This window comes from Gordionus sp. m RMFG-2023, chromosome 4, assembly GCF_954871325.1.
Source record: "Gordionus sp. m RMFG-2023 chromosome 4, tfGorSpeb1-WG-v2, whole genome shotgun sequence".
Lineage (NCBI taxonomy): Eukaryota > Metazoa > Nematomorpha > Gordioida > Chordodea > Parachordodidae > Gordionus > Gordionus sp. m RMFG-2023.
In genome coordinates, this window is record NC_088778.1 from 20,288,487 (window position 1) to 20,432,665 (window position 144,179).

Sequence of the window (144,179 nt, forward strand, 5' to 3'; positions counted from 1 at the left end):
GCGCAAATTCTCCAGGCTTACATAATATTGGCTACTAATCAACATACCTTATAATATGGTAAATTGGTCCACCAAAGAAATCAGTATAAATGTTGGTTGTTAATTTTTTTTGATATTATTAAATTTTTTATTGATATTAGACATATAGTAAATAAAATTGAGATTTTTGTAAAAAAAATACAAAGAAATAATTAATAAGACTAACATTCAAAATGACTTCTATTTAATCATCCCTTTTTTATACTAATAAATTGCAGTGTATTAGATATGCGCTGAATTGTTGTTGCCCCGAATTATCGCCGCGTGAATTGACGCTGCCCCGAATTGACGTGGAATAAAACCAAATATTTGAAATCGCCATTATTAGTTATAAAAATTAAAAGTAAATATAAAATATTTCCCCAATATTTTAGCCATAAATATTACGCAAGTCTGGAGTTGCTCATATGGAAGAGTGGTTTAGACATCTATTAACAAAATCCCGAGACTTGCATAACATTTTTTGACTAAAATAGGGTTAACAGTTTTTACAAATTGAGCCGTTTAACAACACTAGTGCAAGTGGTGCCTCTGCAGATCTCTGATATATATCATTAGACTGCAGATTTTATGGGGATTCTAAATATATAAAGATATCCCTATTTATTTATTAATAAAACATGATTATTCTTTTACACATACTATTCGCTCAAAACATTAAGTTTTTATATAAACATAATCTTAATATTTTTTACATTTTATATATAATCAAAATGATTCTGCTAAAATTGTTAATTAATAATATAGAAGTATCGTTTTTTAAAATTGATTTCAATTTACTATAAATGCAAATGACACTCATGTATTTTTAAATACTTTCATGTGAAAGTTATGAATCTAGTAAAAGGTGCCAAGATATTGAGGATTCGAGCCTTTTTTAAGGTTAGGCCTGAATTGAATTTGATCGTATTAAGTAATTGAAATATAACACCTATTTGAAATTAGTTTCCTTTATTGTAATTCATGGCTTCTAATCTAGCCAAAATTAATATTAATTTTTAATACAAATCATAAAAATTTCAAATAATATTCATTTAAAGAAAGCTTGATCTAAAATAACATATAATATATATTTTATAATTTGACTCATGTATGCCCTATCATTAACTAACAAATTGCAATTCAGGTAACTAAGAGGTTGGACTATGTCACAACCTAACTATGTTCTAAGGTAACTCTTAGTTGTTCAATAGCTAAGAGGTTTTCTAAGTTTTTACTAGCAAGACATGCAATCAGTCGCATAGACCTATTTTATTGATATTTTGAAATAGTTAGATGTCTTTAAAAGATGATGCAGATAAAATGGAGTAGGATTTATAAATTAAGAGTGAAAAAAAAATTTTGTGGATAATAAATAGGTAAAACTGCATCAATCTAAACATTGTTTTGACACAGTAAGAGCCTGATCCAGTAAATTATAACTAAGAGATTAGACTAGATATTAGCAGGGTTGGCAAGTCGGTCAATTGACCGGTCAAATTCAGTCAATCGGAGGAGTATTTGACTAAAAATATCTGAAGAAAAAAAAATTAAAAATGTGTTTAAAACTATAAAAAACGATATAAATACATGTAATCACAATGTTGCTTATTTTTTGGGTCCCCAACAAGAGGAGCATCTCACTCTCACTAGTAGTGAATTCAATGAAGTATATGATATAATTCAAGAATTACCCATTTTACAAGGTTGTGATGACCAAAATATTTTAAGTGATATAATTCATTTCGTGGTGTGTGATGTATGCTTGAAAACCGAAGGTCCCAGGTTCAATCCTGGTAAGGAACTAAAAATTTTCGGGTTTTTCTTCGATGACGGATGGCTTTAGACATATGATATGAAAAATTTCTGAGCCGAGAAATGCCACCCCGGTCACCGACAGGCTTGGACAGCCGGGTGCTAGGATACTTGTCCAATAAACCAAAAAAAACGGCCAGCTAAATTCATGGGTCAGATGATAACGATTTCTTGGCCAGGCTAGAATGATGTTGACCTCGGGGGCCGCTCAAGCTCAATGTCTACCAATACAATGGACTTGATAATGATACTCCAGTGGGAGATTCATCGGAATTGATACTCCAGTGGAAGATCAGGATTGGGATATCTATCGATTTGATAATTCGGTGTAAGGACTCCGGTGGGATATCTGGTCGATATTGATTTGATAAATTGGTGGGAGATCAAGATACTTTGGCCTCGATAGCAATACACCGGTGATCGATACAAATGAAATCGATCAGAAATACAAATTAGATAAAAATAGATAGCATGAGTAATAATAAAGTGGAGATAGATAGTGAAGGAGCTTACCACCAGAAAAGGTGATAGCTAAAAGGAAAAAAAAAATCATTTCAGAAGCAAAATCAGCATGTTTAATAGCAATTATGTGGAAAACAGTTATTTCCAAAAGAAACAATCAATTCCGACCTCAAGTTAATAGATTAAACTTTGCCATCATGCCCATTTAGAGACTAACAATTCCTAGTTCTTCTAAAGAAATAGGTCGATTTGGGTTAAAATTCTTTTGAAAATAGAAATCTTAAAAAATATTAAAGAAAATGATAATATTGAATATGAGTTAGAACAAGACTCTGCTACAGAGAGCTAAGCGTTAGTTATTGAATGACAATGAATTTAAAAAATTAATATTATAGATTATTTAAAATAAAATTATTATTAACTTAAAAAACATATATTTGATTTGACCTATTAAATATCGGTCAATTGACCGAAACGTATTTGACCGGTCAAATGCACAACCCTGGATATTAGTGAATTGTTTAGGTAGAAAGAGAGGAAAGATAAAAGAAGACAATGTATGTAGGGATAATCTAGAATGCTACCATTTTACCTTAAAGTTTGGCTAACCTTCTATTGGAGGGAGATAAAAAATATTTCCCAATGAATTTTCATTAAATTTAAATGTTGTTAAACGCTACTTTTAAAAGGAGCGCGCCACCGCTACCACTATTTGCCAGAAGGCAGCGCATGACAGCCCTTTACTAATAAATCTTTTTTAATGTAATAAAAATATTAATTTTTTATATTGTATTACATTATAAAATTATTTCAATATTATCATCCTCAAGTTTAGATCGGAGATCGCTAAGTATAATTTTAGCGGTACTTAATAATCGCTCAACAATAGCGCTTGAGGGTAATGGGGTATATTATTTTTCAAATAAGAAAAATTATCAGAAATAGTCATTTGCAAATGAATTAAAAAATGAATGGTTTTCACGAACTTATTACCTTGATATCCATTTGCTTCGACAATTTTAATATTTTATACTAGTTGAGTTGGGTTTACAAATTTCGAAAATATAAATTTCAATATTAAATAATAAAATTTAGAACTATAATTCATAATGAATATATTTTATAACTCAATACCTTTTTATAAAAAATACCAAAAAATATAGCACAATACTTATAGTTGCGCTACTTTAACAACTCTGATCGGCACTAATTAATCCGCAATATATCTATTTCTACATTTTTTCTATTCTAACAAAAGAGGGTAATTTCTTTATAATTAAACGGGCCTGACAGTGAGCTAGACCCTCTAATGCACGTACATGTATTTGGGATTGCCTCCAGTGTTACTGTTTTATATTTTTCTAAATTTTACTAGCCAAATTTTCAGATTAAACATTTAGCAAGGCTGTCCTAGTAATTTTATTAATAAATTTTATCAAGAATAAAGATTGAATTTTAGCAAAATGAATTTTATATGATCTTATATTTAATAACGAATCAAGAGGTAGCTTTTTAAAGTAACATTTGTATATTAACACAATTCATATAACAATTTATAAGAAAATTTTATAAAAATAAAATATTCATGAATTCATTCTGTTTTTTTTACGATAAATCAAATAAATATTAATTAAATATTAATTAAATATTCGTTTTCTAAGGGTAAAAACACCTTTTTGTAATTGATGTAAGGTTATGTACAAGCGATTATTATCAATCAATTTTCTAAGACATATTTTTGTAGTGTCGATACTTTGTATGATAGCTGCAAATTTTTTTTCCTCATTACCCTCAAATGATTCAACAAATACGGATTGTCCTCTATAATAATATCTTTTATCGTAGTATAATTTCCCGTCAACGATATTTGAGGTAAATTTTACATCTGAATGTTAATATAATATTTATAAAATAATTAAACTATAAAATATTTAATTTTAAAGAATGAAAAAAAGTATTGGGCCTGTTTTTTCTAAGACCAGGCCAATTTTTCAAACGCTTAAATTAAATTTATACATTTTTTGCAATATTATACTTAAATTACATTTTCCTGGTGAGTTATTTAACCCAAAGACCTGCAAAGGTCCAATTAAGGTCCGAACCAGATTTTAAACATTTGCTCATTATCCAGCCTAATTCGTATAATTTTTAGCTCGTCTTAAACCTGATTTGGATTTTAATATTTTGATCATTATACAGTTCTGTTATTAATAATTTGCTCATTTTAAGTAGTTTTGCTGTATTTTGTAAATGGTTTTTAAAGAACTCATCGTTTGGTGAGTTTGAACCAAGATTTAACATAAAATTTAAAGGAACATTTGAAATTTTTTATTGATCAATAAAATTGGAAATTTTTCTAAAAAAATGTTATTTCATAATGATTTTTTTTTATATATATCGTATTAAAATATGGAATCTATATATGGGGATTCGGAATCTCTAGATTTTAAATATTTACCGGGACCGATTTTAACGTTTAAGTGGAAATGTATACCAGTTGTGTAGAGTACCTACCCTTGTGTATTTTTTAAAATTTATTTGAAAAATCTATATAATTTAAGGGCATTTCTAACTTTTAGGGCAAAATTGTTTTAAATTCACAATGTGGATATTTAATAGCATCATATTCAACCATAAATATTGTCCATATTTTAAATGAGATTGAAGAATTAACATAGAATTATTATTAATTCTTTTATATTATTAGAATATTCATATTTAAATAAGTCACAATTTTCTTTTTATTATAAATTACATTTTTTTTATCCCTTTTAACCAAAAACAATTTTCCTTATATCCTTTTTTAACAATAAATTCATCAAATAACCAATTATATAAAATAAAAATGTTCGTTTAAATTAAATTTAAATTGATATCAAAAATAAATAAATCAATTGCCAAAATAAATAAAACGTTAATATAAAATGATATCGATCACATATTCATCAGAGATAATTAATTTACATTTAATAATTTGTGATAGCTAATTGATCTTTTTTTAAAATATATATTAATTTTTTATATAAAATAAAAATAATATATCGGATCAGAATGGTGAAAAATTTGTGGATCAGCACAAGCCTAATAAATAGCAGACTAGAAAAGAGAGCATAATTTTGTTAATATATGTAAAATAGGCTTTACTCTTAAGGCATTTTAATAAAATTTGGTAGATAATATTAAATTTATTACAATAATAAATCTGATGTAAGAAAATAACTGATCAATTTTTTAAGAACTTTTAAAGAAATTAACAAAGGCTCATTTGGGCTATTCCAAGACAAATTGATTGAAATGATGTGATTTCCGGAAGACAACTTTTAAAATGGATTAAATAAAATTTGTCGTGAAAATTAAATAGATTGTATATTTTGAATAAATTTGAATATACATGCTCTAGCTCAAATATATTACGAGTTATGGATTTTTAAAAGAATCTCATTACTAAAATGCATATTTTATATAAATTAAAATATTAACCCTCTAGCTTAAATATATTCCGAGTTATGGACCTAATAAATCTCAAATTTGTCAAAATAATTTTGGTCTAAAGTAAAAAATTATATATCCTTTTTAGCCCTCAAAATTCCCCCTAAGGAAATGCAAAAATTATTATAATATATCTTCAGTGTCGTTGCATTATCGGTAAAACAAACAAATTAATTTTGAGAAGGACTTATGAAAAGACGAAACTCACCTTTTCAGGTTTATTACTTCTTCTTCTCCGTTTTATGGCGATTTCCAGGTATACCCGGGTAGGCCAGTTTTCCCTCTGATTTTTCTTTTCCATTTTTGACGGTCCTGAGCATCAATATTTGTAATATTCATGCTTTTCATATCCGCTGCTATCACTTTTGTCCACGTCATCTTGGGCCTTCCTCTAGGTCTTGATCCTCCTACATCCATCAAGGTGCATCTCTTTATCCAGTCATCTTTTGTCATACGTTCCACATGCCCAAACCATCTTAGTCTATTTCGTCGCATTACCACTCCAATCATTTCTATACCCAATCTTGCTCGCAATTCCTTGCTAGTTTTTCTCTCTCTCAGAAAAACCCCACACATCTATCTAATCATTCTCATCTCTGTTCTTTCTAATTTGGCTTCGTGAGTTGTTTTCATTGCCCATGTTTCTCCACCATAAACTAAACAACTCCTCACACAGCTTACGTAAACTTTCCCCTTTAACTTCAGAGAGACTTTTTTACTTGTTAGAATAGACGACATCTATCTGAACTTCTTCCATGCTTGTCTAACCCTTGCAACAACGGCAGAATATACACCACCATCTGCGCTTAGCATATGACCCAAATAACAAAACTTATCCACTTTTTCTAGGGTTAACCTATTGCCAATATCCAAACCACAATTTTCTACGTTATCATTATGTACCCCTTTCTTGCACGATCTACAAATAAAAGTCATTCTTGATAACATAAACTTCCTTTTTTCCCGCTACATCTATTATGTATAAATTTATGGCATCTGGTGCATTAGATTGAATTTCTAGCAACTTCTTTCCCACATACACCACAAGGCCACTTACCGGATTTCTCCATCTTTAGATTTTCCCCACCAATCATCTTTGTCTTTGATACATTCATAGGCCCTTTGCTTCCATAGTCATCTTCCATTTACTAATTTTATTCCTCAATTCTTCCACACTGTTTGCCATTAATACAAGGTCATCTGCATATAATAGCTCCCAGGGAAGTCCTTCACGCATTTCTCTAGTTACCACATCCATTACTAGGATAAATAATAATGGACTCAGCACAGATCCTTGATGAAGTCCTACCTTCACCTCAAAGCTTTCAATATTACCATAATCCGTCCGTACTGCTGTTTGTGCTCCCACATACATTGCCATCACTGAGATAACCAACCATTCCTCCACACCTGATTTTCTCAAGGCCCATCTAGGAACTTCACGCGGCACTCTGTCAAATGCTTTCTCCAAATCAACAAACGCATAATAGAGTTTCTTTTCTTTCGCAAGATATTTCTCCTGTATTTGTCTCACCGCAAAAATTGCATCTGTCGTGCCTTTTCCCGATGTAAAACCAAACTGCATTTCATCAATTTATTTGTTCCCTTATTCGCTTCTCTAACACCCTCTCAAATACTTTCATTGCATGTTCCAAGAGTTTAATAGCTCTGTAAGACCCGCAATCTAAAGGATAACCTTTCCCCTTGTATACTGGGATAATTATAATTCTTCGCCAGTCCTCGGGAATAGTTACTTCTGTGATAATTTGATTGGCTAAATTACCATTCAATCCCTAAATCATCAGAACCTTTAAACATCTCTGATACCACCATCATTAAACCCGATGCCTTCCTTTTTTTCATCTTTTTCTCGTCCTTGCCAAATTTACACCCTGGACCTTCTACCTTTGCACAACTATCATTATTATCCCATTTATTTTCTTCGTTCAAAAGTCCTTCCATGTAGATCTTCCAGGTGTTCTTAATACCACTACTATCAATCACCATTTTTCCTTGCATATTTTTCAAACATTTATCACCTACAACATCCTGCCTCTTTTTTGCCATTCGAAACACATTTCCCAATCCATCAGCGCATTCCATTTCTTTAGCAAACTCCTGCCTTTTTTCTTCTTGCGCCTTCGCTATTAATTTCTTAGCATTTCTTTTCGCCATCTTGTAAATATCGTTATCACTTATTCTTCACTGTTATACCATTCTTTGAAGCACCTCCGTTTCTCATCCACAGCTTTCGCTACCTCCGGGTTCCACCATCAAGTCTCCTTATGTCTAGGCTGCCCTTTTGTCCATCCACATACCTCTTCAGTTGTCAACATCCAGGCTTTCTTCATGGCTTCCCACTTGTCATTTCCCCCAGATGCTTGTGCAACCTCCGCCTTCTTAATCGTCAATGTCATATTGAACTCCCCTTCAAGATTTCTCATGCCGTAACTGAACCCTCCATGCACTCCTTCATAACCCTCAATACTCGCTCCCACATGTCCATTCAGATCACCAGCCAGAATAATCCACTCTTCATTTGCCAGTCAGGATGTCACCCCCAATAGACTGTCCCAAAATATATCTTTTTCTTCTTCACTTCTTCCAACCTGAGGAACATATGCCGAGATAATATTATATAGCTTTCTACCAAAAATCATATAGCCTTCTCACTTCAATTACTTTGTCTATCAATCTCTCCGCAACCAATACTCCAACTCCAGCCTTACCATCATTACTTCCTTGCCAAAAGAATTTATACTTTTCACTAATCTTGCCAATCATTCTTGTCCCATTTCCTTTCCATCTGGTATCCTGTATGCAGCACACATATCTATATGCCTTTTATGCAATACATCAACCACTTCTCCCGCTCTTTCCGTCATACTCCCAACATTCCATGTCGCAACCCATACTCGATTCCCCGTAAACTGGTTTCTCCACTTTTTATCAGGTCGTTTATGGCCGTCATAAGTTTCATTTTCATGAATCGTGGTTCCACCAGGTTTTCCATCCTTCTTTTTGTGGTAGGCAGACAAGGAAGCCCACGGGGTACGTTGGGCTGTACCCCGCCCATGTTTTGTTGTAACCATAGGGAAATTTTGTAGCAAGATTTTATACAATCGGATGCCCTTCCTGACATCAACCCCATTAAGTGGTTTTTACACTCCGTAGAGGAGACAGTGATCCTATTCTAGACCCACATCACAGAGAACCTTTTAGACCTCCATTAGCTGCCAAAAGACGTTGCCACCCCGTCATGATGAGGCTGAAGGTAGGATTTTGGGTACTAATATATTTAAATATGTAAAAAAATTGGAGAAAATAAGAATTTAAATTTAGGAATAAAAAAAGCAATTATAAAGGGTGATAAAAAGATGAAACTCATCAAATATGTTTATTATCAATATATTTAAATATTTAAGTAAAAATATTAATGGAGAAAATAAGAATTTTTTATTAAGCTTTAGGAATAAAAAAAATAAATTATAGAGTGCTCTCGTTAAAAATATTAATTTTTTTATTAAGGTATAAAAAAATGTATTTTTTAAAAATTTCTAATATACAAAAAAAATTTATCGAAATACTAATGGTCATTTATAATATAAAATGCATATATTTTAATTTAAAATTTTTTAGATTATAAAAAACTAAATAAAATTCAAATTCTTATTTTCTCCATTAAAATTTTTACTTAAATTTAGACCAAAAATATTTTGAGATTCGTCAAAAAAGGGCTCTCATCGAACTTTGAAGCCCCATAACTCGGGGATATATTTGAGAGAACATTAAAATCTTGATTTATATAAATATATAATCTATTTAACCATCACTCCATTTTCAAAATGATTGTCCGAATAAATGGGTGATTTGTCATGAGATTACCCATAAATTATAAATTTTACTTTGAACTTGTGTTTATATATTTGTGATAAAATTCATCACACCATAAAATTTATTTTTTACTATAAAGTTTTTGGGCTAGACCTGAGGACAGAAGACAGGTAAAAAAAAATCTAATATTTCTCGGGCTTGTGCTAAATGAATTCATTGTTATTATAATAATTTTAGTATTTTCCTGATTATTTTAATTATTATTTCTTAATTATGAGCTAGATTTTACAGATTTACTATTTTATCTTAGCATGCAACTTAATTAACAGCTAGTTAAAATTGATAAAATAATTTTTGTGGTAAATAAGTCGATTAAGACCCATACTTCAAAAACATATATTAAAAATTACTTATCTTTCAATTTGAATAAATAAATTTGACTAACCCTAGCCTTATTGATAGCCAGCATTTTTCTAGTAGGTTATTAATTCCCTAAATTTTATAAGAGAATATTATGCCAGTTTTTTTCAAGACCTTTGACCGGGTATTATTTTTAAGTCTTGGTTTTATACTTTTTTAAATCTTAAAAATTTTAATTAATTATTTATTAAAAAAAATTAACTTACACCTAAAATTATTGTTTAAGATAATGTATTCATTTTTTAGAGAAAGGGGGGACTGGAGAGAAAGGAATTTTTTAATACCTTATAATATATATGAAAATTTCTTGACAGATTTGTAGCCAACCCCCCCCCCCCTCAAATAGCTAAGCCTATGACATATGATATAGGCTAAAACTAGCTGTTACTTACATCAGGCCTGGTTAGGAAAAAATCAAGCAATTTAATATCTTAACGTGACGTTATCTGTAATATGTGTACATTAAAAGAAACATTATTTACCTTGATTTGATATTTTTGAAACCATATCATTCTAAGTAAAAAAAATTTAATTACGTTAAAAAAATAAAATAAACCTGATCTTTAAATGATCTAAATGCATTTAAATCTTCTTCTATTGATTGATCATCCAAGTGAAATTTCACATGTAGTGATAGTAGTTAAGGAAGATAAGATTCTTAAAATAATTCATAAATGGTGTTGTGACATGGTTTTCAAGTTTAACAGACTTGTAAGTCGAACTAATGACATTAGACCAAAGTCATTCATCCAAGCTGATAGGACCCCCTACCCTACAAGAGTACCCCTTTGTTATATTTTATAGAGGTAATCGTATTTAATATTATATCATATTTAATATAAATTATAGAGTGAAGGTCTGTAGTGCGAGGGTTTTAGACCGTCAGCCAAAGCCTACACGATGAGTGGGTTGAAAAAATTTAAGCACTAAGTTAAAATATTTCTAGAACAATGGCCAAACGTGCAGGAGGATGAATTTGAAATATTTTTTCGAAGAAATGGGGCTTATATTTATTAGATATTCCCCCCCCCCTCTGCCAAATTTTTATGCGGATAAAAGAAAATAATAGCAATACAAAAATATATAACAAAAGACAGACCTGACATCATTTTTAGGTGTAATAAAGTAACATCTAAAATTTATAAAAGATTAGAGCCGAATTACATAATAAAACTAGATATAATATAAAATGGTGTTGGACAATAAAAGATAAAAAATAATTTGAAAAAGCAAAAACATTAGTTATTGAACAAAATACAATACTATTTTATCAAATCTGAAATTAATATTAGAAAAAGAAAAATATTCAACATATGACTATGATAAAGTATTGGCAGTGTTAACAATACTATAGCAGCTACATTATTGCAAAATCCATTAAAAAGATAATAAACAAAGAATTAGACAGGGAATCTTACTTTTGTCATACTAACATTATCTAAGAAAAACTTATGAAACCACAAAAGACCCAATATTGAGAGGTTTTTCAGATACCTTATTTTAGGTATATCTGATATTTTTTTACAATATTTTAAAAGGATATCAGGTGTAGGCTGTTTCTTACGCTTGCTTGTATCATTCCCATTGTATGGTAAATCATTGGCAGTTCTTCGCCTTAAAATTCTTCTTGTGTAGACCGGTTTTATATCAGTTGATTCTAAATAAATTTTTTAAAATAAAATAAGTCAAATCTAGTGGGGAATGCCTAAATTTAAAAAGTCATTGAGTTGGATACGCCTAATAAATATTGGACCAAAACTTTTCCAAGCACATAGAAACCTAGTCCAATTAAATTTTGTTCTATTAAAGTTTACCCCCCCCCCCTACTCCTACAAATCCAAATTAGCTAAAAAGGAAATTAAAATAATGCCCTAATCTTTTATATTTTATTCATATGATGAGTGTCTTCATACCTACAACTCTTCAATTGTAATAAAGATCCTGCATTATTCTCCCCAATCCATGGTAGATGTTCCTGGAATATAGAAACAAGAGATGTTACAGACAATATAGAGAAATATCTTAGTCAAATGTAGACCTGTGTGCACCCAGCTGGCAATTTTATTCACGCCGGAAAAGCTGCCCATTGAAATAAAGAGCGTGGCCAGGCTCGCCGCCGATTTTTTTATGGAGGCGGCGTGGCGTGTATAATTTTTAGATTGCTATTTAATTATATTTATATATTAAATCATTATTATTTAAATTTAAATGTAAACATTAATAAAATTAAAATATGAATTGTATTCTATTAGCATATAATAAAATAGTGTATATCATTTACATTTATTCATCATATTTCAAACTTGCACAAACATATTAATTTTTTTAAGGACATCACCCTCAGCTCTAATGACGTTTTTTAGTATCTTTTTAATGTATAATTTAATAATAACTGATTAATTAAATTAATTATATAAAATTTAGTTTTATTTCAGCTCTAATTATTGTGATGTTTTTTAAATATCTTTTTAAACTATAAAATAAATAAAATAGGGTGAAATTAGGTTTTGATGAGATGCTTAGATTTAATGCCATTTTATTCTATTAGGAATAACTGATTTACTAAATGCTTGAAATTTAAATAAAATTAATATAAAAAATAAATTGTCTAAAAAAATAGAAATATGATATTTGATTCCTCGCCAGAATTGCCTGATAAAACATAAATATAGTCATCTTCAAATGCGCATGTTTTAAATCTGATTAATTCTGGATCAAAATTCTGTTCTGTCACTTTTGAATTATAGACTCATTTCAAGCGTCGAAATTATAACACGTTTAGTCTTCGTCATTTAAATGAAAAATGTGACGCAAAAAGCATACTGGTGAAACAATATTATCTGCGATCGATAGCATAGAAAAGGTTTTCCATTTAAAAAAACAAAATACAGATAGTAACTGGTGCTGAGGCTAATGTCAAAAGAAGAGTCAGATTGGGAGATTATAATCATCATTTATGTTTAGGTGGACTTCACAATATAGTTATAGTTTATGGCAAAAAAAAGTTGCCAGAATTAATATTTTGATTAAAAAATTAGAGAAATCATTTCAGCCCTCGAGTAGCTGATTTGGAATGTGAAATTGAGGAAGAACATTGTAAAAGCCTGCAATCAAACTATTAGACTGACCATATTATGGATATTGATGATTCTGATTCATACCTTCATGAACATTTTGATCTAATTAATAGGAAAAGCTTAAAAATTAAATTGCCCTAATAGCTGGCACAGCATATAAATTTTGCTAGCAAACTGTAATGTTCAATATTTCTATAAAAGGAACTCTACACATTATTAAATTCATTCAAGAAAGTCAGTGGAATTTTTCCCTCCCAAAAGGGATCAACAATAAATTTAGGTTTATTTCGCAGTGAAATAAAAACATATACAACTCAATAAATTTGAAAGAAAATATGCAAAAAAAGCTTGACCATAGGTTTCCAATTACCAAATTTCAAGTAATTTATTTTATACTATATTTTTATTAATAAAATTATATTTTAAACATTAGATATTAGCAACACTACATGATTCAAGATGTCAAAATCTTAAAATTGTTTCAGAATATATAAATTTGAATTCTATGATATCATTGCAAAATTAGACATTTAAAAATTTTGGAGCATGATAGAAATGCACAGGGTGAGATTCATAGCTAAAATAGATCATAAACAATTCCTTCCAAGCAATGATTATAACATTAGCAATATAGAGCAATCGAATGTCATATTTTGCTCGGCCAACATAGTATCAGAAGAGGATGAACTAAATATTAGGAAAAAAAATGAATGAAACTTCCTAGACTTGCTAATTTAGCTAGTAAGGTTCTTTGTATACCTGCAACCAGTACGCCCAGGAGAAGATATTTTTCCATCACTGGATTAATACTCAATGAAAAAAGTACCTTTTATGTCCCAAGAATCTTGACAAAATACTATTTTGTCATGATAATTATAATTTTACTAAATCTGATTTCAAATTTATTATATATTTTGCTTACATTTCAAATTTGTATTTTAATTTGTTTTAAAAAAATCAATAGAATATTACTAAATGTGTTGTAATGTGACTCTAATCTGAGTAAAAATGCAATTCCTTTCTCTATTTCTGAGAATGATAAAATATTTAAATTTAAATAGGAGTAAGACAGAAAATAATTCAAAAAATGAATTAAACCATATTAACAAACAAAAATGTAATACATTGAATTACATATTAAACTCATCTAAAATTAAAAAATAATACACCAAGGCCACCACTAATTTATTAGGCAGTGGCAAATTAGTGTGCCACTGAACATCGATAAAAATTAAAAAATCTGCCATCATCAATTGAGGCTTCAGTGAACAGGTCTAGACATATGACATAAAATGTCCAGGACTTGGCAAATTTCAAATTGTAATAAATACCATAGATTTGGACATTAGCTTTGAGAAACAGTCACATTTTTATTCTTATTATCAAAATAAATCATTCAAAAAAATAAATAGGCCTTTTCAAATAATAACTCTTCAATAAACAATATGCAATTTAATATTCTAAATTCCACATTCAAATGCATCATCCAAGAGATTATATAGTTTAATGAGTGATGAGTACCATGGAGAGAAAAATGTAATTTATGCATTTATCTTCATTGAAAACTTAATTTATGATAAATAAAATTATCCATTCAAAAAATTTTCAGTCTAACAAGCATTGATAAAAAAAAAATTCTTTTTTTACCTCTTTTAAAATAATCCATGAAATATAATTTATTAATTTCCTATAACTTTTTTTCTGACAACCTTTTTTCTGATGGGGGATGGTTATAAATTCAAAAAAAACTAATGTTTTTTTTCAGGAAATTATCTTCCAACATCAAAATAGCATAGGTCTATTCAGAAATCTCCAATGCAGGAGTGGGGGGGGGGGTGCACTATTAGGTGGGGGTTTTTCATAATTTTACTTGAGGTCTTTAGGTCCATTATTTATTATAGGCCTATGGCTATGTTATATTTTTATAAAAATAAATTTTGTTTCACATTTTTTATTATTTAAAAAAACTTCCATTTTTTGAAGGAAAGAGGGTGGTATAAGAGGAAATTAAAATTTTTCTTGGGGGGGGGGCTGATATGCAAATTCTGCAAGACTATACTTGGCAAAATATGGATATAAGGAGAGTTAAGCCTCTTTTCTATTCAGAAAAATTATGCCTTAAAGTAAAAAACAATAGAAACTGTGCTCACCTCATTTTATAAAATTTTATCAAATATATTTGAATAAGGAATGAATATCAATTAAAAAGATGGCATGTCATCTTTAAGTATGATTTTTTATAAGACATTAAATTATATATCTATTATAAAAATAACACTCTTGGATTACCAAACCATAATTAAAAAATGAACATTAATATATAGATAATAACTATACCTTTTCCAACTAAAATTAATAACAAGAATAAGCTAATCAATTTATCCATATAAAATATTTACCTTGATTTAATTCCATATTTTGACATTCTTGTAAAGCTAGTTTTTTGTTTTCCTCTAATTGCTTAATTAAATTACGCTTTAAATAAATCTTTTTTTCCTATTTAGACAAAATTTTAATATTTTACAGAATTATAAAAAATGTACTTCATATTCCTTATATGCATTTTCTCCCATCTGTTTATGTTCTTCAAAGATATCAACACATTTTTGATTATAAATTTCTTTGCTAAGTTTGATTCGTTCCTAGTATTTTTTTTTATAAGAAATTAAAATAATTAACACCTCATGTTCTTTCTCTAAGGTATCTATAAATTCATTCAATTTTAAATTATTTTCTTTCAATAAAAACATAATAAGGATAACTAAATTGACATTTGACATACTCATTGAGATTGACAGTGTTTATTTTTTATACTAAAGGCCAATGCTTTTGGCCTCTCACTAGACTAGTGTTGCTATTTAAAATTATTCAAAATGATTAAGATATTTATTGTAAACATGTTAAATTAAAATTCCAATATAGATGTAGCATAGAAAAGTAACAATTGTCATAAACGTTATTATTTAACTTTTTTGAAATACTTTAGATATAACATAGAAAATTGACAATTGTCATATGTAATATTTTTGTCTTGTCCAGATCCCGCCTTTTTGAAGTTTGGCAATTTGCCATCCCTAACACCCTCATGTTGATTATTCTGTAAAACACCTTGAAAAGGATACATCCTCTTCTATATCTATGTTTAAATAAGATATTATATTCATTCTTATGGTCAATAGGCCTGTTATTTTGAATTAATTATCATTGGAAGCAGTTTGGATTTTTAAGAATCAATCTTTTAAAATAGGCTTCAAAAAAATTTAAACTTCAATTATTATTTTTGATGAGATCACAAATACCAAGGTAAAATAAGAGAGGACGTGTGCCCTCCCCCTCCTGGATCCTTTCATCAGAGTCTATGATATGAATGCAGAATAAGTGAGAGTTTTAATGGCACAATATGTCTCTAGGAATTATGAGTAAAACAATTAATGAAATGTTTTCGAAATTTGTTATTAAAAGCATTTTTAAAGTCTACTTTGATTATATCCATGTTAGGAAGAGGATTCTGAATATAATATGAAGGCATACTATTTTGAATCTCCCTTAACACTGAATTCTAATTGCTATATATATACACCTAATAAGTTAACCCTGGATTCCCATGGCAATTATATTTGCTAATAATTTCTAAATAGTCAATTAACCCCATATTTGATTCAAATCTATGATAGGAGGTCTTTGTTTAAAAGAGTATTTATGAACGACTTAAAAGCATTTAAATGATTTTTTGAGATATGTGTAGATTTTATATGAAATTCTCTAAGGGTAAAAACTATTGTGTCTAGATGTGAAAAATTTGTTATAATAATGAAGAAATCCAATTATTTCTTTATTATATAAAATTCATATAACTCACAAATAATATTATTTTCCATATTTTTTATAATATATTTGATTTTTTCTATAAAAATTTATAGAAATCTTTGCAGAGTGAACAAGGATAACCTCTCATTTGGCTATTGTTTAAAGAAAAGATTCTTTTAACGTTGGCATTATGAGCTGATATATAAAAAAAATAAAGCTTTCTATAGTAGAGTTAACTACATTTTTAAGGATTGGAATATAAAGAGAAATCAGACCCATTTTTAGTGAAAAGCAGATTTTGTATATTCAACTATCTGATTTTATTTTTGACTACTTGAGAACATTTTTAATTTCTATCCATTGGAGACATTCAATTCTTCTAGAGGTGTTGACTAAGCAAAATATAAAATGCTATGTCTACATTAATAAATAAGAAAATAAGTTATACAAAACTCTAATCTAGCAAGAATATATATTTTAGATTATAAATTACAAATACAAATGAATAAAAATTTAGTTTAGAATATTTTTGAGTGCACATAAATTAAAATTACTAAATATATAAACTTAATGAATTCGGTACGAAACAGCGAAAACCAGAATAGCGAATAAAAAATATATAAATGTTCTTATGATGTATTACTCCACTAAAAAAGTCATAAATTAAAATATTATATATTAAAATATTAATAATAATAGTTAATATTTAATGTTAATTTAAATATATAATAAAAATAATCTCTATGAATTATTCTTAATGTAATATAACAATAAATATATTAAATTTTTCCCAATAAATTAAATTATCATGGTATTTATATATTTATATTAATATATATATGGTCATTAGATAAACTTACTTTCTTTAAATATTATCAATAGAATACTATTATTTTGATATGGTAAATATTTAGTATATTTTTAATTAAATATGTTTAATATTAATTTTCAAATAAATTATAAAAATGATTTACATAAAATTAGTTAATCTAGAGCAATAAATATTTTCAAAATTAAATGTTATTGCCTAATATAATATGAATCATTTTTAAATCCTAAACATGATATTTATATATATTCTGGTATTTATATATTTTCAATTTATAAATACTAATTTTTGTAAATTTAATTTAAAAGTATAGCAAACAATATATCTTTCTTATAAAATTCATTCATAGTAAATGAAGGGTTTTCTAATTATTTATATTTTAAATATTAACTCTTTTACATTTACTTTTTTGATAAGGGTGAAGTGTCCCTATCAAAATAATAGGATTTAGATTTTTTATTTTTAGTGTTAAAGCCTTCTTTATATATTAATAAATGATTTATTTTAAGTATTTATACATTGCATAGACAGATTGATCATTATATTTGCACTGAATAATATTTAATATTATAATAATACAATCAGTAAATACATGATTCAGTAGCCAGAATTTTCCTAAGGGAGGGGAATTAAAAAATTACTGGGGGCTTCGACTCCAGACCTTTTGGGTGGGCTTTCGGCCCGCCTTTTTCCGGGCTTCGGTTACCTTAGTCTATATATAGCAGAGTTGTACATTTACTCAAAATAAAAAGATCTTCAAAGATCTAGATCTTTGAAGATGGTAAAATTTGAAGATCTTTTATTTTTTAAAAATTTTGTGTAACGATCTTCAAAGATCTTCATGATATTTATTTTTTTACCCCTTTATCAAGATGTTTTTCAATTTTATTAATATAATATTTCTTTTATGTTTTATACCTCTCCTCCTGCCTTGATGAAAGAAAAAAATAAATTTTTTTAAAAAAAAAATATTGACACAGCATGTTTCTAAAATTTTTGATGGCTTTATTATTAAATTGCAAAATATTAAAAAAAGAGTGCCTACAAGAATATTTATTTTGATTGATATAAGAGTTTTTAATATTATTATTGAAAAGTGAAATAATTTTTAAAAAATATTTAAAAATTTATTGAAAAGCTTCCTTTTCTTCCGAAATTTTTTTAAAAAAATAAAATTATAACTGTTTCCAGTGAGAGTGTAGGTAGTGTTGCATATTATATAATAGTAAAGATGTGCTAAACCCATATTTTAAAAAAATTGGGTTTGGGCTTTGTCGGTTCTAAAAAAAATTTTTAAAAATTCCGGCCAGGTCGGGTAGTGCCTTGGAAATTTTTTAAAATAAATATAAATATATGAATAATTATAAAAAATTAATTTTTGCTGGCTGTGCTGGTAAAATTTTTTTAATCGGGTTCGAGCCGAAAAACATTTTTTAAAAATTTTGGGTTGGGCTTGAAAAATTAGGCCCTATGCAGATCACTATAATACATTATTGTAAAATATTTTCCTCTCGCTAATTAATAAGTAATTACTATGTTTAAGATAACACATTTGCATTTTATATATCCAGTAATAAATTTTTATTTCATTTTTTTTAAAATTTTTAAATCAAAATATAAATCTTTTTTTTTTGTGAGTTTTAAAAATAATTTCCGGTATTGAAAAAAAGGAATCAAAAAAGCAGACCGGTCTATGGGTCTTGGAAACTTTCTTAGAAAGTGTGTCAGCATACCCTGGCTTAATAAATTAGTATCGCTATGCCAATTCCCCTTACTACTAGTTCAGAATGAGGTGCTAACTTTCTTTTAATTTCATCGCTATTTTTTAATATTGATTTTTTAAATAATTTTAGAAATGTATCTATTGGACATATATATTTGATAACATTAGTTCCTAAATTTGATTGAGATAATTAGAATACTTTTGGATATTCCTATTATTTAAGGGGGGGGGATGTGCCTATTCTAAAGTCAAAATATAGTATAATTTATAATATCAATTTATACTTTTTATCTTTTATTAATTAATAAAGTTTAATAATTATTATTAAGGATAATTTATCTTAATGAGGGTCTGAACCCCGGGTCTGAACCCTGGGTCTGAACCCCGGGTCTGGACTCCGGGTCTGGACTCCGGGTCTCTGCTCAGAGCTGGTTTGGTCGATTTTTTAGACCCAAACCTCGGGTCTGGTTTTATACAACTAACCAATTAACAAAACTTTAATATTAAGTAAAAGTCATGCTTTTACTATTTACAACGATATAAAATAGCAAGTAAAACAAAATTAACACTTTCCCAAGATGTCTAGGAAGTGTCATAAAAACCACCAATAAAATCAGAATGATATGATATATTTGTCATATTATATATCCTTAAAATAAGCTAAATTTGAATAAAAAAATTAAGCCCAAGCCCAGCCCAAGTCATATTGCATAAAATTTCTAAAGAACCCAAACCCGGCCTAGGCCCGCTAGAAAATATATATTTAGGTCTATACCCTATCCATGTTTCTGATATAATTATGGGTTGTTAAATTCTAGACCCAACTAATTAAAATGGGTCAATTCAGTTTTTTTTATTCTGAAAATATTTTATATATTTTAATTTTACTCTACCAACTCGAGTCGCGAAATGCAGTTGTAATTATGATTCTTTATTTTATATTTAGGGAAATAGTTCAATATTAACATCAAATTAATTATCCTATATTCTCTTTAGTATCTCTCCTTTTAAAATTCAACTCATACTTCTTCATCCCAATATATTAAACTTTTACGCAAATTTCAAATACCTCTTTGTATCTCTGATTTTACAATTCATCTCAATATAATTATAATAAATTCTTGCGCATATACCTTTTTTGTACCTCATCTTTTATAATTCAACCCACGTATATATTTCAATTCTAATCATTCCTTGATTCTCCCAAATATATCCCCCTTTATTAAAAGCCCAAATGGTTTTCAATTTTTATAATTTCTTTTCTTTTATACCTCCCCTGCCCTGCCTGAAAGAAAAAAATATTATTTCGTTTCGTTTTTTTATTTTTGGATATATACTTTTTTAAAGATTAAAACTCGTAAACTTAATCATTAATTAAATTTTTTCTTTATTAAATAAAATAAATTTTTTAAATTATAATTATGAAAAAAAATTCTGTAAATTCTAATTTTTTTTTATTTGACAACGACAATATTTTTGCGACATGCAGCTCATGCCATAAAAAGCTCAAATCAATTCCATGTAAGATTTTAAATATATTTTATTTTTATTATTGTTTCTTCTTTTTAAAGTTACAACTACCAAATTTTTATATTTTCGTCATTTAAATTTTAGAACAATTAGGGTGTGTAACGTAATCTATATTTAAGCTAATAAAGACTTTGGCCAATTTAAAATTTTTGCAAATTTCTGGCTATACCTGTAGAAAAATATCTTCACAAGTAATTTTTTTTTCCTAGTCCGTTGTTTTCGCCCAACTCTCATTAGTTAATCAAACAAAATCTTATGAATTAAAGGACAATTAAAAAGAGGCTTATAATTTTTCTTCTATTTTTATAGTCATTCACCTAACCTAGTTAACAAATGATTTATAGCGAAATTAAAATTAATTCGATACCGAATATATATACTTTTATAACAACCTCCAATTGTTTTATTTTTACACAGCCTACCTAGTTTAAAAATGATTTAATAACCTTATAATTCAAATATATTTGCATTTTACAGCTAATCTTAAAAGACATATTTTAAGTCAACATCCTAATATTGCAGCTAATTTGAAATCAGATGAAGTTAACATTTGTGATACGTCAACAGCAAGTTCGCAGTCAAACGAGAAGACAACCCAAACAATTAAAATCGTCATGAGCAAATCGAAAGTATTTTATTACATACATTAAACAATAAATCATTATAATATAATCAACTTTTTGTTGTTAAATGGTAGAATTTAATTTTTTAAAATAATTTTTAACTCGGGTTTAATTTATTTTTAAGGAATCTAGCAAAATAATTCCCCGTGAAGAAAAATCCCCGGAAGATTACTCCCCTGAAAAAAATTCCCTATGAAAATAATTCCCCTGAAAAAAAAATCCCACAGAAAATAATTTCCATATTTTTTGATCCCTATATAATATTAAATTATTTTTAGAAAATTAACAAAATAGTAAAAAAAATCCCCGGAAAAAAAAACATTTTTAAAATAAGCCCTTGTAATCATTGATTTGGATATATACTTTTTTTAAAATTTATAATCAGATATAAATTTTAAAATCAATAGTATTGTATTAAATTAACATAAAAACATCCATTTTGTTATTTTTAACCGGGATTCAGACTGATATAAACGTACGGAACAGAATAGTATTCTGTTATTCTTATTTAATGTTATATAAATCATTTTTACCTTAGTGGCGTTTAGGTTAGAAATACCCCCCTTCTTCATGGTAAATATTAGAGACCTGCAGAGGTGCCATTTGTACGGCCAGGTCCAGCCCGGATTTTATTTTAAAAAAATTTTCGGCCCGGCCCGGATTTTTTTTCAGAAATTATTTTTGGCATGGCCCGGCCCGGATTTTATATTTTCAGACCCGGCCTGGACCGGCTTTGTTTAAAAAAAAATTTTCAGCCAAGCCCTTATTTTTTAAAAATATATTCTATTTATTTTTGATTTTTATGGCTAATAATGGCGATATCATATATTTGGGTTTTTTTAAAAAAAAAATTTCTGGCCCGGCCCGGGTATATTTAAAAAAATTAAAATACGGCCCAAGCTTAGGGCCGGGCCTGCAGGTCTCTGGTAAATATAATATGGTTAACTAATATTAATTATTGAAATCTAGATAAAAAGTAGATTATGGATATAATATCTCTCTTTCTAGAAAAAATTTGTTTTCACTTTTTTTTTCAATTTAAATTGAATTAAAACTATAATTTTCATCTATTCTATAAAAATCTATCTGATTGATTACCAAATAAAATATAAAAGGTATTTTTGAATCTGATTTGACCTGAAAGTTGAATTTTGCAGGGTTCTAAAATAATTATTAATTTTAAATATCTTATTATTTTTTTAAAAAATAAATTAGGTTTACGAATCGGTTGTGGGATTAATTGCCATTAACAACTTGCCAATTAATTTAGTAACATATGAATCATTCAGGCTATTATTAGATCCAATAGTCCAATCGTTGAATATGACTATCAAACATATCGTAATTGATAAAATAAAATATGCTGCGTCAGAAATAAGATGCCAGATTATGCAACAACTAAAAAATAAGCTCATTTCTTTGAAGATAGATCCAGCCACAAGATTTCAAAAATCAGTGTTGGGGGTTAATGCCCAATTTATTATGGATGATAAGATCGAAATTCGAACTTTGGGTATGTTAGAAATTGTAAAGGCGCACACGGCGTCTAATCTAATAGATAATTTATTAAAACAGTATAATATATGTTTGAGCCAAATATACAGTATAAAAGTTGACAATGGTGCTAATATGGTTAAAACCGTTGAAATGATAGCCGAAGAACAGCTAATTACTCATCTTGATCTTTATGAAAATGCGTTCTCAGAAAATTTGTCCCAAATGAATGATAATGAGTCTTCATCGCAAATAATTAACGATTCTCTAAATGATAAAGAGATCGCCCAGGCAAATGACAGCCCTATTTCAAATATAAATGATAGTGATTCGTCTGAGGAGTATATTATACATAATCAAAACCAAGATGATCTTCAACACGATGATGAAGATGAAATAAATGATTACTTGGAAAATTTAATAAATGATCTAAGAAAATCATTTGGGCTGATTTGTGTGCGTTGTTGTGCCCATATAATTCAATTAGGGGTTAATGATTTTATAAAAAAATTTATTAAGGAGGACCTAGATGAAATAAGATCGATTCTTAAATTATTTAAATCACAAAAATATAAAAATTTATATACACTAGAAAAAGTTAATAAACCAGTGTTGGACACTGTCACTAGGTGGAATAGCACCTATAGAATGCTAAAAAATCTGAATGATAATATAATTTTTTACATTAAAATGGGGCAAATATATTCTGAAACATTTATTAATTCGCGACTGTGGGATAGAATTTAAACATATCTCACAGTATTATCGCCGGCTAATACATGTACAAAGAAAAATCTTGTACCATAGGGGATTTTTTTAAACTCTGGCTGGAATGCAAATTAGATTTAGAGGAAATCAATAACGAATTCTCTAATGATTTGATAAAATGTTTGGATAACCGTCAGAAATATTTATTCGATAATAATGTATTTAGAAGTGGGATCTACATGGATCCCAGATTTAATTATCAAAATGGAATCTATCCATCTGAATACGATAAATTACAGGCTAGGGTAAATTTATAATATTTGACTTTAAATTAAATATAAAAAAATTTATTTTAGGACCATCTGATGTCTACGTGGAGACAAATTCAAATCTTTAATAAGCCAAAAGACAATCAATCTCTGATTGGCTCTCCTGTTATTCCTATCAGTTCTAAAAAAACCAGGCTGGATTTATATTTGGAGAAAGAAAGCGCGAATGCTCCAATATACCAAAATATTGAAAGTATCGATATGAAGACCAAAATAAATGGTTTAATATATGGCCAAAAATTGCCATCTGATCAAAATATTTTGCAGTATTGGCAATCCAAAAAATATCAAGATCCTGAATTATATACCCTCTCTCGAGTAGTTCTAGCTGCTCCTTGTTCTCAAGTGTCGGTTGAAAGATCCTTCAGTGCCCTAGGATTGATCGTAACGCCTTTACGAACCAGATTGGACAAATCTACTTTAAACGATATTTTATTAATCAAGCTTAATAAAAATTTATTAAACAACGTTATATTTTGATTTTTATTTATATAAAATATTTATTTGAATATTTGTAATTAAAAATATTATATCATGTCTTATTTGTTATTTGAATAAATAAAAAAAATCATTTTAATGAAATTTTATTTTTACAAGGTGAAGGGATACTAATTTTAAAATGACAATTAATTTAAACACAAAATAAAATATTTATATATATAGGATGTAAGGCTTAACCAAAACTTTTGAAATACTGAAAAAAATCAAAATTAATTTTACTTTAGACACATACTTGTTTTAAGTAGGCCTACAAAAAAACAAATTGAATCGAATAATTGCGTTATTAGTATTCGTACGAATAATAAAATCATTATTCGTTTCGATTCGTCGAATATTCGATTCGATTCGAAAATTTTGCTAAAGCTTATAAAAAAAATATATAATTTTTTGCAAAAAAAATTATAAACAGATATAATGTTTCAAGATGACACTTTTAAGGAAATTAATTTTCATTAGCATATAACAATTTACAGAAAATAAACGAAATAAAACCTAGTGATTTCATATAACGTTATCCAAACAAATTGGCCAAAAACGTCCGATTTTTAGAATTAGAAATGCTTATAAAAAATATTTAAATTATTTCTTCAATCTAATATTCAAATTTTATTAAAAATTTTTAAAAATGTACAATAATCTCATTTTATAAACATCAAAATATAATACAAATATAATTATAGTATATACGAATTTGATAAACACTTTGGCTCGGCATGCTATTATTAATATGACCTAACCTAAACCTCGCCAATTCGCTGATAGATGTCCAAACTTTTGTGCCATCTATATAATTGACTGGATTTGCCGTTTTTAAAATATTTTTAAAAGAAATAGAAAGATTTAAAAATGCGTTGAGTTAGAGTATATAAAGTAAAAAAAATTAATTATCAAATAAGAGGTAAATTATTCATAAATTTTGAAGTATATCTCTTAGAAGAAAAAATTCTTTGGTAAACTATTTTAAAAAATAACTAATGACAAATATATCATATCATTCTGATTTTATTGGTGGTTTTTATGACATTTCCTAGACATCTTGGGAAAGTGTTAATTTTGTTTTACTTTTATTTTTAAAATCACAACTTGCTTTTATATCGTTGTAAATAGTAAAAGCATGACTTTTACTTAAATAGTAAAAGCATGACTTTTACTTAATATTAAAGTGTTGTTAATTGGTTGGTTGTTTAAAACCAGACCCGGGGTTTGGGTCTAAAAAATCGACCAAACCAGCTCTGAGCACAGACCCGGGGTTCAGACCCTCATTAAGATAAATTATCCTTAATAATAATTATTAAACTTTATTAATTAATAAAAGATAAAAAGTATAAATTGATATTATAAATTATACTATATTTTGACTTTAGAATAGGCACATCCCCCCCCCCCTTAAATAATAGGAATATCCAAAAGTATTCTAATTATCTCAATCAAATTTAGGAACTAATGTTATCAAATATATATGTCCAATAGATACATTTCTAAAATTATTTAAAAAATCAATATTAAAAAATAGCGATGAAATTAAAAGAAAGTTAGCACCTCATTCTGAACTAGTAGTAAGGGGAATTGGCATAGCGATACTAATTTATTAAGCCAGGGTATGCTGACACACTTTCTAAGAAAGTTTCCAAGACCCATAGACCGGTCTGCTTTTTTGATTCCTTTTTTTCAATACCGGAAATTATTTTTAAAACTCACAAAAAAAAAAGATTTATATTTTGATTTAAAAATTTAAAAAAAAATGAAATAAAAATTTATTACTGGATATATAAAATGCAAATGTGTTATCTTAAACATAGTAATTACTTATTAATTAGCGAGAGGAAAATATTTTACAATAATGTATTATAGTGATCTGCATAGGGCCTAATTTTTCAAGCCCAACCCAAAATTTTTAAAAAATGTTTTTCGGCTCGAACCCGATTAAAAAAATTTTACCAGCACAGCCAGCAAAAATTAATTTTTTATAATTATTCATATATTTATATTTATTTTAAAAAATTTCCAAGGCACTACCCGACCTGGCCGGAATTTTTAAAAAATTTTTTTAGAACCGACAAAGCCCAAACCCAATTTTTTTAAAATATGGGTTTAGCACATCTTTACTATTATATAATATGCAACACTACCTACACTCTCACTGGAAACAGTTATAATTTTATTTTTTTAAAAAAATTTCGGAAGAAAAGGAAGCTTTTCAATAAATTTTTAAATATTTTTTAAAAATTATTTCACTTTTCAATGATAATATTAAAAACTCTTATATCAATCAAAATAAATATTCTTGTAGGCACTCTTTTTTTAATATTTTGCAATCTAATAATAAAGCCATCAAAAATTTTAGAAACATGCTGTGTCAATATTTTTTTTTTAAAAAAATTTATTTTTTTCTTTCATCAAGGCAGGAGGAGAGGTATAAAACATAAAAGAAATATTATATTAATAAAATTGAAAAACATCTGGATAAAGGGGTAAAAAAATAAATATCATGAAGATCTTTGAAGATCGTTGATCGATCTTTGAAGATCGTTAAGATCGTTACATAAAATTTTTAAAAAATAAAAGATCTTCAAATTTTACGATCTTCAAAGATCTAGATCTTTTAAGATCGTTGCTCAAATTTTTTTATAAATAAAAGATCTTCAAATTTTACGATCTTCAAAGATCTTGCTCAAATTTTTGAGCTCGATCTCGCTCAAAAATCTTCAAAGAAGATCTTTTGTACAACTCTGATATATAGTCATAAAATATTTTTACAAGATAGGAGGTTAATTTTAATAAAAAGCCTGGAACAAATATGAAATATATTTTTATTAGTTTATATAAAATATAATAAATTATTTGTATATACATTAATATAAAAGCATGGTAATAATTTCCAAACAAGTATAAGAAATTTATTTAGAAAAAGTAAGTAGGCATATAGTTGATATTCCTCTATTATATAGAATTAATTACAAAATACTAAATAAAATTCCACTTTTACAGACATATTTGACAATTAGAGAATATATTACAGTTAATAATTTAACAAAATTTTCTAATCAATGCTCTTGATAATAAATATAGCAACAATTTGCATTCAATTATTTAACGCCATCTATTTATTTTAAATAAAATATTATATTAAGAAATAATTTTCATATTATTTACACAATGTCTTTAAAAGATATTTTCTGATGTCCTTATCAATATTTAATAGCTTTTTGTAAAATATATAATTCGCTATATTGGTAAAAATTATTTAATTGTCATATGATAATTGATAAAATTAGATATACTGTAAATCAATGATAGATCTATTAATTATAATACATTTCACTTTTGTCTTAAGACTTATCTTTATTCCATTTCATAAAAAGCATTTTTGGTTCACTTTTTTATATATATAAATGTTTTTTTCGAAAAATATATAAATTATGAAGAATATTTTTATAAAAAAATATTAACTTATATTCTTTCTTTCAAATTATTGTTTAAGTTATATGCATACATTTTTGGGGGTCAGGGAGTGGGGGGGAGGACTAAGGGGGATATTTATTATTAGGAAATAAAATAAAAAAGGTATTTTTGAATCTGATTTGACCTAAAGTTGAATTTTGCAGGGCTCTAAAATAATTATTAATTTTAATCTAATTAATTTTTGAAAAAAATTAGGTTTACAAATAAGTTGTGAAAATAAGCCCATTTCTTTGAAGATAGATACGACGACAAGATTTAAAAAACCAGTGTTAGGGGTTAATGCCCAATTTATTATGGATGATAAGTTTGAAATTCGAACTTTAGGTAGGAATTGTAAAGGGGCACACGGCGTCTAATTTAAAGGAAGAAATTGAAAATTTATTAAAATGTATTATATATGTTTGAGCTAAATATACAGTATCACCGTTGGCAATGATGCCAATATGATTAAAACCGTTGAAATGATAGCTGAAGAACAGCTAATTACTTATATTAATCTTTCTGAAGATGCCTTCTCAGAATATTTGTCCCAAATGAATAATAATGAGTCTTCACAGGCATATAACGTGTCTTAGCAAACAATTAACGATTCTCAAATAAATGATATTGAGATCCCTTAGTAAAATGACAGTGTTTTTTCGAATATACATGATAATGATTAGTCTGAGAAATACATTTTATATGATAAAAATTCTGGCGAGACTACGACCTTGTGGGTATTTTTTTTATAGAGCCTCATTTATTTTTATGGGGGCTTTATTCCCATACACTCTTTATGCGGGTCTTTGCTCGAATTCCCTTAAATGGCTACTTCGAATTTCATGATTTTTATTACTTCTCATTTTTGAAAATAATTTCAAACAATTTACATTTTTAATAAAAAAAAGTGACACGATAATCATAATTTTATTTAAAAATTATCTAAAATCATATTCATTCACATATAAAAAAAATATTCATTGCACATATATATTTTATATTACATTTACAACGATATTGCACAAAATCAAATCATACATCACATGTTAAATATAAAATAATACATGCCACATGTTAAATATAAAATAATACATGCCACATGTTAAATATAAAATAATACATGCTCAATATATTATTGCAATTATACAATATTAAACAGAGAATATAATTGCAGCACCTATAAAATCAGGCACCGAACATATTGTAAATAAATTTAAATATGATTTAAATAAAAGAATTAAGATAATATATAATTTTTACATTAATAAATCTCTCATTAACTTTGAGCCTTTGCGCAAATAAACAAGAATATCTAGTTCAATTGACATCATTAAAAACGTTTTAATTTTTCTTGACCTATATTAGCTCTCAGCCTATTTTTTATAATTTTTAATTTACTAAATGTTCTCTCGAAATTAATCTGAGTAAATGACAGAGTTAAAATGTATTCATATGCCAAAAATAAATTAGTGTATCCACTTGTGTGCATATAGTTTAAGAATAATCATACATACACAATAAGCACTTGTTACATTTATTATCACAATCTGAGTTATTTATTATATTGTAATATTACATTTCTTCATTTGAATCCTTGTTCATACGATATCATCCCACGTTTCATTTAATTCTGCTATTAAATTTTTGAATACACTGGCAAATGAATGTAATTAGTTATGTAATTTAACACTCAATATATTTGACAATTGTGCAAGTTTTCCAAGGCCTTTTCTGAAATACCTTTACTATTTATTTTATCAAAATGCCTTGGATGCAAATATTGCACATTCAAAATAAGCTCTCTATTCACAGCAAACCGTTCCGATAAGCTGTTAATGATTTGATCAATTATAGAAATACTTCGACACTATAGCCAATCGATTCTTGAGGACGCATCTTGGCCTTCATCAGTTGGCTCGTCCTATTATATTTTTAGGCAGAGCATTCTGCACCCAGATACTCTCCGGGAGCTTTAAATATGAAAGTGTTTTATTTAAATTAGAAGCCATTTTTATTGTTTATTTTGTATGGATGTAATAGTTATCGATGTTAAAAAAAGACTTAGCATCTTCTATCCTTTTCCATGCTGACCAAATATCTAAATTTTTAGTTTGAAGATATAATGACAGTGATACATTATTTCAAAAATTTCCAAATTTATTAGCTGTACTTAGAGTCTTAAATTTACATAAATTATCGATCAAAAGTGTGCTTCTGATTAGGTTTTTGTCTCAAATGATTTATTATCTGTTATAAATTAAAGTGCACTTATCATTATTAGGAGCAAGCTCTCTTTTCCATACATCCATCAAGGGCTTATTCACGTGCCCACCACCTTGTCTCACCTATTTTTTGCAGCCTTCTCAACTTTATGGCCAGATGAATTATTCTGTTTCATTCAAGCTTCCATCCTTTTCTTTGATTCACCAAAGAAAGTTGCTAGTCTGTTCAATAATCCAAATAAATTTTGTCTTCAATATTATCGCATGAATCACATATACAGAGTTAATATGTGACTGTAACACCAAATATATAAACTACCTGGAGCCTCTTGTCTAATAAGAGCCCAACAAATTCACCTCGCATATTTGCAGCACCATCAAGTGATTCTCCAATTATATTTCTCATTTGAATTCCATGTTTTAAAAGGCATTCACTCAAGATATCAAAAAAATCCTTTTCCAGAAGAGTTTGTAACTTTAAGTGCGCTTTCTGTTATTTTGCCATTATATATGTATCGTAGACAAATGGTTGCTTGATTCTGAACGCTAATGTATTGAGTGCAATCCAATTGCAAACTAAACACTTTGGTACCAATCTTCTTTTTGTATTAAAATCCTGTGATCAAGAACAATATCAATAACTTGTTAACAGTTGTTTTTGACAATAAGGCTATGAGAGAACCTCTTCACTTCGATTTGATTTGTCAGAGAGTTTAAGCTTTTATTTTTTACTTTTGCTCTTTAAAATAGCTTTCTCTAAATGATTTCTGAATTATTCTTTGATATATAAATCATTTCCAGGAAATTCCCATGATTCAAATCTTTATTTTCAAAGGGGCTAAGTGTTTCAGTAGCACCCCTCTGTAGAGTAATTTTTGTTTGCCTAACTTTATTATCTATATTATTTGTTTTATTATGTGGACATTGATATAAATTTGTTAATTTTTCTCATTTAATATTTAACACTCATTGAATTATCAAATGAATGATTTGTTTTTTGATGATCGGTAGGCAGACTGCACTAATATGTACTCTTGCATTTTCATGTATTTTAATAACTGAATGCATATGTCGAAGATTTGCTGAGCCTGTTGTAAAAGTGTTTTCGCCAGGAATGAATCCCGCAAAATTTTTGCCCAGGTTCGGTTCGGTTTAAGGTACAATAAAAATAGGTGGGTTCGGTTAGTTCAGGGAAATATTTGTGAACCCGGGTTTCGTTCTGGGTTTAACTCGGGTTTAAGAATTTTTGAATTGATAAAAAAAAATTTATGTTTAAATCATAATTAAAAAACTAGACATAAATTTGGTACAAAAAATAAATATTTATTTTATTTATAGGCAAAATATAGTTAAAAATACAAAGCAAAGTCATGTATCAATTTTAAAAATTTAATGACATATTTCTTTAAATTAACAATATCCAATATAATAATTTTTACTATGACTTGTTCATTTTCATTTTCCTCTAATTAATAATCATCGAGAATAAGTTAAAAATTAAAAATAAATGGCGTAAATAAATTTCAAGGTTTATTTATTAATTATCCAATAAGAATCTTTGAGAATAAATTTAAAAAAATTTAAAAATGGCGAAAATGATTTAAGTTGTTTAAAATTTATTAACACTTCACTTAATTGAAATTTTGAAAATATTATAAAATCTCTATTAAATTATTAATATTTATATCTTAATATATTATTTTAAACAATATACTGAACCCGGTAGAACCCGGATTCAAATAAAATTCACGGGTTCGGGAAATTTTATAAACGGGATTCAGGTTCGGTTCGGGTTCAAATTTTTTACCCCAAAACCCAGGTTTTCTTCTCTGGGTTCGGGTTCGGTTTGAATCCCTGGTTTTCGCATACTGTAAAAGACAGTCAGATTGAGCAGTTCACAGCTTTCGCTTTATTGCATATTAGTTTTATTGTAATCCATTTTCTAGGTATTTTTTCAGTAATTACCATTCTATAATATAATTTATCATATTTACTATCATTGGTGGTAAAGGATGTTGCTTTAAAAATGTAAATTTTTGAGGTTTAGTAGCTGTTAATTGCAACTTAAAATTTTCATGTGTATGCATATATAATTCTGAATGAGATACTGTAGGATCCCCAGAATCTTTGTGGCATATCTGGGAAGAAGTTCTGTAAAAGAATAGATAATGAAATTGTTACCGATGAATGTGACGTTAATATTCCTATACATGGTGAAATTGTATACGATATCCATAATCACTTTGTGAAATATCTCAAAGCATTATTGAGTGTTAGGATAATAAAGATGGAATTGCTGTAATTGTAGATAATGAGGGTATGTAAATGATTTATCTGCTGTAATGGTGGATAATATCGTTTTAGGTGGGTGTGGCAATGATTGAACGATGCAATCATAAATGAAAATGTTGCAGACAATGTAGTAGTTTCAGGTAGATGTAAATGGGAGGCAGTTGTTGATATTCAAAAAAATAGTTTTTTTTATAAGAAGTAATAGTATTAGAAATACTTGGTATTGATTTATCAAAGAAGGATAATTTAAGTTTTTTGGATCAGTACCAGCTGGTTTGAGACCAGCAGCATTTTTTTCTCTTAATTTTTCAGCTCCACCTAATATTTTTTTGACATTTCTATGCATGATATTTAAAAATATATCAATTTAACTAAAAATAATACATTGTGTACACTACCCATGATAAATTGAAGTAAGCTATTTAAATTAATTATTTTTTAAAATATTTTATTATTATTCTATATTGTTATTAACGTTTCGTCTCTTTGCTTATTTGTTTTGTTCACCTTCCATCGCTGCCACCATGAAAGTTTGATGGAAGGCAACAAATAAGTTTTAAATATTTTATCACATAATACTTTATTACTAAATTTTATATTTTTCTAACATGTATTTATATCAATTCACAATCAATTAACCTAAAAATGTTAATGCTAAAAATGGTTAATTTAATAATAATAACAAATTAATGTAGGAATGTATATAAAAAACAAATTTAATGATTCTAAATATTGTCCATCTCTAACATTCCACCCTCCAAAGAAATCCAGCCTAGGTCTCTTTGAGTGCCGAAAAATCGTCCCGATGTTCTTAATTTTTTACTATTATTATCGTTTCATATGTCACTTTGCTTTTATCTTTTAGCGTTGTCTTGCTTTTGTCACGTTTTATCGTTGGCTTGTTTTCACCTCGTTGGTTTGTTATTAACGTTTCGTCTCTTTGCTTATTTGTTTTGTTCACCTTCCATAGTCATTATTATCATTTTTTTTTATTATTTTTCAAATCATTATCATTATTATTAGTTAATCAAGAATAATTAGGAATCATAAGAATAGATCCAATTGAATATAAGAATCGATCCAATTGAATATAATCATCATTTAGAAAATAATATTGAATTTGTAAGAATGTATAAAGAATCGCGTTTTAATGTTTTTTTTTTATTATTTGTGTCGCGTTTTATACAATTTTTTATATTATTTATTTTGCGTTTTATATCTTTATTTTTATTTATAATGTTTTATATCATTTTTTTTTTATTTATATATTTTTTGTTTATTTATATATTTTTTGTTTATTTTTATTTTTCATTGAGTTTTATATAGTTTTTTTTTTTATATTTATTTATTTGTTTATATTTATATGTCAAAAAAATAATTTTCCATTGATAAAGTCAAAATTAAAGATTTAAATGAGATATATTATTAATCATATCTTTTTTTATAACTTCTCCCTCCTTAAAACTTTAAGAGATTTTTAAATTTAAATCCTTTCATCTTACGTATAAATAAGATTTCACAGTTCCTACAATTACTTTTTTTACTATAAATCGTGGATTCTATTTTATTTAAAGTTTTCCATATAGAGATTTCATCTATTTCATTTGTGTTACTTGTTATATTTGTATCATCAGTTTTCTTTATTTAAAATTTCATAGTTATTTAAGTCATTATACTGAAAATTTTCATTAGTTGACATTTCATTGTCTTTATAATCATCACAATAATTATTTTCACATTTTGAATTTATTATAAGAGTTTCCTTAATATTAATGTTTTCTCTAATATTAGTATCATCGACTTTTATCATTGTCTTTATAATCATCACAATAATTATTTTCACATTTTGAATTTATTATAAGAGTTTCTTTAATTTTAATGTTTTCTCTAATATTAGTATCATCGACTTTTATAGACATTTCATTGTCTTTATAATCATCACAATAATTATTTTCACATTTTGAATTTATTATAAGAGTTTCTTTAATTTTAATGTTTTCTCTAATATTAGTATCATCAACTTTTATATTTGCTCTTACTTTATAGTTACATAATAATTTCAATATTGTAATATCTTCCTCAAAAGTTGAATCTCTGTCTCTTGGTTCAAATGCCTTCATCTTTACATATAGATGATCAGGCAGTTTATAAATTAATATTCTGCTGCTATTTCTAACTTCATTAATTAAAAAAAAATTTTCTACTTCGTCAATATAATTACTTATATTGTCTTCACTCCAAATAGGATAATTCATATTAATTAAATTTTAATTTATTTCAAAAAAAAATTTTAAGTTCATCAAACATGTACTTTATTTTATAATTATTTTTATTTGTGCTTATAATTATATCATCTTTTTTTATTTTTTTTTTTATTTTTTTTCAAATGGTTTCATTGATAATTTTATTTTAAATGGTTTCATTGCTAATTTGTAATTTCTTACATGATATCCAATAGAATTTATAATCTTTCAGAATTCTTTGATATTTAACTTGATATTTATTTCATTTAGAGTAATCCAATGTCCATTTCCACCATTCCAGTGTCCATTGATACTTTTTCCACTGCAGTTGATTGATCCATTTGATCTAATTTATATTTTATTTTTTGAAAATAAATTAATTTAATTTAAAATCGTAGATCCCACTGCTGCCACCATAAAAGTTTGATGGAAATCAACAAATAAGGTTTAAATATTTTATCACATAATACTTTATTACTAAATTTTATATTTTTCTAACATGTATTTATATCAATTCACAATCAATTAACCTAAAAATGTTAATGCTAAAAATGGTTAATTTAATAATAATAACAAATTAATGTATGAATGTATATAAAAAACAAATTTAATGATTCTAAATATTGTCCATCTCTAACATTCCACCCTCCAAAGAAATCCAGCCTAGGTCTCTTTGAGTGCCGAAAAATCGTCCCGATGTTCTTGATTTTTTACTATTATTATCGTTTCATATGTCACTTTGCTTTTATCTTTTAGCGTTGTCTTGCTTTTGTCACGTTTTATCGTTGGCTTGTTTTCACCTCGTTGGTTTGTTATTAACGTTTCATCTCTTTGCTTTAAAAAATTGTTTTTTTTACATCCTTAAGCCATTTATGGCGTAACTTAAAATATTTCAAATGTAATAAGAATTGTTTCTTTCTTTTTGTTAAAAACAACTTTTATATTTTAAATCAATTTGTTTATAAAACTTTAAATTTTATAAAAACAACTTTTATATTTTAAATCAATTTGTTTATAAACTAATATTAAATTTTATATTTTATAAATCAATTTACTTAATAAACTAATGTTCAATTTTTTTATTTTTAACTTTTAAAAAAAAGATCAATTTATTATAAATTACATTAAATTAAATTGTCAATATATATAGGAAACTATTTTGAATTATGTGATCATTATATTTTTTTAATTTAAATATCAATAAATTTACGTAATATACGTCTATAACATTTATTTTCTGCCTTTGATTTCTGCAACCTTTTCATGGTGGCAGTAAAATTTTCTAAAATATTAAATATAAATTAACTTCTTAAAATTTTTATAAAATCCAATACTATAAAATAGAAAAATTCAAGGATATTGTAAATTATAAATTATGAAACAGACCTCAAATAATAATGTTAATATTAATATTGAATTTCCAACATACACAGGTAATGGCGATGTTTTTCTAAGTCGTTTCGAAGACATATTCAACGATGCTCAGATCTCTGATATTGAAAAAGCATGATCCTTCACAAGAAGACTACCAGACGAAGAATACATCAAGCTCAAATCGATATGTTCACCTACCGATTTCATCAATCCATCGATATTGATTGAAAAATTTAGGTTATTACACCCGAGGAAATCTACAAGTTCGAAATTGTTATTATTCAATGCAGCTGTACAAGGTAAAAGTGAAAGTTACATCAATTGGGTAAGTAGATTATGTATTTTACAAAATGAATGTTCGTTAAGCGATAGTAGAGTCATTGAAAAGGTAAAAATTTCATCAAATAGCAGAAGTATCAGGCAGAAAATTACGTTGAAAGAGAATATTACGCTAGCAGAAGTCTTTAGTTTAAGAGATGATTTTGAGGAGACAGAATTAAAAGAAAATATAATAGCTAAAGTTGAAAACATTTCTTTAAATGAAAAGACTGAAGAAGAAACAAGCGAAAAACATTTGGAAAGACAAAGAGGCATAAAAGTTGAAGAAAACAAACAGGTGGTCAGATACGACGATAGACATAATCCACGATCGAATAACGATAACAGACAACGATGGACAGCAAGAGGCCATGACTTTCAAAGAAATACTTATCAAGGAAATAGTTATAACCCCAGTTACCAAGGAAATAATTACAACCCTAGATATCAGAATTATAACGCGAATTATTACAACGTCAGAGCAAACTATCCAGGATCGTACAATAATTCTTCGAGATTTGATAATAGAGCTAGTTATAATAAAAATGACTATAATAATAATAGATTTAATAATGATTATAATTACAGACATAACAGACATTATAACGATTCAAGATGTATTCAAAGATATAACGATAATCATAATATTGGAAATCGAGGAACTAATCAAGTATGCAATTGTAAATATCATAACAACGACAATAATCAATCACGATATACAAATAAAGTAAACACTGTAAATATAGAAGAGATAAAAGAAGATGATAATGACAAACTAGAAAGAAAAGAATATAATTTATACAATTTAGAGAATTTAGACATAAACAATATGGATACCGATAATAATTACACAGCTAACGATGCTTATAAGGTCACGGTATATTTGAACGACGTGCCTATTTTGATGCAGATCGACACCGGGTCAAAGTATAGTAGTCTACCGATTCATATCGCGAAAAAGATTGGAGTAAAAATCTTAAATAAATCAGATATTAAATTAACTGGTTATGATGGAAACACAATAAATGTTTTAGGAACTACCAAAGTCAAGGCAAAATTCGAAGACAAAAGTCAAATCTTAACTGCTTATGTAGTCCAGAGTGATAAGATTGCACTGTTAGGAAGGACCTGGATAGCAGTCTTTAGAAATATACTAGATAGATTTGTAAACTTAGCCGAAGAAGATTATGACAATACTATTCAAGAACTGATCAAACAATGCGAGTCAAAACTTAGCAAGAAACCAATACTACGCAATTATGTCAAACTACATCTAAAACAAGGTGCTACACCGAAAATCATACCTCCCAGGCGTGTACCTTATTCAAGAATTGACTTGGTTACAAAAGAACTACAGAAGTGGATAAGCGACAAAATAATCAAGACGTCGTGTTTTATATTGATGACTTATTGATTACTGGGGAGGATGATGAAGCTCACGTGAACAACATAAAAATGGTATTTGACAAAATATCAAAGTATGGGCTTAAACCAAACTTCACAAAGAGTATATTTTTTAAAAAAAAACTACGGTTTCTAGGTCACGATATAGACGACAATGGAATCCATCCGAACGCAGATAAAATAAAGGCTATTTCTAATATGCCGGAACCTAAGACAAAAGAAGAATTGGCAACTTTTTTGGGGATGGCGAGCTATTATCGAAAATTTCTGTGCAATTTTGCTGACATCGCCGATCCCTTATACAAAATAGTAAATAAAGACAAGTGGTCATGGGATAGTACACATCAAGAAAGCTTTGATTACCTAAAAAAACTCATAAGCACTCCGCCTACGTTAAATTTTTATAACCCGGATCTACCAGTGGGCATTGCAACTGATGCTTCAAAGAAAGGTTTAGGCGCAGTCTTATTTCATATTGAGGGTGATGGCAAAGAAAAACCCATCGCTTTCGCGTCAAGAGCACTATTGAAATCAGAGTTAAATTATACCAATATCGAAAGAGAAGCTTTGTCGGTAATTTACGCGGTTAAAAAATTCCAGGAGTATTTAATAGGCACAAGATTTGTAATAATTAACGACCACAAGCCACTCGTGTATATATTTACGAAGGGACTCAAGGACAATTCTTCCATATCAATGCGACTCCAAAAATGGAACTTGGCTATGGGAGCGCATGACTTTACGATAGTTCACAGACCCGGGAAACGAAATATTGTACCAGACTGTTTGTCCAGATTACCACTAATGAATACAGAAGAGATGGTACAAAAGTTAGATGACGAAATAATTGATGACAATTTTTGGGACACACCAATAAATTTTAAAAGAATAGTTAAAGAAACTAATATTGATCAAGAACTAATGGAAGTAATCAACGATATAAGGAATCATGAGCAGATAAAGAACAAAACATATAAAAATATGGTATTGGAATTGAGTTTAATCAAAGGTTGCCTTTTTAAAGAGAATAGGATCATAATACCGAAAGGTATGAGAAAAGTGATTTTGCAAGAGTTGCATAATGGGCATCTCGGTGCTGGAAAAACAAAATCATTAGCGAGAGAGTATCTGTGGTGGCCTGGTTTAAGCAGAAATAGATCAGGAGGTAAAGAATTGCGATGCTTGCAATAAATACGCAGACAATCCTCATAATATTCAAAACCCATGGGAAAACGAAAGTATTCGAGCGCGTACACATAGACTTTGCAGAGTTCAAAGATAATAATTTTATGGTATGTGTTGACGCCTTCAGCAAATTTCCTATTATTAGGAGAATGAGAAACACAACTACGGAATCAACGATTAAAGAATTGATGAAAATAATAAGTTTATTTGGTATACCTAATAGAATAGTCAGTGATAATGGAACTAACTTTACCAGTAAATTATTTAAGAAATTTTGCGAAGATCACGAAATCGAACACTTGCTCACCGCACCTCACCACCAACAGTCCAATGGCCAATGTGAGCGTATGATTAGATCAATGAAAATGAATATGAAATGGAATATGGAAAATAATAATAAAATAGACGTAGACATAGCTCTAGAAAAGTTTCTTTTTAATTATCGTAATACACCCAACGCAACGACCAACAAAATACCAAGCGAAGTAATGTTCTCCAGAATGATTAGGACAAAATGGGAGTTGATAAAACCGAGGGATGAAAGAGATCATATACTAAATCGCAAGATATCAATAGATAGGGATATAGAAATAGGAGACAGCATATGGTATAAAACTTTTAAAGATAATAATTGGGAAAAAGGTACAATAATGCGCAAAAACGGAAATTTGTTGTAAGATATAGATACTGGGAACAAAATTATAAAAAGACACTTGGACCAAATAAAAAAAAGTTCAACTAATGTAGAACTTTCTTCTAATGGTGCAACAGTTTTTAAAGCGAATGTTAATAATAATGCATCACCTTATACATTGAATTTTAGAAGGGGAGGTGATGAACCAAGAAACCAAAATGTACAAGTAAATGATCAGAATCGCAACGTTCAAAGACCAGTTAGAAATAGTGTGTTGCCTAGAAAATTTGAAAATTTTATAATGAATTAAATTTGATAATAAATTTTTTTTTCTCTTCCTTATATTAAAACAAAATTAGTTTTTTTGTGTGTGGAACTAAATTGATAAAACGTACAACAAAAAAAAAAAAAGATCAACGAAGAGGTTAACGAGCAAGAATGACAAACGACAAAAATTATAGAAAAAAAAAAAAAAAGTGTAAAATGTTAAACAGTATTAACTTTAAAAAATTGTTTTTTTTACATCCTTAAGCCATTTATGGCGTAACTTAAAATATTTCAAATGTAATAAGAATTGTTTCTTTCTTTTTGTTAAAAACAACTTTTATATTTTAAATCAATTTGTTTATAAACTAATATTAAACTTTAAATTTTATAAAAACAACTTTTATATTTTAAATCAATTTGTTTATAAACTAATATTAAATTTTATATTTTATAAATCAATTTACTTAATAAACTAATGTTCAATTTTTTTATTTTTAACTTTTAAAAAAAAGATCAATTTATTATAAATTACATTAAATTAAATTGTCAATATATATAGGAAACTATTTTGAATTATGTGATCATTATATTTTTTTAATTTAAATATCAATAAATTTACGTAATATACGTCTATAACATTTATTTTCTGCTTTTGATTTCTGCAACCTTTTCACTAAAAGAACTAAAAATATATCAATATATATATATAAAAGTTAATTGAAAAATATATAATATAACAAATGTTTACAATCACGTTTAGTGAATAATAAGTAAATTAAAAATAACCAAAGTCGACTATGGTAATTGAAATAGTTAAATTATATCAAACATATCAATTAATAATATAAGATTAACTATTTAAATTTAAGATTAATATTTAAATTTATTTAAATATATGATCAATCAACATAAATATAAACAAGATAAGAGAAAAATTAAATTTAATATAATTTTTTTAAAGGATGATTGTATTTTTATATATGACAATAAAGTCATCATGTTAGGTTATCTTCATATGATGGTGCATAAAACATTTACTATTATTAATTTATAACTTAAGGCTAAAAAAATATCTCGTGATGTGAATTGGAAATTCAAATAAAATTCATTTCATGTAAAATTACTTATTTTTATAAAAATCTGACGAACCAGCCAGTAATATAAAACATACTCTATTTGGGTATGAATTATAAATAAGTTGTTTACTTTTGACTTTTTACATACATATCAATTCAATCATCATATAAATAAGTGTAAAAATAGCATAATGATGATTATTAAATTTGGTTTGTATAATAAATTTTACTGAATTACAAATGATAACTAAATTGTTATAATCTACATATTAGGTAAGATTTTAACAATCTGTGTTTGCTGAGCTTAGTTAGTAATAAAATAACATACATTAACAATCAATTAATTAATATTAAAAAGAAACATTAGAAAATTAAATTGATAAAAATTTATTTTATTAAAATTATTATACCTGGATTTTATTTAATTTCAATGAATTAAGATTAAGATCAAGAAATACAATCACAATTGTTGGCTATATTCTTTCTACAATAAATCAACGTATATATAATAAATTAATCAAAATTTAGCATACACTCTACTCAAACGGAGGCGTTTTCACTTCATCTGAAAAAGAACAAAGAAATGCACATGGTAGTGATATAGCGTCAAGCTACGTTATTGATATTTTATGCAATAAAATATAGTAAATGACATGATAATTCTTAAGGAATATGATTTCAAATAATAGAGTTATTATTAAAAATAAATAAATGATAAGAGAAAATAATGTGAACAAAATAATATATTTTTTTCTAATAGGCCTCTTTGATATTTTCCTCTGATCGGCCTTAAAAATCGACAAAATGCTCACCTGGTCTTATGGCCAATCCGCCCCTGACCAAAATCAAGATATTTATGATAACTTAAATTTTCAGCACGATGATGAAGAACAAGTAAATGATCATATGGAAAATTTAATCTAAGAAAATCATTTAGGATCATTTGTGTGCGTTGTTGTGCCCACACAATTCAATTAGGAGATAATTATAAAAAAATTTAAGGAGGACCTAGATGAAATAAGATCAATTCTTAAATTGTTTACACAAAAATATAAAAAATTATATACACTTGAAAAACAAATTGGTGTTGGACAAGGTTACCAGGTGGAATAGCACATATAGAATGTTAAAGAATCTGAATGATAATAAAGAATTTGTCATAAAAATGGGGCAGATATATTCAAAAACGTTAATTAATTCACGACTGTGCGATAGAATTCAAACTTATCTCACATAATAATCTCTAGTAAACATATGTGCTGAAAAATCTTGCAATAGGAAATTTTTTTTAATTGTAGCTGGAATGTAAATTGGACAATGAATTCTCTAATAATTTGCTTAAATGTTTGGATTGCCGGCAGAAATATCTATTTGATAATAAAGTATTTAGGAGTGGAATCTACTTGGACGAGATTTAATTACCAAAATGGAATCTATATCCGAATATGATAAATTTCGGCTAAGGTAAATTTATAATATTTGACTTTAAATTAAATAAATCTATTTTATTTTAGACTATCTGATGTCTATATGGATACAAATTCAAATGTTTAATAAACCAAAAGATAACCATTTCTGATTGGCTCTCCTGCTATTCCTGTCAGTTGTAAAAAACCAGGCTGGATTGGAGCGAGAAAACGCGAAGACTCTAGTATGCCAAAATATTGAGAGAGGGATATCAAGACGAAAATTAATGGTTTAAATATATAACCAAAAATAGCCATCCGATAAAAATTTTTTGCAGTATTGGCAATCTAAAAAATTTCAAAATCCCATATTATAAACCCTCTCGCGTGTAGTTTTAGCTGCTCCTTGCTCGCAAGTGTCTGTAGAAAGATCCTTCAGTGCGTTAGGGTAATTGTAAAACTACGAACATTATTAGATAAATCTATTTTAGACTATATTATATTAATCAAACTTAATAAAAATTTATTAAACAACGTTATATTTTTATTTATATAAAATTTTAATTGAATATTTGTAAATATTATATCATGTCTTATAATAAATAAAATCATTTTATGAAATTGTTAAGGGATATTAATTTTAAATGACAATTAATTGAAGCACAAAATAAAATTATTAAATATATAGGATGTAAAACTTTGCCCAAAATCTTGAAGTACTGAAAAAGATCAAAATTATTACACACATATACTTTTTTAAAGTACTAAAGTTTTTAAAATGACTGGGGTCTTCCTTGTCCCACTTTGCAATGAAGAGTTAAAACATGTTTTTAATAATTTATATAAACATATAGTGTTGTTAAACCTCGATTTACTAAATTTAATAAAGAAAAATACTAAATATATTTGAAAGAAGAAATATAATTATGATTAAGATTAAGATTATAATAAATGGAGTATTTATAATTTTTTTAAGGAAACTGAATTGAAAAAAAGGCGAGAAACGTTAGAATTATTTAGATAAAAAGAATCATATATTTAAAAAATGTATAATTAAATATTTTGTCTGAGATAACGAATAAAGAGAGAAAATTTTATTTTATATAATTTAAGGCCATACTCATTAAAATTTTAATAAATCCACCATCAAACTCACACATGTACAGTGTTGTGATGATTTAATGAAACATATTGACGATTAAATTAAAATCCATCCATATGAAATTATTTTATTTGCAAAAATAATTAAAATAAAGCATTATTGATAATTCTTTTATTACTCCTTTTGTTATTTTAATTATTTTTGCAAAGAAAATAATTTTATATGGATGAGTTTTAATTTAATCGTTAATATGTTTCATTAAGTCATCACAACATTGTATATGTAATAATAAAGACAATGAAAGATTTTTATATAAAAATTTTTATTTTTAGTTATCTTTTTGCCTAATCATCTCCATTCTTCTCCATCATTTTTTCAATTCATCCTAAAAATAATTATTGATTTTAAATTTTAGAATTGTGTTAGAAAGAAGGCTAAGATGAATTAATTTGTGTAGGAACCAAAATTATAAATTAATGAGAGCGAGAATTTTAAATTAATGAGTGCAAAAACTATGTAGCGCTGAACGTGTAGAATATTAATAACTAATATTCCATTTAAGTTTGAAATAAAAACGTATGAAGTGGTTTATAAAAGAAAAAATTTTTGATGGGGAAAAAAAAATTAATTTGTAACGTTTCTTTGGTTAATTGAATTTTTTTTAAAAAAAATTTATGAATTTAGGGTTAAATGATAAGGGGGAATAGAAAAGTTTATGTTTCTTTTATTTACCATGTGGATAAAAAAATTTTAAAACAAGTTGACGAATATTTAAAATATTATTAATGAAAGAAAAATTAATTTAAAAGTTAATTTATGAGACCTAAATTATCTTAAAATTTTGGGGTATAAAAAAATAGATATGACATATATTGACTATTGTCTACAAAATTATAATGTAAGAAGGATAATTATTTATTTATTTTTTCGATTTAAATGATTTAAAAAATCTGTATTAAGGAATTTTAGCGAATAAATAGGGTAGAACTCTAGGGGAGAAATGGGGGGAGAGGGGGTTATTTTAAAGGAAAAATAAAAAATCAGGGGACACGTTGAGGAGATAGGGAAGGTCATTGGGGAGTAATTTGGGGGACTCATTGGGGAGATATCGGGGGATAGGGAAGGATTGAACTGAAATATGTATATATGGGTTGACTTTTAAAAGGAGAGATACAAAAGAGGTGTTTGAAATTTGCGTAAATGTTTAATATATTGGGATAAATTTTTAAAGAAGTATGAGTTGAATTTTAAAAGGGGAGATGCTAAAGAGAATATAAGATAAATATATATATTAATATTGAACATTTCCCTAAGTTTACGATAAAGATTCATAATTACAACTGCATTTTGCGATTCGAGTAAAATAAAATAATATACAATATTTTCAAAATAAAAAAACTAGATAGACCCATTTGAATGAGTTGGATTTGATTTATTTTTGACGACCAAATATCCTTCCAAAAATTATGATATTTAGACCCAACCAAAAATTTAACAACCCATAAGTATATTTTAAAAATTTGGGGTTGTTGCCCGGAAGAGCTTGCACTTGCAGTTTATGTCGTTGTAAATAGTAAGCACGACTTTTACTTTATATCAAATAAATTTCTAATTATAGAAGTTAGAATGCATCGTTTTTTTAATATATTGTAATCTAATAATAAAGCCATCAAAAATTAAAAAACATGATGTGCCAATATATTTTCTATAAAAAATTAGATTATGGACGCTAATTTTTTAAAATTAGATGGGTTAACACAGTTTTGACATGGTTAGCAATATATATAAATTTAATTTTGAAATAATCAATAAATGTCAAAGTTTCTATGTTTATCCTTGTTTAAATTTTATAAAAGTTTAAAAATATTACATAAGACAATTGTCAGTTTTCTATATATCTAAAGTATTTCTAAAAAGTTAAATAATAACGGTTATGACAATGTCACTTTTCTATGGTACATCTTTATTGGAATTTTAATTTAACATATTTACAATAAATATCTTAACCATTTTGCGTTAAAATAATTTTAAAAATTTATATAATGATTATAACAATTGACTAATTGAAATTTTTTGCGTCAAAAAAATTAAAAAAGTTAAATAATAACGATTATGACAATTGTTACTTTTTTATGCAGGCGCGTACGCAGCGGGGGGGGCAGGGGGACAAATCCCCCCTCAAAGCCAAAAAATGCAGATGCCGGATTATATTTTTCAAAAATATTATTGTTAATATTAATTTATATTTGTTAATATTTATTCTTATCTCATATATACATATATATATATTTAATTACATTTATTTATCACATTCATCTACTAAGTTATTTTATCAATCAATTTCGATTTCAAGTTTTCCTTGGCGTAATTTACCTATTATTTTCAAATTTTGGTGGCGTAATATTTATCTAAATTTCTAATAAAATAATAATTATCTCTGAAACTCCTTGTCCAACAGGGAGAAAAAAATTGCAAGCTTGTCCAACGAGATCGAGTCTCCGCCACAGTAACAGCTATTTTGGAGTTAGAAGAGCTGATTATTAATGCTATTACTGAAATATCACAATAGCTTGAAAGAAATATTTCCTCAGAAGCAAGAAAATTATTGGATTCAATACTTATTCCAAATTTTTTTTCTCATTAGAATGTATTATTTAATTATACAACTATTTTATGTAATACTTTTCAAAAACATAACATTGACTTGATTAAGAAGATGAGAATAGCGGAGAGCATTTTATTAGAACTCAAGGAAATAGAGCTAGTGTTGTTGAAGAATTTCATATTTTATATGTTATTGTTGAGTCAAAAGCAGAGCTATACGTGTTAAATATTTGTCCCCCTCGACTTGCAGCAAGCAAGCTCATCATCAAAACATTAATATAGGATCAGTAGAAGAGTATTATAAAACAAATGTCCCCTCTCCCAACCTTTTTCATATGGTGATAGAAAAAAAATATAAATATTTGTTATATTTTTATCATGAAGATGTTAAAATATCTTATGATGCCTTATTAGCTGAATAACTATGATTAAAAGATTAACTATGGTTGATACAGTCCCAAAAAATGCTATGGATGCTTTTTATTTCAAACACATTTTAGATTATACTCCCAATTATTAAAATGGTTATATATATATTAGCAGCTCTTTAGTAAACTAATGAGAGAACATTCACTTTTTTAAGAAGAATAACAGAGCCTTGCAGAGGTACCATTTGCAGGACCAGGCCCAGATTTTTTTTAAAAATTTTTTCCGGCCCGGGTTTTTTTTTAAACCCAGCCCGAATTTTTTAAAATAAATTATATTTATTTTTGATATTTATAGCTAATAATGGCGATTTCAAATATTTGGTTTTAAAATATACAACTCGTCTCGGATATTTTTTCTTAAAAAATTTTCAGGCCCAGCCCGGGTGTTTTTTTAAAAAAAAATTACGAGCCCGGCCCGGGTATATTTAAAAAAATTAAAATTCGGGGGCCGGGCCTGCAAATCTGTGAAAAACATACCTATGAAATACAACATCTGAAAGTAGATTGAATGATTTGGATCTTTTGAATATTCATGGACATTTAACGCCAAGCAAGGATTGATAATTGAAAAATTAGCTCAAAACATACAAAATACAATTATTCATAAGAAACTTTTTGTGTATTAATTTATATTTACAACATTTAAATTTTTTATACTTTATATATTTTAAAAGCTCAAAAAATTCAAATTTCAATTTTGGGTCATTTAAGTGATTCATATCGTGGGTTATATTCACTTTATATTTTATGATTCACATTTAAATGCCGGTTTATATATATAATTTTTTTAATTCACATTAGTTTAAAATTGTGTATTAGAAAAGTTATTAATCCTAATAAATTTATGCTTATTATTTTTAATTAAAAATATTATTTCTTAAAAAAATTTATTATCCCCCCCAGACCAAATTCCTGCGTACGCGCCTGTTTTTATGGTACATCTTTATTGAAATTTTAATTTAACATGTACACAATAAATATCTTATAATTTAAAATAATAACGATTATGACAATTGTCACTTTTCTATGGTAGATCTTTATTGAAATTTTATTTTACATCCTAATAATATAAATTTTAATTTATTTGTGTCACAAAAAATTAAAAAAGTTAAAAAATAGCGATTATAACAATTGTGACTTTTCTGTTATATTACATCATTTTTTTAACAATAGAAATTTTTATCCATTTGTGACAAAAAAAGTTAAAAAAAATAACAATTAGTACAATTGTAGCTTTTTTCTTTTATTTTATTCCTTCATTAAAATTTTAATTAAAAATTTTATTAATAATATAAATCTTTACCCATCTATGTCAAAAAAAGTTAAAAAATAACGATTATGCAGCATCTACATGAGAGGGAGGGGTAGGAACAGTTTCCATCATATTTTTTTGAGGGGGTAGGGGGTAAGCTGCTTTAATGGGGGTAGGATAAATTTTTTGGGGGGTTATCTATTAAATTTTGAGATAAAATAGGACAAAATTTATTGCTGTAAAAATTAATACTTATTATAGTATTATTATAATACAATTCATCGACCAAATCTATATATTGCAAACAATCATACACATTGTTTTCCAAATAAACTATCCTTTTAAATGTAATTTAAAAGGTTTAGATATTTCAGCAAGCTCATAATGCCATAATAATTAATTCATTGTAAATAATGGAGGTTTTAAATCTAAATAAATTCTTTATATTCACAAAATATCCATAGTTGGTAGTAGAGATAGATTAATTTAAGTTATCCTTTATAAATTCTTTGAAAAGAGTATCAATAAATAAATAGGTGAAAATAATGATAAAGAGACACCGCCGCCGAAGGCGGCGCAAATTTGTTAGGGGGGTAGGCAAAGGTTTTTGAAGGGGGTTTGCAATTTTTATTTTTATTAAACATGCTTCATTTACTTAAAAAAATATATATAAATAATTTACTATAACATTTTAAAAATATAAAGATCTTTGAAGATCAAATTTTTTTAAAAAATAAGAGATCTTATTTTACGAGAAGATAGTTGCTGAAAATTTTTTTAAAATAAAAGATCTTAAAATTTTACGATCTTCAAAGATCTTGCTCAAAAATCTTCAAAGAAGATCTTTTGTACAACTCTGGAAAAAACATTGCCGGGTATTTTATGATATCCAATATTGAAAATATTGGGATTAAAATTACTAATAATAATAATTTCCCGCTTCAGAATAATGCAGCCATATTTTAAATCTAAAAATTAGTTACTAAAATAATATTAATCATCAGAGATATGTGTGATATTTAAGGGACTATAGCTAGAAGATATTTATATCCAATATTTTGTATAAATCTAATGATAGTCGAATCGACTTCACATAAATTCTTCAAGTTTTGAGTTTCAAATTTCATTTCAACTTGAGCGGCTCAATGAGCTGCATGAGTTAACAGATAAGCTGACTTCAGAGTCGGCAGATGAGTCTGTTAAAATTCATTTTTAATCCATCTGCTATTATTATCTACTCCCAAGAATAATAAAATTTTATACTATTTTCTGGCTTATTTTTAGATTTTTTACTTTAAAACTGATATGAAGCGATTCCAAGATAGAAAAATTTTATAAAATACCTATAGAATTACAAAACCAAAATTTGCCAAGATTTGTTTTATTTTGTGGCTTTAACCCTTCAATACTATGGTGAAAAAAATGACGTTAGTACTCGGGTGGGGTATAATAGACCCCATCAAATGTATATATCTACAGTTATATTCATTATTTTTATTTAATATTTGGATATAAGACACAACTAACCTTAAACTTGATAAAATATTTATTTATTTTTATTTCTTAATTTTAGATTAAAGATGACGAGGATAAATATAATATGTGCGAAAATTTTCTAAAAAAAAGCTTACTTTTTTAAATTTTAAATATTAAATTAAAAAATTAACTTATTTATCATATAATCATGATAATTCATAATAATGATCTTTATTCTTCAATATAAAAAAAAAATTACACTAATACATTCAATATAGAAAATTGAAATATGTTAAATTTGACATGCAAAACATTATTACATAAAACAAATGTGTTCTAAACATAAATTTATTTTACATATTTGAAAAAAAATATTTTGTTTTTTTATTTTGATGGTTAGATTTAAAAATTCCAGCTAAATAAAGATTTCCCAGTAATGTCTTGAATTGTGTTACATCAACTTATTTGGTAGAACTTTTACATTTTTGTAAAAACGCATTTATATATAAAAAAAGTGAACCAAAAATGTTTTTTAAGAAATGTAATATAAGCCAAAGATAAGTCTTAAGACAAAAGTAAAATGTATTATAATTATTAATAATAGATCCATAAAATTACTAAATAATATAATATATCAAATATAATTAAAAAACTATTGATAAAATTAAATCATAAATTAAGTAAAAAAATTAAAGCACAATACAAACAGTGGAATATTATATGTCGTAGATTTACAGAATATCTAATTTTATCAATTATCATAACAATCAAGTAATTTTTACCAATATAGCGAATTATATATTTTACAGAAAACTATAAAATATTGATAAAGAAATCAAAAAATTCCCCCTCCCCCCTTAGGAAAATCCTGGCTACGCCTATGATGCCAATGATTAGGACTTGGAAAATAACAAATAGTTTTTTTAACTTTTAAAAAATAATACAAAAGCGAAAAAATTAAAAATTTTTAAAAACAAAAAGTTGGTTTTGGAATAATTCAAAAATCAACTAAATTTATAGTTTATTAAAAATTATTACCCACCTTAAATTTGAGGATTAAATACAATTTAAAATATCTCAATATTTCTCTATTATTTTAGACTTTAGGAGTTGAATATGATTTTCATTAAGTTTAAGTATATTGAAATTGCGAGAGTTTCGAAAATAGATTAAAGGGTTCTTGTTCTGAATTTTTAAAAGGTGATTCCAGTTTTATTACTTAAGAAATTTAAAAAACGTAAGATTTTAAGATTTTAATCCTTGGGTTTGATGAGCACTAAGATAATCTTATAAAACTCAATTGCCATTAGCCGAATACCGCCATCAGAATTTGAGATTGATAAATTTGTATCAATATGACTGTTCTGAAAATACATTATCTACAATTACATCAATTCCATCTTTATTATCCTCACATTTGTCAGAAGCAACTACATCAATAATACCTCAGATATTTCACATGGATTATTGATATCGGAAACAATTTCACAATAGAGTTCCTTCCCAGATATGCCACACATCGATTCAAGGGATCTTATAGTATCTCCTTCAGAATTGGATATGCTATGCATACACATGAAAATTTTAAGTTGCAATTAACAGCTACTTTACTCAAAACTTACATTTTTAATGTAACATCCTATACAACCAAAAAATAGTACATACAGTCAAAACCGTTTAATTGCATATCGCTTAAGTGCAAAATCTTTTAAATGCGAAAAAACCCCGCGATTTTGATAATAATTTCTATGGTATAATGTTAAATTACATTTATAATTGCGAATCGGTTAATTGCGAAATATCGGATAATTGCAAAATTTTTCAGGTCCCATTTATATAACAATAACGTTAATTTAATCGGATAAGTGAAAAAATAAAAAAAATTTATCGAAAAAAATTATTCATCATTTTTATATTTAACCTTTTTCCATTCATTCATTGATTCATTTCCACGCCAGAAATTAATATAAAAATGGTAAAAAAATCATTCCAAACATTAACCCTGAAGCATAAAAAAGAAATAATTGATAAATTAAACACTACATCAAAAACACAATTAGCATCAAATTACAATTGCCACGTCTCGACAATCTACCGTTTAATAGCGAATAAATAAAATCTATGCTCACAATTTCTAAGGAATAAAACTCCTACAACTAAAAGAGTTAGAATGAGTTGTTACCCAAAGACAGAAGCAGCTTTATTGGTTTGGTTTACCCAAAGGCGAAGTAAAAATTGCAGTCTAAATGGGCCAGTGATGTTAGAAAAGGCTATGTTTTTTAGCCAAACATTCAATGAAGGTAATTATAAGTTTTTATAATATATATATAAATTATAGGCATTCCTACTAGCAGCTTGTTGCAGAGATTTAGGAAAAGACAGAATATAAATTTTCATAATGTTTGCAATGAAAAGGGGAGTGCAGATATTATTAATGCAAATGAATGGAGCAGAAATACACTCCCATCACCGATTAAAGATTATCAAAGGAGTAATATTTACAATTGTGATGAGACAGGACTATACTACCGAGCATTACAAAAGGGCACAATGGAATTTAGTGGAACTCAACCACTGGGCTTCAAACCAGACAAGGAAAAGGTCACAGTTCTATTTATCATAAATGGGGATGGATCTGATAAAAAGTTATATGTTGTAGGGAAATTTAAAAACCCTAGGTGCTTTAAAAATAAAAAAACTCCAATAAAAGCAGCTGGATGACAACCTCAACTTTTGAAGATATTCTTAAAGAATGGGATTCCTTATTAAAGAAGAAAATTTTATTGTTTTGTGACAATACATCTTGTCACAAAACAAAATTAACATTTAACAATATAAAATTAATTTTTTTACCAGCAAATACAACATCATTAATTCAATGTTTGGACATGGGTGCAATTAGATCCTTTAAATGTCATTATAGAAAGGGTATCATGAGAAAAATGATAACATTGATGGAAGGAAATGACACCACCTCTTTTTATAAAAGATTTACACTTTATGATAGCCTCTATCTTATAAAATTTGCATGGGGTGGGGTGACAAGTACCACAATCATAAAGTGTTTTATTGAAGCTAAATTTTTTGATAAGTCTATGGCATTTGATTGGGAATCGGAGGATGATATAGCATTAACTGACAACGAAGAAGATGAATTTGATCCCATATTTGAAGAATATGGGTTACACAATGATGATGCTAGCTGCCATGGAATTTTAGATGATCAGGATATTTGTAATCAGATAAGATTAGAGTTGGAAGGTTTAATTACTTAAAATTTTAATTAATATTATTTTTTATAGATGGTTATGAAAGCTCCGAGAATGACGAAGGGAACCTAGAGATATCTGATCATTTAATTACAAAAAATCATGCTCTTAATGGTTATTATACTTTTCTTGAATATGCTCATAAACATCTAAGGGATCAAGATTCACTAAGAAAGCTAGAGAATATAGTGGAAAAAGAATTATTTACTCCAGAGTCTAGCCAAACTCTTATCACAAAATATTTTTATTAAATCTTACATTACTTTATAATAATTGTGATGCATGTATAATAAAATTAGTTCAAATAAAATCTTATGTTATAAAGCATTAATAAACTTTCATTCCAGCATGGTCTGTTAATACATTTACATTTATAATATTAGATTTGAATAGGCACAGGATTTTAAATCAAATATCATGTGAATGAAAACAAAACACTTAATAAACTTAAATTCTTTTATATTAATCTTATTGTTTCCAATTTTTTAGGCAAAATATTTTAAAATTTGGCTTTAATAATAAATTAGAATTCAAAAAGTGATAATATATTTGTGTAAAATTATATTTCAGTAAATTTAATGAAGGTAAAATGACAAAAGTAGTTAAAATTAATGGAAATAAATATTAGGGTATTGTAAAGGAAAAAATGTTATTATCTTTCACAAAAGCTTTTTTTTGCTTTAATTCTTACATATCTTAAATAAAAAATGAGATAAAATCAAGTAAACAAATTTAATTATAATTTTATTCAATAAAAAATAATTTATTAACAACTATAATGCTAATACATAAATAATTACAATCTTTTTATAATTAAAAGTCTTATTTTCTTTGTTCCTTTCTGTCTATAATCATGTCTAGATCTAGAGAAAATATAAATATATATATCAAAATATATCACATTACTTTCAAGTGGTTCAGATATTTTAATATTATTTGATTGATCGAAATTAATTGAATACTTTTTATAAAATAATAACTTGATGAATTGACGATAAAAATATAGGATTATTGGTGGGAAGAAAAAAAGCTATGATCATATGTTTCAACAAATAAGATAAATTTTTAAAATTTAGTTTTTTATTCGTTACATAACTTATTCAAATTAAAATATATAGTTGGTTACATTAATTAATGTATTTATTGCAAAGTTTGATGGCTTATATGATTAAAATATATATAGATGATAAATATCTTTATAAAAAACACAAACTAATTTTTAATAAATAAATTGTTGAATTTTAATCGTATAATTGCGAAACGGATAATTGCGAAATTTTTAAATATTTCGGTCCCAAGCTTTCGCAATTAAACGGTTTTGACTGTATAATTAATTATGTATCGAATAATTATGTATCGAATGGTCATGAATGAAGAAATACACACTTTCACAACAGGCTCAACAAATTACGACATTTGCATTCAGTAATTAAAATACATGAAAATATATAAGTATATATTAGTGCAGTCGAGGGCTACCTCAGAGCATTAAAATACTAGTCATTTGATAATTTAATTTAGTCGACTCATCGAGCCGACTCTGTAGTCGACTAATTGCCAACTCATGCGGCTCATTGAGCTGCTCAATTTGTGCGACTCCAATTTGAATTTAGAGTTGTAAAAACTCGACTATTTAACAATACGAGTGATTGAAAATATGAATGTGTGATCGACCATACCATTTTTTATTAATTATATTATAAGAAATAATGGAGAGTTGTTAACTTGCAGGACTCGAGATCTTAATTGAAATTAAAAATCTATTTTATAAATTTTCACGATTCTTAATTTGAGTTCATGACTGAAGTTATAAGTTATAACAAGGAGTTGACTAGTCGATTTAGGACCAATGATTCTGAGTTGGAGTCTGACGTAAAGCTTCTAGGAATATATATTGACACTATAATTCTAAATTATTTAAAGGAAACGAATATCTTAAAGACGTTTTTTTTCGAACATTAATAAAAAAATAATGACAATATACTATAAAAATAATGATTTACTAAAATCCAACAGTTAATGTGACGTGTTGACAATCATGAAGAAATACACTAGTATATTCCTATATTTCGCAAAAATTTAAAATATGGCAATGAAACTTGGTAATGCGAATAACTATATAATGCTTAACAAATTTTATTTAGACTTTTGTTCATGGGATTTTGGAAAAGAAATATATAAACTTACAGAAGATATTCTTATAAATAATAAATATAACCTAATTGAGATTATGATAGAGAAGTTAGATAAGATAGATGTTAAGAATTTAACATATTTTAAAGATCAAGTAAATGACCATTTTTTTTCTTAAATTATATGTATAATTAGCCTCAAAATCCGTTAATGAGAGAATTATTGTTAAAGTCTGAGCTTGATGGTATCATATTAGATTCTAATCCTTCATCAAAAATATATCCAAACAAATTACAAATTGAAGATAGCATTTATATAAGTGATCTGTTAAATATAAATGAAATTACATCATTAGATTTGATTTTATCAGGTTTAGCTCATATAATATAAATATATATCATTTTAACTTATAGCTGAATACCAGTTAGAAATATTTCCTCCAATTTATTCAAAATTATCAATAGCATGTCTCCTTTACTATGAATCAAAATATTTTATGATAAATGCAATTAAAATGATTATTACCTATCTAATAGAAACCTCAAGACTCCTTAGTTTTTATGATGATAATGATGACACTAAAACAAATTATAATTTATCACAATTTCATAATACATATGTTAAATTTAAAAATTATTTCTATCTTGCATTCTTTGATGGACAATATATTGATAAATTATTGGGTAATATCAACAACAAATTATAAATTATTTTTAAACATAGGATATTATAAGTCAAAGGATTATTATATAGATTTCAATTTTATTTTTGAAAATTTAAAAAAGAAAGATTATACTATAAATGTTCCTCAATTTAGAAAACAGGTAGGCTTATGCTCTTATTTAAATTCACATCTCTTTATATAGTTATGGGATTCAATAAACACTATTAATCAGAGTGTTTTGAGTGTTATATTCTTAATATGTTCAAAATATGGATGTACTATCAATGATATTATTTTACTGATAAAATATTTGAAGTATATTGTTTTAAGTGATTTATATATATATATAAAATCTTTAAGACATCATTCAAGATTTATCAATTATTCCAAGAATTTGCCAACAATTAAACATAAATTTGAGCAAGACTATTTTAATAAATTTGACATTAATAAAACTCTTAATAATATATCATTTACATGTGTTATGGGAGTGTTAAGCTGTTTTTCACCATTAATTTTAACCAAAAACCTCAATAATATTAAAAAATTGACATGTAAGAATACTGATAATCATTCTCAAGATAAAAATGACTTCAAATATTTACAAAAAATTGGTAAAGGAAAATATCTTGGTTTTTTATTTACATATCTTATAATAGGCTGTTGGTGGATTAATGACTCAAATATTATTAAAATGTGTGATTTTTTAAATATTAAAAATAATGATGAATGGCCACTTGGATATGAAATGAAAAATATTTTTCTAATGGCATATGCAATATTCCTTAGAACTTTAAAACAAAATTTTGATTTATCCCAATTAATAAGTATAATAATAAATTTCTTAAATATATTTATGAATGATAGATTTAGTATCTTCAATATATGACATTGACGAAGAAGATATTCTTGACAAATGTATAATGGATAAAACTTTTACTACCATCAAATGTTATATCATACAAAATAATAATTTTTTTGCTACAGATGAATCATTTCAATTAATTATTGACAATCTTGTTGAAAATTTATTAGTTAATTTTCCTTGGAAAGTCAATTTACAATAGAATTATGCAATTTTTTAAATATAATGTTGATAGATTAGGGAATTGAAAAATGATTCAGATGATACTGCCAGATTACTTTCAAATCCCGATACAGAGGATTTAATTCCATACAATGACCTACCACAATATTTTGAAGAATTAATGTTATTGATAACTGATTTATATGGTGTTGATAATTTCAAACTTGATTTGCCTTCCAAATATTGGGATTCACCCACAAACATAGACATATATAAAAGTGGGGCATTTAGAAAAGAAATTAGTGCACCTAAGTCTAATCAGATTAATTTATATAAAGTAACATATATATATATATATATATATATAGTGAATATAAAATATTATCTAACAAAAAGTTTGACTTAATATATTTTAGAAATAATTTTAGAATAATTATTACATTTAAGAGATAATTTTTTTTTAAATTTTACAAAGTTCATTTCTATTTTGTGTGACGGAAATATCAGTGTTTTTCCAACTCAATTTTTTCCTTACCTAAAAATGTTGATATCAATTACTAATAATTGTCAAAATTGTTCTTATGAAGTTCAAAAAATGCTTAAGTCATCAGGTAAAACTAAATGATTATTATTACAATATTTATTATTTAGCACAACATTCTTCAATAATATCCTGGAATCATTTTTTTGCAACTTTTGAAAAATATTTGATTGCTTTGAAATCAGAAACAATTGATATGTCAAAATCTTCATTCTCACTGTCTAGTAAATCAGGGTTGAATACTAATATTGAGAAAAATATGTTATTTATGAATGAATTCGAAATTTTAGGAATGACATTAAGCTTGAGACTATTATCCAATGCTATAAGCAATGTAATAATTAACATATATTCAAATAATAGTCATACTTATTATATGGTAATCCTAAACATGATTTTTATTAAAGCCACATTTATTTCTTAATCAATTTATTTGTTTTTAATTCATGTTTTCTTAAATAATTGTATTCTAGGATTTAGAGTCCAAGAAATATTTTATCGAATGGAATATTTCCTCAAATATGTCACTTAATAAATCTAACAAAACAGGACATCCACTTGTTTTATTGACAAATCTAATCTCACAAAATATGATTATGCCATTACATTTAAAAGCTCAAGTATTAGATACAATTACATCATTTATGGATTTCTCTAACATAATGGATAATTCACAAACTTATTTTCGTTCTCAAATAAGCTTAATAGTATGGAACACCATGCTATCATCAAATGTAAGAATTACAGAGTTTATTAGTTTTTTTAGATGTCTGTTTTATAGTAGTATTAGAAATTAGCATATTACAGTTTTTGAATTACTATTATTAGCAGAATTTTTTATTACATGTTTTGGTAGCTATATTATACTTAATCATCTACTTTAAAAAGAAATGTAATACTCAAAAAATAATTTCAAAATGGCTAATATAAATAAGCCTGGATTATCAATTCGATCTGGTTGGTCATATTAAAATAACCAGTTTCTATCTAATTCCTTATTAAATATATTTTATTTTTTAAAAAAATGAAAATTCAAATAAAAAAATATTTTTTACATTTTAAAAAAAAGTAAATTATAAACTTTAACTTATATAATTTAATAATCTTTAATTGAATTCTCTGCTTTTGGGGAAACGGGTAAAATCAGATTTTCACCCGACGTTAATGTTAATTCTTCCATGCTAATCAAATCCAACATGTTTTCGATATATTTTTTTTTTATCTAATTAATTTATTCCGACAACATATTAAGTATCTATACTTTGGTATTAAAAATGTTGAAATTTTAGGGAGCATATATTACTTACATGATTTTAAATAAAAAATAAAAGTTGTAAATTTTTTAACCTGCCCGCCCATATTTTTCTTAACTCGCCCATATTTTTCTTAATTCGCCCACTCACCCACCTGTTCTTTAAAAAATTTGGCGGGCGGTATAAACATCCCCTCAATGCAGACCTCTGATATTCATGAATATAAAATAGTTAATATTTTAGAATATATTTGTTTTAGTTTGATTATTTGAAATTTAGCTATTATTTTTAAGTTTTTATCAAGGGTTTCATATTTTAATAGTTGAACAATATTTAATTATAAATTTATATTACATTAATACTGTAGATAAATGTATTATAAATTATAAAATAATAATAGTAGGAAAAAAACTAATAAAATGTATATAACAATTTTTCAAAAATGACGGGGTTGAGGGGTAATTAGTTTGTATATATGTTACTAAATATACTTTATTAATATATATTTTATAAAAATATTAAAATTTATGAATCACACCTCATAAGATATTCTTAATTTCTAATTCATCTATCATCGAATAAGGGAGAAAAGTATGATGACCCGTCTTTCTTGAAAGGCAAAATGAAAAATATATAACTAAGAGTACCAGAGCTCCCGTTAGTCAGCATTTCTGAGCCCGTCAAAAATGAAGGGGAATGAGTTTCTCCTTAATCTTATGATAGTTGGTATCTGTTATTTGAAAATAATATCCAATTTTTATTCTTTATAACCTCCTTCCACCTTTAGGCCGGGTTCAATCCATGAAAACTAAGTTTAAATACTATGTTTTGAGTCAAAACTATTTAAAGCTTTTAGTTGATACCCATATCAATATTATTTGTTAAAATATTACTGATAATTCTAGCCTAAATGTTTAATATTTAAAAAATTCCCAAGTAAGGTCCAAGGCCATATTAATTTTGAAAAAATTTCCCCAACCCCAACCAAAGATAATAATATTTTTGGTAGTTGAGAACTGGAATAAAATATTTAAAAAAATTATAATGAATTTAAAAATACAATCTAAATCATATTTTATGGGCCTTGGTTTATTTATTTAGGTCAATGTCTGATCCATATAATAAAAAAATTCCTAAGCGTCCTGATAATAATTTGAAAAATTTTCCCCAAGCCCAGCCCAATATAATTTATACTGGAATAAAATATTTAAAAAAATCATAATGAATTTAAAAATACAATCTAAATCATATTTTATGGGCCTTGGTTTATTTATTTAGGTCAATGTCTGATCCATATAATAAAAAAATTCCTAAGCGTCCAAGCTGTTAATAATTTGAAAAATTTTCCCCAAGCCCAGCCCAATATAATTTATACTGGAATAAAATATTTTAAAAAATCATAATGAATTTAAAAATACAATCTAAATCATATTTTATGGGCCTTGGTTTATTTATTTAGGTCAATGTCTGATCCATATAGTAAAAAAATTCCTAAGCGTCCAAGCTGATAATAATTTGAAAAATTTTCCCCAAGCCCAGCCCAATATAATTTATAAAAATATTTTTTAAGAAAAATTTTTATCAAACCTGGACAACCGATAATAATTTTGAAATTTTTTTCAGCTTCCAATAAAAATATTTTCCAAACCCAGGCCGCCCGACCGATTATAATTTTAAAAAATGTTTGTCAAACCTGGCCAACCGATAATAATTTTGAAATTTTTTTCTCAAACCTGGAGCTTCTAATAAAAAAAAATAAATACTGATATTATAGTTTCATATATAAGAAGAATTGTATTACAAAAATATAGAGGAGGGCTGACTGGAAAGAACGTTTGCTATCGAACCTTAAGTCAGTGGTTCGAATCTCGTTGATGTAATAAAAATTTTTAAAAAAGATGAATATTTTTTCGAAAAAAAAAATTTAACATTAGAGGTATATAGTCTCCTTCAATTTATTTAACATTAAGATGATAGGAAAGTTGATAGAAAAAACAAAAATTGCCATTAAGATTATACGAAAAACGTTCATTTCTTGATTACGGCAATTATATATATTAGATAAGAAATTAAATTCAGCACATAAAATGATTATGGATATTTAATAAATAATTAAAAATATTAAAATTCAATCACTAATTTTAAACATGGCTAATATATTGTTTTTTAAAAAAATATAGGGTATTTATTTATAATTTTTAAATTATAAAATAATTATAAAATGCAATGCATATAAAAAAGATGAAAAATGAAAATTTTAAAATCATAAGTTATAAAGTATATTTGTTAACTTTATTATTAATGAATAAAATAGGGGGAGGGGGTTGCTGTGTGTCAAAGGAACTAAGAGATTCCCTTTTAGAATTTAAACTAGAGTTTTTTGTTTGTAGGGAAGGGACTCGTCTTGCCCAATTGATTAAAAATTTTTAGGGATTTGGGACTGGGGTTCCCCAAACACTAAGGATTAAAGGGATACAAATAAAAGAATTTAAGAGGGACTTATATTTATTGCATTTTTTAATTTCTTGGAGTTCCAAGAGGTCAGAATTCCTATTGGAGGGAGATGAGATAACGCCTGACACATCCAAATCATTTGCCACCTAGTCAAGATGTTAAAGTCATATCGGGATACTTACCATCCTCATTTAAAAGAACAAAAGGCTATCAACTATTATAGAAACCGCTTGGAAATCAAAGATTTACTGATCAGCCAATTCAGATTGCCATGTCGCAAAAAGCGACCGCTGACTTTAAGACAAGAGAAACATTGCCTAGAAAATGGATCAACTTGCTTATTGTAGGCTGCACAATAAGACAACCTAGCCTGGCCAATGGCAATTGGAACTCATCGTTCGTGAGTAATATCTCCCCTTTCCTACTCGGGATCGCGTCTACCATTAGAATTTTTTTTGAGTTTCTATTAGTTGAAGGTTAGTTAGATCAGGAGACAAAGTTTTTCAAATGCACATTGAAACATAGGAACTAGGAAACTCTTTAAATGGCCGAAAAACGAATTAATATTTCTAAATTTATTTATACCCCAATGTCTAACCAACTGGATTTTCTACGGTAATACCATCGTTATTATTTGGAAACAGTTGTTTAAAAAATAATTAATATGATAATAGTCCTTATTTTATATTAAATATATATGTTAGCGTCAATGTGTTATTTTCGGCAATGTGCACATTTTTTTTTCGGTAATGTGTTACAGTGGTAGGTAGGGTGAATTGGTTATTTCGGCAATGTATTCTATTTTACAAATTAATAAATCTATTATTTGGGCCATTCCACGTCAAATCGATCACGATTCGGCCGAACCCTTTTAAAATAAAATTTCTGAAATTATTTAGATAGTTAAGAAAATGAGAAAACCGTTTATTTTAGCTCGCTAGCACACCTGGTTCCCGAGATATAGGGACTCAAAGGTGCAAAAAAGAGCCACTTTCTGTAAAATATCTAAAATGCTATATCTCAAAAACTATTCATAGTAAAAAATATAATATATCAAATTGTAGGTAAAAAAAATCTCTAAAGTGTTATTAAAAAACAATAAAAATTGGTGCCAATTTGAGCCGTTAACTTCCGGTTTATCTATTTTGCTTTACCTGTGTTTTTAAAAGGGAGTTTGTTTCGAAATTTTTTTATTGCTTTTTATTTAGACACCTTTGCTAAATATATATACGATCTTGGCAACAATATCGACTCCAAAAATTGAAAAAAAAATAGATGGCGCTTTTGAAATTACGGATTATGGTTAAAATTTTGCTGCTAACTTATCAATAACCGGATATTTTCACTTTTTATACTTAAAAATTTTGAATTTCTATTAAATATACTAATTAAACTGAGGGGAATGTGAAAATGCCCATTAGACACTTAATAATGTAACAAATTTCTAATAATAAATATCTTTCATATAATATTTTTAATTTTTAAGGTATCTAGAATTTCATAAAAATGTTCATCATTTGATGAAGATAATTATATATTTTAGTCGTTAAAACTTTATTTTACTCTAGATATTTTTTTCTTCGAATATTTCTTTTCACATAAGCGTTTTCTTTTAATGAGAGATTCCCCTACTATAATAATGTTATCAATAGCCTCTTGATTAATTATATGAGGGGGAGAATCAATATCTACATTGTCATTTGAAGTATAAGGAATGTTTGTCAATTTTTGTCGGCATGAAGAGCATATTAACATATCTAAATTGAATGGTAAATTTTTTTGGGTCATATAGGGTAGAATCTTTCTTTGATTCTCGCGATAATAAGCATATCTCTGTAGATTAAATGGGTTGCAACATTTTTATATCTGCTGCGTCCATCTGATTTTTGATCTGCACCTAGAATATACGTTTTTGCACTCTCCAAATCCCCAATGTTATTGGCAGACAGACGATAAAATAATAAGCTGCAGACGGGTTGAATTATTTAAAATTAATCTGAATGGACAAGTTAAAAATATTACGCAGAAAGAGAGATCGTTTTAAACAGTTTATTTTGTAAAATATAATCATGCCTAATAAAATATTTGTTTTTACTGCAGCTGTTATACATTATCGAGCTAATAAGTCATTCGCTATAGTAGCAAAGTATAGATCTAAAAAATGTAAAACTTTTTAAGGATGGTGGGAAGAGGGGGAAGAACTGAAAAATTTTATCACATTTCTTATAAACGTATCAATATTTTCATTTTCCTTAAAAAAAATATTTTTCAAATTAGCGCCATCTTATTTTTTCATCAATTTTTGGTAAAAATGTATATTTTGGAAAAGTCGATAGCATCGCCAAGGTTTTGACATCGTATATATTAATAAAAAGTGTTTAAATAAGAAGCAAAAAAAATTTTGAAAACAAACCCCATTTTTTGCTTAAAAATACAGGTGAAGCAATATAGGTAAACCGAAATTTAAAGACTCAAATTGGCGCCAATTTTTATAATTTTTTTAATAGCCCTTTAGAGATTTTTTTTATCTACAATATGATATATTATATATTTTTTTACTATAAATAATTTTTGAAATATAAGCATTTTAAAAATTTTACAGATTCGAAAGTGGCTCTTTTTTGCACTTTAGAACTCCTATATCTCGGGAACCAGGTGTGCTAGCCAGCTAATAAACGGTTTTCTCATCTATCTAAATAATTCCAGAAATTTTTAACAATTTTAAAAAGGTTCGGTCGAAAATGTGCCTTTTTTGATCGATTTGACATGGAATTGCCCATTTATAGGATATGTTTTGTTAGATATATTTTTTAAATAATATTTTTAAGATGCTTAAGGTTTTTTGATCTTATATTTAAATACATTTTTTGGACGGTTAAAGTTTATTGATCTTTTATTATTTTTTAAATAAATTTTTTGAGATTTATTGTGATGTGTTATATTTTTTTTTTGAGATAATTTATTTTAATGGTTATATATTTTTAATTTTTTTTTTGAGATTTAGTTTTGTGTTATATTTTTTTGTTGCTGCCTCTCTCAGGCCACTTCCAAACACGACGTTTTTCCAAAGCGATAAATAACAAATTCAGCTTAATAGTTGTGTGCTTCCAAACCAAACGTTTTTTTAATGCATACGATTTTGCGTTTATTTTAATAACAAACTAGCTTGATTTTTTTTAATGATTAAATAGCGTCTGATGCGATTGAAGTAAAAAAGTAACTATTTTTATATTAATATTTAATAAATGAAATGATCTTAGGTGAAATTTTGTTGAGGATCATGACGATTTATGGAACTAATGTAATGATAATTATTCTAATAGATTATTAGTCGATGAACTTTGGACATTATGTGCTAAAAAGTATAACAAGACTTTACATTTAATCACCTAATGTTGACTACTTTATAATAAGAATTTTTAATCATTAAACTTTTTAATTAAATACTATTTATTAGTAATATGGAATATGAATTTTAATATTTATAATATATAAAATAATTAATATTTCTTTTAATAAATCAAAGCTACATAAATCCTTATTCAAGTATAATTATTTATCTTTATCAAGTGTATGCAATTTAAAATGGAAAAATTTGAAAGATTTTTTTTAAAGGAAAAGAGAAAGAAAATACATTCAGGGGATGCCACTAAATTAGCACTCCATGGAAATAGTATGATTCTCTATCATTTCTTACTACCTCCACAACACCCTAAAAAACGTTAAACAATATCACAGATAATAATGAGAATATAAGACCTGTAAAAAGGGTTAGGGTAAAATATTTTGATAAAGTGTTGGAAATTGACAATGATCCAGATAGAATATGGTGCTTGTCTATTGTCTTTAGTAGATAGTGTAAAGAAGGCGCCAAGTGAAATTAAAGATGCAATGAAAATAAATGTTCAAACTATCATTCATAATTTTATAAATATTGTAATACAAAATGTTGATGAAATTAAATAGTTTTATATTATAAGCTCAAGTTAAAATAAATAGATATATTTATTTAATATATAATGGTATAAAATGTTAAGTTATACATAAATCCATAAAATAGTCTTTAAAATTATTTTAATATAAATAATATTGTAATACAAAATGTTGATGAAATTAAATAGTTTTATATTATAAGCTCAAGTTAAAATAAATAATGTTTGTTTAATATATAATGGTATGAAATGTTAAGTTATACAGAAATTTAAGAATTAAAATAGTCTTTAAATAAATCTCTTATTTTTATTGAATTAGTACTTGTTGCATTTAAAAATATACTGATCCCTTAATTTTCAGGAATAGGTATAATATTAGGTGTGTATTCAATTTTATCATAATCAATAATAATATTATGTAATAGAGTAATTGCACATATTATTTTATCAGCATTTTCAACTGAGCACGCTATAGCTTTGGAAAGAATGGCAAATTTAGCAGTAGCTGTGCCAAATGTGCATTCAATGCACATTTTATTTTCAATTATGGGATTCATTTAAATTGATATAGATCTTATATAGTACAGATCTCTTTCTTTATAGATTATACTTACTTTTCGTTTTTTTTGTAATGTCTCAATATAAAATATCTTGTTATAAGATTCATTTGTATAAAAAATCAGCTGTATAATAATCGTTGCTTGTTTGAAAGTAAAAAAAATTGCGAAAAACGTGCCTCGGAAAATGTTTTGGAAAACGTCATGTTTGGAAGTGGCCTCAGGGAGCTTATTGTTTTTAGGATTTTTTGTTATTTTAAAAAGAGGAAATAATATTAAATTTTTATGGAAGGAATCATATTATATATACATTCTAATAATAGTCGGAACTAAAAAAAATTTTAAATTTGTAGGCAAACTTCTCCTAACCTAAAATAATCGGAACTAAGAATTATTTAAAAAAATTTTTTTTAAATATTAGCAAGCAAAATCCTCCCACACTCCCCCCCCCCTTCCCCACCTTCCCATATATAAACGCTGTATATAAATTTTAGAAATACGATATCAAAATAAAATATATTTTAAAAAACAAATAATAATTTTAAATGATAACATAGTTGTAATTATCAAAAATAATCTAAATATGAAATATTTAAGTTTAAGCTAATAATGTAGGGGAAAAATAATAAAAATATATCATGTAAAATGTTTGCTTCAGTCCCGTCCGGTTCGGTCCCTTTTTAAACCGAGACCGGACCGATGGACCGCTAAGTCAAGTGAAACCATACCGTGGGACCGTCGATCCAGTCCGGTCCCATCTAAAAAAATATTTTTTTGTTAAGCTATAAAAGTTTTATTCTGCATGAAATTTATTAAAAATGAAATGTGTTGAATTACCAATATTTTAATTATATCCATAAATTATTTTTATTATATTTTTTATACAAAAAGATTAAACCAATACAAATTTAATGAATATAATTTAAATCAATTTGATTAGCATATTTAATTAGTTTTTGTTTTTGAATGTGATAGATATTGGGTTTTTATTGTTTACAGCTCTAATCATAACTATAAGTAGGTTTATTTGATGAAGTTTTTATTCATCTATTTAAAATTTTGAGCTTTCAATTTGATATATATGCAAAATTTACTTGTGCTTGAAGAATTGGAAATATCTGTACTGGAGACATATTCTACATGTTTTCCCAGAATTTTTTTTTCATTTGCACTATTAATACTATTTTCTAAATCAATAGTTATTCTTTGGCTGAGGGTGGAGATTCAATATTATTATCATCTTCTATGATTTCAATTTCCATTTCTAATAATTTAAATTATTTGACCAATGAATGAAACGGAAGAATAAAAAAAAGTAAACGATGAATGAGATATTATAAAGTGTTAGGCAAATAATCATGTTTTATGTGTTAATGAACTTGTGCATTAACTAAAAAGTAATTCATAATAAACTTATCTTTTTTTAATCGGTCTTCGGTCGGACCGGAACTACTGCAAACACTAGCCATGTGTATTGAACTAAGAGGGAAAAGGGAGTGTTACGAAGAAACACTTGTAATTCTTTTTAGGACTTCAAATTGGATTTTTTGTTTGAGGGATAGGGACTCGTTTTTAACCCCTATCCTTATTGATATTTTTCTACCCAATTTTGGGGACCGGGGTTTCCCAAAACACTAAAAATCAGAGGAATAAAATTAAAGAATTTAGAAGTGAACTATATTTATTGCATTTTTTTCTTGGAGTTCCAAGAGATCATTGTTTCTATTAGCCGGAAATGAGGTGACACATGAGGCATCCCAGACAAATCTTTTGCCGTCGAGCCAAGAAGTTATAGACATGCCATCGGGACGCTTGCCACCTCATTTAGTAGACCTATCGACTCCAAACTATTGGGTAAACCGGCCGAAATCAAAGATTTGCATATCAATCTATTTAGATTGTCATATCGGGAAAAACGGCCACTGACTTTGAGGCAAGAGAAACAATGTCTAGAAAATGGATCAACTTGCTTATTGCAGGCAGCACAGATGTCAACTGACGGGATAAAACAACCTAGCCTATGACCAATGCCAATTTGAAACTTATCGTTTGTGAGTAACATTTCCTTTTTATCACTCGGGATCGCATCTAGCCATTCATAGCCGTTAGGATTTTTTTTTGCGTTTCTGGGTAGTTGAAGGTTAGTTGGATCGAGACACAAACAAAGTTTTTCAAATGCATATTGAAGCATGGGAACTAGAAAGCTCTTTAAATGACTGGAGACTGGGTGCTCGGATCCTTGTTAAAATGAGTGATGAAGATTTAAGTCCTCCCTTAAGCAGGCATGAGGCAAAAAACCAATTAAAATCAGAAAACTTTAGGACTAAAAGGGAGAAAATAAAATACTTAAATTTTAAAAGGACTTAAGGAGGGAATTATATTGGAAAACCAGGGAAGGTTTGTGCAAGAATTAATTTAAAACATTTTTTGGTGAGGAAAAAAAACGATGCTTAGGAAGTTAAGGAAGATTCTTTAGTGAATTAAAAAGAGATTGAATCAAATTGTCAAATCAATTTCGACAAAAGGAAGTTGAAAAGCCTATAGGAGATCCTAAAAGACAGAGTTATTCGTGCGGAATAATTAAAATCTGGAGATACCATTAATTAAGGTCTAATTTGAAATCAGGCTTTAATTTTTTGACAAATTCTGAATACCTATAGTAAATGGTAAGGGACCTAGAGGATCACTTTGCTGAATCCCCCTTTCAGAGGATAGGGAATATTCCCCGAATTTGAGTATCGAGGGAAATCCATAGCAGGAATTAAGGAAATTTCAATATTTGGGGAAATGTTGTAAGAAAGAGGGTAAAAATGAGCTCCTATGAATGCTATTGAAAGCATTTCTGAAATCTAATTTGCAGAAAACTTTATCCGTCTCAGTGTTTATAAAAATACGCGCTACATGTGAGGCCACTTCTCACCCACCTCTAACTCCAAAACCTAACTGTGAGGGAAATAGAAGAAAACTAACCTTAGACCGAATCCTAATTACGATAATCTTGGCTATTACTCCAGGAAAAAATGACCCTATAGCTATTGGTCTAATACCGCCATCCTATTTGGTTAAAGAAACAAGATTTGCACCAAAAAGAATAGGACGTATACAAAAAGGAACTTCGCGTATGAGGAAGTTATTACAAAGTTCGTTTAATGATTTTAGTGAAGGGTCAATAAAACCACTATCAAAACATTGGATTAAATCAACAAAAAACCTGGTCTGAACCCGTCTAAACGTATTAATATATTTTTTTTGAGATTTTTAAGAAAAAAGGACGTAGAAATGGGGTGCTGTAAACTGGAACGTGAACCAATCTTTATTAATAACCTCTGACTGCCGTATACTGGAATAAAAATAGATCCGACTCGGATGGAAAATCTAGATACGGCTAGTAACGAAGATATTATAGCTACCTTTTATCTAAAAAGTATACATTGCGACTTTAGCTATCTTAATACAATAGCTAAATTTAGAATTTACTTTAACAACATTCTATATTATTCAGTTTATAAGATTTAAATTTCAAAATGTACTCATTTGTCTTACATGAAATGTTACTAATTAATATCAATCCTAGTTATTGTAAAACTTGACAATCTTTATTTAATAAAATTTTTGATCTAGTTTTAGTTCTATTTAGCTAATACCAAATTGTTATCGGCCGATAACCGATCCGATATCATATCTAATTTTGTATTCTGTAAACAACTAATCGTTTTTTTCTAATGCATACATCTAGTGTTGCAAAATCATTCCATTTGAGTCGATTTTTAAAAACGTCTAACTCACAATTATATCTAGAAAAATATTACTCAAACCTGGAGATTTTGCTCATAGATGACTTGGACATATATTGGCGAAATCTGAGGCTTAGGCAATATTTTTTGGTTAAATATTGAGTTTGCCGTTTTTAAAAATCAGCTCAAATGGAGCGATTATGCATCATTACATACATCTATTCATCTCTTAAGCACACTTTTTTTTTATAATGATCGATCCTTTTTAATTTTGTAAAACTATTATATAATTCAAGTAAATACTTTATATAAATTTTACTTTGATTGCTATTTTAATCAAAATTTTAAATATTTAATTTTAGCTCTTGATGAACACACTAACATCCACCAATGTTTCGAGTCCAAAATTTCATTTTTACTTTAAAGTTAGCGATATATTTACATTTATAATTATATTGAATTTAAAAATTAAGACAATACTAGATGAAGTCGAAAGTTGTAATTTAGAAGAGTATCCATTAAGCATATCATTTTTGAATTTTCTTAACGAATTTTTCGCGTCAACTATGTCCAATCCTCAAAATTTTAGAATTTTTTTTATAGACCGTTATTTAAATCCTATAAAAAGCATAGGGGGAGATTTTGAAATTTCTCATAACGTAATAACCCTATATATAATATATATTTGCGAGAATTTTCTCATGCCTCTATATTCGAGAAGCTACAAAGTTCCACTAGAAAAGGTAATTTTTTATATACATAACATAATTTAACCATGGGAAAATATATTATTAAAAACGGATGTTCGATTACATAATTGTAAAATATTTTACCTAGTTAAATATAATAGTACTTACTGCACATGGACTTGTAGATATTGTATTTCGGGAAAATATTTAAAAGTGCAAGTTATATTCTTGTTTTCAATCATTAAAGAACGTGGGTATAAAGGGAAGCGCTAAAAAATCATTTTAAACAATTTCTATCTTTCTTATATTTGTTAAGAAATAATAAAAACTTTTACAGGCATCCTAAAAATGATTGTTGGTTGCATTAATGCAACAGCATAAAAATATGAACTCTAAATTAGGAGATTTTTAAATTTATAGTTTTGATTAAAATAAACATTACCATCTTATCCAAATATGTTGTGCGACATGAGTTTATTTGAGGGGGTTAAAAGTAGTGAAGGTTACTGTCCGGACCTCAGTTCCCAAACATAAAACTCCAGGCCGTGATATATAAAAAAGACCAGATCAGAACCGGTCTTTTATTTTTTTTCTTATTTTAAAAATATTTTTGTTTTTACCTAAACTAAGTTTGTTTTGTCATTTTATTAAATATAAAAGTATTTTATATTAGCAATATCAAATCAAATATTAATAATACAATAAATATACAAATAATTAATTTAAAAGTATCTTTTTTTGAACTTCGTTTTCATAGTATATTGCAAATATGAACTAAAAAAAAGAAACCTAAAACCGAAAACTCCTAGAAAAGATATATAAAATAAAATATACATAAAAATTTAGTAAAAGATTATATGAATTGAGTAGTAAGGCAAACTTAAATAATAATAAAGGCCCCTAGGACTGTGAAATAATTAAAAGATTGGTCTGGACCGAGGTCTTCGAAAAAGACCGGATCGTTGACCTTCATTGGATAATTTTCATTATTTAGTTCGTTTTTTAAAATTTATCACTTCAATTATATAAGAATGTTCGTGACTCAATAAATATATTATCTTAAATGTTAAAAAAATTTAATATCAATGCTGATTTATTTTTAAAATGACGACATTTATCGGATCAGAAAATTTAATAATATCGGCCTATTACCTATATTTTAAAAATCAAATAATCAGCCCGATGTAAAGAATATCTGTAAATCCTTAATATTTGGCATCATGGGGTTTCATAAACCCTAAAATTGAATAATATCAGGTAGTAATTAATTCTTTGGGCAAAATCAGGCAACTAAACAAAATGATTAAAGTTTTGTAACCCCATGATACCAATGAATGGTTAATACAAATAGGCATTATATTTTTTATAATTTCTTTTGGATTTTTTAGTGGAAATTAGGAGGTTTATGCTTAAAATTCCTGTCCTCATTCGTACAAGTATGTGTAGATTATAGAATCAATCAAAATTTGAATGTTATTGATCAATATTATGATCCCATTATGTACTATCTTACTAATCCTTTACAATATTTGTTAGCTCAACTTCTAAATCAAGGACCTATATCACAAATAGTTTATTTTTATATATATGCATTTTTTTATACAAATTTTTATTTTACTCAAATAAATTAAATCTTTGCAAATTTTTATATTTTATTCTATTTTTTATTATTCTATATAAATAATTACTTTCTTTCTATAGATATATTATATCCTTAAACAAGGCGTCAGTATTATAAATGAAGAAATAAATGATAATAATGCAAACCAATATGACACAGAAAACAGTTGGATTCTGAAGAAATGTTGTGTTCCAGCTCTTAAATTAATACTCAATTTAAATAATCATAAAGTTAATGGGTTGAGGGATATTTTGGATATGCAACAATATAAAAATATCAAATTTGAATCACATTCTACTTCACATAGTTCTTCTTTTACATCGTCCAATATCAATGACTTGAGAGACCTCTTGATATTTCCACATTTAGAATTATTTATACGATTTATATGTGAAAGTTATTTCAATGCCCCAGAATCGAGTAAAAATATTGAGCAATCACTGCTCTCTCTATATATTCTGAAATCGGTAAATTAAATAACAATTCTATTTTTTACCATATTATCGGGTTATAACATTATTAATATTTTATATATTCAATTAGTGATAAAACAGAATGTTCTGAGCACAAAATGGCTTTCAAAGATAAATATTTATTTATAAACATCAATTTTAAATTTATAGCGATTATATAGCTTTATAGGTCTAAGACAGATCATTATTTATTCATTCATATATAAATAATAAAAAAAATTAATCATCTAATCATAATCTCATTATTATTTAGGATTATTCGAAACTATTTGTATTATTTATTTTAAATTTTCAGTATGTATCGTGTGAACTTTTTCTTTATTACCTTTTCCAATCCACTGATCTTTTTTTTTAAATTAGATAATCCATTTTTTCACTTTTGATTACCGATTAGTATAAATAATATAAAATATTGATTCGTATAATTTTTGTGGGCCTAGTTTGATCTCTTGCATTCATTCTTCAAATACACCAAATATAAATAAGAAATTGCAAAAGCCCAGTGTTTGCAAATTTTCTCCATATAATTTTCGGCACGGCCAGCCCTGACTTTTGAAATTTGGTAATTTTATGGCCAATCGCTTCGATTTTTTAAAATTTGGATGTTATTGTACTAATGGTTTTATAAGAATATGAGATAATTTTTAAAAGATCCGTGATGTGTTTTGCAACTCGTTAGTTAATACAGTTTAAATTTTTTATATTAATTCCTAGTCGTAAATAAAATGACCGACCTTGTGTAATTATTTTTTCCCCAGGCCTGCTTTGTTTTTTAAATCATATTATTTACGCCCTTGGTACCCCAGGCTTAATTAGGGCGATCTAGACAGGGTTTTGCTTGTCTGGTGGTCTCTGATATAATATTATCAATAGCATATTTTTCAGCCACGATGTTTGACGCATTCGCTCTAATTTTTATAGACATAATATTTAAGTAATATCTCAAATCTAGCTTTTATTTTTTTATTTCTTAAAAATTCAAGTGTTGATAACTAAATTTTCTGATATTATAAATATCATCTTATACATTCTTTTTAAAATAATTTATTTTGGAAGGACCTTTTGTTTGAAATGATTTCTTTAGATATTATCTGGTTACATACTGTCAGGTGACCCTTCATTTAATGAATACTAAAAATATAGGTATTAACTTTTGTATTTTTTATATATTTTCAGTTAAACAATGGAACATTTATTGACGCCAATAAATTAGCTCATTGTATTGATTCACTCATCACACAAAGTGGGGATCAAAAGGACAAATCTCAAAAAATGATTGTTTTTGGATTTTCTCAAATATTTGATTCCTATTACAAATTTTTGGACATCTATAAAACCGGTCAAAATAAAGCATGCCACGATACTACAAGCCTCTTTCCATCATGTGCTGTATATAATTTCATGGGATTGTGTTATGATATTTCTATAAGTATATATTGCCAAAAAAATATACGCTTTTATTAATTGCTATGCCATATTAAACACGAAATTTTTTCATAAATTATAGAAATTTTATCAATTTTAATCAGGGTTTAACATTTTCTCAAAATTCGAAAATCTTCAAAGACGCTCTTTTGGGAAAAAATTTTTTGAGCAACAAATCTTTATTCAAAATACCAATACCCAGGTCTCCTTTATAATAAAAAACATCTAGGAAATTAATTTTATTTTTTTTTAAATCTAAATATAAAAAAATCATTAAATGAATAAAGAAAAAGATTTCATCACAAAAGATTTTTATATTATAAAATCCCGAATTGCTCAAAATCATAGAAGATTTGTTTACAAAAAACCTCAAAAATATTCCTTGAGCATGCTCAAAATTTGAAAAAAATTTCAAAGCTCATTTGAAGATTTTTGTTAAATCCTATTTATAATGGCACAGTGCTTGTTTTATAAAAATAATTTTAATTCTACTAATTTACTTAAATTCAACAAATAAGTATTCACGGTGAATCTCTGATTACAATAGATTTATTACCAAATAAAAGATTGTACCCACGACTTTAGTAGAATCTGATATTAATACATCAAATCTAAGACTTGTTTAGATATTTGATATTAATACAAAGACTATCCATGCACACCTTTATTCAAAGCTATAAATATATTCATATTATATTCTTAAATAATGGAAATGTCTATTAAAATTGTTAACCATCAATCGGAATCCCTGTCTTATATTTTTATATGTTGCGTTCACGTGGAGTTCAGAGAATTTTTTATAATGAGCCTTATCTTATTTCAGATTCTGTTATAAAATCATCATATTCAGAAGATATACATAATTTTTCAACAATCCAACATTTTTTAGTAGTTTATTAAATGAAGATTTAATGGTCTTATGCCTAAATTTTTTATAATACTAATTTTATTTCATCAAATTTGATTAGTATTCTTATAACTATTGTTAAACGGCTCGTTCTGAGCCGATTTTACGCTAACTTAATATTTTAGCTTGAAAAATATTGCTTAAGTCTCGAAATTCCGATAATATATGTCTTGACCTTTGTTCCTTCTATGAACAAAATCTTCAGGTTTGCGTAATATTTTCCTTGATGAAATATTGAGTTAGCCGTTTTTAAATATCGACTCAAAACAAGCCGTTTAACAACACACTAATACCCTCAATTTGCGGATTTAAAAAAACGGCTAAAACAAATTTTGTCTAAACCTTGAGATTTTGTCAAAAGAGGGCCAAACTCCCATTATTTGGCTAGATATCGAGGCTCTTAATATTTGTTTCTTGATCTTATATTTATAACATTAACAAAGAATCTCAAATAGAAAAATTTTATTTTATTAAAAAACGAATTCAATTATCGATATAAAAATATCAGAGACCTGCAGAGGTACTATCGGCTCGGATTTTTTTTGAAAAATTTTTTGCGCCCGTCCACTTGAAAATATTATATTAATTTTTATATATATATCTAATAATAGCGATTTATAATATTTGGTTTTAAAAATTTTTTAGGCCCGGCCCGGGTATAATTAAAAAATAAAATAGGGCTCGGCCCTTTAGTCTCTGAAAAATATAGCGCATATAAAAAAATACTAGAAAAAATCAATTTAAAAAAACTAGTATCTAGTCTGAGCCTGTTTCTAAATTGGACTAGGGCAACATGGAAACTATTCTTTCTACAGAAGCTAAAATATACTACACCAAAGAGTTAATTAAAAATAGGAATTATTTCTTCATTATCAACAAAAATTTTTTTTAGAAATCCACCACTCAAAATTGACATTATTTAATATAGGCTAAAAGATAATTTTTCGGCAGAAATTTTTTGGATAAATATATATTCTTTTACTTTTGAACAGTGTTGTTAAACGGCTCGTTTTGAATCGATTTTTATCCAGAAAAATATTGCTAAAGTCCCGAGATTTCGATAATATAGTTTAGACCTTTGTTCCTTCTATGAACAAAATCTTTAGGCTTGCCTAATATTTTTATGGATGAAATATTGAGTTAGCCGTTTTTAAAAATCGACTCAAAACGAGCCATTTTAAAACATTACTTTGGACGAACTTTTAGTGTGTTCTATCAACCCTCGCTATTTGATATCTACATTTTTTTATCTCGAAATCATTACAGTTGATTAAATATAGGAGACGGGCATCTATGACTTACAATCCTAAGTCAGAATTTATGTAATAGTATCCTTTATCTTCAACATGTTTTATGTATTATCCGTAACTAATCTTATAACCGTACAACAAAAATCATTTTTGTATTTTATAATAATTATCTTTTCAAATTGTATAATTTTCTTAAATTTGGAAAATCCTTAAAATATAAAATCCAATTTTTATTTAAAAAATACCCGATTTTTTGACTATTTTAAAAAAAATAAGATTCCTCGCGGGAATGATAAAATTTTAAACTTTGTAATTATTTTTTTGAAAATATTTTTAATAATCATATTGCCCATTTTTTATTTATATTTATTACTGACAAATGACAAGGAATATAATACCTCCTACCAAAAAATATTGATTATGATCACAAAAATATGCCAACCAAAAAATTTAAAATTCTTACAAAATCTTTTACTACCCATTAAAATTGAATGTTGCCTAAAATCAAAGATACTGTCTATTCCATTATAATTACAAAATATGCTAGAATAATTGTCTTATTTTTTTACTTCACAAGGAAAAAAATATACAAAAATTTTTAACTACTCTGTTTTGAACTGAGTTAAATTTTGCTTTATAAGAAAGTAATTTTGAATGAAGTAAGAAAAGAAGCTTGCCTTGTCATTATTTTTTATTCCACGGGGAAGAAAAAACACTTTTTAACTAATTTATTTTGAACGGAATTTTAAGATTTTTATTATAAGAAATGAGTACCATGAATGTAGTACATTTTTCTTATTCAAGGAAAAAACATTTAAAAATTTAACATCTATTCAACTATGATTAGACCGATTTCCTTTAACCTCATAAAGATCACTTCCTCTAGGAGTCTATAAAATAACTCATAGAATATATATAAAGGAAAATTTAAAATAATCTATCTTCATCACAAGGTTTATGCCTATCAATTTTAAGCGAGGGCATATATACCAAAGCCACTCCAACTTCCGATTTTCAGAATCTAAGCGATAAAGTGCTTCCAAATTAATTTTAGGTTTTGTATTATTGATTTATTAATTTATTAGTTATGTCAAATCGATAAAAAAAACCAGATTTTCGCGAGACCCCTTGGTATTTGGGTAAAATTTTATATAACTAAGGTGCACACGTAACTAAAGCTATATAAATTCTAAAAAAATTGCTTGGGAATAATTTGAAAATAATAAAAATTAATTATTTTATTTTTATATAATTAAAATTATATTTTTATTGATATTTAAAAATTCAATTATTCTAATTATTTAAATCATTGTTTATCTATATTTTCCTTATTTGATACATTAAATATTCAATTCTTTTAAAATAAAATTAGCCTAAAATATATATTTTTTTAATTTGAATTATATATTATTTATTCAAAATTAGGCGAAAATATAAGGGACAAGTGCCTTATTATCCCAATAATCCTAATTAAATTGCTACTTTCTGGGCAAGATGATATAATTCGCGACAAGCCACTCAGTAAATTTGCACTGTTTTTATTAGGAATCGGAGATTTTCAAAACAGCTCTCTGAACATGGAATCTTTGTTTATTTATCAAGGTAAAATGCCTTTTTGTTGATTATTTTCCAATTATAATTTTAATCATGTCATGATTAACACGTTATTACAACGAATTTTATTTAAAGTCAGAGTATGAAATCATAACCTATAACTTATTTAAAATTTATTGAAAACGAAATCCATTTTAAAATGTCCAGAAACCGGTCCCAGAACCGGTTTTAGCAAAAGTTCAAGTTTTTTATATATTTTAAGTCTTTTGTGAATCATTTTAGATAGATTTTTTATTGTTTTAAATTTTCTTGATTGTTTTAACAGGGTTTGGAATTAAAGTCTTGAACACTAAGAATTAGGTCAAATTTAAGAATTGAAATTAGAATCCAAACAGGACTGAGAGCCCAAACTCTTTCATTACTAGTAAGTGAAATATTTTTTTAAGTTTTCTTTGAAATGGGAGTATATTAATATAAATTATGCTTAAATTATTTTAAAAAATGTTTTTATAATTGTAAAATTAAACACTGCAATATTCTGAGCAAGTAAAATCCGTGAGTTCATTAAATTAATTTGGTGTATATCGACTTTGGCTCATTTTCTGTTGAATGGATGCAGCGAGCTTAAATGGAACCTCATCACTAATAGTTAAAAGGTTTGGGTTCTCAATTCTGTTTGCAATTGAAAAAAGAACTTACACATTCTATCACTATTTATAAGACATATAACTTTAAATACAACATTGTTATTTATTTTCATTATCAGACAATTTTATTCCCTTACCAACGGCTTAAGTAAAAACATTGAGCATATTCAAAACATATTAGTTTTCATATATTTAAATATAATTATGTCCGAATTTAAATAAAAATACTTATAGTCAAACCTCGGACTTGTTTAGATGCGTTATTAGATTTGGCCGATTCATCACCTTGGCTTTTGACCATTCCATCATTGAATGGAATAACCACTTCATTTGGGAAAGAATCAATTATAAATTCCCATTTTTCCTCTCTACTTTACGCGTTGTTACATAAATTAGCTTTGCAACCAAATACATACATTAAATTTTTAACCTACCTAAGAACTCGGGATCTCAATCACAAAATTAAGTTTGAAATTTCTGATAATTCATATGAGAATTCTGGAGAAACTGAAACATTGGCTTGGCAAAATCATTATACATTACATTTGATTAAATTGCAGGATTTGTATAGTACATTATCATTTTTAAAAGAATCTATATCCATACCTAATGATGACCAACCGAAAGATTTTGACCCTATATATTTAACAGGTTTTAATATATTTTATGAATATCTTAAATTGCATCTGTTGGATTAATATAAAAGAAATTACCTTAAAAAACTTAAAGACGTGTAATTTAAAAAAAAAACACTAAATAAATTACAGAATATATGATTGGCAAAAAGTGAATCTTATATTTATTGCTATTAATTTATCCCTATTGTAAAGTTTAACCATAACCAAAATATTAAACTTTACATACTTATTACCTTTATTACTTTGCAGTTTAAAGATATTATGAGCCCATTTTGGTTTTATAAATTTTGCATTAAAATTTTGTAAATTTAACAGACGTCGAAAATATAAAAAGCTAAAGAGTGATTCAATGTGATCTTAACTTGTTAATTGATAATATTTAACATATTCGATATTAGGCATATAAAGAGAACTTAATCTTACTAATGGCTTATATGTATTTTCCTATTAAAATTATCTTAGGTAAATTTTAATAAATGCTCTCCAATTTAGGAAAAATAGGTATGGAACACTTTTTTGTAGCCCTAGCCCAACCAAAATTTAAATTTTTTTATGCCCGAGCCTGATCTGATCACAAATTTTTGTCAGCGCGACCCGAGTCTGACGAAAATTTTTCACCCTGCTGTTTATTAAATATAAGTAGGAATTTCTTCCAAACTTCAGATTTTCTATTTGTATTTTCTTTGGTATTAAATTCTTGAGTTCTAATTTTTTTATAAATTATTTTTAAATTTGGTTCCACTCTATAAACAATTTTATAAATATAAAAATCTTAGGATTAGATAAAATAAATTATCAAATGGAAATATTTCATAACTGTTATAACATATTAATATTCTAGATTTTTTATTGACTAAATATAGAATATAATATTTATTTTATTTTAACCTAATAGAATATGATGTATATGTAAGTAATAAAGTTTTATTAAATCACGATCACAGGAAAATGTTAATTAGGGATATGGAAATTACATAAATGAATAAGAGAAATGCGTTAGATGAAAATGACATGTGATTCTGATTTACATTTCGATGTAACCAATTGATTATTGAGGATATTTGATGTCATACCTGAGAAAAGTGTTAAACGTCCGATGCTCGAGTCGGGCTTCGGACAGCCGTGCAGGGCTGATTATTTAAAAAATTTAAAGTAGCTTAAAAAGTAGCTGGATAGATTTTCATGAGCTATTTTATTTGAAAGAAATTTAACACTGATCCTATATATTTTAATTGTTTGATATTTAGTTTCATTTTTGGCCATTTATATATTTTTTAAATTCTAAATGTTTGGTGGGGGGTAATTAACTTTAGGGTCATTCCACGTCAAATGAGCAAAAAAATGAGATTTTCGGCCGACCCCCTTTGATTTTTTTAAAATTTGGCAAGCAAAGAAAGGTCAATGTAATTAAGAAATAGCCAAAATTTTAGCCTCCTAACATTTATATTTTTGAAGATATTAGGGTTCAAAGTGGCAAAAATGACGTATTTTTACCATTATCTGCCTTCATTCAATTAAGCATATCTTAAAAACTACATAATTGTAAATAACAAATTTAATATCAAAATTACGTACAAAGATTCTACTTTTAGATAAAAAAAAATTTTATTTTTTTTTCCAATTTCCGGTCATTTTATTTAATATATAAGGACTAAAAACGATTTTTTGGAAATAATACGACCTTCAATTTTTTTAAAAAATTTAGTAGACATTATTAAACTCTTCCTTTATATTTATAAAAAAAAATTGGTCTGGGACGCGGCCATCTTCATTCTCAAAATCGATATAAAGGTTTAGAAAAGTGTATAAATATTTTCCCGAAAGGGGGCGTCTTTGTATAAAATTATATATTAATCAGTTTTTAATGGTTTTTCTTGGACTATTTGATATAATTTAAAAGATTATTCATCTTGTAAGTGAAAATAACAATAAATGGGGCTTTCATTCAATTATAGAAATTGTCTATCGATAAAAGAAATTCAATTTTTACTTTATTTATAATTTATTATAAAAATTTTTGCCCATATAACATATATTTAATAAATATTAATAAAATATGTTCAATTAAGTTTCGAGTTCTTGAATATATGAATCAGAATCTTGTGCATTTCATATATGGCGCCCTAAATATTAAAAAAATTGATATAATTTAAATTTAAACTCACTTTTAAAAGATTCTAATTTTTCGGTAGCGCATTTACTTTCTTGTGACGACAATGTATAGTATAACTACGGCCAGTAGCATTTAACAGTGAAACTAATTTTAAGATATGACATTTGGGCAAGCAAAGAGTGTCGTCTATACTTGGAAATGTAAAGGAATTAGAAGGTCCATACTTCCTGCTTTTGATTTTTCACTAAAACAAAGCTAACCACCAATTAGAATCATAAGGATACGTTAGGTATCCTGATATTTTTTCAATAATTATACTTTCATCATTATATGATAACTATTCTAAAGTACTTTCTATTGAATTGGAATACATTTTACTTTTAAATTATGTAGATCTGTTGGAATAAAGGTGTGTATTTTGTGTGTTCCAGGTATAGATCTAGTTTTTGAAAATCTTTCCCTGAGTAATAGATCTTCGTAATCATAATTTATTTTAGTCATCTATTCAAAATATATGACATTAATATTTTCTTTAGCTAACTCGTACAATTCATATGATGTGTACTATGAGTAAGGCTAAACTAGCTCTAACGGCTAATCTTTTAACAGTGCCACCAATCCCATCACAAACACTTTTCCCGTGTGCTGTAGCAGAAAAATGCCATTTCGCCTGTACCCCGAAATCCATCTCATGATGGCAAATATTAATAAAATTTTTACGATTTTTATACTGTGCAGTGGATCCACCGGAAAATAAAAAATTTTATTAATTAAAAAATTTAGCAATGTTTTTTTAAAATAATGTACTGCTATTGTATTGTGTTGCAAAGATTCGGATATCATTACATAATTTAGGCAACAAATATTGGCAAAATTATCTTTATAATATATAACAAAAGGGTGAACAGTGGATTGAGCCCTATTCCAATGATAATTTTGTACTTCATCCTAAAGTATAAAGCTATAGTTTTCTTAAAAATCACAAAATTAAATATTGATCTTCGTCTAAGTTCAATTTTAGATTGTTTTGATACAACGATTGTTGCGTTGAAATAAAAAAATGATAAAGATTCCATTTTTTTAAAAAAGGCACTGATAAATTCACCTACTGGTTTGGTTATTGTTTCAAGAGTGGTTCTATCTACGGATAGCCATTGTTTGTATGTTATAAATTCGATGTCCTTAGAACGAAACAATATTTCTATTTGATATCGTAAATGTGTTGACCCTAAACAATTATCACATTTGCCCATATAACTGGATGGTTGAGGCGAATTACAAATTATTAAGTGTAAAATATGTTTATATGTTTTAAAGGGCAACATATCATTGGTTAAATTTGATCCAATGATCATTAATTTAAATTTTGGTGGTAGCTGCAATCACATACATGTGTACCACTACCTTCAACGAGTATACAATTTTTGGGCGAATGCTTGTGAATTTCGAAAAACCAATTTTAACATCAGGCCTCATTTCTTTAAAAAATATATAAATTTTTTTCAAATTATCTAAAATTAATCTCTTATGTATGGTATTCTTTTTTCCGTCTTTGGTCAAAATCGAAACGCAATCTTTCTTGCCTGGCATGATTCTGCTTATTTCGTCCATACAATAAAATTCTTGTACAATTTTAACTGTATATTCGTCTATAGTTTTTCCAGGCTTGGGGTTAGGTGTTGATAGAAATCAAAATACCAAGAAATTTATTAAAAAATGAATTAATATAGTGAGCATGTGTTATTGAATGATTAAAACCCTTTCGCGCCCGAAATATTTCATATGAACAAAAAATACTTGTACTTTAATAAAATAATCATTTTGACATTTTGATATAATAAAATAATGATTTTGACAGGTTAATGATAAAATATGAAATAATAAATATTGTTTTATAAATTAATATCTCTAAGTACCAACCATTAGTTTCTTTAAATATAAAAATTAATTGATTAAAAATTTTAATGACAAATGATCTCGCTGGACGCGAATGGGTTAATCAATTTTAAAATTTTTATTTATTTTATTGATTGAAACACTTATTTATTGTTATTCTAATTTAGTAAGGCTATGCCGATTTTAGAAAATCCGATCCAATATTTATATTGTTTTGGGTAATTTTATGATAATACTTTTATTTTGTATATAATTTCATAATAATAATAAATTAATATTTGTAATATTTTAAAAATATCAAATTATTTTAAAAAATTGAGTAGAGAAAATTTTGATATTATTTTTGGCGTCTATGAAATGAACAAGATTCTGATTCATATATTCAAGAACTATAAACTTGGTTGAATATATTTTATTAATATTCATTAAATATATGTTATATGGGCAAAATTTTTTATAATAAAGTAATAAATTGAATTTCTTTTATCGATAGACAATTTCTATAATTGAATGAAAGCCCCATTTATTGTTATTTTCACTTACAAGATAAATAATCCTTTAAATTATATCAAATAGTCCAAGAAAAACCATTAAAAACTGATTAATATATAATTTTATACAAAGACGCCCCCTTTCGGGAAAATATTTATACACTTTTCTAAACATTTTTATCGATTTTGAGAATGAAGATGGCCGCGTCCCAGACCAATTTTTTATCTAAAAGTAGAATCTTTGTACGTAATTTTGATATTAAATTTGTTATTTACAATTATGCAGTTTTTAAGATATGCTTAATTGAATGAAGGCAGATAATGGTAAAAATACGTCATTTTTGCCACTTTGAACCCTAATATCTTCAAAAATATAATAGTTAGGAGGCTAAAATTTTGGCTATTTCTTAGTTACATTGACCTTTCTTTTCTTACCAAATTTTAAAAAAATCGAAGGGGGTCGGCCGAATCGTGGTTGATTTGTCATGGAATGACCCTTTAATTAATTATATAAGTAAATACAATGTGTTAAGTTTATTATATCCACCCAAATTTTATTTCCTTTATCAATAAATAATTTTTTTCAATTGATTTAGCTGGAATTTATATTCGATTGGCGTTCTTCTTAAAATACTTTTCCGTGGAAATTAATCAATGCCTAACCCAATTACTACCTTCATATTTATTAAAATACACTAGGGCATTATTTAAAGAGACGATTACGGATGGTATATATGATTTAATAGATAAAATTTGCAGTTTATTATGCTTACCTCTATTATATATTAATTTATTTTAAAATGATATAGTTTCGTAAAAGATTTATAAATTTTTTAAATCTTTTTAATAGTGGAAAAAATAATGAAGAACTGATATTAAATAATATTTACTTTGTTTTCTAAAAAATTATTGATCTTTTTTTAAAATAGTTTGATAACTTGAAATCAGAATATATTTGTATTATGCAAGAGCACTGGGTCATTCCATGCCATATATACCTAAAACACAAAGTCAAATAAATATAATACTGTCTAGACTGATCATTTATTCAAATATCTATACAATAGCGAGATACGTTGGTTTCCCATATAAATAATTTATTTATTTGCGTGTTACTAACTAATTTGTACAATTCAAAATTCATTTTAAGAAATGAATCATGAGTTTAGGCAAATATTATATTGTGGTTTCACTGCAACACCCCTTAACAACAAAATTTTCAAAATGAGTTTTTTTCCATTTATGGATTTATAAATATAATTTATATCATTTCATAAAAGATCAAAAGCTAATATAAAATAAATGTTTTAGTCCAATATTAAAAGCACCTAGTCTATTATTTTATTTTTTATAAGTCAGTCTCTTTTCTTGCAAGCATGTAAAAGTCTTATGCAATAATTCTGTTTCTAAAGTATTAAAGTTTATTATAAATAGCTTTATATCTTATTTTTGAATGTAATTAATTTATTCACAGTTAAATAATAAGTATTGTTATTTAATTTATTATAATTTATTATGTTTGTAATTGTTTTTGATACAGGGTTTCCCATTCAAATAAGGAAAAGTCCAAAACAAAAGAGGAAAAGGTTCAATCAAAAAAGGAAAAGGCTTAAACAAAAAAGGAAAAGTGTCAATCAAAAAAGGAAAAGTCTAAAGGTTTAGGAAAAGGTCCGATCAAAAAAGGAAAGTGTCAAACAAAAAACGAAAAGGTCTAATCAAAAAAGGAAAAATCTCAGTCAAAAACGGGAAATAATAATTTAAATTTTTATTTATTTTTCAGGGATGTGAACCCGAATCCAGACCCTGAACCCTTCTGAACCTGGACCCTTTTTAAAAGTGAGGTTCCAAGAATTATAGGTGTCATAAAAAATTTTAAAAATAAAAATATTTTTTTAAAAAATAATAAAAATATTTTTTTAAAAAATAATAAAAATATTTTTTTAAGAAATAATAAAAATATTTTTTTAAGAAATAATAAAAATATTTTTTTAAGAAATAATAAAAATATTTTTTTAAGAAATAATAAAAATATTTTTTTAAGAAATAATAAAAATATTTTTAAATTTTTAACTTTTTTGTGGAATCATTTATTTTATCTTCGCGTTTTTCTTTCAGTTTTTTTCCTGGACTACCATTTTATTTAGAGATTGATATCATTAGTGCAGGTAATATTTTATTATGTAAATTTTTTAATATGCTATGTTATAGAAATACGTTGATTATTTTTAAAGTGAATTGTATAATAATATTTTAATTTAAATGATAATGCACAACACGTTGGCCCTCAATTTGTATGATGCTATAACGATTATTAAGTTTGAAAGATTTCGTAATGATTTATAGGAGTATGTGAAGTCATTATCGGAAGATGATTGGTGCCAAATAAAGGATTTTACTAGTATATTAGTTCCTTTAAAAATAACAATATTAAAATTACTATTTTTATGACATATGGATTAGATGCCGATTAGATTTAGAAAAATTTACAGTCCTTTTTATACAATATATTAGAAAACATGTCGAGAGCAACAATATTTGCAAAATAGTGTTGTATATATATTTAGACCCTCGATATCAAGTTTTATTGAGGATTGAGCAAAAACAAATGGCTAAAGACCCTCTTAAGGATTTATGGCATATTCAAAACTCCATTATTTACAGTATATTGGAGGCTACGACAATACCTACTGGTAGTAGTGATAATAATAATGATAGCAACATTGATGTTCTTAAAATTTTACTTTTAGATGAAAAAAAATCAAATTATCATCAGATAGAAAGGAGGATCATGCCTATTGCATCCTTAATAGTTAAGTTCTCAGAAGTTAGGATATAAATATTTTAAAATTCTGGGAAGAAAATTCTTCAATATATCCAGAATTATATATCTTATCTAGAATCTTCATGGCTATACCGGCATCGCAAGTACAATAAATAATTTTATAAAGATAACTATCTATTTTAGATAAGGGTATACGTGAATTTTCAACTGTAAAATATATATTGTCCAATTTATGTGGAAATATCAAGGATGATATTTTAGAAGATATTATGATTGTGCGATTGAATAAAACATTTAAAATATAAATTATTTCATTTTTAAATTTTTCATTTGTAAATTATGAATATGTATATATTGAAGTATAATAATAAATGAATGGAAAAAAAATCTTATTTTGAGTCATTATTTTTATGTTCCCTGAACCCAAAACCTGGACCCGGGTCTTTTCAAATTTTATTCCCGAACCCAGACCCTTTTTTTTTGAAGGTTTCACATCCCTGTTATTTTTGTTATTCCTTCTAATTTTATTTCTAACTTTTTGCGATTTCTTTACTTTATTTTTCTTACTATATCTTTTCTCAATTTATTTTTGATAATTCTTTTGTCTTTTTAAAAATAATTTATAAATTTTCCGTTATTTTTCTTCACCTCTCTGCTCCATTTTTTTAACAATTCTTTACTTTTTTTCATCATACATACAATATTCTTTTTATAATTTTTTCTCCTTATATCATTTCTAACTTTATCTCTTTTAATCTTAATTTCTTTCTTTAATCATTTCACATAACATTTTTAAGGATAAAGTGCAATCCAAATTTATACAATTTAATATATATTTTTCCTGTTCTTGATTTAATTTCTTGCCTGCACGTGAACCACCTTTGGGCAAACTATATATTATTCCATTTTTTAGATGAGAGTATTTAATATTTGTCACTGTCTTATAGCTTGCTTTAAAAAATGTTGCTATTTTTTTGATACTATCCTTTTTTAAAGCGTCAATTATTAGAACTTTTGTTTCACCGTTAATATTTTTTACCCTTGTTTCCATATCTTCATAATTTTATTTTTTAAAATAAAAAATAAATTTCTTTTTAAAATATTTACTCATTAAATAGATTGAATGACAAAAAAGACTGAAATTCTATAACATTCACCTCATTTTTACGTTTAATTATTCATAAATTAAAGAATATAGTCTTAAATATAGCTACAAAAATTACTTACTTGCTCAAAAGTATAAATGCGTCTTGCATAAATATTAAAATTTTAAAAATAAGAATTTAAAAATGTACATTATAACCAAACGATTAATTTAATTTGGCATGTAATTAAATAATTTGTTATGTAAAAAATTGTCTGCCAAAAAATTAGTAAAAATTAAATATAATTCTTAAAAAGAATTATCAAAAATTAGAAGAAAAAATTTGAGAAAAGGTTAGAAATGTAACTGAAAAAGATTACAATATAAGGAGAAAAAATCATAAAATGAATATTAAATGATGAAAAAAATGTAAAGAATTGTTAAAAAAATGGAGCAGAGAGGTGAAAATAACGGAAAATTTATAAATTACTTTAAAAAGACAAAAGAATTATCAAAAATGAGAAGAAAAATAAATTGAGAAAAGATATAGTAAGAAAACGAAAGTTAAGAAATCTCAAAAAGTTAGAAATAAAATAAGAAGGAATAACAAAAATAAATAAAAATTTAAGAAGAATTGACAAGAATTACGATTTTCCTTTTTTGATTAAACCTTTTTCTTTTTTGTTTGGCACTTTTCCTTTTTTAATCGGACTTTTCCTTTTTCGTTACTTTTCCTTTTTTGAATGGGAAACCCTGTATATAAATATAGTTTATTATTTTTATTATGAGATCGTTATGTATATTATATAATTAATCAAGTAGTATTTATATTTTAATATATCATCAATATAAATTCACTTTTTGTCTAAATTTTAAAAATGTTGGTTCAACGGGTTTGCAGTGAGACCAACGATATGTCATTGCTCAAAGTTTAATTCAAGTGCCATTTTGTTTCTTAAATTACTCGATATATATTTATGATAGAATTAGGTATATCAAAAAAACTTCTCCAATTTTTTATCCTTCTCTTAATAACTCAACTCAAGATTTAGATGTTTTCTTGAGAAAAAATCGAGGCTATTGGACGATTTAACCAAGTGGTTGCTTGAATTGTATTTTAAGGGCTCATATTTCCGTCAAAGCTTTAAAATTTTGATTTTAAGGTTAATGTTCGAAACTGATTTTACATGGAATGATCCAAGGACGAGATCGTATTTTGCCTTTTGCTCTATTTTTAATTGTCACCTGTTATCAAAATTTAAAAGTATCTTCATTCTTATATATAAACATAGGGTCAAGCAGTTTGATGAAGTTGCTGCAAATCTTACAATTTGAAGACGTTAAATTATATGACAATGATAGTTTAGACAAATACCTCATCGATACCATTGATTTCAATCAGTTTAAAATATTGTTAGGTTTAATTATAATATGTATCATTATATTAACCTTAACTAAGACTCTTGTAAATTATAATTCTTTAATGTATAAATAGGCCTATCAAATTATTCGATTCATACTAAATTTGCAAATATGAATAATGATTTTTACGAAAGAAATTAAAATTATTCATATATTTTCGAAAATTTTGAATGTTCGAATTACTCTATAATATTATAATAAGTATCTGCAATTTAATTAAACATTTTCTAAGTTAAAGCCACTGTAATCAAGTATTTATTTTTGGGGCATTTGCATTATTGATTGTAATATTCATTTGTTTAAAATTAAAATAATATTTGTAAATGGTTAGATTATATAATGAAAAGGAGATAAAATAATAGGGTTTTTTTACATCGTGTGACCATTTATTTTTATAGGCACAAATACCAAAATCGCATAGCTCTATAAGAAAAAAAACAATTAGGGAAACTATATGTCTTTTATGAAAAAATCAGTTTTTTGTAAATTTTTATTATAATTTTAATTATTATTTAATAAAATGTTTAATCTTTATCATTTTTATTTAAATAAATACCCCCAAAAATTCAGTTTTCTTTAAAATCAACAATTCTACATTTCAAATCGAATACAAATATTTGTTATTGGACTTGATTTTTTGTAGCTATTTATTATATAATTAATGCCATATAGTTTATTTCATATAACTTCTTAATTTATTATATTTAGAAAAGCATTGTTCAATTTCAGATGTATGGGGAATCACATATTTTGACGAAAAGGCAGTCCTAAAATATAGTTATAATTATTTTGAAAATGTCACTAAAAATTTAACCACTGATGTCTCTGAGAAAGTTTGATTATTATATAGTATTATTTGCTTATAATTATAATATATTAAACATAATGGCATCGTTAAAGTAAAGCGTCAAGGTGAGGGGGTGGGGTGTCAAGCCCCTTAAATTTTTGAAAATTATGAGATAGAATTTTACCACGATGTATATTTTTTCTATGCCTGATTTTTTTTTGATAAAGGAACATTTCCAAACTAAAAAACCATCATTTTGATAATAATTCAAAAAACATTTTTGAGTACCTAATGAAGCCCCTGCATTATCCGATTCATATTTTTATATGTATAGAAAAGTATTTCCCTGCAGAGCATGATGAAATCCAGATAAGCCTTAATCATGGGAATTATTCTGAAACATTTCGAAGAATATTATTCCATTATGGTTTCCAGATCCCTTCAAGAGACGTGGGCTCTAATATTTTTTGAATTTATTTATCGGATAATTTTGGACCTTCGGTTTTAAAAGCTGCTATTACTAATTAAACCTATTTATACAACTAATATGATTTATAATTTATATTGTTTTAATTTTTAGTGTATAAAATTTGTTCTCGATCACATTCAGCGGACGAATATAATGAAATACTTGCGTTATTCCAAAAATATTTATTTGGGATCTTTGAAAAATGTGATAAAATTAATGATAACAATTATCCAACAACCTATTTTTATATGGTCCCAAAGAACCGACTTAAATTTCAATGAATGTCTAAAAATATATTGCCAATTATCGCTGTATCTTATTAAAAAAGTATTATAATTATAATACATTGTCCAATATTAAGTATCTTATCCGTATTAAAATATTTTCAATTATGATACAAATTATATTTATCAAAAATTATAATATTAAGGGTTGCCTACAGAATGTATGCCAGAATTTAACTCCTAATATAGCGGATATTCTATTCAGTTGTACAACTTTCTTAAAAAATAGTGTCATTAGTCAAATAAGAGAAATTAAAAATTTGCTCACCATATCAAACACGAAATATGCAGGGAATATTGAATTACTTATAAGTTCTACTGAATCAAAAGTCTTAGGCGAAACAAATCGTTTTGATTCCGATATGGCTTTTTTATTTTCTCAATTATTAGAAGGAACTATTGAACTCATCATTGAACCAAGTATTATTCTATAATTTATGCAAAAATAATGAGATTTATTTTATTAAATTGTGATTTTTCAATATTTAATTCAAATATTAGAGCAAAGAATTATTTTAAAAAAATAGGCCCTGAAGTAAAATTCTTTATCTAACAAACATGTTTCTGTAGAATTTATTGATTTGACTAATAAATATTTTTTTAATATTATTAATATTTAATTTGTGCCCATTTATAATAGTCACATTTAGAGTAGAGTTGGCCTGATTAAATCAATGATTTTTTGAATAAAAATCATGATATAAATTAATTCTCTTTTTTTATCTGTATTTTAAATAATTATTAGTTTCTAATTTCAGATAAAAATATTTTTATGTATGCATATAAGTTTCAATTAAAATTTCTTTTTGGTATATAAAAAATAAAATCCTATAAAGATCATTTTTAATATATATTTAAAATATTCAATCAAAAGATTAATAAATTAAAATAATCAAACATTGTTAACATTAAAATTAATTGAAAATTCTATACTGAGAATAGTATGGTCAGGGTCATCCTTGTTATGTTGAACCCATAGCCTAAGTGGTCCTTACGATTCGATTTAAATTCTATATTGTTTCTTAACGCAATATGTATCCATCACATTCACCATAATTTTTAAGACTTGTCTATCGTTGTAAAATTAGTTCGGAATTATAACTATAAACGGAAACCTTCTTTTAAAATTTATAAAAACCAGAACTCATTTTTAAAATTTTCAGGAAGGTGAACAAGCAATTTTGATTTATATAATATTGTTTAAAATGTTTTGTGATTTTCAAAAAATTATGCCCTTGTCCATGAAATAAATAGAACCCACTTTGTTAAATCTTAGGAATCGTAATCAAAACATTTAAAAAATGTATATTTAGAAACGTAACTAGATATTTTTTTAGTAAAAAAAATTTAACTATATTTATAACCGCTAACACCCAAAATAAATGACCATTGTTTAATTAAGCATTAAAAAAATGTAATCGTTAACATTTTCTTTATGCAAAATTTTCCTAAATAGGGTTTCCGATATAGAGTTAAAGTAAAATATTTTATATTTTTGGAATAAACTATCGAATATTTATTACAAAATATATACGATATTTTATTCTTCTCTTGATTAAAATATAGTCTAATAGTTAAATTTAGGTGCTTCTTTTTATTAAAACGTTGACAAGAGATGCCTAAACGAGTTTATGTTTTAGTCGATTTTTGATAGTTCTAGACTTGATAACAGGCTCCTTATGAGAGATAACATTTTACGTTAACATTTATTACTCCTTATGAAATTAAGGATTTGGGGGATGGGGGGGGCGGGCATTCTAATGGCATTCTTTCGACCAGTTCCTCTTCCTAGCTTAATTTTGATGTTTTATTTTTTACAATTATTTTCAGTGTAGTATAATATATTTAATCAATCCTCATATATAGTTAATGTCTAATCGTATAAAATTTTATAATTAATTTATTTTAATTTTCTTCTAAACTTATAGTTTTTTTCCTTTATTTGGAAGTTTTTCCACATCAACCCTATTTGGGTCTTTTAATATGTTTTGTATTTTGTTTTTTTACTGAATTTTGATATGTATTATGTTACCAGAAATGTGCTATTATTTCAATCAATATGGTTGAAAATGGTATTTTACACATACTGGAATACATTTTCGGTAAAACAGATCAAATTTAATAAACGCGCTCAACAAATGATTTTGCTATTTTCCAACTTTTAATAATTTATTTGGCAAGTTTTTAGAATCTTATTTTGACCGATATGTGTTATAGCATGTGTAAAATACTTACCCTCTAAATTTCAAACAATTAGACACTACACATATTGCCGATTGCGCACATTGCCTGTAACATAATCGATATTAAAACAAGGATATTTTTGAGAAGAACAAGTATAGCTAAATTATATTTCAGACTCAGCCGCTTTTTTAACATAATCCACCAGAACAAAACTAACAATATTTTATATATGTTTATAAAATCAATCTTTTTAATTATTTAGATTTTTCTTCAACAAAATGCCGGCTTAATTTATATGGATGTTTGTTAACATTATTTGATATGGCTATTGAATGCAACCTTATGCCTTTGAATCAAGACATTTTTCTAAGTATTAAAAATAATTTTTATTAAATTTGACTTTTTTAAGCTTTTTCATCATCTTATTTCGACAAAAATATCGTTATTTATTCTACAAAATCAAGAAATAGTTAAATTTACTTTCCTTCCCACCTTCATGATTCAATCATTAATTTTCTATCACAATTTCATTTCAATTTATCTTACATCTCAATATTTTTTTTTACCACATCACTCCTATTTATCCCTTAATCAACCTTGAAAAACTATACATTACACTCGCAGGTCGAGGGTTTCACTATGTAGCACTCATTGCTTCCCAGACCCATACATTTATTCCAGTCGATTTTTAAAGGTTATATGTGAATAATGTTTAAATATTTATATATTTCAAGGCCCAATATTTTAGGCTTTTTTTTAGCTTCACGAGCTAAGAGATTTCAATATTTCTCAAGGGACTAGAAATTAAAACGATACAAGGGACTAGATATTGAAACATTACTAGACATTAAAACGATAAGATCCAATAATAGTAACAAAAACCTAGTGTTCCCAGCTGCCAATTTAAAACCATCTATCTATATCATTAATACTTTTTAATGTTTTTCATCTCTCCCTTAAATTTAGCAATATTTTAATATACCTTCCCCTCAAGCTTTCCTTCCATTAAAAATGTATTAGCGTTTTTGCAGGGCGGATATATATAATCGAGTTTTTCTTTTTTTTAATAAAAAAACTGAGAAGTTATTAATAATGTGTATAATTATAACCTATAATTTTTAGAAATATAAGGAAAAAATGCTTTATCTCTGATCATGGCAGCCAATTCTATATTAGATATAATATATCAAATAAAACCAAATTAAAATATTAATCTAAAAGATAAAATACATAATTATTCTACATTCTTAATTTAAAATCGGATTCGTATGCACAAAATTGCGTTTTTTCATTAATAATTTTTTAAAAAAATATTTAAACTTTTCTTTATATTTTTTTTAAATTCATTTTCATGGAATGGAATTATGTAGGAAAACATTAAAATTGGTTTTATTTAAATTTAAAAAAGAAAATATTTAGTTACAATCATTGGAAATTAATAATTTTAATTTTTCTCCCATGATGATATTTTGGGAATAAGCTTTTGCTCAATAAACGCATCTAGTTGTTGAAATACACATGGGCATTTATCAACCCCTGACTCATTATTACTAAGGTCCTGACTGTTTGAAATGCTTATTGTCTCAATATACTTTGACCATCCTTGCATTTATAAAAATATGGAGTTGAATTAAATTTCAAATAAAGGTCTGGCAGTCTTAATCTTCACACCAACTTGGACCATCATTTTCCACTCACGCAGAAATCGCACGACACCCCATCGACAAAAACCTAACGGTATTTAAGACCGACGATAGTATTGGTTGAAATTCTTCAATTCCTCAAAAAATTAAATTCTGCTGATAGACCCCACTGTATAATAATCTAATTCTTTAGCACCCTCATAATCATTGTTCAATTTTAAATAAAGCTCTCGACTATTCTTATGTAAAAGGTTTAAGCGTACTTTTTTAATGTGTTACCAATCCATTTAAAATCCGATCTGCCTAAAAGTGGCCAAGACTTTCCATCCCTTAACTTTATCTCTTCCTTTGAATACCCGTTTTTTTACCATTCCCATCATTTCCTCACACTTTTATATATTCTTATATTTTTTTTTTTGCATTTTATAAACTAAAAAGTTTTTTCAGCTACTTCATTGCACGATGTCTATAATTCAACTGAGCGCTATCTTGAATACACCCTTAAAATATTGAATACCCATTTAACTTCTAATTTTTTTGTTATCATATCACGAGATGCTTGCAACAAAAATGGCGATTTAATACAAGTTTCCTTGAACTACTATATTTAATTTGAATGTTTCATTTAATTTATAAGGCATAATTATTAATTATAAATAAATATTTTGGTTATAAAAACTTAAGATAATGGCGCTTAATATCTTGAGGAATATATGCAAACTTGAAACTTTGCATCCTTCAGTTCATAATAACTCTTATGATCAACAAATATTTGTCAGTGGCAAATGGATGTCAAAATTTTATCAAAGCGGATATTTGCAGGATTTAATCAATATCACTTCATCTTACCGTAAACAAGATAAAACTTTGAATAGCACAGAGTTTTTCGATAATTTAGATGCCACTCTTATAAGCTGTGTTTGTGAAATAACACCTAAGGATATTATATCATTGCACCTATACAAAACTAGGATGGTGAATAATTATTTATAGAATTATTTACCTTTACTTTATAATTTTAGGCATTATTGGAAAATTTTGCTTCCACCAAATTTGGTGCAAATACATTAATAGAATCAAATTTCATATTAAAACTGAGAGATATGAAGATATTTGACGTTAGATATGAATTGTCCTTGTTCGGAAACGAGTACTATTTTTTAATATTAATTACTAGTTAAATATTAGAAGTCTGCAATGCCCAGGCCGGGCAACGTTTGAATTTTTTTTTATTCTGGCCAGGCCGGGCATAAAAATTATTGGGCTGGATTATTGATGATTTGATAGAAATGATAACCCATAAATTGTAGTGCTTTAAATTTAACCATTCCCTAATATATATATATATTTTTATTTTGGTGCTAAGCTACATATATTTAGGGTTAGGTCTTGTATTTAAAAAAACCGGCCAGGCTGGATGCAAATTTGGCCAGGCTAGACAAAATCTAAATTCCAATTGGGCCAGGCTGGGCTTGAAAATTTTGCTATTTGCAGACCTCTATAAAAGATATACCTTATTTTTTACTTTGTATTTATGTAATGTTCCACTTAAGATTTAGAATATTTCCCAGATTTATCGATGCCACTTTTTTTAGCCGATAATACCTTCGATGCTAATGGCATCGACCGATATCCAAAAAATAATTTAGTATATTTATTGAAAAAAAAGATAGATATTATAATTCATCAATATTTTTTATTAACTTTTCATTAGCATATTTCTGCGAAACATTTTTAGAACCATTAAAGCTAAAATATATTTATGGTGTAAATTTTAAGAGTTTTAAAATTATTTGAGAAATTTCCTGCCCTGGGATAATACTATCACTGGTCTCCACTTTATATATTTTTTTTTAATTGATAAATTCAAAATGAAATTTATTTTAGTTATTTTGTATGTTTTTTTATCAGTGTTAACGGTCTGAAACTCGGCGCTACTGAATATCTGATTTATATTAAATGTAAAGGATGATATAAGCTATGTGAAAATATAAATTTTAATTAATATTGAATACAAATTATAACTTAACTGATATTTGGATATTTAAATTTGAATTTTTTTTATAATGGAGTTGTTTTTATTTTGTAAATTTTTGTCACTCATTTTTGTAGACTATTTATGAATAACGATGTCTCATTATATATTTTATAAATATAAACAGAAATGCACCCGCCAATCAATATCAATTATATGTGCATCTCTGAATATGAAATACAAGATAATTTTATGTACTTTCTTTCATTATATACTACAGATTTATTAGGATATAACTATCATTCGCGGAATAATACTTTTCAAAAAAATATACTTTTAAATTTATGAAGATTACTTATTATTTTTCACGTTGAGGATCAGACGCAGGGCCATTTGAATTCTCAGGCAGTGGGGGAATAAAATTTTTGTAGAGTATTGAACCCCCATTGTGCCCCTTATAGGGGGATTCTGATACTTATAATTTAATACTATTCATTTATTCACGATGAAATAAAATTTATTTTATAATACTACATTTGCAATTAATCTACTTTTTGATTCATATATTTATCTCCTTTTTTTGCAATACGTTTTTTAATGGTCTTGTAAGTGGCTTAAGAGGGTGCGGAAGACGCTGGGAACTGGTATATGTTGAAACTAGAGGTGTACTGATACCATTTTTTGGAGACCGATCCGATATTCCCGATATTAAATTGATATCGGCCGATTACCTATTCGATATCATATCTAATTTTGTATTCTGTAAAGATACCAATGGTTTTAATTTTTTATATACTTTTTATTAGTATAACATCTATAATTTAACTATACCATAACTTATGTCATTTTAATTTATTATAATTCGGGGTGTACCGATACCACTTTTTGGAGGCCGATCCGATATTAAATTGATATCGGCCTATTATTGATCCTGTTGAATATGACTAATTTACATGTCATATTATATTTATATTTTTTGAAGGTTTTTATATTATATGATATTCATCAAAATACCTTTTAAAAATTGTCTTTTCTATTTTAATATGTTAAAGAGTTTAAAATTGTCTTTTCTTATTTAACATACTAAAAACCTTATTTTTGTATCATTTTATTTTGTGAATAGTTACAAAAACTGATTACTGAAAATGTATAAAGTGTAATATATTTTTGTAAAAAACAGATATATAAATTTTTCAATAAAAGTTTGTTTTACTCGTACCTTGTTTGCAATGCCTTCCATAAAATAATATGGTGGCAGACAACTATCAAGGGAACAACTATCAAGGGAACATTTATCAAGGGAATAACTATCAAGGGAACAACTATAACCCAAGGTATCAAAACAATTACTACCCAAGACAACAAAATTTCAACCCGCGATACCAAAACAACTATAGATATCGAAACAACTTTAATTCGAGATTCAATAATAGAAATAATAATAATGATAATCGATACTATAGTGATTATAATAATAGATTTAACAGACAACAAAATGAATCACGATACACACCTCGAGATAACAATAATCAAAGTTACAACCAATCATATAATAATAGAAATCAAAACAATAATAATAATCAACTCAGATATTCTAACAACGTAAACACTGTCGATATAGAGATAAAAGAAGATAATGAAGATAAAATAATATGGTGGCAGAAAAGAACTACCTTTTAGTTATAAAATTACCATCAAAGTATACTATTAGACGATTTTATGATGCAATCAACGATGATTACACTTACGTACGACACAAATCAAGGACGATCGCACGTGTATATTATGATAATATAGAAGACATGCTACACGTTTACATGTCTATCAATGGCAAGGAATATGTAGATGATGACGGAAAATGTCGATCGGAATTTGCAAGAAGGCCTCTTTAAAATCTATTTTGGTGAATTTTTTTCCTTTTGATAATTTTGATATTAGGTGTTTATCCATGGAATCGGGTACTTAGTCCTCCAAAACAGGATTTACCGTGCTTTTGGAGTAAGTGGACTTGCCCAGCGTACTTCCTCTACAGGTTTTATAATCTTGTCGTCAATCCATTTCTCGGGTTAGTAAATTCTGTTAGCTTGAGTATATAGGGCATTCAAGTAGGCAATTTTTTAACGTATCTTTGATACATTTTCGCTTTTAATATAAATCGTTTTCCGTCATCATCTACATATTCCTTGCCATTGATAGACCTGTAAACGTGTAGCATGCTTCACTAAAAACAGATTCTAAAGAGATTATCGCACACTTTATAAACAGAATGCGCAAAAAAATAACAATATGGCAGAATGTTTATTAATTAATTATTATTATTAAAAAATATATACATAAAAATGGATTTCGATTTTATTTATAAAAATAAATGATTTATATAAATTTTTTTAAAAATTTTATAACATTTTATTTTTGTTAAAGACGACATTTTATATCGGATCGGGAAATTTTATAATATTGGCCGATAACCGATATTTTAAAATGGGTGAAATATCGGACCGATCCGATTCAGTAAAAAATAATACATCCCTAGTTGAAACTGAATGTACCTACACGGTGAGTATCGGTGCATCTCTGGAATATTTTCTAACATTAGTTTTTTTATTTTTAGAATTCATATAATATTTTATGTACAAATTCTATTTTCCATCACAGAATAATAACTTACCTGTTACTACATCATTTATAAATTAAGTAAATTTGCCTATTTTTTTATAGATCCAAGATATTATCTACCTCTTACAATATCCCAGATGCTGAATCGAAATTTACTGATTTTATTCTGATACCAACTTTTAAGTTGATTAAAGTCTTGTTGTGTTCAAATATGATAGTTCAACACAATATGAAAACGTGTCTACAAGTATTTACAAACTTTTATATCCTTTTATAGCTTGATCTTTTTCAGTCAAATTTTTTTATCGCGCTGTATAATTCTCCTTTCATATTAAAACCTTTTAATTTAAAATTTTATTGATTTTTGTAAATGATAGGCTAATTAATTGGTATTTCAAATATTCTCTTACCTTTAAAATAACGCATTCCTATCATATGCTCAAAGAAATATTCACAACCCGACATAAAATTAATTCCAAATTCCCGACCTGATCCGATAATAAAAATATAAGAAATAATCTAATAATTAATAAAATTATAACTAAAATATTTTCCTAGCCCCCAACTCGAGAAAATAATTGATTTATATGTATTTTTAAGTAAAAAAATAATAAACATTTTTGTTTTCGAACTTAAGAAATAATTAGAATAATGAGATATAAAATATTTTGCAGTTTATAAAATAAATAATTAAATAGGCAGTTAGGATTTGGCGAAATAAAATTATTGTCAATTTAATGATAAAGTTTAAAATATATAAATTCTATTTTATTTGTAGTCTATTTTTTTGAATCGCAAATTAATAATTATAATGGCATATTAATTTATATAATTTGTTCTTCTATCCTCTTTATGGCGTGAAGTTAATTTTATTTTGCTTATACTACTGCTTATATTTGCTGAGTTAATTTTAGAGGCACCATTAAATTTTGACTTAAAACACAATAAAGTGAGCTTCAAGTCGTTCTACAGATTTCTTAGGTCTACCCCTGATCCCTTTTAAAACTAAGAGTATTTGGCTAGATATTATTCTTATATTATTTACAATGAATTGCATTTTGTTTACCATTAATATATTAGCAACTCTTCCTACCCTTTGTTTTAATAAATGTTTGATTTTTGCAATGAATAGTTTACTCATTTGTTGTTATTTTTCCTTATAATTTATACCTTATAATATATCATTATATTTATTAAATTTTAATTTATAATTTATAATTTTTGAAAATATAAAAAAATTAAGGTAGTAGATTTTTGGATGAATCACCGAAATTCGTTGACATTTAACATCAATTCTAACAAAGATAAATTATTGCTAAAAAATGAAAAATTAGCTGTTGATTCAACTATAATTGAATTGGAATTAATAACATTCATTATTTCACTCTGTATAGCTATATTGAATGGTAATAAAATATATTAAATTTGTTGTAATCCTTTGCACGTGAATTCTATACATTTATAATTTTATAGCATTAATAGTAAATTTCTTTTTTTGATACATATATATATATATGTTGAAAAGCTATTATATTTTCAATTTTTCTTTATTTATAATGATACATTTTGTTACTTTTTTTTACTGAAGTAACTTCTCCAGAAGAAATATCAATAGCTATTAAAGGATTAATACAAACTTCAAAATCAAAATTTTTGAATATCAGAGATTTTTACGATCATTCCTTGACTTCCATGAATAAAATATTGAACTATCACATCGTTAATTTTAATCTCCCTCAGTTTAATTCACTGAATGATTTTAATGTAATTTTATATTACAATATTATATTTTTTTTTAAAGATTATTATTAAGAGAGTCCCAACACGAATAACCAGTTTATATAAAGATAGATAAATTGATTTCAATTTTTCGGTTACATTAATTATACAAATAAAGTAATTAAGATATTTTATTTTTAAGTTATTATTGAATAAATATAAAATTACTAAGTAATAACTTTATTTTTTTTATATACAAATTTAAGACTGACGTTAATATTGATCTCACAATTTTACTTACTCAAAACCGAAATGAAATTATCCACAGTGCTGATTCTTTTTTAAATCGAGTCACATTTAATATCCTGTTTTTTTGTAATAATGTTTTTTACATCATTTAAAATTATTTTTTTAATAGATCAAACCATATGTAAATCACAAACATTTACCTCACTCTTGAAATGCAATTTGGTCGATTTCAAAATGTCCCAATTTTGTAATTTATCTATGCCTTAAATTATTCTAAAGATCATTTAGATTTGTTTGATATTTCTATATTTCTCAAATTGCTACCCTTTTTATGCGATAAATTGTTGTTAATTCAAAATGAGCAGGACCGTCTGCAATCAAATTTAATCGATCAAAATATGAAAAATTTGGATCAAGTTTAATTTTCTCATTCCTATATAAATTACAAATAATGGTCATTTTAATTTGCATTTTTTTTTGAGAATACCCTTAAAATCAATCTTTTTTTCTCATGCTCATCGTGGGAAATTAAAAAAGATGATTTAGACATAATCGCAATACCTTTATTAACATCCTATATTACCGATATGAAGTTAATATAGACTGATGGCTGACAACCGATCTCATTTTAATAATAACTAAATTATATCGTATAAATAACTCTTTATCCCCATCATTTTATATCGGATTGGATGGGCCAATTTAAAAATATCTGGCGGTATCTGATTTTAAAGTATAAAGTATTTTGTTTAATTTGACTATAAATAGACTTTGATCGAGTTATTTGGATTATCCAAACTATATAGTTCCAGTAAAGAAAAGTCTATCATATTTAGAAAACTAGCTATACCGAAATATAATCAACTAGATGAAAGATTTATCACTTCAATAAGTTATTAAATTATAAATATATGTTTTTATTTTTAATATATATAGATAATTTAGAATGCTTGTTATTTATACTATCTTATTTGCTAAGGACATATTTTCAGGAAGAAACCAGTTCTGACGGTAATGATATTTTAATACGACAATTTATTATATCATTTTTATTAGACAATATAATGAAAGAGTTGCACAAAAATAACGTGAATCAAGATTTTACCCATATCTTACGAAAAATAATGGTTAAAGAACAAACTATAATAAAACTTAAAAAAATATTAAAAGTAAAGTCATTTATAATTTTTCCAATAAATTTTCTTAGTAAGTTTTAAGTTATGACTAGAGTTGTTAAAAGGTGACTTTTCGCCACTCCGATTCGAGTTCAAAGTCGTTAAAATGGCTCCTTAAACTCTATCCAATTTTTGAGTTGACTCAAACAAATTTTTACCCCACAAAAAAAAATTAATTACTCCTTTTAAGCCGAGTTAAGAGTTTCGACTTCTGACTGGTTATTGCTGGATTTATCATCCGTATCTATGCGGTGGATGATATACGCATTCATCAACTCGGTCACAACACTTTTCGAAAACAATTTTTTTAAAAATATATAGATAAATTATGACACCATCTAATATTTTAACTACAACACATAAATAAATCAATAATTCAACGCTATACAGCATTACCCTAATAATACCCCCCCCCCTGGCCACCTGCTTAAGATAAAACTCAAAATTATCCTTTAATATTAAATTATAATATTAGCATTATTATTTAAAAATCGGCTCAAAATTTGGCTCGCCATTTTTTAAATCGGCGTGAGTCTGATTCATTGTTTTTTGCCCCCCCCCCCCTCCAAATTGCGTGAGACTATCAAAAAGACAAAACTTACTGTAAATTTCCCAAGATTTTAAAATTCCTACCCCATTAAAATTTTTAACATTATAAATAATAATTTTTAGAAACATTAGGGGATACCTGGGATGGTTGGAACATTCTTCGTTTAAATCTTAATAATTTTAAAATTAATAGACTTATATATCATTAACAATATCTAATTTTAGACAATTTCAATGTAAAATATTTGTCTTCCAATTTTACTTATGATATAGATTAAGGCTCATGTAAAAGTCAAAAAATAAGTAAAACATCTTCTGAATCCCAAAAGTATGGCTATTTGAAATAATTAAAATATATTTTATAAAGACTATATTTTTTTAGAAAATTGGATTTAAAAAAAAATTTTTTTGTCCTAACATAGACAGACTCTGTTTGGGACAATCATAAAATAGAGGTTTAAATAAATTTAAAATCAGTAATCCAGTAAATCTAGAGACTATAACACATTTGATTTTATTGATAATATAGTAATTCATAACCACAATAACTAAAAAAAGCAAAATTTAGGAAATTTATTTTGGTAAAAAAAAATTTTTTTTTTAACATAAACATAGTGAAAGATAGGTATTTAATTATATTTATTGCACATAAAAAATTATTAAATTTGGCACAACTTTCGTGTGCCACAACCCATGCATTGGTACCAATCTTCCTTTTTATAATTTTTTTAATATTTTTTGTGATAAATAATGCAAATATTTTTATTATATTTTTAGTTAATCTGGACTTCTTTTCATTTCCTGTGTTATTACCCAGAGGTAATATAAGTTTTTTGAGATTTTGTCTCTACTTTTTTTATTTTGTTAATAGGATCTTCTTATAGGGGAAAATGTAAATATTTCAGATTTTTTCCTTCTTTTGTTGTCTATATTATTCTCAATAATTCAGGAAGTGGATATATTCTCAATATCAAATAAATTATCTTCTTTATATTGACTTATATCTTTATAATATTGAGAAGTTGTGGCTCCGAGGCTGGTAAGGTATTATTTTCTAAATTTACAGGGTTCGAAATATTTAATGGTTCAGATGTTGATTTTTCTAATGTTGTCTGACTATTTTCTTTAAAAATTATGGGTAAATAATTCATTTCTTCAAATATATCTATAAGGATATATGCCCGTTACCTCAAATGAATTAATAATGTTTTTAATAGTTAGGGAGATTAATATATCTTTTACTACTTTTGGAATGTCATAAATACTAAATATTTTATTTGATTTGCTGCGCATCCATTAGCCTACGAAGTTATTAAAATATTTTTTTAATCGCCCAAAAATGCAACTGTAAAGGGGTTGCATTTTATAAGTGGTATATGGAGGTAAGGATAGCATACTGCCAGGTTTTAAGCAAAAATCAATAGCACCAAGAAATTGGTGCAAACTATGATTGTCTAGAATCACACAGACTTTTAGGTAGTGGCCTCACATGATCCTATATTCTAAATAATCCATAAATTACCTTTCTTGCATCCAACCTGATCCATTTGAGCGGCCTATACAACCATTAGGTCTATCTCTTATATTATGATCAAAGAACTTTTTCCTTGGGAAAAGGAACACAGGCGTTATGTAATTTCCTGCAGAATGGTTATTAGAGTTCCTCTTTCAGCAGATGTCATAACGCAACTTGCTTTTGACCTTTCTGAGTTATTATTTTACAGGGATTTTGTATATTTGTTAATCATCCATATTGTATAATGCTGATGATGATAGCTTATATTTATCAAGAATATCTTTGTTAAGGCTAAAAAATAAATCCACACTAGTTTTATTAAAACTAGAGGCCCTAGCCAAGCTTGTAGCTTCTGGAGATCGTATAGAGAATTATAAATTTCTTTTATAAAACCAGAGAACCAATCATCGTCCGCCATTTTAAATTTACTCCAATTTTTTTTATATTATACTGCCACTTGATAGGTCAATTCTGTAACCTAAATAAAATGCATGATAATATATAAATTAAATGATTTATAACAAAAGTTTAAATGGTGAGGAATAGGATTATCACAATGAGATCATTGTGATAATGTTCTCATTATTTAAAATAATATTATTCACAATACTATATTAATAATAAAATGTTCATTTCATACTTAAAATTTATTAACTTGTTTTTAGATTCTCAATGTGATAATGTTCTCATCATTTAAAATAATATTATTATTCACAATATTAAATTAATAATAAAATGTTCATTTCATACTTAAAAATTATTAACTTGTATATAGATTATCATTGTAATAATGTTCTCATCATTTAAAATAGAATCATTATTCACAATACTAAATTAATAATAAAATATTCATTTCATACTTAAAATTTATTAACTTGAATATGATATTATTTCAATTAGTGAGAAATCCCAGGATAAGAATAAATAAATTTCATTAAGCCTATAAAGGACTGGAATGTAATTTTACCTTAATCATTGCATATAAAAGATTAAATTAAAATCTAGAATTAGCTAATCTTATTGAAATATAGGAGCAGTGACCGTAAACATTCAACCGTCGGGGAGGGATAGGGATCGACTGAGTTCGATGGGTCTGCACTTTCGGAGAAGGTGACAGGGGGACCCGATTTTGTGGGCATTTTGGACATCGTACTAAATACTAAAAGAAAAGGGGTAAGTAACATCGCTAATTCATTAAGGCGACGGCAGTCCCTTAGTGGGTCGTTTACATAACCGTGACGGCAGCAGCCGCCCCTCAGGTTCGATGCAGATTTCGCCCTTATAAAATGTGAAAATGAAATGAAAGGGCTTTTGCCGCACCGCAGGATCAGTGCGGATTTAAAACTTAAGTTAACTCAAAAAAATACGTGGAACGGAGTGCTCTGCAACGCAGGATTAGAGCGGATTTAAGTCCAAAATTACATTGATCATTAAGGAACGGCATTCGCCGCACCGCAGGATTAGTGCGGATTTAAGTCTCAAATTAAATTATAAAAAATATATAAGGAACGGCATTCGCCGCAACGCTGGATTATAGCAGATTTAAATTTTCCCAATCGGAGGTTGTCACGGTCGATGGTATATGGAGTTAGTAAAATCTAGTCGCAAATGATTTATTGATTTTCAGTAGTAAGTAAAAAAAAAATTTCGTCCTAGTTTACATAAAAAAATAATGCATCACGATTAGATTATTTTCACCTATATATAATATGGCAATTTTTAAAGGGATCAGACAGAACTATCCGAGATCATCACGAGTTTTAAAGGGATTTCTTTAAGAATTCAATTTTTTAAAGGATAAAGAACTATACTGTATTATCACGTTTGAACCATGATATAGAAGAATCTTAATTTAAAACGCTTTTTACTCGCGTTTTCTTTATTTTTTTAAAAAATTTATTATTTATTTTTAATGTTATTTTTTTGGCCTTATGAAATAAGATTATGTCTAATATAGGGTATCAATCGATAGCTAACTAAAAGAGCTATTCAACTGGAGGTGAATCTCTCCCCCTTATTGGGCGAGTTTAGGTCTGGGGGGGGGGGGGGTGAGGAATATTTTTATCGAAACAAAATATCGATATGGGCATCAAATAATATCTTTTGATTGAAAGTCTATTCTTGGTCTTGATTGGTATGTGGTCTGGGGGGGGGGGATGCATATAGGGTGGGGGCAAAAAATAATTTATATTGATATGGGTATCAAATAAAAGGTAATTAAAATATTGTCATAATAATAATCACTCATGGAGGTCGGGTCAGGTCTTGGGGGATCAGGAATATTTTTATCAACACAATAAAATATCGATATGGGTATCAAATAAAAGCTAATTTTAATATGTTTTGATTGAAAGTATTTATTCTTGGTGTTTATAGGTATGAATTAGTCTGGAGGGGGGGGGGTGGAGTGGCAAAAAATAATTTTTTTTGATATATGGCTATCAAATAAAAGGTATTTAAGATATTTTTTTATTGTAATAATATAATCACTCATAGAGGGCGCGTTTAGGTCTGGGGGTCAGGAATATTTTTAATCGATGTGGGTATCAAATAAAAGCTAATTTAAATATCTTTTGATTGAAAGTATTCATTCTTGGTGCTGATGGGTATGACTTGGTCTGGGAGGGTGCATGGTTGGGAGGGGCAAAAAAATAATTTTTTTTTGATAAGGGTATCAAATAAAAGGTAATTAAAATTTTTTCCATTATAATAATAATAATCACTCATACCGGGCGGGTCTAGGTCTTGGGGGGTCAGGAATATTTTTATCAACACAAAATATCGATATGAGTATCAAATAAAAGCTAATTTAAATATCTTTTGTTTGAAAGTATTCATTCTTCGTGTTGTAGGATATGAATCGGTCTGGGAAGGGTGCATGGTCGGGGGGGGGGGGGGGGGGAGGCAAAAAATAATTTTTTTGATAAGGGTATCAAATAAAAGGTTGTTAAAATATTTTTTTATTGTAATAATGATTAAACTCTAAATGAGCTCTAGGGGAGGGCTAGGAAATTTTTTATCAACACAAAATATTGATATATAAAATTGAAGTTAAATATTTTTCTACTAAAATAATAGTATTCACCCTTGGGCTCTTAATGGGTTGGATTAGGTCCGGAGGAGGGAGGGTTAAAATAATAATTTGATATGAGTATCAAATATAAGGTAATGGAAAGCTCTAATGACTATAATATTAAATAGCAGTAAATGGTCGGGTTTAAAAATTAGGTGGTCAGAATTTGTATAAAATTTTCATAATATATAAGTTGAATATGGTTATCAAATACTTGGGAAGTCCGTTATTTATCAATAAATATATTCTACATATTTATTCTGCATATTATTTAAAATTAACTTTCAACATAAAATTATAGATAGATCTCAATTTAATGTATTAATGGTTGGGGTTGGCCTACATATAAAATTTATTTGATCAAAATCATTCTTCTATACGTTTATTCCTAATCTCCCTTAGTATAAATTAAGATTTAGGATATTTATTAATTTTCTGTCAAAACACAGACCTCGTTAAGAATGACTTAGCCTTTCTTTAGTAGCCAGGCCCTCAACATATTAACAAAATTTCCATTTGGATAGAATTTTAAGAAATAATGAATAAGATAAAACAATTTTTTAAATCCTTTTTTCGGTTCCAATCCTGAACCCGAAATATTTAAATTGCAGGATTCTTAATATAGCGCGTTATTCTATAGCTATTTCTTTTAGTATCGATAGCTTTAGCGTGCTAACTTTTTTTATAAAAAGCGCGATAGCTAGCTATTAAAAAAGCAAAAAATTATAATAATTTTATAGTTAATTCTAAAATCATAATCTTTTTATTTTAAATTTACATTTAAAAATATGCATTGTAAATATATTTTTCAAAAAAAATAAAAATTTTAATGTCGAGAGTAGAGAATAATGAAGATAATTTTGGTACAGATCTTATCGACAAAGTAATATCCCTGTAAAAGGATGATGATATGGAATTTCCTTTTCCAAAATTCACAAATTATTTTAATCTCGACAAAAAAAATTAACACAGGGTATAAATTTTGTTGTAAGATATGGCTGTAGGTTTTATCATAGGATATAGTGATTGCTCACAAAATAAAAAGGGGAAACTCCTACGAATTATCTTACAATATTGAATATGTTCTTTCGGAGAGAACGAACTATAAAATAGGCAACACAATAAAATACTACAAACTCAATAGGCAATAGCATCGAAAATATTTTAGCTAGACTGCCTTCGCTTATTGTATATTTAAAGATAGGAATAAGCAAGATAATGTTTACAAAAATAAAATTATCCATTGGGGATCTTGTACTGATCCCAATAAATAAAAATGATAGATCAAATCTATGCCCTACAAATATTGAAGCCGAAATTATCCAAATGGAGGGCGAGAAACTATGGATTGGAACTAATTTGGGAAAGATTAATTCCCCATTTTTAAAAACGAACTTTCATAAATCTAGAGTCGCCCATTAAGGGGAAGTGATTGAACTCCAGTTGAAAAGATATTTTGATTAGCTATCGATTGATACCCTATGTTAGACATATCTTATTTCATAAGGCCAAAAAAATAACATGAAAATTAATAAATAACAATAAAATTAAAAAGAAATAAAACGAAAGCGCATAAAACGCTTTGTAAAATAAGATTCCTCTTTATCACGATTAAAACGTGATAATACCATATTATCATTCCTTAACTTAAAACCCTAATTTTTTTAGTTATTCCTTTAAAACCCGTGATGATCCCGGATAGTTCTGATCCCTTTAAAAATTACGACAACTAGTAAATGATAAAATGGGTCCCTACTATACTATGATCGAGCCCACTAACTCTGTTAACATCTAAAATCATATTGATTCTGAAAGTTTTTCAGATTGAAAAATAGGGTTTAATTTCTTAAAATCTATTTATTAAGATTTTAAATAAACGATAAAGTTTGCAAATATTTTTTATTACTTTTGGTATGCCAAAACACATTTTCTTCTGTAAAAATTAAAATACTAATTCTTCTTTAAATTTTTTTACCCAATTATGTATGACGTAATTATCTATGTTAGGCTCAAATTTCCAGTCTTATAAAATATTAGTTCAAATTATAATTGGAGTGACCTAACGTTCCCCTGTCCTCAATGTACCCCGGGCTCTCCTATTTTGTTTTATATATAAATTTAAAAAGAAATTATCATTAAATAAGTCTAGTTTGTTAGTAAAAAGGTAAAACGATCTATCCAAATAAAGATTATAAAATTTAGTTTTTAAATTCTAATAAAAAATATGCTTTAACCAATAACACGATCACGACATTTTCTTTGTTTTGAGGGTTAAAGTAAATTACCTTAAAATATTTTATTTATCAATTATTACTGTTCATGTAAAGTAACGTCAAAAAAGTAACATGTTACTGGTGTTATATTATTGAAAAAAAGGAACGCCATTTGTTACCTTCTTCTAGAGGTAACGAGTAACAGTAACACGTTTCTTTTCTTTGAGTGACTGTAACGCAAAACGTTACTCGTTACTTTAAATTTTTTCTTAAAAAATATGAGGATCTGAATGAAAATTATTTTAAAGATGATCTATTTAAGCTTGATTCAAAATAAAGATTATTCTTTAATTTTAATAAATTCCTCCAATTAAAATTTATATTTATTAGCCCTTCCACTACAAAACAAAGGTGAAAAAACTACCTTAACTACAAAGGTGGGGTCTATTTTACCCCAAATTTTGAATATATATTAGAAAAATCTTAGATTTATATTTATTTCCAAAAAAGTTTTGCTAATTTTCCTAAAGTTGCTGATTTTATTTTTATTTTTGGGACCTTCCTTTAATTATAGATTACCACAAAAAAAAAATTAAAATGCAAATTTTATTATATATTTTATTAAATCAATGTTGAATAATGATAATTACATAAATTTTATAAAAAAAACATCAAAAAAAGATGGGACCTAGACTACCCCAATTGCAAATGTTTTAAAAAATATCAAATCAAATAATCTTGATATTGGTAGAAATATTAAAATGCTATAAAAACCAGGCCAAAATATCTTCGGTTTTTTTATTATCAAGATTATATACGTCGTTGGGTATTATTTACCCCACCTTTGTAATGAAGGATTAAATATAATACAACCCTCCCCCATCCTCGGTTCCAGTTAAACGTGTGTTTAACACGGCGAAAGATGTGTTGATCAAAACTTTGCAAATCAATTGTTAAAAATTTATTATAAAATTATCTTATCTTATAAAATATTACTTTTGTATAATTTTATTTATATTATATATATATATAAGAAAAAATTAGATTTCATCTTGTAATATATTATTTATGTTTATATTATATATAGGAAATTTTTGTATAAAATATTTAAATTTGCAAGTAACGGGTAACGCGTTCTCTTTTTTTGACATAACGAAATGTGTTTCTTTTTTGAAGTAACGTTTACATCACGAATTATTACTATCTTTTAAATAGAGATTTTCAAAGTTCAATTTCTAATTTATATACAGAAAATTTTAAATCTGATTTTTAATGTGGTTTAAAGAAACAAATTTATAAATTCTCTTAATTAAAATTTGGCCTAGCGAAATAATCTGCTTGGATAACGAAGTCAATGTCGTTTAAGAAACTTTATAAATTCTCTTAATTAAAATGTGGTTTCTCTAAAAAGTTTCTTTAGATAACAAAAATTAGATTAATTGGGTTACTTTCTATAATAAATAAAGCCAGTCTATTATAAAAAAAAGTATTAATTAAAACTCTAAGTATAAAATATTACTTATTTTGAAAAATACCAAAAAAAACAACTATTAGTTCAAAATTGAGCGTTTGCGTTTGGTGCTATGCAGTTTATAAAAAAACATTTGAAGGAAAATCATCCAAGTAATGGAAATGCTACAATTCTAATATGCTCTATTTTAATAAAGAAAGAGTTATTTCAAGTAAATCTGAAATCGAAGGATATTCCATCTATGATTGTGCAGAGCCTTGAAAATTATAACTTTTCGCTATCAAATTTAACAACTTTTTGTTCCGATAACGCAAGTGTGAATTTCAAAATAAAGGCAAAGTGTAATGTCGGAATTATTAGTTTTGAATAGGGCTGTGCCGATATTAAATATCGGATCGGATCGGTCCCGATATTTGGCGTTTTTCAAAAATATCGGATCGGCCCGATACCTGTAAAAAACCCGATCCGATCCTTTTACTAAAAATGCAATTCTTATAAAACTTTTGAGTAATGAAACTTTGAATTATTATTTTTTAATAAAAAAATTTTTTTTTAAATATTTTAAAAAAAAATAAATTTTTTCGAGTTTCTATTTTACATTAATAATATTTTATAAATAATTTTTTTTTAAACAATGCAAATGTTATTTATTTTTTTAAATAGATTTTACAAGTTTTTTTATAAAAATAGAAAGGAACACCAAAAGTTTTATTTATTTTTAATTTTTTAAAAAAATAACACCATATATAGAAAGTATGACAATATATTTTTAAAATTAAATTAAATATTGCTTGGTTGGGCTATGATTGACCCATTTGTTTGGGTGATTTTTCAAAATCAACAAAAGATTGGGTTTGTATGAAACCCACTATTTTATAAATGCTAATTTTATATTTGTGTTATTTATTTAGAAAACTCGAATAACATTGATGATATTAATATTATATCCCCAGTGAATCCACTTGAATATTGGAGAGTTAATGCTGTAAAATTTCCTGCATAAAAAATATTGATTTATTAATTACATTTGGTTCAAAGAGGGGTGGTAAAAAATTAATATAAATATCGGTATCGGATCGGTTTTGAACCAATATCGGATCGGATCGGTAAAAAATATGTGGATCGGCACAGCCCTAGTTTTGAATGAAAATATTATCCCCATTGGTTGCTGTGCTATGTAATTCACAATCTAGGAAGAAAGGGGCATGCTTCAAAAAATAGACAAATGATTGCTATGAAATGTTTCCTGAATTCAGCAGGTCCACAAACAGGGTATCTTGTTTAAAAAAAAATTGGATTCTCAAGATATTGAAATGGTCCTTTTTTCTACAAATTGTTTCAACAAGAAGGCTCTCATTAATACAAGCTCTCGAAAGACTTAGTAAAAATTATTTAGCTGTTAAATCTTATTTTTTTATCCCAAAAAAATCCCAATTCAATATTAAAATTATTTTTTTAAAATACATTGGCTAATTGGGCCTAGTTATTTATGTAGGAACGACTTCAACATAATTAAAAAATTGAAATCCCAAAATTCATAGTGATTAGTTTCAACTTTAAAAGCCCAAGTTATTAATAACTTTTATGGCTCGGTTATAGGACAAAATTTTATAAATTATAATGATCCATTTAAAATCCCATCATTTTAAAATGAAGCAAATAAATTCATTAAAACAAATATTTCTTAATTAGAAAAAAAATATGAATTTAAAAAATGATAAATGGGAAAATCTAATTATTATGAAGCTCGAATTTTAATATAAAATATATCAAATTAGATGAATTATTTCAGGAATTCGTTGCTATACATTTATTGAACAAAATATGTACATATCGAATTTGGCTCATGAAAACAATTGAGTACTTTTTTTCAAATATTGCGCCAAATTTTGAAAAAATATCCAGTATCATATTCTCATTACCTCATTCAAACTCTGATTCACAGCGCATATTTGGTTTAATGAAAAATTTCTGAGGGGATAATCGTAATCGGTTATCTTTATCTGCCTTAGAAGCAGAATTGATGATCAAACATAATTTTAATTATACTTGTAAAGATTTTAAGGAATATGTAACAAAAAATAAAAATTTAATTAATAACAGAATCATTTGAAAAATATAAATAAAAATATATACTATTTTTTAGATAATATCTATTAATTTTATATTAAAAAATAATAATATACCATCTATCTTCCTTTATTTTACGGTTGCTTATTAGATATATTCATTTAAAAAAGCAATCACCTGAAAAAAATTAATATTATTTGTTATAAAAAAAATTTTTTGAATTATGTTTAGCTTTTTATTTGAATGAATTTGGCAACCCTGGTTATATCGCATCGGGATTTTTTTCCAGGTGATCTAGTTTGGAAATATTTGTCACATATTAAATTTCAGAAGTGATATCAATAAATCATGTTTTATTGTATATTATTTTAGAATTTTGTTCATTTTGGGTTATTTCTTAAAACGTACTAATAAATAATAAATTTTAAGGGGAATTCAAAAAAAACTTTTGAGTTGGGTCGGGTTGGAATGTTTTATTCCTTTCTGGTCAGGTTTATTTCGGAAATTTTTGTTCATGCAGATCTCTATAACGTTATTGGTAATTATTTCGCTAAAAGATGCATTCGTAAATATCTCTTCACTAAAAAAAAGTTTGTAGTAATGACGTGATACTAATATCTGAATTTTATTATTATTAGTCAATTATTTTATTTATTTTTTTTAAATATATATTTACTTTTTTTGTTTTAACATATATCGAATGCATATTTATATTGTAATGGTTAGTGTTGTTAAATAGTCGAGTTCTTACAACTAAGTCTTAGTCGAATAACCCGACCAAAAACTCGAGTAGGAGTCTGAGATTTGACCAAAAATTCAACTGAGTCATGTTTTAGTCGTTTAACAACAGCATAATATAAAATTTTTAATAAGTAAATATGTTTTATTTAGATTATTAAAAATCAAGATGTTGCAAGTAGTCATATTTCAGAAAAAGAAAACAAGTCACAAAACAAATTTTTAGAAACATTAATTTTTGATATACAATTGTACGTCTCAACGCTATAAGACTTAATATGTCCAATTTATGTAAAAAAAATCGTGTACTAATTAAATCAATTATATAATAATTTTTAAATTTATCAACCAATTAATTAACTGTTGTTCTGATTTCAAAAAAAGTAGTGGACCAAAGGCTACCATTTTCTTTTCAAATTATTTTATATAATTGTCGACTGAGGTTTGTAGTGCTACCATTCCAACTGTACGGGAGAGCATTTTTAAAATTTACTTGTCATATTTTTATTTTCCAAACTATTATAGCATTCTTAGAAAACTGCTTTTATAATTTTTAAAGCTGAATGCTATAACTTTTATCATTTTTCCGAATCTGTTCAACGGTTGTAGAACATGTTATGCTAAATATTATTAAGAAAACTTTCTAGTGCAATTTCGCTTATGTCATCAGCCTCATCCATCTCTGTTTCAAATTTTTTTAAATTTAGAATAGTATCTAGACTAGAGGTTTGCAATGTGCATGTTTTTAGCCCGCAAGCTCGCCCGTCAAATATTTTTAAAAAATTTAACCTGCCTGCCTCACCCGCCCATAGTTTTTAAATAAATATACCCGCCCGCCCTTTAGTCTAAAAAACATTTCCCGCTGCCCATTATTTACACGCCGCCCATATAAAGTCTAATAAAAAAAATTATTTAGTATCAGTGCCACATTATTACAGAAAAAGTTAAATTGATTTATAAGCATAAAAAAATATTCAATTTAAATTACGGATAAGGAATTTATTTGATCTAATAAAATATTTATATAATATAAAATTAATATTTATTGATACTAAAAACCTTTCAGCAATGCTAGTTACTGGTTTGAAATTGCCATTATTTTTCTAGCTAATTTTGATAGCTTTAATAAATCTTTTTCTTGTAAGAGAGATATTTAAATAAAAAGTGAAACCAATAATAATAAATAAAATTTAATTATTGTTTATATAAATTGTAAACTTAAACTAAATTAAGTAGCCTAAAATCTTGCTAAATTATTCAAAAACTCGTTATTTTAAGATTTAAATATTTTGTTATGTTATTAGGAAATGCTCTCTACTGTATCAGCCACATATTTCCATATGTTGTTTAATTTTGACAAGTATGCTATCTATTTCAAATATTGCATTTATAATTTAATAATTCTTTGCTTTTGGGGAACGGGTATCAAATTTTCATCCACATTGATGTTATATTCTCCCTGCGAATTAAATCCAACATGTTTTCGATATATTTTTTACCTAATTAATTTCTTCCGACTACAACATCCTCAGTTATCGGTACTTTGGTATTAAATATGTTGAAATTTCAGGGAGCCTATTTTTTTTAATGTTTACTTAAATGATTTTAAATAAAACCCACCCACCAATATTTTAAATTAGAGGTCTGCACGTGGGTTATTAGCTAATAATCCCGCCCATTCAATGTTTTTAAAAATTTAACCCGCCCGCCTAGCCCACTCATAGTTTTCAAAAATTCCTGCCCGGCCATTAATCTAAAAAATATTTTACCCGCCCACCCATTATTTATAAGATATTTTAACCCAATCCCTTATTATAAAATTTTATTATGGCCATTCTTTCAATTTTTTAAGTTTATTAAAAAATTCAGTTTCAGCATTACACTTCTACAACAAGTTTTATAATTTAAAATAAAACAGAAATATTTATTATTTCCAAAAAAGGAAATTTTAATTTTCAATACACAAAAAAGTTAATTTTTTTAAGAAAAAAGTTTTATTATATTAGGAAATTTTAATTTTTAATATACAAAAATAATTATTTATTTTCAGAAATAAGTTTTATGATGCCAAAAATGGACATTTTAATTTATAATATAAAAAATCAGAGACCTACAGGCCCGGCCCGGCCCTAAATTTTTTAAATATACCCGGGCCGGGCCTAAAAAAATATTTTTAAAATATATCCGGGCCGGGGCTAAAAAAATTTTTTTTAATATATCCGAGCCGGGCCTAAGATTGTTAAACCCGGGCCGGGCCTTAATATTTTTTATAAAAATTTTTACATTATGAGTTAATGGTTATAAGATTATATTATAGTTATGATTAATATAATATTGGGTGATGGTTAACACACCTAACACCCACAGATCGATCTAATTATTAATTTCCTGCAAATTTATTCAAAGTATTAATATATTTTTTTATAATTCATATCTAAATTTTTACAACATATTTTACCAAAACAATCAAATAAAAGAATATCTTAAATAAGCCCCAATATTCAAGTATTAATAATATATTTTTTATAATTCATATCTAAATTTTTAGAATATTTACCAAAACAATCAAATAAAGGAATATCATGGCACAAATTACTAATGATATAATTAATAAAATTAAAAATAATATTTATTCTTTTAGAAATACAAATAATAATTTAAAATCTGAAATATGGGCTAAATTTAACATCATCATAGATGAAAATAAAAAAAACATTGGCTACGTACAATGTAAGAATTGTTCAAGTATATTATCTTATAATTATAAACATGGTACACAGTAGCGTACGCAGGAATTTGGTGTGTGGGGGGGGGGGGGGATAATTAGAATTTTTTAAAATAAAATTATTGTTATTTAAAAATATCAAGCATAAATTTATTAGGACTAATAACTATTTCTAATATACAAATTTAAATTAATATGAATTATAAAAAATTAAATATATAAACCGATATATAAAAATAAATTTGATTTAAAAAATATTAAACGAATATAACCGGCGGCATATAAATACTTTAAATAAATCTGAATTATAAAATATTAAGTAGATATAACCAGGATATGATGACTATAAAATAAATAATCCATAATAGAAATTTAAATTTTTTTGAGCTTTTAAAATTTATATATAAAGCATAAAAAATCTAAATGTTGAAAATATGAATAATTATATTTTTTATGTAAAAGAAAAATATTTAAGACATTAAAAAATGATAGCACAAAAAATATTATAGAAACATTATATTTTTATAATGTAAAATCAAATCTTCGTTGGGAGGGAGCTAATTTTTCAATTATCTCATCCGTGTTTGGCGTCAAATGCGTATGAATATTCAAAAGGGCCAGATCATTCAACCTACTTTCAGAAGTTGTACTTCTTATGTACGTTTTTAATCTTCTTAAAGAAGAGAATGTTCTCTCATTAGTTGCAATACTAATGGGAAGAGTTGCTAATATATATAATAATTTCAGTATATTAGGAAAATAATCTAAAAGATGTTTGAAATGATGCAAAGCATAGCATTTTTTGGGACTATATCAACCATAGTTAATCTTTTATACCATAGTTGGCATTCAACTAATAAAGCATCATGAAATACATTAATGTCTTCATGATAAAAATCTTTCAAATATTTTATTTTTTTTCTATCACCATCTGAAAAAGGTTCAGAGGGCTTTTGCGGAAGTAATATCTGCAGATTGATAAGTGTTTCTTGATAAATTAAAAACCTTTCATTTACTTGGGTTATAAATGTATCCAAAAGAGGTATAAAGACATTTATTTTATAATATTCTTCTATTGACCCTATATTAATATTTGGACGATAAGTTTGCCTTACTGTAAGTCGAGGGAGACGAATACTGAACTCGTATAGCTCTGCTTTTGATTCAACATTAACATATAAAATATGAAATTCCTCATCAGCATTAGCTCTAATTTCTTTGAGTTTTAATAAAATTGTCTCTGCTATTCTCATCATCTCAATCAAATCAATATCAGGTTTTTGAAAAGTATTACATAAAATAGTTGTATAATTAAATAATTTATTAATAAATTCTAATGCGAAAAAAAAATTTGGTATAAGTATTGAATCCAGTAACTTGCTTGCTTCTGAAGAAATATCTTTTTCAGACATTGTGATATTTCTATAAGAGCATTAATAATCGGCTCTTCTAACTCGATAAAAGCTGTTACTGCTTGATGTCGAAGACTCCATCTTGTTGGACAAGCTTTTTGCAATTTTTTTCTCCTTGTTGGGCAAGGAGTTTCAGATATCATTCTGTTCAAAATATTTTGACGCTTGGGGTATCTAAACATCTCATAGATGCTAGATATTTTACCTGATATAAATATAAAAAATTTAATTTAATAATTAAAAACCTAAGCAATTTGATATCAATGGTAAAGAACATGAATCCGATATTGCTAAGTTGAGTGAATGGGCAGCACAGTGGACATATATAGCTGTTGGGCATTTTTTTTAATAAATGCCTGAAGCCCATTGAATTGTCCACTCATTGCACGTGCTCCATCATACCCTTGCCCATGTATCATATTTATATTTAGCTATATTTTTTAAAATAATTATATAATAAGATTAATTATTACTTTTAATTTTTTAAGATTCACAAATATTACATCAGCTAAAGCAGACCCAGTCATGCTTGAAACAGGAATAAATTGGAGAAGCATTTCCTTGATAATGTTTTTATGAGTATCTACATATCGCGCACACAACGACATCTGCTCAATGCCAGCAATGTCCGTAGTCTCATCTGCCAAAATTGAGAAGCATGGGGCAAAATTGATTTCAACAATCAATTTTTCTAAAATGATATTGTTGCAAATATCAATTATCTCATTTTATATCCTAGGGCTGAGATAAGTAGCATTTTTATTGGTACTAATGAGGCTCTCCATTAATACAGGATCTCCTAATGCTTTAAATTTTAAAAGTCCACGGAAATTACCTTCGTTATCATTATTATTAAAATTTAAGCTTCCTGAATCCTTGTGGCCAAGAAGTGCTAGGCCTTGCAAGCCACAATATAAAATAGCCTCAATAGTTAGTTTTATCTTGCCTCTATTTTCTTTTGCAATTTTAATCCTATTTTTATCAATTATTGATGAAATGGGAATCATAACCCCCTTTTGAATTGATTCTTTTGAGGAAATCGTCAGTTCACAGCTTTTGTTTATTAAATTATCATACTATACTTTTTTGCTTTTTGGCATGATTTTCACCTTCAGCGTTTTTTAAAAAAAGTCTAATATCCATGACTAGAAATTTGAAAATTATAATACCGGGAAATTTAAAAATAATAGATAAATATTACGCCACTAGGAAAACTTGAAAATGAAATTAATTGATAAAGTAAATTAGTAAATGAAAAAGGTAATAATATAAAAATTTAAAAAGAAATAGATATGAATAATTATAATAAAATTTAAAATATAAAAAATTATATGTCCGGCATCTGCATTTTGGCTTGATGGGGGGAGGGGGGTTTGCCCCCCCTATCGCTGCGTACGTCAATGATGGTGCATCACATCTAAAAAGACATAAATGTGATGGTAAATTCATGAAAATTAATAAAAAAATTTTACACCTGAAAAACCAACCTTAAATGTAATATAAAATATTTAAAAATTATGCAATTAGATTATATTTTCAAAATACTATTTATTATACATGCATTTTTTTAAATAGCGATTTATTTTTATTTTATAAATTAAATAGATTAAATACAATATATTATATAAATTAAATATTAGTTTTATTTTTTTTAAATGCAATATAAAATATAGTATATGCTCAAAATATTATTACCATTTTTATGAATATTAGTTTTATTTTTATAAATGCAAAAAATATAGTATATGCTCAAAATATCCATTTTTATAAATAACAATTTTATAATTTTTATAAATTCAATATAATATTCTCAAAATATTAGCTTTTTTCATGTATTTTTTAAATAATAAGCGATAATACTCGCTGAAAAATATTGTAAAATACCTCATAGGTGAATTTTTGTATATACCAGGTCGAATATAATTTTAAGAAATTCCGAGCCGGGCCTGAAATTTTTAAATCCGGGCCGGGCCGTAAAAAAATTTTTTTAAATTTATCCGGGCCGGGCCTTAAATCTTTAAATCCGGGCCGGGCCGTAAAAAATTTTTTTTAAATATCCGGGCCGGGCCTAAAATATTTAAAACCGGGCCGGGCCTAAAAAATTTAAAACCGGGCCGGGTCGTGCAAATGGTTCCTCTGCAGGTCTCTGTAAAAAATGTATAGGAAATTTTTTTAGAAAAAAATCTAGTCTATAACAAAAAGACTTTTTAATTTTCCAAAATAATTCATAAGAACATTTTTTTATTAATATTTACTTAAATTTTAAAAAAAATTTAAATATTTCTCCCACCCAGCTCCCGTTCTTAGAGTTTTTTAGCACGCCAACCCGCTCATTCACTTAGATGGCGGGCGGAAAACCCGCCCAATGCAGACCTTTAGTTTAAATATCTTTTTAGCCCGCTCATTCTTTTAAAAATTTCACCACCCGCCCATCATACACAATTTTTTAGAACTTTGTACCCGTTTTATTTTGAAAATATTTTGAACAGCTATTTTCAAAGATTTTGATTTGCTGATTTTGAAATATTAAAATCATTAATGATCTAGAGCTCTCGTGATTTTGAAAGTATAAAATCTTTAATTATTTTAATTCTTGTTCATTTTTATATAATAAATCTTCTGCGATCAAATAATTAGTTAAGATCATTTTATAATTATTTAAAATTTTATTTTTTAAAATTAGATTAAATAAAATATTATTCCTTGTGAGTCAAATTTAATAAATTGGAATTTTATAATTGTTTGAAGTAAATGGTTTAAAATATGGATTGTAATTAATTATTATTTTAACGAAGATGAACCATAGAAAAGTTACAATCACCTTGAGTAAAATATTATTCCTTGTGAGTCAAATTTAATAAATTGGAATTTTATAATTGTTGGAAGTAAATGGTTTAAAATATGGATTGTAATTAATTATTATTTTAACGAAGATGAACCATAGAAAAGTTACAATCACCTTGAGTAAAATATTTATATTATAAACAAGTTAACTTAGGATTTCAGTAATTTTTGTAGCAAAAGGAATAAAAATATATATTGCAAACATTAAATTAAAATTTCAGCTAAGATGAACCATAGTCATATTCGTTTTTTAATTTTTTTTTGAAATTAATGGGTAAAGTATATATTAAACATTTTAAATTAAGGTGTGAACCATAGAAAATCGATATTTTTCGTAGTCGTCGATTAGTCAAACGTTCAAACCATAAAATGGCACTACAGCTGGCTCATCCGTATGCACGGATTATCTAAAGGCCCTCTCGCTATTCGTTTATTTTCACCTTCCCCCACCCTTCTTCTAGTTTTTGAAAAAGGTCTGAGTACCACTTTTTATCTCCTGCCAAAATTTCTTTATTAATTCAATAGTGTTCATTTTGAATCTCTTTTTTATAAATTTCAAAAAGAATTTTTTTATAGCATAGGAAAGCAAGATGTTTTCTTTTACAATATTTTATTATCAACATAAATAAAAAATGTTCTCATTTAACATTTTTATGCACATTTGAAATTTTTTAAGTTAAAAATAGAATAAAAGATAATAATAGATACTGGTTGAAAGTGTCTACATGTTCACATGTTCGGAGGATTTGCTTCCAAATTTTTGAGGGGCGGGGGGGGGGGCATCTAATGAGATTAAATTTAGAGTACGGCAAAACATTTTTTTATATAAAAATGCCCTTTTAACTTCGCAAAATTAATATTTTTTAAATACCTGAAGGGCTTTCTCGATTGTACAATTTTAAATGAACACGAACAAAACATTTTAAGAATTATTGAATCCGATTATATCTCCTGGCAACTCTTTGCAAATTGAGAAGCTTAGGACCGAGATTTGCTATAACGCCCTTACAAAATCCGTAAGACACATCATTTCAGTTGAAAATGATAGTTTCATGGACGAAGCCTTAATTTGCTAACATCATTCCCTCCTCAGGAAGCTTAATTTCCACAACTCCAGCCATGAATAGCTTGATTCCTACCCCAGGCATATCATTTTTAAACTAATATATTTGCGCAAACTATTTTGGACGTCATGGACTCCATTGTAAATTAATATCAAAAATTAATCGACGCAACAAGATAAGCACACTTATTGCTAAATTTCTCAATAAGGCAAATCTTTCGTTTATTCTTGAGCCTACATTCTAAATAAAAAACGCCCTGACGGCAAAACTATAATTCCCTTTGTATTAGGCAAACCCTTGGTTATAAATGTAATTATTTAATATATCTATTTTTTTAAATAAAAACATTTCAAATTAATATAAATCTTGATATTAATATATGTTTGTTTTTAAATTTTTACTCTATTCAGTAACATTCACTGTATTGATGGCTGGGATTTCGACTCATTAAAATATTCCATACAATACTGACTCATTAATATTTTAAATGTCAAATTATAAAAAAATTTACAGCTACTAAGGAAATTTTTACTTTACAAGTATTGGGTGATAAATGACTAAATTTTTAGCAGGTTTTGAGTCGAATTAAAAGGATAAAAAGAATTTTTAACCGAGTACTATCATCCTAGTCTCGATCATGATTTAAGCTTAGAATTGGCCTATGTGTGTGTGTGTGGGGGGGGGGGGGGGGTTCTCTTTTCTTGAAAAGTCACTTCTCATTAATATTTTTTAAGCTAATATAAATTTCCCCCTTATCTCCTCAAAAGCGTAAGTAATAGAGACTGCAAATGGCATAATTCTCAGACCCGGCCAGATATCTCGCCCTTTTTAAAAATTCAGAAATATATCTTATGAAAAGAACCAATAAGGATGGGGATTTCCGTTTCAAGATTTTTTTTAATTACAAAATGAAGGAAATTGTATTTAAAAATTAATGATTATAGTAACAGGTCATAATTTGGTAATAATTAAAATTATATGCAAAATAAAATATATTAATTTAATAGTATTAAAATATTTTTTTTATTCACTATTAAGCTGGCTGAGTACTGGGACAGGGTGATATTAAATATAATATAACTATAAATAATAATTTGAAAGTAAAAATAAGAAAGTTATTAAGTATTTAAAATTATAAAAAAAACCAAAATATTCTTTTAAAATGTCATAACCAAAGGTCTACAATATGTGAGCTTAAAGACCTCTAAAAATATATAGGGGTCAATATTGATTAACTCATGCAGCGTCTACATGACAGGATTTTCACTGGATGCAAACCCCCTTCAAAAACCTTTGCCTACCCCCCTAAAAAATCCCCGCCACCTTCGGCGGCGATGTCTCTTTATCATTATTTTCACCTATTTATTTATTAATACTCTTTTCAAATAATTTATAAAGGATATCTTAAATTAATCTATCTCTACTAACTACTATCGATATTTTGTGAATATAAAGAATTTATTTTTTAGATAATAAATTTAATTAAAACCTCCATTATTTACAATGAATTAATTATTATGGCATTATGAGCTTGCTGAAATATCTAAACCTTTTAAATTATATTTAAAAGGATAGTGAAAAGGTTGGCAGGGATCAAGGCAATAAACAAATAAGTTTTATTATATAATGTATTTAAAAAATATTAAACTACAATTTAACTATATTTTTAACTTCCAATCTATATATAAATATATCCTTTATATATATAAAAAAATCTATTAAACAATTAAATGAAAAAATGGTGTTAATTAAATGAATGTAAGATATAAAAATTGTTAATTAAATGAATGTAAGATATAAAAATTTTCGCTAAATAATAGCCATTATAATAATAATTATCCATATTTAACATTCCACCCTCTATAGGAACGCCGCCTAGGTTCTCTTTATCTTTTGTGTTCAAGTTTCCCATCTATTTTGATCATAAAATCTTTCATAGTTTCGTCTTGATAAATGATAGTTATTTTGGTTGTAAAATCTTATCTTGCCTTGCTCCCTCCAAATCTTTTAAAAAAACGGTTTAGTATGTGATTCGACTTTGTCATCCTATTGTTAATTATTATCATAATTTGTTATTGAATAATTTTAGAATATATGTAATATTGAATAAGAATCGCCAAATAATCGAAATAGAATTAATTTAACGAATATCGAATTTTGAATAAGAATAATTGAAGTAGAATAAATTAATCAAATGTTGAATAATCGAAATAATATGAATTGATTAGTCGCGTTTTATTTTAATTTATTATATTATAAATATCGCGTTTTAAATAATAGCGTTTGATATAATAATTTTTATCGATATTAAATTTCAATTTTATTTATTTATTTTAAATAATTTTTTATTAATATTAAATTTCAATTATTTTTATTATTTTTTTTTTTAAATTTTACTCCCTTGTTTTTTAAATCAAATAATAACTCAAAATTACTGTTTTCTTTTATCTTCAATAAAAATAATGTTTTAAAGTGGTCAATGTAACTTACACATGGTTTGTCCTTAAAACATAATTTAGATTTCTTTGTATTTAAAATTTTAATTTTGAAAGATTCGTCCACTTTATCATTAATTATATAAGGTAAATGTTTATTTGTATTGTCTACTCTCTTGATTTTTTTAAATTTATAAGTGTCAAGCTTTAATGATTTGGATTCTACTTTTTTAAAATTTTTGTGTATGGGAATTTCAACTATTTCAGTTTCATTAATTTTTTCAGTACTAAGATTTATATCATTATTTTTACAGTCATAATACTCTTTTAAAATTTCACCATGTGATCTTATGGGTATATTTATATTTTCATCATTTTTTATAATCACAAATGTTTTAAATTTTATTATATAATTTATTTCTTTTAGTTTATAAGGTTTTAATTCAATATCTAATTTTTTTATACTAAAAGATTTATAATTATAATTTCTTTTATAATAATGTGTTTCTTTATCCAATTTTCTATTTTTATAACAATTCTCATTATTAGATTTACTAAAATTTTTATTAGAACAATTTTCTTTTATTTCTGTAGCCGATTTATAATTACATAAACACTTTAATGTATATAATGTTTTATCATAACTCGAATTTAACTCTCTTGGAAACACTGCTTTCATGACTAAATATAATTCATCCGGTAAATTACCTATTAAGCTTAGAGTATTCTCACTATCATGAAATTTTAAATAATCATCTAACTTGTCAATGGACTTTGTTTTATTATTAGTATCCCAAATTGGTCTATTCATGATTTAGAGAAAAAAATTTTTTTTTTTTATTCTTCACTTTTTTTAAAATTAATCATATCTTACGTGTTTTTAGAATAAATTAAATATTACATTCCAGAAATATTTTTTATCTAGTTGTCTACATTCTAGTAGCTAAAATCAATCGTGTCTGTGGATTTAGAATAATTTGTAAGTCATTATATCATAATTTTAGTAATCATTTCCATTATACATGATAGCTCCGTAGTTTGATGTCTGGCTTAACAATTCTCCTCATAGTTGATTGATCCATTTGATCTAATTTATATTTTATTTTTTGAAAATAAATTAATTTAATTTAAAATCGTATATCTCTCCGCTGCCACCATGAAAAGGTTGGCAGGGATCAAGGCAATAAACAAATAAGTTTTATTATATAATGTATTTAAAAAATATTAACTATATTTTTAACTTCCAATCTATATATAAATTTATCCTTTATATATATAAAAAAATCTATTAAACATTCATTCATTACCACGCCAGAAATTGCACGAAGTGCAATTTCATCACCCACCAGGAGTTGTAGCGTGCACCATGTATATTCACTAGTATATAGATCCTATACATGATGTATACCCGTTTTATTATAGTGGACGGTACCACTATGTAGTCAGCTAGCATAGTAAAGAAGAGAGGAGTAAGAAAGAGGGGATCTATTAGTTCCGTTACCGGCAAAATAGTGTTAAGAATTGTAGCTAATATTAATAATAATAATGTACCTGACACCTGGTTAGATTTAAGAGATGGGAAAAAAAAATTTCTTAATGTTTGGTAAGTATATCCTTGGAAGATAACGCAATGTCTATAGAATCCATGTTATTCACTATTATCATTATTATATTGAGCCTGGAGATCGTTATCATTATCAATATTCACGGTTTTAAGATTATCATTGACTCCGTCAAAAATCATAATTCCTATTGCGCCAAAACATAAGTTGTCATTAGACTGGGGATAAGAGATTGGAAATAAGGCAGTGTGAGAAATAGTCTGATATGTCCACGATTTCTGCTCTAGTTTAAACCATATTTAAGCATGTATTGCAGATGTTCCTTTAAATGTTTCTTGTTTTTGCTGAGTGCAAGAAAATCTATAAACGTAAGATTGATCAAGTCCATGTCCTTCAGACATTTTGCCAGCCAATAGTATTTGGGGATTCTTCGCCTTCCATAATCCGGGGTCCACTCCATGGACGAAAATATCATATTATCTCGTGAATGTCTTAAGCAGTGGCCGAGTAATTCTAATCTCCTCAAAGGAATGAGTCTTTTGATAGGTAGGATGTCGCACCTGTTCCAGAGAGTTGTGTTTGGGGTGTTGTATGGATAGTAAGTTTTAGTGATTCTTCTTAAGCACTTGTTTATGAAGGTCTGGGATGTGTTGATGTTGCTTTTAGTGTCCTGCCATGTTTCCAACCCGTATGTTAAGATGGGTAGAATTAGGGATTTAAAGAGTCTTATTTTTAGGTTCGTAGATATCTGGTTGGACGACCATAATTTAGTTAGCTGATGATATCGGGATCTGGCCTTGTTGGTCCTCGACTTAGTATCCAAAATGGTGGTGCCTAATGACATTATTCTGGTTCCTAGGTACTTAAAATCCGAGACCGTATCTACCACATTATTCTCAAAGTTAAAGGGGTCGCTGTTATATAGAGGGATATTGGATACAATTTTTGTCTTTGAGTAGTTGACTTTCAGTCCGTATCCAAAGCAATTTTTGACAAACAATGACAGCAAGTTTCTTAAATTGTACTCAGAGTTAGCTAATATGCATACATCATCGGCATAGCATAGAAAATTTAGAGAGTTGTGTATGTTATTATCATATTGTTGATTCAGATATTGAGGGTTAAGAGCATGTTCTTGTTTGAAGGATTTATTCAGAATATCGTTCATTATTACATTAAATAGCATAGGTGATAAAATGCATCCTTGTTTCAGTCCTCTGTTGGCCTTAAATGGTTGTGATTTTAAGTTCAGATGTTGTGGTATCACGTTATGATTATCGTATATTATTTTTTTAAGCGAAATCAGATGTTTATCTATTCCTATGTCCTCCAGTAAGGGCCAGATCTTATGCTGTATGATGGAGTCAAAGGCTTGACTTAGATCAATCATTAGGGCAAATATTGGGGACTTATGCATTCTAGCTTTCTCCAGAATAACCTTAAGCGCCATGGTTAGTTCCGTCGTGTTCCTGCCCTTCCTATATGATGTGATGGCGTTTGAGAGGTTTCCATCGATGATTGGTTTAATCCTGACGGCTATAATATACGTGAACATTTTTAGGGTAACTGGGATCTGTGCAATTCCTCTGTAGTCCTTCAGGCTAGTCGGGTTCTTATTTTTAGGGAAATTAAGTATTATCGATGTCATCCATTCCTCTGGGAAATTGCCAGTATTCCATATCTCATTAAAGAGGGGAAGCAGTAGACTAGCACTTAAATCAGCATCTATCTTCCAAAGTTCCGCAAAAATCCCATCGATTCCGGCTGCTTTATGGGTTTTTAGTCTTTTAATGGCATTGATTATATCTATTCTGTTCATTAAACAATTAAATGAAAAAATGGTGTTAATTAAATGAATGTAAGATATAAAAATTGTTAATTAAATGAATGTAAGATATAAAAATTTTCGCTAAATAATAACCATTATAATAATAATATCCATATTTAACAGATAGTTTATTTGGAAAACAATGTATATGATTGTTTGCAATATATAGATTTGGTCGATGAATTGTATTATAATAATACTATAATAAAAGTATTAATTTTTACAGCAATAAATTTTGTCTTATTTCATCTCAAAATTTAATAGATAACCCCTCAAAAAAATTTATCCTACCCCCATTAGCAACTTACCCCCTACCCCCTCAAAAAAATAGGATGCAAACTGTTCCTACCCCTCCCGCTCATGTAGACGCTGAACTCATGCCTCGAGACTTTGCGATTTTTTTGGACTGTTAGGGTTAAACAACATTACAGGCATGAAATCAGAGACCTGCAGAGATACCATTTGCACGTCCCGGATTAAAAAAAATTTTAGGCCCGACCCGGCCCAGATATTTAAAAAAAAATATTTTGGGGGCCTGGCCCGGATTTTTTTTTTTAGCCCGGCCCGGGTTTAAAAATTTTAGGCCCGGTCCGGACATTTAAGAAAAAATTTTGAGGGAACCCGGCCCGGTCTGGATTTTTTGAAAAAAATTTTTTTTTTAGACCGGGCTCGGAATTTTTTAAAATTATATTCGACCTGGTATATACAAAAAATTTATCTATTTAGTATTTTATCATTTTTTTCGGCGAGTATTATCATTTAATAAGCAAGTATATTGCCGATTTTTAAAAACGGCTAACTCAATATTTTCGCCAGAAAAATATTGACTAAGCTTCGAAATTTCGATACTATATGTCTAGACCTTTGCTCCTTCTATGAGCAAAATTTTCAGGCTTGAATAATATTTTTCTGGATAAAAAACTAAGTTAGCCGTTTTTACAAATCGGCTCAAAACGAGCCGTTTAACAACGCTATTTTATTTTATTTTTTTCTAAACAGATATTTAGTATATTACAAATTGATACTATAAAAAATATGAGTAAATAATATTTTGAGAATATACTATATTAATTGTATTTATAAAAAAAAATAAAACTGATATTTTAATTAATAAAAAAACATATATTATATAATAATGTATTTAATCCTTTGCGTATTTATTCCATGGCAGGAAAATTATAATTTTATTATGTAATAGATACTATGAGTGTTAGCTAGTGTTAAATTTCACCAAACATTATATTAATCATAACTATAAAATCATTATAACCATATATAATTGACGATTATAATAATTCATGTTGTATAAATTTTTTTAAAAAATACGGCCCGGTTGTTTTTAAACAAAATTTTTCAAGCCCGGTCCGGGTTTTTTTAAAAAAAAATTTTCAGGCCCGGCTCGGGTATATTTTAAAAATTTAAAATACGGCTCGGCCCTGATACCCGAGCCGGACCTGCAGGTCTCTGGGTACAATTTTAACATTTATTTTAAAGCATAAGTAATATATAAGCTTTCATGATAGGAAATAGTTTTGTTAAACTGCTCGATTTGAACAGATTTTTAAAAACGAGACTCATTTTATTCAGAAAAATTTTACACAAGTCTAAAGATTTTGGTCATAGATAGCACGAAGGTTTGGACATCTATTAGCTAAATCTCGGCTTAGGCTATATTTTTCTGGCTATAATATAGATTTAGCCATTTTTAAAAATTGAGGATTATTCACTCTACTTAAGAAGAAATAATAAATTGGGATATTTTTTATGAAGTTCATTTTTAATGATTCCTATTAAAAAATTTATCAAGGTTCTGAATCTATCAAAATTTTCAACCAGGTTCTGTCCGGGTCCGGGTTCTGGCAAAATTTTAAAAAGGGGTTCGGTCCAAAGCAGGTTTAATAGGCCAAACCCAAACCCAGGTTTGGAATCCGAGGTTAGGATTCGATCCAGATTTATAATTTTTTTAAGAAAATACAAATCAAAAATATATCAGTAAATAAATGTGAGACATTGGATTTTAAAAGAAACTTAAAGATTTGCAAAAATAATTTATTAATAAAAATTTGATTATTGATCTTCAAGAAAAATATTATTAATTATATTTGTATTTTTATAAGTCTCTTTCCCTTTTTTAGTAGATTTGTTAAAAAAAATATTTTACAAAGAAAATCTGAGATTAAAGATTAAAACTTAAATTCAAAGTAGTAATTCAAAATATGTACTTGTAATTTTAATTATGATCATTTTAGTAATTATGAAATGATTATATTTATATTTATAAATTTGTTCAAATTAGTAAAATATTTGAGATATATAAAATAGCTTGAAATTTTTAGGCGTGCTCCAGGAAATTCGAAATATTTAATTTGTTACTATTATATTCTTTAATATTTTTGCTTTTTTAATGAATTAAATATTTATGATAAAGTGTCGCGTGATAAAATATCGCTAGGCGATATGATTATATACAGAATAGATTTGGTCGATGTTTAACAATATAGGTATGTATTACTATCTCTGCCATATCCCTATCTACCCCCCCCCTTCCTCGCCGATCATGTCGATACTAGAGTACTCTATTTCTGTTAAATGAATTTCGGTTTAAATTAGATTTTTCAAAGTGATCTCCATAAAGGATTTAAACTTTAGAAATTATGAATCACCATGGGTTCCATATCCCAATTTTATTATATGTCCATGATCCCAATACGACATATACATTAACTCAGACACCGTTAGAAAAACCATTGAAAACTAGTACTATGATTATAATAAATATCTTTCGATTAAATATAATATATAATTTTTAATATTATATTATAAAAACATGCTGCATAAATATTTTTCAATAAATTATTTACAATTTACTAACATAAAAATTTTAGCAGTATACTGAATAAAAATTTGAGGATTTTTTTAGCGAGCCTTTTATTAAATTCGAGGGAGTACAATGCAGGCTCTTCCCTCCCTTTATATAATTACGGCCAATAACTAACAATTTTAGTAAATGGTTAGAAAATATAAATATTTAATCACAAAACTCATAATAAAATGACTGTAATAATGTTTATTCTCTTTTATATTATGATTTAGTAATTATAAAATTTTATTAATACTGAACCAAGATCATATGATTTTATTAATAATTATAATATCTACATTACTTGTGCGATTAATTTTTTCACTTGATTTCCGATAATGAAATTCCGTGGCGATGTAATTTTAATTAAAGTACTAAATTCTTATTCTTCATAATTTAGTTAAAAGAATTCATAATAATTGGCCGTAAAGTTCCTCTCAATAATGAAAAAACTCCTATATATAAGATGCGGATATTTGCTCCTGATAAATTAGTTGCTAAGTCCAAATTTTGGTATTTTGCTGCTAAATTAAAGAAGGTTAAGAAAACATCTGGCGAAATTTTGGAAAGCACCCAAGTTAACCTTAATTTTTCATAAATATATGTTATATATTCAGATACAAGAAAGAAAAGCTTTGAAGATAAAAAATTTTGGAATTTTATTGAAATATGAATCCAGAAGTGGTGTACATAACATGTATAGAGAATATAGAGATTTAACAGCTTCAGGTGCCGTCACACAATGCTGTACATTTTAATCAAGTTTAGATATTTAATTAATCTTTTTAATAGATCGTGATATGGGAGCTAGACATAGAGCCAGAGCAAATACAATTCAGATAATTAAAGTAGATGAAATACCTTCCTCTAAATGTCGTCGGGTTAATATAAAACAATTCCATGTAAGTATAATTTATATGAACATAAAATGCATAGTGTTGAATTTGAGATAGAGATAAATTATTCTTGAATCTTAGTGATTGACACTTATATTATTATATTTAAGCTGGATATATTTCATTATTGTTATATATATTTATATTAAATATTACATTTATTATATAGGATAGTAAAATCAAGTTTCCTCTTCCACACCGTGTTGTACTGAAAAAAAATAGATCACTATTTTCAATTAATAGGCCTAAGACATTTTTTTGATGAAATGTATTATTTGATTGTTGTATAATTATTAATCTATTAAATTATTTTTATAAAAAGAATAGACTAAAATGTTTATATGATTTCTTTGTTCAAATGACTTATTTACTTTAAATTCTACTTAGTCAAGCTTTTAGTAAAACATTTTTTTTTGAATATAATCTTGGCTTTTGTTCGTAACATTTTTGGTGGAACATACAATAAAAAAACGAAGAATGATTTGTTCAATTATTGGAAGCTTGAGTATAATCAAATAGTATTATTTTTTTCTGTTATACCCAAAAACTTTTTATTCTCATGCTCTTCTAAAATTTTATTTATATTCAATGTTTTCATAATAATATATTAGTTATTACATCAAATATTTATAAATTTTTTAAAGGTTGTATATATTTGAATGGGATCTGATATATCACCCCATCAGGCCTAGAATGGTTATATTTTAAATGCAGTAAACTGATGAAGATAAATTATAAAGGTTTAGGTTAAGGAATATAATTTTATAAAAAAAGTGAATCAGGTTTTAAAACATTTAATATATGTTAAGGATTTCTATTGAATTTATCATTACATTTTTCTTCTTTATTCATGTATTTTGATTTGTTAGTATCAACATAACTTGAAATTAATAGATAAATATATTATTGGGTAGATATTTTTCCCTATTTATAAATCATTACATTTTTCTTCTTTAGTCATGTATTTTGATTTGTTAGTACCAACATAACTTGAAATTAATAGATAAATATATTATGGGGTAGATATTTTTCCCTATTTATAAATTAAATATAGAACTTATCAACTAAAATTATAAAAAAATTTACAATTATATACTTAAATAAATTTGTGCCTAATCCTGTTTTATTTTTATAATGATATTTTTTACTAATAGTAAAATATATAATTGACTGATCAATTTTTGATTATAAATCAAGCCAAACAATTTATACATAAACAGACAGGGACTTATAAATCTCAGATTTTTTTGTTAAATTTTAATAGACGATCCTGGAAATAAAATTTTGGTATATTTCATTAGATTTCAAGTTAATATTTTGATCGATACTATTTGAGAATAAATATCAATATGCTTCTATTTTAAGAGCTAAGATGCTAAATCTATATATCATGGATGTAAACGCTGGTATTTTTACTGGACCCTTTTTAAAAGTGTAGGGCTGGAAACCAATATTAAAAATTAGATTAACCCTTCAATACTCTGGTGAAAAAAATGACGTTAGTACTTGGGGGTTTAATATACCCCAATTTCAAATGTTTACATTCATTAATTTTATTTAATGTAGGGAGATAGAACTAACCTTAAACTTGATAAAATATTTATTTTTATTTCTTAAGCTTAGATAAGATGAGAATAATTATAATTTGTGCCAAAATTTTCTAAAAAAACTTACTTTTTTTAAATTTCAAATATTAAATTAAAAAAATAACACCTATCATAATCAAAGATTTTCCAGTATCATTGGCATGATAAATAATCTCTTCAATCATTTTTGGTGTTATGAACAAGTCAACACATTTTTCTGGAGTGTCAGCTTCTTTCCCTTATTCTTTTACTCCTGGCAAATGAATAACTAAATTTTGTTGATGAGTTCTTATTCTTTGATTAGTAAGATCTTTTTTGAGAAATGAGTCAGCTGGTGAAAAATAAAATAACTCCACCATAGAAAATCTTTACGTTTCTTTTTCATATATCTCATTCAAAATATAAGATATTAAAATTTGTTTTTATAAATTTTATAATATAGTAGTATATAATTTTAAAAACCTTAATAAAAAATTACAAATTTACTTTGGTGGGGTCTCACAAACCCCAATCAGTCACAAAATGTTTATAACTTAAAAACTACTCAAATCAAAATATATGAAATTTGAAATATAGATTCTAAGATATATTTGATGAAGCTACTGAAGAATCCAGATCATAATATTAAACCGTTTTTATGTAATATCATTTCTAGCATGCCTAGGGTTTCATATATTCCACAGAGTATTGAAGGTTTAACGAAATATTGTATTGGGTCTAAATAGTCTTGGTTTAAACAATATTTTCTATTTCTTGTAATAGTAATTGTTTTATATTAGTATTGGTTTAAATTCAAATTATTATTTAAAAGAATAGAAATAGTGATGTAAAAACCTATAATTTGTAGTTTAAAATAATCATGAAACATTAATGTTAAAAATGGCTTAGAATAAACTCAAATTTTACTCTAAATTTTTTAACTAGGAGTTTCAGTGATGTGAACAGGCGCGTAGCCGGAAATTTTCTACGAAGGGGAGGAGGGATAAATTTTTTTTGGAGCATTAAAAATTTATTGGAACCAATCATTTAAAAATATGATAATTTCAACCACAAATATATTGGAAAATACAAAATAAATATAAAATAAAACATTTTATAATTATTCAAAACTTATTCAAAATATCATTCATAAATGAAAATTTAATCTGCGATTGGGCCAATTTTTAAATTTGTGTTGGGGATTAGATCTCGATGAGTAAAGCTAGTAGTCTATTCAATCAATTTTAAGATTTCATACTTTTGATATTGGTTTTTATTCTATGTAATGAAAAAAAGGTCTTCTAGTTTCTTACTAATTGGTATCATTGCCAAAATATTCAGTAATTTTAATGAATTTGGAAAACTTATTAAGTTCGTCTTAATTCATTATAATATCCTAAATGAATAGATAAAAATTGATATGTAAAAATTTAACTTTAATAAAAATAAACCACAATTATACATCAATATTGCAGGACACTAACCTTTACAATCTCAGGAGCCTTAAAAAAATTTTATAATATTATTTTCAAAATAAATTACCTTTTTTTTAGCTAACATTTTGTAAAATTTACCATGTTTTTTTTAGCTAACTTACCCTTTTTTCAGTAGTATATAAAAAAATTGAGGGGGCTCTTTATACATTTCAGGGGACTCGAGCCCCCTGCCCAGGGTTTCGAACTGTTTTGTATAACGGTTCGGTTCGTTCCGGTTTTTAGTTTAAAATTTTATAAAGGTTTTGTTCCATTTCGGTTTTTTAAAAAAAAATCATATCGGTTCGGTTCGGTTTATAATTTATAACGGTTCTTTTCGGTTTGTTCCGGTTTTTATAAATTTAATTTTAAAAAAAATTAATCATTAACCATGTATATATTAATTTTAGAGAAAAATCTTTTTAGTTTATAATTTCTTATTTAATTTATCCATGATAATCTAATAGATATTTTTATTAAATTTAGGAAATATAAATTAGACAAATTAGTTTTTTTTTATTTCAAAATAAATAAGATAAAAACAAACATGCGTAATAATATGTATACTATACTATTTAGGTTTAAAAAAAGAATTCGAACGGATAACTAAATATTTTCTAATATTTCAGGATTTAATTTAGTTCTCTGCGCAGAGAGTATAAACTTAAGGCTTGAAAATGCTCTTTATACGGAGACCTGCATAGCTGGAACTGCTAGCACAGTTATAGCTAACTTATAAAGTTCTGGCATACTATTCTTTACATTTTCCCAATAATTCAAAAGATTAGTATCTTTTTCTAATCTCTCTATATTATCAAATGACCGAATTATATATTCTATTTCTATACATTTATTATAATTTTCGATGCCCTGAGAATTATTCTTATTAAGACTTTCATGCGACTTTAATAAATCTTCAAAATCATCACCTAAATTATCCTTCGAATACGAACACGTAGGCATAGTATTTAGAATTTCAATATTCTGATTATTTAGATTTTGTATCAAGTTCCAAGTTTTACAAAGATGTTTTCTGGCGATCTCTCTTTCTTCAAAAGTTAAAAATACATTATATCTAGGGTCGAGATAAATAGCAGAGCAAAAAACTTCATTTTTGAAATTTATTTCTCGTGCTTTCATCGTAGAAACTAAAAGTCTGGCAAATGGAGTGTCTACTTTACTCGTTTGCATGAGACATTTGATCCACGCAGCATAAAAATCGCCCATGGTCAATTGTTCACTTTGTAAATATTTTGTCAAAACATAAGCTGGATATAAACCTTTTAATATGTCACTAATTATTTTAAGATATCTTATTTAATTAACAGATAAATTGTCTAATCTATATAAATTAAGTATTTAAAGAAAAAACAACAAACCTGGTATTATTTGATATATAATGTTGATAATATAAAAATATTTAATTTGATATATAATGTTGATAATATAGAAATATTTAATTTGAAAAGAAATCACCAATTTAAAAAATGCCCCTAAGGAAAATTAAAATTTTAAATTTAGGTTAATAATTTAAAATTAATTATTTTTAAAACCGTTTTGAACCGGTTTAAACCGGTTCAAAATATTTATAACGGTTCGGTTCGCTCTTTTAATATTTTCTTCATAACGGTTCGGTTAAGGTTACGGTTCAGAAAATCATAACGGTTCATTCCGGTTTTGCGGTTCGGTTCGGTTCGAACCCCTGCCCCTGCCACCCCCTAGTGACTACTGCAATAATGATATGACAGTATAGAAAAGTTAGGCACTAAAGAAATATTGTATGTAATAAGTTTAGAAAGCAAAAAAATATAACGCGATATAATAACCCACCAATCAAATATTTATATATATATTTATAATATTGGGATTAGTAATGGCCCCATTCCTAGTTCTAGGTGCCAAAAATTTTTATTTTGGCATTTATCAAAATTGGTTTATATACTATTGTATAGGTAACATCTTGCTTTAATTTATATAAATTTTAGACATGAAATATTCTAAATTTTATAGTAACTGGGGTTTCGCCCAAGCCAGGCCCAGCCAAAGGGACTTTAGCCTGGGACAAATGTAGCGGAATCAGAAATGACCATGAATCATAAATGAGAAAATGGCGATGCATCACAAATCATGAGATACAAAAAGGTATAGGGCCGGAGAGGTATATTTACAAAAAATCAATTTATATATTGCCATGATATAAATGAATGTAACTTCAGTAGTTAATTTTATTGAGCAAGAACAATGAGAAATAAAAATTATACAAATATTTTCGAACATGCAAAATAATAAGTATATGTAAATAAGGACGAATATTATAGCAATTTGGCAAGGCTTCTATAAAGTAGGATCTTTAAGAATAGATATAGAATATTATTTACTACATCCTTTTAACATTTTCCCCTATTGGGAAAATGTGGATGTAACCGGATATCTCGGTTTTTATGGCTTGGATATCCCATTGGCTTTATTAATCAAAATTCACAGTAATATAAAAATACAAGAAAAACAATAATGAAGTAAACACAGTATAATAAGGGTATTTATATAAATAAATATTGAGCGGATGATTCGTTATGGGTGTTAATTATTGTTCTGAGGATTTTGAATAGTAAAGAAGTAAGTCGTCAGTTTTGACTGATAGGTTGCCCCATTGGTAGGTCATTGTTATATCGATACTTGGTTCTTGCAGTCCTGATAATCCGGATATTATTGATGGAGTTCCTATGCTGGATTCTTCACCAAATAGCGAGACTTGTTCTTTGTAAGGTAATTGGGGCTGATAGTACTGGGTCACCGAAAAGATCTAAGTGATCTCTTTGGGCCATCCAGACTCTTGATGGTTCATCGGCTGGATTCTCGTCCGATGGGAGCCATTGGATATTTTGGGCTATAGCGGTAAAGTTAGCCAGGCCTAGTTTAAATAGGATTTGGATTAATACGATTTCAATGGAGGGGAATCGTGTCCTCCTTTCCGGAAGGAGTAATATGCTACGGTAGAGTCCGTGAAAATTATGGGTCGTTGGTTATTATTGCTGATGGCTAGTAAAACGCCCATTCCTACCGCTAATACTTCCTTGGCATTGATATGATTGATGGCGTGACCGGGGACGTTGAAAACCAAACTTGCCTCGTTGAATAATACAGAAGTATATTCGTAGTCCCAAAAGCAAATTCCTATATGTGAATTTGATGCGTCCTTATATACGGGGATGTTGGTGTAGTATCTTAACGATAACTGGTGTTTGAGGGCTTCAACGATCATGGAGGCTTTTCTGAAGGCGAGATAGGTGTCAACTATAGGGATTCGATCCGTGCATAGTGGCATAATATGGAGAAAATAATCTGGACATTCCTGTGATGGTATAGGCGTAGTGATTTACTACGCCTAGGACTCTGGCAGCGAGTTCTCGTCCCAATTCCAAGTGTTGGTATGAGTGCCTTCTAAATATCTCTAGACATTTTTCGAGTCTACGTCTGGTGGTTGTGTCGGCTTGTACATTTTTGTTAACTAGATCGATCGGAATTCCTAGGTAGGTGATGTGGTTAGTAGGGTCTAGTACCGATTTTTCTGGGCATTTATTGATTTGTGCAAAATAAAACGGGGGAATATTATTAGGGGTTACCAATTCCCGACTGGACATTTGGAAACATCTCATATGATTTCTGAGAATTTTGAAGTTATAAGGTAAATATTATTTTACTTTTCTAATATAACTCTTAACTCAGAGGTTTCCACTCATGATTCAGTTGAAGCCTCTGGTAATTTATCTCAATGCGTTAATAAATTGCATTATATTGGCCATTATAATTTATGAGGCATTAATAACAATGGATTCATTAATCTACACTCAGTAATATAAAAATTGTATGATTCCACAATTAATATATTAAAAATAAAAAAAGTGATAATTCTTTTGACTTGATAAGAATTAAGGTTGAACCCTATATCAAAATTTAATCTCATCCTCCAAAATCTGCCTAAAAATCTTCAAGATTTTTTATTCGATACCAAATTGCAATTTTATTGTGAACAGAAAGAATTATTATGAAATTATTGATTACTTTGTAGATCGTTTTTTTGATAGATTACACAATATGATTATAATCTTCCATGTAATACATTGTCCCCACTTGACCCTGGTTATTTTATAGATAAAATGGCCATATTATAATCATTATGGAAACGTTAAAAATAAAAGAGCAAGAGGATTGTTAGCTGCAGAAGTTAAAGTAACCCATAATTTTGAGAATATCGTAAATATTATGTATAAAAAAAGTAAATCATCTTGCATTGAAAGAATTTCATAAATGTTTCACAGCAGTCATCATTATTTTATTAGGGTCTCGACGGCTTCTTGTGAGGCCTCATTCTCTACACTAAAGAGAGTTCTATCGAGCACTAGAGAATCGATGAAAGATCAAAGTAAACAAAATTATAACACAGAATTTAGCTTTTAATTCATTTATTAAAATTTAAAAATAAAAATAGTCCTATTATATTATGTTATCTTGTATATTCATATTATAGCATTATTTTATTTACAAATTTTTAATAATAATAGCAAAATATTTTATTTCAAAAAATATTGCCCCCTTCCCCCCCCCCCCCCAAAAAAAAAATAAATAAAAGTTGCCCCCACAGCTGGAAATTTATGGCTACTGCCCTAATGTTTAAAAAAAAACTTTTCTTTGCTAATGTTTTTCTAAAAAAATTACTAACCCACTTGCCCCTTTATTTAAATTTGCTTAGCTTATCCAGGAATTTTGAAAAATTATTTGATTCTTTTTCTTTTATTATGTAAAGGAATCTTTTTCTGATGAATAAAGTAAACAGTAAAATTCGAAATTTATAAATAAAAAAGTAAATTCAAAAATATTTTAACAAGTTATTTTGAATTTAATCCAGTGGCGTAGACAGGGGGGAGGGAGGTTGGGGTTGAAACCCCCCCATCACCCCTCAAAAAAAAAATTTTTTAAAAATTATTTTTAAAAAATTTTTTTTTTATTTTATTTAAAAAAACTGTTTCAATTTAGAAATAAAATAAATAATATATACGATATTAATGAAATATATTTTTATGAACTAATAAAATATTAAATAACAATTAAATATATATTGTAAATATATTTTTATTGTTTAATTAGATATTTTAAATTTAATAATAAAATTTAAATTGTTAAACTAAATTTGATAGTTTTTAAAATTTTTATTTAATTTCCACATGGATATAAGAAAATTTTTACTAAATAAAGGTATATTTAAATTGATTTAGAAAATTTATGTAATTTGATTTAGAAATAACAAAATCCTCAAATGACGATGGTAATGGTATTCACTTTTATAATATCTTTTATTTAAATCTTGCAATTAGAAATACAACCAACATACTCAGGGAAAACAAATGAGTTAGCTAAAATAAAATCATCAAATGATAATGGTATAATTCTAAATTATCATTTATAAGTTCTCTTAATTTTTTATAATTAGAAAAATTATGTATTATTAAAGAATCTGAGCTCTCAGTTGATTTGGCTGGAAAATCATCAAATGATGGTATGGTATTTTATAATATAATTGAGTTCTATTTTTTTATTTGTAAATTATATTTTCATTTGAGTTATTAAACCTTTGCAATGTGCTTTATTTAGTTATAACCCTTTTTTATATGAAAAGCTCATCATTTTGATTATTGTAAATTCCCAAATAATCTTTAGATATTACAACATTCACAAGCAGAGTTGGGCAGTATTGTGAAAACTTGTATCTTAGATAAAAACAAATAATTTCCTTCTATGTTTTACCCTGTCTTTTAAATTTGTAATAGATAACTTGAATCTTTATTTAAGATATATTTTTAATAAACTATATTCTTTTCTTGTTGTGCTGCTCAGGTCTGAACTCTACAATTCACATTGAAATATATATTTTAAAATTTAAAAAAAAATATAGAAAATCAATGTCCTCAAAAAGATATTTCATTATACTTAAAATTTCAGTTTAAAAATGATAATGAAAAATTGATGGCTGTGGAAAATATTTGGGCACCTGACAAATGCTATAAATTTCCATTGTCTTTGGATAAAAGAAATTTCAAACATCGTGGCTTAACAAATATAAGTGGCTTGCTTATTCAGCTAATGAAAAGGGAGCTTTTTGTAAATTGTGCGTCATTTTTTCACCAAGATATGCTGGACCCGGGTTACAAAAACTCAAAACATTGGTAAGTCAAGTATATACAAGATGGAAAGATGCTCTTGAAAATTTTAATTATCATCAACAAAATAAATATCATCTCAATTTTTGTGAGATATCTAATGCTTTAAAAGCCATCTCTATGAATCAAAAGATATCAATATCTAATGTATTGAATAAAAAAAAATTTGATATTGGCCAGAATAATTATAATAATTGATGCAATCATTTGGCTAGGGAGGCAGGGCTTAGCATTAAGATCTCATAGAGTATCAGATGGCCCCTTAACACTTTCATCTTCTCATAATGAAGGGAATTTTAAGGAATTGCTGAAACTTTTATGCAACAATAATGATAATTATATAAAGCTTTTTGAAAGCTCGGCTAAAAATGCTACCTACCTTAGTCCATGCATTCAAAATGAAATTATATCCATATGCAATAAGTTTATATTGAAAGAAATTTCTACAAAAGTGAAAGCATCACCATTTTTTAGTGTTCTGGCGGATGAGACATCGGATGTTGGTAACTAAGAGCAATTATCCATAGCAATAAGGTTTATTGATATGGAATCAGGTCATTATAAAATGGAGGAACTCTTTGTTCAATTTATTGATTTACATGACACTAAATCAGAGACGATAGCCCAAAGAAATTTTAGCATCCCTTCAAGATCTAGATTTAAATTTAAATCTAATGAGAGGCCAGGGATATGATGGAGCTCCCTCAATGAGTAGTCATGTTAAGGGAATGCAGTCAAGAATTAGATAGCTTTATAGCACCGCTTTATATGTTCACTGCAGCTCACATTGCCTAAATTTTATGATATCCGAGGCATGTGAAATACGAGACATCCGGAACAGTTTAAGTAAAAAAATTTTAATTTAATTGGAATTTATTAGATTTTATTATGTATTATAGATATCTTTTTATAATTTAATATATTTTTCAAAATTTAGAAACAATATCGTCGGTTTGTGACTTTTTCACACCCCCAAAAAGGGACAGTTATTTATCCGAACATTTGATGTATTGATTCAAATAATCCAAAAAAAAAACTAAAACGATTTTGCCCAACTAGGTTTATCGAAAGACAACAATCAGTGAGACTCTTCATAGAATTATATGAAGTTATTTTTGCAGCACTCGAATCCTACGTATCCAGCAAAGAAAAGGATTCCTCAGATGCTGAAAATTTTTTACAGGCGATTACGAAGACACAATTTTTAATATCAATTCAATGTGTATATTTTTTATTTAATTATACTTATGATTTTAGCAAAATACTTCAAAAAATTAATTTGGATTTAAGAGAGGTTATGAATAGGGCAAAGGATATTGTTGAAATATTAATAAATATCAGAGAAAATGTGGATGAAAAATTTCATGATATTTACAAGAAAGTAAAGGAGATCGCTAATTTGTTTGGGATTGAAATTTTTAAACATAGAGTAGTTTCTAGACAGTCAAATCGCTTAAATATTGATGCCTCTTCGATTGAGGATTTTTATAAAATAAGTATTTTTATTCCCCTTATTGACACATTTTATTTCAATTAAAAGAAAGATTTATTAGTCATAATTTTATTTTAAAAAGTTTTTATTTTCTTCTGCCGGTTGAGTCTGAATTGTTGATTACACATGAAACGCGATAGGATATTAAGAAAATCTCAGAGTTTTATTCTAGGATCGTATGATAAGTTACTTTGTGATGTCGAATTTTGGTATAAAATTCTCGACAGAATAGAGTACTCTTTGAGACCTAAAAATGCTTTGCAAGCTCTTTCCATGTGTAATTGCACTTTAGATTCCTTGCCAAATATCAAAACATTACTTTTTATTTTAGCTACTTTACCGATTTGTACCTGCACCAATGAAAGGTCTTTTTCAACTCTGAAAAGGTTAAAAAACCTATTTAAGAAATAGCACCGGTGAAAACCGTTTAAATGGATTAGCCCTTAAATATTTGTAAGGAGATTATTCTAGATAAAAATTTGATTCTAGATGAATTAGCCAAATCTCAGAGAAAAGTAGTCCTCTCTTTATAAATTCTAATCTATGATTATCATATTTTCTTAGTCATAAAATTTTTATATGCAAAACTTAATTATAATGAATTCTTAGTCATAATATTTATGTATTTTTAATAAAAGTATTGCTTTTGCAATAAGAAATATTTATAGATTATTTTGTATTAATTATAATTGTTAAATTATATTTTTTAAAATACCGTACAAGAATTACTTATATTTTATTGAATTATATATTTTTTAAATATAGTTATTTACAATAAATTTTTAATATAATAATCTACATAAAAATTTCTACATTTTGAAATTTATTTTATTGTATATTATCATTAAAATAAATGCATAATTAAATAAAGAGATTTTATTTATACTAAAGTATTTTAATAATAAATTAAATCTATATCTAAAAAAGAATTATTTTTAACACTCAATCAGGTATATTGAGTGATCTTAAAAAATGTAAGGTTCGGGGAGCAAATTTTTTTCTTTCTAAATTATATGGATTAATTTACAATTGACTAAACATAGATTAAATTTTTAGAATAATGTTTTCAGTGTTCAGTCGCTTATTAATCATAAATTTAGCCAAAATTGTTACTAATATTTTTTTTATTCATGCTTGTTACTATAGTGATTAGACACTAATAAAGCACATAATATTACCAATATTTAAAAGTAGAGTTTGGGGGCTTCGCCCCCGCCCAAAATTTTTAACCCCCCCCCCCTCCCATGGATAAATCCTGGCTACGCCACTGATTTAATCTAATTACAAAATATACAATATAGATTTAGTTTAGGTATAGACAATAAAAATATTATCACCTAAAAATTTGCACAAAATAATGGTCTAGTTGGGATTTTTCTTAAAATTTTAATGGGCCAGGCCTGACTCTTCGTAAAATTTTGATGGTCTGGGCAAAAAAAATTTCTGCAAAAATCCTTAATTGATTTATAAAACGGTTATTATAGAAATAGCTAGGCTTGGATATGAAAGCCTTAATTTACATTTTGAAAAAATTGATATAGAGGTTTAAAATGTCATAGCCAGAAAATTTTTATAAAAATATTTAACGGGCTTGGGTGGTCTTTTCGTAAAATTTAACGATCCAGGCCTGACTTTTCATAAAGTTTATGTGCCGGGCCGGTCTAATTTAAAAAAAAATCTATAACGGTGGCGAAAAAAATTTATGGCCAGGCTAAAAATCTTAACGGGCTGAAACGGGCCTTGTTGTATATTGCCCGACCACTAATTTTATCAAAAATCTATGGGAAACATTTTGAAAACTCTGTATGGTTGATTTTTCATAAAAACAAAAGATACAAATATTTTTATAGAAATAGGTTTAAAAACAGTTTGGCCAATATAGGACATATTTCATTTCCCCATTTTACAATAAATGAATCAGAAATGTATTATAAAATATATTTTGACCAAATCGAATATTCATCTATAACGGTTAAAAAGTTATAGGTATTTACTTTTTGTCCCCAGTTGCCACTTTGCCTTGTTGATCTCCTCTAATATTTAACTTTCTTAAGAATGAAAGAAGGAAGGGAGGGAGAGAGAGAGGGAGGGAGGGAGGGAGGGAGGGGGGGAGGAATAAAGAAAAAAGATTAGTTAATTTAGGCCCATGACATTTTTCGAAATCAAAATAAAAATGGCAATATCGTATAAGTGGGTCAATATATTTCTACCCATGGATGGACAGTACCGCGAATACTTTTATTTAAACACTATATACAAATACTTGAATATTTTAAGTATTATTTTTAAATACTTAAAAAATAAAAAGTAATTTGTATTTATTAAGATTTCATGATTTACATATAAATATAATTACTTTTTTTAAATTGTAAAATGTAAATCCACATTTATTTTAAATATTAAACTTGTGACCGGCGAAAACTAACATCTTATCCATTAAATTCTATCTTATTTTTAAGGAGTTTTTATTAGCAAAATTGAAACCATACAAGTTTTTCTGAAGATGAGAAAATCTTAGTAATTCATGAAAAGGAGTTTTTATAGACTATTATGTTTAAAAGATATATATTTCAGGCAGGGATTCAATGTCAACATTTTCTACATATAATTTGATAATTGTGGATGGAAAATTTTTCAAAATATTACCAAAAATCAATAATATAGCGAAAGCTAAATGTAATACTTTTGTCAAAGTATTTGTATTTAAATTCTTTTTTTGAAATTTTTTTGTAGGTATTTAATATCTCTATTTAAATATTTTTTAAAGCGTATTTGTTATATTCATATACTTTTTTCGAAGTGTATTTGTATTCGAATACATTCTTTTGAAAATTTGCCCAACCCTCGTTCTACAAACCTTATGGGCGCAATTGGGGGGAAGGGTAACTAAACCCGTATCACTATCAGAGCACCACTGGTGGGGTTGGAAGCGTGATATCATTATCTTGAATCGTTATAACATTTTGGTCTTGACTGGGCTTAGAATATTCAATAAAATGCTTAAAAAATGTTAATAAATCCTATGCCAGAATCCATTCAAAAATTTTGCGCACACCAATGCATCTTATAGGAATATTAAAATTCATTGTAAATTAACGATTTCAATAAATTTGTTATTTAAAGCTCAAATGATTTATAG

General features: G+C 26.7%; 5 protein-coding genes and 2 long non-coding RNA genes across 11 annotated transcripts; 5 read left to right on the top strand and 2 right to left on the bottom strand.

Moving 5' to 3' along the window:
* Positions 1–3,926: 3,926 nt before the first annotated feature.
* Positions 3,927–15,887, bottom strand: LOC135928258 (sin3 histone deacetylase corepressor complex component SDS3-like). 5 transcript variants are annotated; one of them, XM_065464669.1, is made up of 8 exons: positions 15,797–15,887; positions 15,659–15,757; positions 15,515–15,611; positions 11,952–12,200; positions 11,582–11,695; positions 10,595–10,651; positions 10,521–10,551; positions 3,927–4,180 (listed from the first exon to the last, which is right to left on the bottom strand). In XM_065464669.1, the coding sequence occupies exons 5-8, from the start codon at positions 11,636–11,638 to the stop codon at positions 3,933–3,935; spliced, it is 393 nt and encodes a 130-aa protein (XP_065320741.1). In that variant the 5' UTR covers positions 11,639–11,695; positions 11,952–12,200; positions 15,515–15,611; positions 15,659–15,757; positions 15,797–15,887; the 3' UTR covers positions 3,927–3,932. The 5 variants fall into 5 exon arrangements, 4 of the variants coding, with proteins under 4 accessions (XP_065320741.1, XP_065320740.1, XP_065320739.1 ...); XR_010572258.1 differs by lacking the exon at positions 11,952–12,200 and having other exon boundaries at positions 15,797–15,881; XM_065464668.1 differs by lacking the exon at positions 11,952–12,200 and having other exon boundaries at positions 15,659–15,740; positions 15,797–15,806.
* Positions 15,888–52,427: 36,540 nt separating this feature from the next.
* On the top strand, positions 52,428–52,903 carry LOC135928701 (uncharacterized). Its single transcript, XM_065465158.1, has 2 exons — positions 52,428–52,644; positions 52,686–52,903. The coding sequence occupies exons 1-2, from the start codon at positions 52,479–52,481 to the stop codon at positions 52,901–52,903; spliced, it is 384 nt and encodes a 127-aa protein (XP_065321230.1). The 5' UTR covers positions 52,428–52,478.
* A 477-nt stretch (positions 52,904–53,380) lies between these two features.
* Positions 53,381–53,711, bottom strand: LOC135929038 (uncharacterized). The gene is made up of 2 exons (XR_010572458.1): positions 53,559–53,711; positions 53,381–53,515 (listed from the first exon to the last, which is right to left on the bottom strand). It is a non-coding gene; the product is annotated as an uncharacterized LOC135929038 (long non-coding RNA).
* A 2,667-nt stretch (positions 53,712–56,378) lies between these two features.
* On the top strand, positions 56,379–57,083 carry LOC135929048 (uncharacterized). Its single transcript, XR_010572461.1, has 3 exons — positions 56,379–56,501; positions 56,550–56,813; positions 56,952–57,083. It is a non-coding gene; the product is annotated as an uncharacterized LOC135929048 (long non-coding RNA).
* Positions 57,084–57,247: 164 nt separating this feature from the next.
* On the top strand, positions 57,248–99,320 carry LOC135928702 (uncharacterized). Its single transcript, XM_065465159.1, has 20 exons — positions 57,248–57,351; positions 57,491–57,751; positions 69,310–69,372; positions 69,421–69,690; positions 71,025–71,207; positions 71,338–71,724; positions 72,907–73,159; positions 76,738–76,914; positions 77,748–78,164; positions 83,248–83,379; positions 87,810–87,935; positions 88,648–88,772; positions 89,307–89,522; positions 89,626–89,899; positions 91,926–92,033; positions 93,745–93,893; positions 93,991–94,281; positions 94,329–94,456; positions 98,000–98,144; positions 99,141–99,320. The coding sequence occupies exons 1-20, from the start codon at positions 57,277–57,279 to the stop codon at positions 99,318–99,320; spliced, it is 3,960 nt and encodes a 1,319-aa protein (XP_065321231.1). The 5' UTR covers positions 57,248–57,276.
* Positions 99,321–99,581: 261 nt separating this feature from the next.
* Positions 99,582–113,546, top strand: LOC135928479 (uncharacterized). The gene is made up of 8 exons (XM_065464942.1): positions 99,582–99,661; positions 99,883–99,991; positions 100,035–100,112; positions 100,154–100,281; positions 100,634–100,757; positions 100,802–100,876; positions 100,922–101,034; positions 112,824–113,546. Exons 1-8 carry the CDS (start codon positions 99,590–99,592, stop codon positions 112,938–112,940), a joined length of 816 nt encoding a protein of 271 aa, XP_065321014.1. The 5' UTR covers positions 99,582–99,589; the 3' UTR covers positions 112,941–113,546.
* A 16,160-nt stretch (positions 113,547–129,706) lies between these two features.
* Positions 129,707–130,780, top strand: LOC135928207 (large ribosomal subunit protein eL20-like). The gene is made up of 5 exons (XM_065464596.1): positions 129,707–129,756; positions 129,801–129,977; positions 130,018–130,147; positions 130,193–130,302; positions 130,466–130,780. The coding sequence occupies exons 1-5, from the start codon at positions 129,739–129,741 to the stop codon at positions 130,556–130,558; spliced, it is 528 nt and encodes a 175-aa protein (XP_065320668.1). The 5' UTR covers positions 129,707–129,738; the 3' UTR covers positions 130,559–130,780.
* The last annotated feature ends 13,399 nt before the right edge of the window (positions 130,781–144,179 follow it).

What these genes read in the sequence shown, in the direction of transcription:
- LOC135928258 (XM_065464667.1), bottom strand. Translation starts at nt 15,865, where the DNA reads ATGTTTTTATTGAAAGAAAATAATTTAAAATTGAATGAATTTATAGAT. An exon ending in ATGCATATAAGGAATATGAA is followed by an intron (nt 15,612 to 15,658) that starts GTACATTTTTTA and finishes TTGTCTAAATAG; the next exon opens with GAAAAAAAGATTTATTTAAA. An exon ending in AAATATGGAATTAAATCAAG is followed by an intron (nt 11,696 to 15,514) that starts GTAAATATTTTA and finishes AAATTTATTTAG; the next exon opens with AATCAACTGATATAAAACCG.
- LOC135928701 (XM_065465158.1), top strand. Translation starts at nt 52,479, where the DNA reads ATGGCATTTGATTGGGAATCGGAGGATGATATAGCATTAACTGACAAC. An exon ending in GATAAGATTAGAGTTGGAAG is followed by an intron (nt 52,645 to 52,685) that starts GTTTAATTACTT and finishes TATTTTTTATAG; the next exon opens with ATGGTTATGAAAGCTCCGAG.
- LOC135928702 (XM_065465159.1), top strand. Translation starts at nt 57,277, where the DNA reads ATGTTATTTATGAATGAATTCGAAATTTTAGGAATGACATTAAGCTTG. An exon ending in AAGGACCTATATCACAAATA is followed by an intron (nt 71,208 to 71,337) that starts GTTTATTTTTAT and finishes TTCTTTCTATAG; the next exon opens with ATATATTATATCCTTAAACA. An exon ending in ATCTTTGTTTATTTATCAAG is followed by an intron (nt 76,915 to 77,747) that starts GTAAAATGCCTT and finishes AAATACTTATAG; the next exon opens with TCAAACCTCGGACTTGTTTA.
- LOC135928479 (XM_065464942.1), top strand. Translation starts at nt 99,590, where the DNA reads ATGAATAAAATATTGAACTATCACATCGTTAATTTTAATCTCCCTCAG. An exon ending in GGAAGAAACCAGTTCTGACG is followed by an intron (nt 100,877 to 100,921) that starts GTAATGATATTT and finishes CATTTTTATTAG; the next exon opens with ACAATATAATGAAAGAGTTG. An exon ending in AACTTAAAAAAATATTAAAA is followed by an intron (nt 101,035 to 112,823) that starts GTAAAGTCATTT and finishes TGTTTTATTTAG; the next exon opens with ATTATTAAAAATCAAGATGT.
- LOC135928207 (XM_065464596.1), top strand. An exon ending in AGGTGCCGTCACACAATGCT is followed by an intron (nt 130,148 to 130,192) that starts GTACATTTTAAT and finishes TCTTTTTAATAG; the next exon opens with ATCGTGATATGGGAGCTAGA. An exon ending in TTAATATAAAACAATTCCAT is followed by an intron (nt 130,303 to 130,465) that starts GTAAGTATAATT and finishes TTTATTATATAG; the next exon opens with GATAGTAAAATCAAGTTTCC.